The sequence below is a fragment of the Dermacentor variabilis genome, chromosome 4 (genome assembly GCF_050947875.1).
Source record: "Dermacentor variabilis isolate Ectoservices chromosome 4, ASM5094787v1, whole genome shotgun sequence".
NCBI classification, from domain to species: domain Eukaryota; kingdom Metazoa; phylum Arthropoda; class Arachnida; order Ixodida; family Ixodidae; genus Dermacentor; species Dermacentor variabilis.
Window position 1 is genome coordinate 206,356,581 of NC_134571.1, and position 144,179 is coordinate 206,500,759.

Sequence of the window (144,179 nt, forward strand, 5' to 3'; positions counted from 1 at the left end):
CGTCCGCGCTCTTTCCATTTGTGCCTCGACGCCACGGTGCTCGCTGTGCATATTCGCGGCGTCTCTTCTTTGCATCTGTAGAAATTAATAGGAGCTTGGAAATGGAGAAGAGAATCACCGCGTTCGCGCGCTTCCATTTCTGCTTCGACGCCATGGTGCTCCCTATGCATATTCGGGGAATCTGTTCATTGCATGTGTAGAAATTATTAGAGCCTGGAGGTGGAGACGAGAATCGCCGCACCCGCGCCCTTTCCAATTGTGCTTCGACGCCGCAGTGCTCGCTGTGCGTATTCGCGGCGTCTCTTTTTTGCATGTGTAGAAATTAATAGGCGCTTGGAGATGGAGAAGAAAATCGCCGCGTCCGCGCTCTCTCCATTTGCGTTTTGACGCCACGGTGCTCGTTGTGGATATTCGCGGCGTCTCTTCTTTGCATGTGTAGAAATTAATATGCGCTTAGATGTGGAGAAGAGAATCGCCGCGTCCGCACGCTCTCCATTTGTGCTTCGACGCCACGGTGCTCGCTGTGAATATTCGCGGCGTCTCTTATTTGCATGTGTAGAAATTAATAGGCGCTTGGAGGTGGAGAAGAAAATCGCCGCGTCCGCGCGCTTTCCATTTGTGCTTCGACGCCACGGTGCTCGCTTTGCACGTTCACGGGGTCTCTGCATGTGTAGCAATTAATAAGCGTCTGGAGGTGGAGAAGAAAATAGTCGTGTCCGCGCACCATTCGCTTTTGCTATTGACGCCGTGGTGCTCGCACTGCATTTTTGCGGCGTCTCTTCTTTGCATGTATAGCAATTACTAGGCGCTTGGAGGTGGTGAAGGAAATCGCCGCGTCCGCGCTCTTTCCATTTTTGTTCTGACGCCACGGTGCTCGCTGTGCGCATTCGCGGCTTCTCTTCTTTGAATGTGTAGAAATTAATGGGCACTTGGAGGTGGAGTAGAGAATGGCTGCGTCGGCGCTCTTTCCATTAGTGCCTCGACGCCGTGGTGCTCGCTGTGCATATTCGCGGCGTCTCTTTGCATGTGTAGAAATTAATAGGCGCTTGGAGGTGGAGAAGAGAATCGACGTGTCGGCGCCCGATCCATTGGTACTTCGACGCCACGGTGCTCGCTGTGCATATTCGCGGCGTCTCTTCTTTTCATGTGTAGAAATTATTAGGAGCTTGGAAATGGAGAAGAGAATCACCGCGTCCGCGTGCTTCCATTTGTGCTTCGACGCCACGGTGCCCGCTATGCATATTCGCGGAGTCTGTTCATTGCATGTGTAGAAATTATTAGAGCCTGGAGGTGGAGACGAGAATCGCCGCACCCGCGCCCTTTCCAATTGTGCTTCGATACCGCAGTGCTCGCTGAGCATATTCGCGGCGTCTCTTCTTTGCATGTGTAAAAATTAATAGCCGCTTGGAGGTGGAGAAGAAAATCGCCGCGTCAGCGCTCTTTCCATTTGTGTTTTGACGCCACGGTGCTCATTGTGCATATTCGCGGCGTCTCTTGTTTGCACTTGCAGAAATTATCAGGCGCCTGGAGGTGGAGAAAAGTGTCGCCGCGTCCGCACCCCATCCGTTTTTGCTTCGACACCACGGTGCTTTCTGTGCAAGTTGAGTCCATTCTTTGCATGTGTAGCAATTAATAGGCGCCTGGAGGTGGAGGAGAGAATCGACGTGTCGGCGCCCGATCCATTGGTGCTATCGACGCCATGGTGCTCGCTCTGCATGTTCGGGGCGTCACTTCTTTGCATGTGCAGCTATGAATAGGCACCTGGAGGGAGAGAAGAGAATCGACGCGTCTGCGTCCATCCCTTTGTGCTTTGACTCCACCAACCTCGCTGTGCACGTTCGCGGCGTCTCTTCTTTGCATGCGTAGCAATTAATAGGCGCCTGGAGCTGGAGAAGAGAACCGCAGCGTCCGCCTCCATCCGTTTGTGCTTCGACACCGCGGTGCTCGTTGTGCATGTTCGCGGCAACTCTTGTTTCCATTTGTAGGAATTAATAGGCGCTTGGGGTAGGCGAAGAGAATCGCCGCGTCCACACCCTTTCCATTTGTGCTTCGACGCCATGGTGCTCGCAATGCATACTTGTGGAGTCTGTTCATTGCACGTGTAGAAATTATTAGAGCCTGGAGGTGGAGATGAGAATCGCCGCACCCGCGCCCTTTCCAATTGTGCTTGGACGCCAGGATGCTCGCTGTGCATGTTCGCGGCGTCTCTTCTTTGCATGTGTCGAAATTAATACGCGCTTCGAGGTGGAGACGAGAATCGCCGCGTCAGCGCGCTTTCCATTTGTGCTTCGACGCCACGGTGCTCGCTGTGCATATTCGCCGCGTCTCTTTGCATGTGTTGAAATTATTAGGCGCTCGGAGGTGGCGAAGAGAATCGCCGCGTCCGATCCCTTTCCATTTGTGCTTCGACGCCATGGTGCTCGCAATGCATACTTGTGGAGTCTGTTCATTGCACGTGTAGAAATTATTAGAGCCTGGAGGTGGAGATGAGAATCGCCGCACCCGCGCCCTTTCGAATTGTGCTTGGACGCCAGGATGCTCGCTGTGCATATTCGCGGCGTCTCTTCTTTGCATGTGTAGAAATTAATAGGCGCTTGGAGGTGGAGAAGAAAATCGCCGCGTCCGCGCTCTTTCCATTTTTGTTCTGACGCCACGGTGCTCGCTGTGCGCATTCGCGGCTTCTCTTCTTTGAATGTGTAGAAATTAATGGGCACTTGGAGGTGGAGTAGAGAATGGCTGCGTCGGCGCTCTTTCCATTAGTGCCTCGACGCCGTGGTGCTCGCTGTGCATATTCGCGGCGTCTCTTCTTTGCATCTGTAGAAATTAATAGGAGCTTGGAAATGGAGAAGAGAATCACCGTGTTCGCGCGCTTCCATTTGTGCTTCGACGCCACAGTGCTCGCTGTGCGTATTCGCGGCGTCTCTTTTTTGCATGTGTAGAAATTAATAGGCGCTTGGAGGTGGAGTAGAGAATGGCTGCGTCCGCGCTCTTTCCATTTGTGCTTCGACGCCACGGTGCTCGTTGTGCATATTCGCGGCGTCTCTTCTTTGCATGTGTAGAAATTAATAGGCGCTTGGAGGTGGAGACGAGAATCGCCGCACCCGCGCCCTTTCCAATTGTGCTTCGATACCGCAGTGCTCGCTGAGCATATTCGCGGCGTCTCTTCTTTGCATGTGTAAAAATTAATAGCCGCTTGGAGGTGGAAAAGAAAATCGCCGCGTCCGCGCTTTTTCCATTTGTGCTTCGACGCCGCGGTGCTCGTTGTGCATATTCGCGGCGTCTCTTCTTTGCATGTGTAGAAATCAATAGGCGCTGGGAGGTGGAGAAGAGAATGGCCGCGTCCGCGCTCTTTCCATTTGTGCTTCGACGCCGCGGTGCTCGTTGTGCATATTCGCGGCGTCTGTTCCTTGCATGTGTAGAAATTATTAGAGCCTGGAGGTGGAGACGACAATCGCCGCACCCGCGCCCTTTCCAATTGTGCTTCGACGCCGCGGTGCTCACTGTGCATATTCGCGCCGTCTCTTCTTTGCATGTGTAGAAATAAGAGGCGCTTGGGTGTAGAGAAAAGATTCACCGCGTCCGCACCCTTTCCATTTGTGCTTCGACGCCGCGGTGCTCGTAGTGCGCATTCGCGGCGTCTCATCTTTGCATATGTAGAAATTAATAGGCGCTTGGAAGTGGTGAAGAGAATGGCCGCGTTTGATGCATTTCAATTTCTGCTCCGACGCCACGGTGCTCGCTGTGCATATGCGCGGCGTCTCTTCTTTGCATGTGTAGAAATTATTAGGCGCTTGGAGGTGGAGAAGAGAATGGCCACGTCCGCGCTCTTTCCATTTGTGCTTCGGCGCCGCGGCGCTCGCTGTGCGCATTCGCGGCGTCTCTTCTTTGCATATGTAGAAATTAATAGGCGCTCGGAGGTGGAGAAGAGAATGGCTGCGTCCGCGCTCTTTTCATTTGTGCTTCGACGCCACGATGCTCGTTGTGCATATTCGCGGCGTCGCTTCTTTGCATGTGTAGAAAGTAATACGCGCTTGGAAGTGGAGAAGAGAACCGCCGCGTCCGCGCCCTTTCCATTTGTGCTTCGACGTTACGGTGCTCGCTGTGCATATTCGCGGCCTCTCTTCTTTGCATGTGTAGAAATTAATAGGCGCTTGGAGGTGGAGAAGAAAATCTCCGCGTCCGATTTCTTTCCATTTGTGCTTCGACGCCGTGGTGCTCGCTGTGCATATTCGCGGCCTCTCTGCATGTGTAGAAATTAATAGGCGCTTGGAGGTGGAGAAGAGAATCGCCGCGTCCGCGCTCTTTCCATTTGTGTTTCGACGCCACGGTGCTCGTTGTGCATATTCGCGGCGTCTCTTCTTTACATGTGTAGAAATTAATAGGCGCTTGGTGGTTGAGAAGAGAATGGCCGCGTGCGCGCCCATCCGTTTGTGAATCGACGTCAAGGTGCTTGCTGTGCATATGCGCGGCGTCTCTTCTTTGCATGTGTAGAAATTATTAGGCGCTTGGTGTTGGAGAAGAGAATGTCTGCGTCCGCGCTCTTTCCATTTGCGCTTCGACGCCGCGGTGCTCGCTGTGCATGTTCGCAGCGTCTTTTCTTTGCATGTTTAGAAATTAATAGGCGCATGGAGGTGGAGAAGAGAATCGCCGCGTCCGCGCCCATCCGTTTGTGAATCGACGTCAAGGTGCTTGCTGTGCATATTCGCGGCCTCTCTTTTTTGCATGTGTAGAAATTTATAGGCGGTTGGAGGTGGAGAAGAGAATCGCCGCGTCCGCGCTCTTTCCATTTGTGTTTCGACGCCACGGTGCTCGTTGTGCATATTCGCGGCGTCTCTTCTTTTGCATATGTAGAAATTAATAGGCGCTTGGAGCTGGAGAAGAGAATTGCCGCGTTTGATGCATTTCAATTTCTGCTCCGACGCCACAGTGCTTGCTGTGCATATGCGCGGCGTCTCTTCTTTGCATGTGTAGAAATTATTAGGCGCTTGGTGTTGGAGAAGAGAATGGCCGCGTCCCTGCTCTTTCAATTTGTGCTTCGACGCCGCGGTGCTCGCAGTGAATATTCGCGGCGTCTCTTCTTTGCATGTGTAGAAATTATTAGGCGCTTGGAGGTGGAGAAGAGAATGGCCGCGTCCGCGCTCTTTTCATTTATGCTTCGACGCCACGATGCTCGTTGTGCATATTCGCGGCGTCGCTTCTTTGCATGTGTAGAAAGAAATAGGCGCTTGGAAGTGGAGAAGAGAATGGCCGCGTCCGCGCCCTTTCCATTTGTGCTTCGACGCTACGGTGCTCGCTGTGCATATTCGCGGCGTCTCTTCTTTGCATGTGTAGAAATTAATAGGAGCTTGGAAATGGAGAATCACCGCGTCCGCGCACTTCCATTTGTGCTTCGACGCCATGATGCTCGCTGTGCATATTCGCGGAGTCTGTTCCTTGCGTGTTTAGAAATTATTAGAGCCTGGAGGCAGAGACGAGAATCGCCGCGTCCGGGCTCTTTCCATTTGTTCTTCGACGCCACGGTGGTCGCTGTGCATATTCGCGGCGTCTCTTCTTTGCATATGCAGAATTTAATACGCGCTTGGAGGTGAAGAGAATCGCCGCGTCCGCGCGCTTTCCATTTGTGCTTCGAAGCCACGGTGCTCGCTGTGCATATTCGCGGCCTCTCTTCTTTGCATGTGTAGAAATTAATAGGCGCTTGGAGGTGGAGAAGAAAATCTCCGCGTCCGATTTCTTTCCATTTGTGCTTCGACGCCGTGGTGCTCGCTGTGCATATTCGCGGCCTCTCTGCATGTGTAGAATATAATAGGCGCTTGGAGGTGGAAAAGAAAATCGCCGCGTCCGCGCTCTTTCCATTTGTGTTTTGACGCCATGGTGCTCGTTGTGCATATTGGCGGCGTCTCTTCTTTATATGTGTAGAAATTAATGGGCGCTTGGAGGTGGAGTAGAGAATGGCTGCGTCCGCGCTCTTTCTATTTGTGCTTCGACGCCAAGGTGCTCGCTGTGCATATTCGCGGCGTCTCTTCTTTGCATCTGTAGAAATTAATAGGAGCTTGGAAATGGAGAAGAGAATCACCGCGTTCGCGCGCTTCCATTTGTGCTTCGACGCCACAGTGCTCGCTGTGCGTATTCGCGGCGTCTCTTTTTTGCATGTGTAGAAATTAATAGGCGCTAGGAGGTGGAGTAGAGAATGGCTGCGTCCGCGCTCTTTCCATTTGTGCTTCGACGCCACGGTGCTCGTTGTGCATATTCGCGGCGTCTCTTCTTTGCATGTGTAGAAATTAATAGGCGCTTGGAGGTGGAGATGAGAATCGCCGCATCCACGCGCTTTGCTTTTGCGCTTCGACGCCACGGTGCTCGCTGTGCATTTTTTGTGGCGTCTCTTCTTTACATGTGTAGAAATTAATGGGCGCTTGGAGGTTGAGAAGAGAACGGCCGCGTGCGCGCTCTTTCCATTTGTGCTTCGACGTCACGGTGCTCGCTGAGCATATTCGCGGCGTCTCTTCTTTGCATGTGTAGAAATTAATAGGCGCTTGGAGGTGGAAAAGAAAATCGCCGCGTCCGCGCTCTTTCCATTTGTGCTTCGACGCCGCGGTGCTCGTTGTGCATATTCGCGGCTTTTTTTGTTTGCATGTTTAGAAATCAATAGGCGCTGGGAGGTGGAGAAGAGAATGGCCGCGTCCGCGCCCTTTCCATTTGTGCTTCGACGTCACGGTGCTCGCTGAGCATATTCGCGGCGTCTCTTCTTTGCATGTGTAGAAATTAATAGGCGCTTGGAGGTGGAAAAGAAAATCGCCGCGTCCGCGCTCTTTCCATTTGTGCTTCGACGCCACGGTGCTCACTGTGCATATTCGCGGCGTCTTTTCTTTGCATGTTTAGAAATCAATAGGCGCTGGGAGGTGGAGAAGAGAATGGCCGCGTCCGCGCCCTTTCCATTTGTGCTTCGACGTCACGGTGTTCGCTGAGCATATTCGCGGCGTCTCTTCTTTGCATGTGTAGAAATTAATAGGCGCTTGGAGCTGGAGAAGAGAATTGCCGCGTTTGATGCATTTCAATTTCTGCTCCGACGCCACAGTGCTTGCTGTGCATATGCGCGGCGTCTCTTCTTTGCATGTGTAGAAATTATTAGGCGCTTGGTGTTGGAGAAGAGAATGGCCGCGTCCGTGCTCTTTCAATTTGTGCTTCGACGCCGCGGTGCTCGCAGTGAATATTCGCGGCGTCTCTTCTTTGCATGTGTAGAAATTAATAGGCGCTTGGAGGTGGAGAAGAGAATGGCCGCGTCCGCGCTCTTTTCATTTATGCTTCGACGCCACGATGCTCGTTGTGCATATTCGCGGCGTCGCTTCTTTGCATGTGTAGAAAGAAATAGGCGCTTGGAAGTGGAGAAGAGAATGGCCGCGTCCGCGCCCTTTCCATTTGTGCTTCGACGCTACGGTGCTCGCTGTGCATATTCGCGGCGTCTCTTCTTTGCATGTGTAGAAATTAATAGGGGCTTGGAAATGGAGAATCACCGCGTCCGCGCACTTCCATTTGTGCTTCGACGCCATGATGCTCGCTGTGCATATTCGCGGAGTCTGTTCCTTGCGTGTTTAGAAATTATTAGAGCCTGGAGGCAGAGACGAGAATCGCCGCGTCCGGGCTCTTTCCATTTGTTCTTCGACGCCACGGTGGTCGCTGTGCATATTCGCCGCGTCTCTTCTTTGCATATGCAGAATTTAATACGCGCTTGGAGGTGAAGAGAATCGCCGCGTCCGCGCGCTTTCCATTTGTGCTTCGACGCCACGGTGCTCGCTGTGCATATTCGCGGCCTCTCTTCTTTGCATGTGTCGAAATTAATAGGCGCTTGGAGGTGGAGAAGGAAATCTCCGCGTCCAATTTCTTTCCATTTGTGCTTCGACGCAGTGGTGCTCGCTGTGCATATTCGTGGCCTCTCTGCATGTGTAGAAATTAATAGGCGCTTGGAGGTGGAGAAGAGAATCGCCGCGTCCGCGCCCTTTCCATTTGTGCTTCGACGCCACGGTGGTCGCTGTGCATATTCGCGGCGTCTCTTCTTTGCATATGCAGAATTTAATACGCGCTTGGAGGTGAAGAGAATCGCCGCGTTTGATGCATTTCAATTTCTGCTCCGACGCCACGGTGCTTGCTGTGCATATGCGCGGCGTCTCTTCTTTGCATGTGTAGAAAGTAATAGGCGCTTGGAGGTGGAGAAGAGAATGGCCGCGTCCGCGCCCTTTCCATTTGTTCTTCGACGCCGTCGTGCTCGCTGTGCATATTCGCGGCCTCTCTGCATGTGTAGAATATAATAGGCGCTTGGTGTTGGAGAAGAGAATGGCCGCGTCCGTGCTCTTTCAATTTGTGCTTCGACGCCGCGGTGCTCGTTGTGCATATTCGCGGCGTCGCTTCTTTGCATGTGTAGAAAGTAATAGGCGCTTGGAAGTGGAGAAGAGAATGGCCGCGTCCGCGCCCTTTCCATTTGTGCTTCGACGCCACGGTGGTCGCTGTGCATAATCGCGGCCTCTCTGCATGTGTGGAAATTAATAGGCGCTTGGAAATGGAGAATCACCGCGTCCGCGCGCTTCCATTTGTGCTTCGACGCCATGGTGCTCGATATGCATATTCGCGGAGTCTGTTCCTTGCGTGTGTAGAAATTATTAGAGCCTGGAGGTGGAGACGAGATTCGCCGCGTCCGCACCCTTTCCATTTGTGCTTCGACGCCACAGTGCTCGTTGTGCATATTCGCGGCGTCTCTTCTTTGCATGTGTAGAAAGTAATAGGCGCTTGGAGGTGGAGAAGAGAATGGCCGCGTCCGCGTCCTTTCCATTTGTGCTTCGACGCCACGGCGCTCGCTGTGTATATTCGCGGCGTCTCTTCTTTGCATGTGTAGAAATTAATAGGACCTTGGAAATGGAGAATCACCGCGTCCGCGCGCTTCCATTTGTGCTTCGACGCCATGGTGCTCGATATGCATATTCGCGGAGTCTGTTCCTTGCGTGTGTAGAAATTATTAGAGCCTGGAGGTGGAGACGAGATTCGCCGCGTCCGTGCTCTTTCCATTTGTTCTTCGACGCTACGGTGCTCGCTGTGCATATTCGCGGCGTCTCTTCTTTGCATGTGTAGAAATTAATAGGCGCTTGGAGGTGGAGAAGAGAATTGCTGCGTCCGATCCCTTGTCATTTGTGCTCCGACGCCACGGTGCTCGCTGTGCGCATTCGCGGCGTCTCTTCTTTGCATATGTAGAAATTAATAATAATAATATAATATTTGGGGTTTTACGTGCCAAAACCACTTTCTGATTATGAGGCACGCCGTAGTGGAGGACTCCGGAAATTTTGACCACCTGGGGTTCTTTAACGTGCACCTAAATCTAAGCCCGCGGGTGTTTTCGCATTTCGCCCCATCGAAATGCGGCCGCCGTGGCCGGGATTCGATCCCGCGACCTCGTGCTCAGCAGCCCAACACCATAGCCACTGAGCAACCACGGCGGGTTGTGTAGAAATTAATAGGCACTTGGAGGTGGAGAATAGAATCGCCGCGCCCGCGCCCATACGTTTGTGATTCGACGTCAAGGTGCTCGCTGTGCATATTCCCGGCGTTTCTTCTTTGCATCTGTTGAAATTATTAGAGCCTGGAGGTGGAGAAGAGAATCTCCGCGTCAGCGCTCTTTCCATTTGTGCTTCGACGCCGCGGTGCTCGCAGTGCATGTTCGCGGCGTCTCTTCTTTGCACGTGTAAGAATGAATAGGCGCCTGGAGGTGGAGAAGGGAACCGCCCCATCCACGCCCATCCCTTTGTGATTCGACGTCACGGTGCTCGCTGTGCGCATTCGCGGCGTCTCTTCTTTGCATGTGTAGCAATTAATAGGCGCTTGGAGGTGGAGAAGAGAATCTCCGCGTCCGCACCATTTCCATTTGTGCTTCGACGGCACGGTGCTCGTAGTCAATGTTCGTGGCGTCTCTTCCTTGCATGCGTAGAAATTATTATGCGCTTGGATGTGGAGAAGAGAATCGCCGCGTCCGCGCGCTCTCCATTTGTGCTTCGACGCCACGGTGCTGGCTGTGCATATTCGCGAAGTCTCTTCTTTGCATGTGTAGAAATTAATAGGCGCTTGGAAGTGGAGAAGAAAATCGCCGTGTCCGCGCCCATCCGCCGGCGCTTCGACGGCACGGTGCCTGCTGTGCATATTCGCGGCGACTCTTCTTTGCATCAGCGACCGGAGGGACAGGGAGCGCAAACTGCGCACCCGAAACAGCAGCAGCAACAGCGAGGTAGAAGCAGATTAAGAAACCGAGCCCAGGGTAACGACCGAGGAAAACGAGACCGATCGGAGTCCTACCCGGCGCTACCGAACGCCTGGCGGGAAGGAGCACCACATCAGGTGAGCGGGACACCGCAATCCTCCCACGAGAGTAATGAAATTAAGGAACTTAAAGCAATCATACAAAAACAGGAAAGAATAATTCAGGAACTAATGAAGGCAATAACGCAACAGCAGCAAGAAAGTAAAACACATATTGGTCAACAACCCGCGATCTTAACACAGGAATCGCGGAGGGCATCCCTCCCTCCGTCAAACGCATCCTCTAGGGCACCCTCACCTGCAAGAGGGCCACCGGCAAAAAAGAGGTTGATGGAAGACTCAGAGAATCATGGAAAACGGAATCACGAGGAAGTAATGAGCCTATTAAGAACAGTAGCAACGAGATTAGATAAAATTGAGGGAAGGCAAAACAATATTGAAGCAAACATAGAAGCACGCTTCACAGCTATCAGAAACGAGACCAGGGATCAATATAAAACCTTAGCAGAACAAGTAAGAGTTTTTACAAACGCAGCAAAGGCTACAAACGAGCTGGTACAGAAACATGACAATCAGCTGGTTAAGGTGATGGGCAAGCTCTTTCCGGCCCCAGGACCCATGGCCTCCACCACAGCGCAATCCATCTCCCTCCCTAAAGCCAATCATGGGGAAGGGCCAGACGGAGATAAGAATATGGCAATGGAACTGTAGGAGCTTCCGCGGAAAGCGGGAGAACCTAGAGCTCCACATTCAAAACCTTTAAAAAGAAAAAATTCCCGATGTCATAGCCCTACAAGAAACCAAAAAAAAGTAAAGGTTCGGGATTATAAAACATATGAAAATGGCAAGGAAGAAAAACCACTCACGGCCTTCTTGGTCCATAGAAATCTAACTGCAATAGAGCACGAAATTCAATCGAACGGTGCAGACTGCCTCCTGATAGAGGTCATACCCCTAAAAAGAAGCGAGGCCCCGCTCTTCATTCTAAACATATATAGCACCCCCAAGGCGGAATCCTCCCCCATAATAACAGCCAAGAACGAAGTCAGAAAAATCAGTAAAACGAATCCCCTAATAGTAGTCGGAGATATGAACGCACAACACATGGCATGGGGTTACAGAACAAATTTAAAGAAGGGTACTAGCCTCTGGCAATATGTTCAGGACGAAGGATACACGCTCCTGACAGATCCGCTGGTGCCAACTAGGATAGGGAACAGTGTGCAAGCTAACACATGCCCTGACCTGACCCTATGCAAAAACATAGTAGATGCACAATGGCACAACACGAACGAAAACCTAGGGAGCGACCATTACATTATAGAGACCACTATACCCAGCAGTACGCTCAAGAAGGAAAGAAGAAGGGTGACACGAGTGGTAGACTGGGATAAATTCAGAGAAAGGAGACAGGGTAACGCAGATGGCAAGAAGATTGAAAACCTAAGTGAATGGATTCACAAACTATTGAACGACGCAGAGCACACCACTAAGACGATAGAGATAGCAGCCGAAAACAAAGCCGCTGATAGCAGATTATTACACATGTGGCAGGCACATAATAGCTTACAAAAAAGATGGATGAAACAAAAACACAACAGAAAACTTAGACTAGCCAAACTAGAAAGAGAAATCGAAAATCATTCTCAAGACTTAGTTAAACAACAATGGGGACAAACATGTGATCAAATGAGCGGAAAATTGGGGCTCAAAGACACATGGCACCTTCTGAGACATCTTTTAGACCCAGAAAACAGCAGAGCCGCTCACCAGAAGGATGTAGCACGCATAATTCATGCAAGCCCACTTAATGACGAAGAAATGATAACGGAATAACAAAACCGATACCTATGCACAACGAAAAACCTGACGCTTCCCAACTACAACGGCAACCCCAACCCTGAACTTGACGAAAACATAACGGTAGCAGAGGTAAAGGCGGCCATGCAGAAACTTAGAACATCCTCCGCTCCAGGAGCGGATGGGGTGACGAACAAAATACTAAGAAATCTAGACGAGAACTCTATTCAAGGGATCACGGAGTACTTTAACAAGTGCTGGAAGTATGGGTGGCTGCCAGAGACGTGGAAACACGCCAAGGTAACTCTCACACCCAAGCCAGGCAAGAAACTCGAACTAAGCAACCTCAGGCCCATATCCCTAACATCATGCTTAGGGAAGCTATTGGAGCACGTGGCGTTATCTAGATTACAAGACCACATGGACAAGCACAATCTCTTTCCGCACACGATGATAGGCTTCCGGCCCAACCTGTCTACGCAAGATATAATGCTCAGGCTTTCGGAAGAGGTAATAAACACACCGAATAACACCAACACTAAAGCAATAATGGCACTGGACCTCACCAAAGCCTTTGATAATGTCACCCACAATGCCATCCTGAATGCCCTCTCCGACTTAAACGTGGGGGAGAGAATATACTCATACATCAAGGCTTTTCTAACCGACAGAACGGCTCAAATAACATTCGGAAGCATCAAGTCGGATACACTACAATTAGGAAGCAAAGGCACACCGCAGGGGTCAGTGCTGTCACCCTTTCTGTTCAACATAACCCTCATACCCATGGCCAAGCTTCTTGCCGCCATACCAAACTTATCGTCGGCACTCTACGCAGACGACATCACCCTCTGGACAGTCAGGGGAAGCGAAGGTGATATGGAGAACACGCTACAGACGGGAGCGAATATAGTGACCGGATGCGCCAGGAGAGTCGGGCTAACGTGCTCGCCACAAAAATCCGAACTCCTAGTTATCAGACACAGACCTAAGAAAAACGATCCCCCGGCACAATTGGATGTTAGGGTTGATGGTACAAAAGTTCCAGAAGTACAAACCTTGAGAATTCTGGGAATGCACATTCAAAGCAACGGGAAAAACACAACTACACTAAACCAACTAGTCGCATGCGTTGGACAAACCAACAGGCTCGTAAGACGAATAGCTAATAAACACCAGGGAATGAAAGAAACAGATTTGAGGAGGCTAGTGCAGGCTTTCGTGCTCAGCCGTATAGTATATTCTCTCCCCTATCTCAAACTTCAGGCAGCGGAAAAGAACAAGGTTGAATGCCTCATAAGACAATCGTACAAGGCAGCCCTTCATCTCCCTAAGTATACATCAACAGAAAGGCTGCTAATGTTAGGCATACACAACACGCTTCCCGAGCTAGTCGAGGCGCACAGAATCGCACAGTACGGCAGGCTAACAAAAACACCCACGGGAAGACACATTCTAAGGACCTTGGATATCAGGCAAGAATGCATAGGGACGGATGCCGTGCAAATGCCTAGAGACATACACAAGTATCTGAGAATAGATCCAATACCGAAAAACATGCATCCCGAACATCACGAAGAAAGGAGGAAAGCGAGAGCCAAAGCCCTTCACAGGCAATATTCAAACCATAAGGAGGCAGTCTGTACGGACGTTGCAGAGCTCTGTAATCACGATGCCTTTTCGATAGGCGTCCTGGGCATGGACCTAAAACCAATCTCAGCCGCCTCTGTGCAGAGCAAAACGGCACACGAGGCGGAGGAAGCGGCCATCGCCCTAGCCATTATAAGCACTAAAGCAAACACGATCTTTAGCGACTCGAAGACAGCCGTTCGAAACTTTGCAAAAGGGAGGGTCCACAAACCCGCCAAACAAATCCTAAAACCGCAAAATTTCAACGCCAGACCCATTAGAATCATATGGGTTCCGGCCCACGCGTCGCATCCTGGGAACGAGGCGGCCCACAACTTAGCCCGAGGTTTCGTCAACCGGGCAGTGGGCGAGCCGGTCCTGAGGTCGGCCAGAGAGACCTTGACCACCTACCACGAGATCACATTATACTACAGAAACAACAGAAGGACGCTGCCGCCGCCGGACAAAAGCCTTAGTAAACATCAACAAGTGGCCTGGGGGAAGCTACAAACTAACACCTTCCCCAACCCCTATATATACTCCAAGGCCTACCCAGGAGTCTACACCCCCGAATGTAAGCTCTGCGGGGTCACAAAGGCAGATTTAAAACACATTTTATTCAATTGCGACAATCTAAAACCGAAAAGAGAATGGCATCTCTCTAACGAGCAAGAGTGGGAGGATGCGGTGTCCAGCTCGGACTCAGCGGTTCAACTGCAGGCCGTCAGCTGGGCTTTGGAAGTCGCCGACAGACAGGGCCTCACTACCATAACAGGTGGCACTAGAGGAACTGATCGGACGGCCACCTCACGCACCCTGGAAGCCCACTAAAGTTAACCAAATCTTTTCTGTTGACGAAATAAAGTTGTTACCACCACCACCACGGCACGGTGCTCGTAGTCAATATTCGCAGCGTCTCTTCCTTGCATGCGTAGAAATTATTATGCGCTTGGATGTGGGGAAGAGAATCGCCGCGTCCGCGCGCTCTCCATTTGTGCTTCGACGCCACGGTGCTGGCTGTGCATATTCGCGAAGTCTCTTCTTTGCATGTGTAGAAATTAATAGGCGCTTGGAGGTGGAGAACAAAATCGCCGTGTCCGCGCCCATACGCCGGCGCTTCGACGGCACGGTGCCTGCTGTGCATATTCGCGGCGACTCTGCACGTGTAGAAATTAATAGGCGCTTGGAGGTGGAGAATAGAATGGCTGCGTCCGCGCTCTTTCCATTTGTGCTTCGACGCCGCGGTGCTCGCTGTGCGTATTCGCGGCGTCTCTTCTTTGCATGTGTAGGAATGAATAGGCGCCTAGAGGTGGAGAAGGGAACCGCCCCATCCACGCGCATCGCTTTGTGCTTCGACGTCACGGTGCTCGCTGTGCATGTTTGCGGCGTCTCTTCGTCGCATGTGTAGCAATTAATAAGCGCTTGGAGGTGGAGAAGAGAATCGCCGCGATCGCGCTCTTTCCATTTGTGCTTCGACGCCACGGTGCTCGTTGTGCATATTCGCGGCGACTCTTCTTTGCACGTGTAGAAATTATTAGGCGCTTGGAGGTGGAGAAGAGAATGGCCGCGTCCACGCTCTTTCCATTTGTGCTTCGACGCCGCGGTGCTCGCTGTGTGTATTCGCGGCGTCTCTTCTTTGCATGTGTAGAAATAATAGGCGCTTGCAGATGGAGAAGAGAATCACCGCGTCCACACCCTTTCCATTTGTGCTTCGACGCCACGGTGCTCGCTGTACATATTCGCGGCGTCTCTTCTTTGCATGTGCAGAAATTATTAGGCGCTTGGAGGTGTAGAAGAGAATCTCCGCGTCCACGCCCATCCGTTTGCGCTTCGACGGCACGGTGCTCGCTGTGCATGTTCGCGGCGTCTCTTCTTTGCATGTGTAGCAATTAATAGGCGCCTGGAGGTTGAGAAGAGAACCACCGCGTCCGCTTCTATCCGTTTGTGCCTCGACGCCACGGTGCTCGCTGTGCATGTTCGCGGCGTCTCTTCTTTGCATGTGTAGCAATTAATAGGCGCCTGGAGGTTGAGAAGAGAACCACCGCGTCCGCTTCTATCCGTTTGTGCCTCGACGCCACGGTGCTCGCTGTGCATGTTCGCGGCGTCTCTTCTTTGCATGTGTAGCAATTAATAGGCGCCTGGAGGAGGAGAGGAGAATCCCACATGCAACCGTTTTCTTTCATTCCCTTTCATTTCCATTCCATTTACTTATAATTTCTTTCATTCAAATAAAATCTGCAGAGAATGGCCCCTATGCTGCCAATGTGTCGGTTATATATATATATATGCGTTCAAGATGGCTGCATGAGATTGATTAACGTGAATGCACCGGCTACTCGGTTATTCCTTTTCAGGAAGAACGGCGCTGAAGAGATGAACACAGAAGAAGGCACATGGGAAACGACACGCTACGCCGTCTACATTCGCTGATTTATGATTGCAGCACACGTACAAACATTTAAATATGCTTAGAGCAAGTCACCAAAGCCATAAAAGCGTAAAAAACAAACGGAGGCAGTGATTGGTAATTCCTTCCACAATGGTGCACATGCGTGGTAAATGGCATGGTGATAGGTTAGGACATAAATTTGACATTTCCTTGTCGATAGCAAAGCATGACGCGCATTGAGATTTCTCTTTCGATATTGGCAGGCTTTAAGATTTCTCGAGTTATCTGGTTGCTACTTATTGCTAACACGCATTTCACTTTTTTCGAATTCAAGCCGGCAACTGCACTTCTCACTATGACGCGCAGATGGCCGCCGACTGTTTTTGTCAGGCAATAATTTCATTGGGTATGTGTATGGGTGTTATGCCGCTGGATATGTTGTAATGCCACACTGGGTACGTGCTTTGGCATCACTGCGTGTGTGCCACTGGATTTTACTTTGCTTTCACTCTGATATCCTGGCATTAGAAAAAATACTAGGTTACTTATTATGCATATAAACACTACAGCATATACTTTATACACAACGGTTTCCTCCGCAACAGTTACATTATTCCATGCTTCAAATTACGTACACGTCATCTATAATTCAATCTGTCAATTTTTTTGTCTTTAATTAAAGATCGTTCCCGCCCATTCGCGCCTAGTGCGCGCTGATGGACGCGTCACAGGTGTAAGCCTGGCGCAGAACAATCGGGAAAGGAACCAGCCGAGCGCCGCAGTTTGCCGCTTTGTCGATCGTGTTGCTCTGTCTTATTCGCGTTTTCAGTGCAAAATAATTGCAACACTCTTCGCATTTGTGGTGTGGCCAAAGTTTCAAGGAAAGTCGAAGAAGAATTGTTGCACGGTGGGGGCTGAAATACCGGCAAAAACGTGCCGGCGATGCGGTTATAATCATTCCCAGCAAAGCATCATCAGCGGGAGCAACGGTAAGCAATGGGTCGCCGCCGTTCGGCAGGAAATTTCTTGTTTTCATCCTTTCCTTTGTCCTGTCACTGTTCTTTCCACTTGATCATATTTAGAAGGGGAAGCGGCGAAGTTCGTCTGCAGTGCAGCATGCGGTTTAAAGGCATTTCACTAAGGTTCTGAATGTCAATTGCCGCTTCTAGTTTGCCGCTTCTTTACCGCGTTGCGCTAGCTAGGCAGCACGTCTGCACGTGCGCATTTTGTTGTATTGAACTGAAATTGTTGGTTTTATGCGGCCCGGTAAATCCTCGCACCAGCTGTCACGCACTTCATGTTTTGTGTCTATTTTATGCGTGGCTTCCTGCATGTTGCTGGTCGCTTCATGCATAACTGTTGTTGATTTTTTCAGGTGTGAGGTTTTCACCATGCCTCGTTTGTGAAGGATCTAAATCATGCTGCCTCTTATCGGAATGACACTAAGAAAGTGCTTAACAGCTTTATTCTATCTTTGATTTGGGGGGGAATGCGTTTAGAAAACATGTAGTCCAGGGCGAGAATTGCTAATATAGTTGCTGCATATGTATTTTTGTTTCATTTTCGCCGAAAAGTTCGCGTCACGTTTGGGAAATCAACCCACCTCGATGCTGTCTGAGCAGACTTACCACGTCGAGTGATTTGTTTGTTTCGCAACGTAGTCGCTTTTTGCATGTGAATTATGTACTCAACTGAATTCTTTCTTCTTATGCTTACGGCGCAGACGACTAAACCCAGCCTTGCCGCACAGCGCTCATTTACTTTGACTGGCGCTGCTCTGCCTTTAAATATATCATGTGGCATCTCTCTCTAGTAATACAAAAAAAAAGTACTGAAAGGTTGGTCAGATTAGCTTTGTACGTTTCCAAGCAGCTCCCTTAGGGAATTTAAAACTGCAAAAACTGCCGCGGGAATGGCAGTTCATCGGCGTATGCAGCAGAATTGCATCGGCGGTACAGCGCTAACAGGCGCTCTTATTATGTTACGTGGGACAAACGGGAAGGTGCTTAAACGTGAGACTACAGGAGCACAATCATAAAGTTCAAAGAGGGAGAGAAAGTTTCCTTGGGATCCATAGCTCCCAATGTATATATGTCAGCCACTCTATGAAAAAATAGAAATAGCAAGGCAGGGGCAGGAAAACACTAGACTCATCATTGAGTCAGCGGCTATTGCAGAAGGCAACTGCGTCAGCAAACCACCCATAACATTGACCACTAAAGAATTTGCTTTCCTGGGGACTGTCCGTGGGAGACCACCTTAAGCCCTCCCTCCGCCATCGAGCACTCTTGTCTGCTTGTGATAACCATGTTGTCTTGCACGTGTGCAACTGATTGCGATCAAGTGCACGAGAGTATACATTCAAAATCTTTTTTGTAATAAACATCAGTTGGAAGTTTGAGCTTGTCCATGTCGCCCTTCTGTGCCCCGTGTCTACTTTTGCGTTAGCCACAACTGCTAATTAACCCGCGAATTTGGCGACTTCGTTGCCTAGCGTACGCGTTTCCATCAATAAATTCGCAATGACTATTCTTGAGGCGACTTCGACTGCACTTATTCGGGGATGTCACATGCATTCATCGGCAAAAAGAGTGAGGGGAGCGTTAGGGGTGCGTGTATAAGCCACTGGCCGCGGGGAAGTCCGAATAATCGAGCAGGTCTGGAAAATCAGTCGGCCACTCCATTGGTACCGAGGAGTTACGGAGTCGCCATCTGTCAGAAGCGCCTCCCTTGCGTAGTATGAAGGATCACGCGGCGCGCTCCTCCTAGGTTTCGCTTACGGCGCTCAATAAAAACAACACGCGGCAGCCCTCCTGGACATTTATGTAAGTACTCTCAAAACGAGGGAAGTTTTTGACTGTCGATATAATAATCTTGGGCAAACTGAAAGCACAGAATCGTTTACAGACGTTATCTCTTTACTGAATACACAGTGAACGCCACTGCGCGCGGTCGCCGCGATGGAGTCTCCCGAACCGGCTTCTTGCGTGAAAGGTAGCCAAACGCTGAGAGTAAACTATGTGAAATATGTTCTTATAGTGGGCCGTCTGTATAACCAAATGGGGCATAACAGAATGGAGCCTCAATCCAGCGATCGCACGGGTTCGCAGCGACCGACTGCGCGTCTGCATGCATGTCGGCGCACAATGTTTTGCTTTCGATGTGAGCGCGTTTTCGCACCGTACAGTGAGCTTTAGGCCGCAGCATATGAGCATCTGACAGCATATGAGCATCTGACAGTACACTAACAGCCATTGTTGCGTGGACGCTATCAGAACTGTTCAAAAATATTCCGTTATAGTGACTAGTTTCGACGCCTAGCTACGGCGACTGTGATGTGCCGTCGCGACGATTCAATCTTTTGTCTTCTAAATTCTTGGACATTTCAATATTACTTCTCAAGTTGCGTCGCACTGTATGTTTACCGGTCTTCTCAGTGTGCGATTTCCCTCTGCTTGTTTTTCGTAATCCAGTGCACTAATTCACAACACAAACATGACCATATATGCCGTGCCTTCTTTTTTTTTTTTTTTTTTTTAATGTGCGTCTTGCCGCTCCCTTTCCGTTCCAGTGAACTTGCCAGTATCTAGCATCAAGTTCATAGACCAAATCATCATGACATTAGCAGGGCAGCGGGCGCGGGCGAGCGTCTCAGTGCGCGTTTTCTGCTACTCACCGAACAATATTGCGCAGTTCCAGCGCCGTAGCAGAAATGTTCCTCGCGTCTGTGCTTGCTGCATACCCGAGTTGTAGCCGATGGCAGTCTGCCGGTTCTAAGTTTCGCCAGCCAAGCTTCACGCAGCTCCTTGCCCTGCGGCTACGTGTGAATAAGGCCGACACCGGGCTCCGTTGCGTACGCCCGGCACTGCGGCACCGAGCAGTAGCCTACCATGCTGCACGCCTCCAGAGACAGCCACTACCTATTATAGTACACTCAAGGCGGTAAAGCCTCACCACTTAATCAAAACCGCGGCGCAGGTGGGACTTTAAACTTTCGTTTTCAGCTCGCTTCGGTGCTTCCGAAGCAGCCGACGCGGCCGCTGTGTCCACGTGATCCCCAATGCCACGTCACGCCGACGGTGGCGCTAGCTTTTCCAGTGGTGGAGCTCGCCCCTAATAGCGTTTTCTTTTCGTGTGTGACTATGCCTGATGCGAAGACCACGGGTCCTGGGAGTGAACCTTTCAAAATTTGTAAATTTAAGCAGATGCAAACATACTAGTGAAAGCACTTCGTCCATAGGACATCAGAACCATATCCGATTGTCCGTGCAACATTTCAGATACAAATGGGACATCCACTGGACATCCAATTCTGGATATCCTACTGTGTACTTCCCAAGGATATCGCACATGAGCCTTTTTTGGCATACACGTGTATATTTTATTTATTTATTTATTTATTAAGGCACCCACAATGGGGCCAAGGCGCTGTGGGTTGTCCTTCAAGAATTTCTTTCCTCGTAACGGAATTTTCTCATATCTTCGATTTACAATCCGAAACCATTGTGTGCATCTCATGTGAACGTCATACTTTACTAATTTTCTGATGCAATTTACTTTGAAAACTTCAACTACTTTAATAAGCCACTTGCACTTGGCGGAAGGCCTTGAAGACTGAAGAGTATGCTGCACATCCACACAAGTGCGTGAACGCTTAACATGTGTATGCAATTTATCTGTTCGATACGTGGGTGCATCTGTCACACAGCATGTGCTGCGACCATAATAGACATTATGGCAAACATTGTGCAAAAGGCTCTGGCATATACACCTGTAAAATGTATGCAGCACGTCTCCATGATGTCCCTCGGGGACATGCAAGGGGTGTCCGCGAGACAAGTGCGACCAAACGGTCATGCAAGAGACATCTGCAGGACGTATTCGACATGTCCCTAGGATATTCATGTCCTGATAGTGAATGCTTATAAGATATCCATAGTACATCATTGTTGCCACTGGGATCCCATTCGTAAAAACGCCAACCAAAATTTATTGTAATTGGCGGTACGGAGCCCGACTAGCACCTTCTTGCTCTTTAATTCAGTTGTCCCCAACCAGGCAGATATCTGCCGAATGTATTACCTTTGATCCCGGTCGTATCATTCGATGATCGGATACGCGCTGTTGCTTTGCATGTGTGCAGCCTTTGAAAAATGTTGTTTTGGTTACAGCGCAGTGCCGCTTATAGTGCGCATACTCACGACTCCGACGATCTACACCGTATTAGGTAATCAGTTCTTCACATCCTTGTTAAGAGTTTAAATGTTCTTTCTGACAATCAATCGAGAGCTTTACAAGAGAAAGCATCACCAGAGAAGCCATATCCTCGCATGTCAAGACAGATTAGTCGGTAGTAGTTATATTGTGATTTCACAGTGCAGAAGGCCCAGAGATTAGGGTGTCTGCCTCTTGCTTATTCACATGTTGTACTCACTGTGAAAGTACATTCTTTTTCGTATGTTGCCCAGCAAATCCTGCTGACCATCACACTGCCCAAATGAACCAGGCGCCACCAAATATATTTGTTAAAGAAATCGCCGATACAAATACTTGACGACTTTCAGTAAGTCATAGAAGCAACACAAGAAAGAAACCAGAGACAGGCCTCCACAGACAATATTTATTTAGCCCTTGCCATTTCCTTGAATACAGCCTGACATTCTATATATATATATATATATATATATATATATATATATATATATATATATAGTCAACACATGCACAGTTAGTGACAATTTAATTTTCTATCCCACTTCAACAACTAAATAGATATGCATTTATGTTATATATATAATATATATATATATTACATTCATATAAAGGAGAGAGACAGCAATTTGTACTTGACAACTTTGCACGGGGTATTCGCCATTGGGATATGCCTGTAATTGCTCACAAGATGTGAAAGCACATACGTACGCACATGAGGCATGGTATTCCTGCACCCCTGCCATAATAATAGAAAACAATCTTATATGCTAATGTGCAATCCAGTACCACACTCTTCCAGTGCCATCTATTTCCAACACATTGTACTTTTGATTTACACCAAAACCTAATAAAAAATATAAAGATACGTCTCAGGAACACATGCCATCCGTCTTCTGTCTTTCTGCATAGCCTGATAATTGTTGGAAGTGACACATGCAAAAAAATACAGAGAAAAAGCGACCTAGACTCATACTCGCATATGCATGCTTTTAACAATATTCCGACACCTTTTGAGGGCGGTATCAAAAATACGACGTTTCTCCTCCTCGTAAATGGTCTTTCAAAGATTCACAAAGCTCTGTCACCTATTTTCCCACAGCAAGATGCTCCAAAAGCATAAAAAGGCAGAACATATCAAAACCCATGCACGCACAAAAATAAACTTAAACTCTGTTGCAGTTAGTTTTGGAATGTTCTATTCAATTCAGAACAACATCAGGAAGTATGAAAAAGGAGGTCTTCAATGAGTTAACAGAAAAGGGAGACAGGGTATTGTGTGATTCCTCTGCCAATGGCCACCAAGGATTTATACGCAGTGGCAAAAAGTAACTGCAAAGATCCTAAACTTGTAACACATCAATCACATTTCACTATTATTTTCTCAGTGCACTCCTTACTGCATGTGAATGAGTTTTCTCACATAGGCTTTAACAGAGGAGAAAGTGCACTCAAAGTGCAATTTGAGCTCAACGTGGGTACTAGGCTTGTACTCAATGCATAGTAAAACACACAAAGTACTCTAGCGACATTCACCGCTAAGACAAGGTCAACATGTGAATGACACACTTTGTGCAGAGCATATTATAAAAGTGCAAGTGGTCCAGAAAGGTGTATACACTTTGAATTGTTTTCTATCAGTCAAAGAAACTCCACAACTTGAACAAGGAGATGTACAAGACGTCGTTGTGTGTACTACTGCTACGATTACTATTACTACCACCTATCTAGCTCGAGTTCTGTACACAGCAGATGAGACTTACATGGCCAGATGAAAGCGCAGTTGACAAACCATTAAGGTTAATAGTGAACACAATGTCACAAAGAAGAAAACACCGGCTCGGCCACATACTATGTACAGTGTGGTCCACTCTTAAAGGAAACACCTGTATTAGCATTGTGGCATCGATTACCAATGACACAGGGCACAAAAGTCTGCAGACTAAATTTTTTGTACATGAAAGCCTGCTTTACACATCACAATCTTTTTCCATACAGTACAGAAGAACTGCTGCAATTATACTGCCTTTATTCTCAGTTCGGAGTTTCCTTTAAAAGTTTAGCATACTGTGCACTCAACACTAATTAGCAGTGACTGTCTGCAGCACTGTCCCACACGCGGCAGCAAATGTCAAGTGAGAACACAGAGCACACTTCCATTTTCATCTTGCAAAGCAGCAGTGACAGCATTCGGTAAGCAAATGCAGCCAGCCCCTTTGGTTTCAAGTGCCGGGTAGCTCACTGTAGCTGCAGGCATGTGTACGAGTAGTTGGCACTCCTTGCGGTACTGAGCATCTAGAAAATTAAGAATGCACATGCAGAGATGAAGCATAGTCTGCTATGCCAGATGAAACACCTGTGCTATGGCAAGGCGAGCTTCTAGACTTGCCTTCCTGATACCACGCACTACATGTCTAAAGGAAAATCTGCACAGACAGCCATAAATGCCTTCCTAGAGAATGCAGCAGGTTGGAAAGCAACTGAAAAATTGGGAATGACACATGAAGTGGCACACATTGAGCGGTAAAGCTGCAGAAATTTAGCCATGCTGCGATGCAAGTATGTGCTGGCAGGGTAGCAGACAACTTGTCAGAATTCATCTCTGCATCTGTGCATTACGATTCTCAGTGCCCTAGTGCCAGGCCCTCTAAATGTTACCAGTTATAGACTAACATGTTCCCACTGAAAGCACATGCTCCGACACGCATGGCAGCATATTGATGAACGACCAATTTAAGACACCATGGGTAACACACATGTGCAAACGTGCCACAGAAGCGTGCTGTTGGCAGTTTGGCCGCACAGGTGTAATGAGCATAGTAAGCATATTGAAACTTTTGAAGCCAGTGAACCTGAATTTCATATTGTTTCCTCAAAACAAGGCAACAAGTGAAAGAAGAAATCTGACAATGTACTGCCTCTGGCATAAATTCTACCACGCAGTCACAAGTGACTCAGGCACTGACAGGTGAGCAATTTTCTCACACTGACAAAAATTCATCTGGCATATAATTAAATTATAATTGCAGAGTGGTGAGGTGCAAAATGAAGTTCAAGCTATCAACACTTTCAAACACTGTCACATAGACGAACAGTCCTGCACTTCTCACCACACTCGCAAACAGGCAGTGAGCAAAGCAAGGTAATTTAGGCATTGGCATGCACTTTAATCGAATCATCAATCTAGCATAATCCACGAAGTATTGACAAGAAAGGGAGTTCCTATTTAATAAAAAGCACTTGTTTGCTTCTTTTTCCACAGCAGAACACTAAGACAATGCAAATAACTTCATATTATTCCTTAGGTTAGAAGAAAATTGCTGGCGCAGTGAATGCACTTGAGCGCAGGAAGATTTGAAGGAAAGTCTTGAGCTTTATGGGGGTGTCCACCCTTGTTTGAAGCCAATAGTATATGCTCACCTTCACTCAAGTTATACTGAGCTTCCCAGAATAAGAGTGCCAGGTACACATGACTGTTTCAGTTAAATCGCAGGCTTATTTGGACCCAAATATCACACAGAGATTGCATTTTACACACCAATTCCAAGTTGCACTGCATAGTTTGTGTTCTGTTCTTGCACATTTGATATGACTATGTGATGTGACTTGGCAACCATGTTCAATAACCAACTAGCCTACACACAACCGTTTATTGCATTTTAGGGTGCATGACATTTAACATCACGTTTGGGTGAAATAATCTGTTTCATCCATAGCAAAGCAGAAATGCACATGTTATCTGCAGTGACGCAGAACAAGTGTCAATTTCACTCCAACAAACTGGAAACGTCTGTCACTGCTAAAACAAAACATAGTACATGTAGTGTTCTGCCAATACAGTGAGGAACGACACCACTGTTTTGTTCACCTAAATTCAAGATTGTTGTTGGTTTGTCATCAATGCGGATGACTGCTACCTGGTTCTTACGAATAAAACAAGGTCACTTTTGCACCCGAACATTGTGCTGAATTGTGTGCACTGTGAAATGCCAAGTCTGGGCAAAATTTGAGTGTGATTGAGCTGTTGACCTAGCCAGAAGGTTCATGTATACGATTTGCTCTAATTTAGGCAACATTTGGTACAGAAGCAGGAAAATTGCAGCTCCAGCAGTGCTGGGAGTGTGTTCACTACGGAAGTGGCTTCTCCTCACAGTAGGAGCATGGTGACACCTTGGCCGTCACATCAGTAGCAAGTAGTCGAGAAAGTAGACGAGGAATCACAGGGATCAGGGAAAAAAAAGCAAATGTAGCAAAGGCAACTCTTGGCAGTGACAAAACGGCCAGACACAAACCATTGTTCTGGCATCACCGGAACTGAGCTTAGGTTTACCTGTACGACTGCGCATGTCGCGGCGGAAGTTGAAGACAGCAGAAAAAAGGCAGCTGCAGAGACAAAGTGGGATGATGCGCATTCAAGATGCCTGTTCCCAGACTTGAAATCCTGGGGGAGTCCTATATGACTGACAAACATGACCGGATGCACCAGTCGAGAGGCCGCAGTGGTGTGCGGGTATGACATGCGCCAAAACACCAATTTCTTTGGTGCTGCATCTTCTCGCTCGGGGCACAACATGTCAGTTGTATAACAAGCGAAAAAGAATGATGCACAGTAAGCTTTCTGTGCTGACATGACTTGCAACATACACTAGCTGCACTACACGTGTGACAAAAATAAAAGGCAGAAACATATAAGAAAGTCCAATGACTGCAGCAAAATCAGCCATGTGCGTTTGACAGCTGTGTTGTGCAGAAAAGAAAACGTGCGCACATACACACAATATAAATATGCAGAATTTTCAGCCACAACAAGAGAGAAAGGTGTTGCAATAGTTCTACGTGCAAATGGCCCACTCTGCAGCACATTACCACACTGGGCACAAGAGGGGATGCAGACCTAGAGACGGCAATCAGAAAAAGAAAGCAGTGAATCATCGGTACCTCAACACGGCCTTGTAGTTTAGGCAGACACCAGTGAACAGCTGACATTCAAAAGTACACGCACGTTACATCAAATACAATCGTAATGTCATGGACCTCAAACACTAAAGAGACCTCACAAGAAAAATTTGAAAAACTAATGGCAAAGAAAGAGCCCGTCTTCCCAAGACCCACAGTGAAGTAGTCTGATCTGGCATCACTGCACTATTGAAACCTAGCACGCGGAAGGCATCAAAGTAAGGACAGAATTTCCGAGGCACATTCATACATAAAGACACCTCAATGAAAAAGGTGTGGCAAGCTGACCTCGTTATGGAGGGATTCCTGTCCAAACTTAGCATAAATCATACAACACTGTACCACACTACCCCCTCCCCCCCCCCTAGAAAAAGAAATAAAGAAAAAGAGCTCGACCAGAAAACAGAGCTGTGCACATGTCACAAGAAAAAAAAGACTGTAACAAGGCAAGATATGCACACCACAAACCCCCAGCATCACATCACTTCAAAGTGCCAGAAAGCTTACAAGCATTTCCTTCGTTTGAGCCACTTTCATTGGACAGACAAAATACAACACAGCAGTAGGCCTGGATTCCACTGCAGGAACCATACGTCTCACTATGGTTTGCATGCAATAAAAAAGAATAAATATAGATATGCATCCATGTACGGCAGTACGTGTCCCCATAAATAAAAGGACAAGACATCAGTGTGCTCATTCAACAGTAAATATAGTGTTGCTATATGTCTTTCACATTGAGGCACTGGTCACAGTGACTGAATGGGATAGTGTCCACAAATAACATAGATACTTTTAGCTAGTCACAAGACACTGTGCATTGTAATCAGTTTTGTCGGTTATTACAATGCCAGCATAGTAAAATACATCAAGATGCGAGGTACGAGTGGTTCCTACTATGCCCAACTTTAGCACTGCTGAAAAAAGTAATGGCAGATGCCACTTTTTCACAATGCTAGTAAAGCATTACATGAAGCGTATTCTCACAGAACTATCAGCAGCAAGGCCAAAACTATGCCTTTCTTGATAGCAGCTTCCCCTAGAAGAAAGAAGGCCTAGTCTTGCAAGTTAGTTCCAAAAGAAGTGCCCGTTTACGTCATTTGCATTCTTTTACATACTGTTCATTCGTGCTGCACAAACTTAGTTGCAAGCCAGCCCTGACACCAACACACTTGTTGCCTAATGTGTTGCCAAAAACAATTCCCTTCACCGCTCACTTAATTCCAAGTCCATACGCAACAGGATAACTGTGGGAATGAAACCTGTTGCAAATTGTGCACGAGATTGTGGCACAGGAAGTGAATACAAAATGTTCGATCTTACCACACGGATGCAGGTATTCATTTCACTTTGTGGAACTCGCTGACAACGGCACTCTCTCGCTGTGCATTTTGCTGCAAGTTATACAGACACTTAAAATGTGCAGCTGTAGTGCAGCATATTAGACTGCAATGGCCGAGCACAACTTATACATTTGTGCTCAGCCAACAGACCTACAAATGAGACAGAAAGATGGGTGACCATAGCTGTCTTCACTGCAACCACTGTCTAAGCAGTGGCTACCCCTACGGCCTCTCAGACAAAAGAAAAAGAAAACCTTGCGAGGCTCTAGGCATCTACGTTCTTGGCTACTCACCACTTAACAGGAAGCTGAAGGGCCCCGTCAAATCTTTAGTTATTTGTACAAGCAGTGATCACTCTACATTGGGAGAAGTATACCAATCTTGAAAAGGCTGAAATTTTAAGCTGGTTCGAATCAGATGCTTTTTCTAGTGTTTTAGAAGCAGGAATGCCAATATCAGTGTCCACACAATGGCAGTGTGGTGTGCGAGCTAATCGGAGCCAAGTTTTCGAAAGCACTGCCCCTACTGGAGTAACTATGCGGTGCTACTTGCCCGTCCATGTAGGCTTGTCTGTGGCAGTGTAAGTGCAGACAAAGAAAGCGCGCAACAGTGCAAGTATGTAGCTGAAATGAGAAGACACATTTCACTATCTGCAAACAAAGCGATTCAAGGTATTGAGCCGCTTTAATGATTTATTAGACTCCCTTCAGCTTACTGGTTAAGGGCCACAGCATTGACCAACGACAGCCGGGTGTTCAAGACAGGAAGTGAGGCACAAGAGCAGTTCCAGTGACAGGAACCACGTTAGCATTGGATACGTGTGTTACTGGTATTTTTCTTGTAACTATTTTCTTGTCTTTTGTGCACAAATGGAATGTTTCTCACCCCTTGTTTGCAAAAGACTAGCGTGGACATTTTTGTGACAGGAATTCTCCTGCTCACCTGATAAAAAACATTAAAAAACAAAGAGCTAAGCGCGAGAAAATGTCTCGCGGCACAGCAAAACGTTGTGCAAGAATCTGAAGCAAAACATGGCGAGGCTGCAAATGAAAAACATGGAATGTATAAAAGCTGCAAACGCATGCGCCTAGTTGAAAAATGCGGCACTTGATAATGTTGTTCCCTTTGTACAAAGTGTAGGTGCAAAAAGGGAGCGAAAAAAATAAGGTTCCACATAAAACAGCACAGTGTTACTCGGTCACTCTAAAAAAATAATAAAGAAAGAAGGATCATAGACTTGTATCTCCTGTGTAGATTGCAAGCAGGTTGCACTGCTTTCATGTAGCTGTGAAGCAATACCAAAGGTCGCTAAAGACATTAATAACACAGAAGAGGCTCCCAGTCAAATGGTTCACACTTGCTAAACTTATTTGCATCATTTTCAAGCACAACACAGTGTTACTGTTACCCTGGTCAATAAAAAAAAGAAAAATATATTGTAAAAGATACCTCAACCACGAGACAAGAACACTTTTCACTTTCCACAGGCACTGATGATAGTACCACATGAGACGACCTTGCAGCAACACACAGAATGAAACAATGGCATGGTAGACCATATCCAAATGGCAAAGTCTAGACTATGCTGTGCAAGATTTTCCCATGAATTTAAAAGCAACCCATAATACTGACCACAATTACCTTCAACTTATGCTCTCTCGTGATCCTCCAACTACCGTATACACTCGTGTAATTACAACTTTTACACAGGGGTGGGCCATTTCAGTTCAATTTTTATGGCTGCATATAATCCACATGATCTCTGCGTAGCGAAAGAGCAAACACTGTTGTTGTCATAATGCATTACTTGTTCAGGCATGCACATCATGCCATGGGTGCTTATCTAGTACTCACTCACTGTCACTGTCACCGTTGCTGAGGCACGGTTTGGCAGCAGGTATCGAGAATATGGCGGTCCTCCATGCCACTTACGGCATTAGATATGTCTGCGAGTTTTAAAGATTTTTACAACATTGTCTGAAGGCACTCCAGTCGACACACTCAAAATTAAAGGTGACAAGCAACAACTAAGCCTTTTTGTTTACCCTTTTTATTTTTCCCCAGATGTTACGCTGCCAAGTTGAGGATGCGGTTCTTACACGAGAGTGGCCCTTACTTTTAGTGTATACAGTATTGTTACATTACTTGCTAAGCGAGTTTTGTGTCAATAAATGTTATAAAAATGAAGCATTTCGTCTCAACTTCAACATTAGAGCTTGCCTTGTCCATTACTTCCTCCAAAGCCTGTAGTGAATTTACCACACAGAAGCTACTGCTTTATGTGGAACATGCTCTTTCACAGGAAATGCCAACAGTCCCCTTAATCATTGATCCGCGAGTTGCAAAACCTTGCAGTCATCCTACAAATCAAATCTCGATATAACGAACGCGAATATAAATAATTATTAGATATAACAAAGAAAACCCCCCAAAAGTACATTGCTCACGCTACTCACAGCCTTGCTGTACTGTTCCAGGAATTACTCAACTAGTACGCTACCTGTTGTAACACATCAGTGAGCGCGACAGCTGATGAATACGTCGGAGTTGATGACGTCATGGTGTTACCATAACTGACAATTGACGAAGTCTTCAAAGCCCTGAAGGGCTTTGAAGACTTCGTTTGAAGTTAAGGAAGTGAATGTCAACAAAGGCAACAGTGAGGAACAGACTGTAAACAAAGAATTTCAAAGGCAATGAAGACAATAGCTTCATTCAACAACCTACAGTTTTACTTGGCGTCGTTCCTGCATTTTGCCGCGAAGAATGCTGTGTGCCTCAGTGCAGCGATGCTGGCTGCAGTCGCACATTCTGCCAGACAAATTGTCCAAAAAAGTAGCAACATATTTCACTAAGTCCCTCTTGAATTAATGTTGAATGAAGGTTTTCTCATTTTAAATGTACCTAGACTGCTGTGTTGTGAGCAGTACAGTGCGTAATCATTACAACGAAGTGACCTGTAAACGAAGAATTTTGGTAGTCCCAAGCACTTCATTATAAAGGCATTTGGCTATATATGTTTATAATGAATATGAACTATAATAAAGGTATTTTTGAGTCAGATGCGGCTTGAACACATCTCCGCAGTGAACATTCGTTAATACGAGGTTTGACTGCATAGCCCCAAAAATATCAAACAAAGAACTCACACAGAAAGAGAGGGGTGGTAATTCTCTCAATGCATTCACAAACCAAAACAAGACAACCCCATCCAACAAATGCCCACATGAAAAAAGAAAAAAAAAAGGAAAGGTGGTTTCTGGCCAAGTCCTTAGCATAAAAATGGTGCATTATGCACAGTCAGAATGGTACAATACAAGCAGAGTGACACAGGCACTATTCACACTTTGAGGGTATAACACAACAGCACTAGATACGCCTACGTGCCTTGTTTTCCTGCAGTACCCACCAACCACCAATACAATACATTCTGAGTGCTTGTTTACAAAATACACTAAGCTGGCCAACTTGCACAGCTGACATTAACTTGTGCCCAGCAAAGCTTCACACTGACAGCATTTGTCTAGACAAAGCAGTCCAAACTGCCTCACTGTCAGGCATACACTATGGAAAAAAAACCGATATAACTAGAAGAATGATAGAAGTAAAACCTTCTGACACGGTCAAGGAGCTACCTCCGAGCTGACGCAAACATAGTTATCTTGCCAAGTATAAATGTGGTACCAAGTCCCTTAACAACTCCTACCCTAAAAGCAAAAGTCGCAGGCAGCCCTGTGATGTATGCACATGAAACGTCTTCAATTAATATGCGCACAGAGGCGTCACAGTCGACAATGAGTGCACATCATCGACAGAAGGCCGGCACCACACCCGAGCGACATCTGTACCGCCCGGGGAAATGGACCAGTGAAACCTGAATGGATAAAAGCTTTTCTACAAAGTCACAGTGCTGCAGCATGATGGGCACACAGCCATCAGATCACCTTCCTCCGTGACAGTAGTCGGCACTGGTCACTGCTGTCTGCTCACGACTACGAGACTTCTTTGCTTGAACAGACGATGCCGACTGCTGACCAACGATGGGATCACCGTACCTGCATTCTTATTTTCACTCAACACAAACATAATGGCTTGAAACACCTGCAAGAGGAGGTAGAAACCATGTTTGAGCACATGAACAGACCAACAGTTCAAAACAAAACATGCAGTGGAAGATTCATGCGAGTACCAGTGAAAAGCTGTGTCATGGTAAGGCTAAGTCTGCTTTGTTCAGAAAAGATCCAGACTCAGCAGCCTTGGATCACTGACAACTTTAAGCAGATGCACCAAAATGCACTCTTTCATATACCCGGTCACCATACAACCGAACGAATATTTACACATGCAATGCTTAGGACTTCAATTCTGTATGTTGTTTGTTTTACAGTATAGTCCCTTTTTAAAGGGAACAAGTACATAATACTCTGCCATCTATTATCGCTGAAACCTGACCTAAGGGACCCGTAGACAAATTTATGTATATATGTACAGTGTTCAGGGATTGAAAGGCGATAATTGGCCCGCATGATGACCGGCAGTTCGTGCGCTATCGGTGAGTGCTGGGTGACAGCTGTGGGGCCAAATGTAGTCACAATGCATCACAAATCCCGGCCCCGCTTTCATTGTATATCATAATGCTTGCCATCCCTAGCACCCACCGGATGCACAAGAAGTGCTGACTGCCATGCAGGGCAATTATCTTGTTCGAAACGCTCAGCACTGCACACCTCGCTAATCTTATTAGCTACTTCCTCCTGATAAATGTAAGAAAATATTCCAGTTTCTGTTATTACTGGTTAAGTGTTTTTTTAACTGTACAGCACACTATACGTCATTTGGTAATACATAAATTTTTATATTTTTGATAGCATTTGCAACATAGAATTCAAATAGTGTCAGCAAGAAGTGAAACGAGGTTATCTTGCATAACACATTGTAACAAAGAACATGTACACGGTCGTCCACTCTTAGTCAGAATGCCGCTCCGTGCTGCCGGCGCTCCGCGGGGCGCCTCTGTCGGGCGCCGGAGAAACTGCGCAGGTGCAGTGAGAGCCACAGGCGGGGCTTCGCGCGTCGTCTGCTACAGTGTGCACTGTACTGCGTTGAAGTGGACTTCAAATTTGCACTGCCTCCGCAGAACGCCGATCGGAGAAACGTTTCTGAATAAACAAAAGACTGCTGAGAAGCCTATCAACTGCTTTTATCCCGTTGCAGCAACCGTAGCAAAGTTTCCTGCGTGCCTGGTGAAGTTGAAACACACAATTAAGCATACCGGGGAGAAAATGCGCGCCGCGTAATATTCGAAGCTTTATACTACTGCTGCAGCACTACGATCCGCCAATATTTTTAATTTTTGGCGTCTTGCTGAGTAGCTGGTAATAAGTGTTAGCAGACGACTGCTGTTGTCTGCTGAAATCTCGGCGCAACGAAAATTAATCGGAGCGGAATAGTAATAGTGGAGGTGGAGCTACATTTTCAGTCTCCTATTTTACCTTCCCACAGATAGAGGTAGACGGCCAGGTACGACGGACAAGGTGCAACCATAAATCTTGCAACCACAACGTAGAAAGCAGTTTTAATAACCAGGTTTCAAGGCTACGCCTAGCCAGTTTCCCTTCACTCTTCAAGCGCCTTGTCCGTCGTACATGTTCCTCTTTTAGTCCGCATCTTCGTAGCACTCTTTTCTTCAAGTATGCAAAACCAACTTGCCCACATCAAGCTTCTGCTGTAAAAAAGAGAATACCCAATTTTTTCCTTTAGTCTTTTTTTCCCCAGTTCATCAAAGTTATTATGCACAACATTTGAAGAGGATATTTAGGGCCGCTGTTACGCTGCTAGATATGTAAATATAGTAACTGACACAAAATTTCTCTTGCTGTGCATCTCAAACATGCATTTGCATGATGCAGAAAAATGGGGAGAAATTGTGCTTACCATTTTCCTATGGTGTGGCCTCATCTAGCAATTTTGCAGAGCATGCGTGTGGCTGGTTCAGACCATTGCTGCATATTGGATGTATCTGCGAGTCAACAAATATTTGGTTGTTGAAAACACCCAGGCATTTAGACCGTTTGTCTCCTGTACGCTGACTGACTTCAGGAGGGTCAAATGCTGCTCCAGAAGTTTTTACAGTGACTATTTGCTTTGTTCCGAAAAAAGAAGTAGTAGAAAAAGATGAAGAAAGTCGACTTGAGGGGCACACTATCAGTGGTGACTCAACAAGACACAGGTTTCACAGGGAGGTGGAAGCTCAAAGTGATCAACAGGTGAACGAACCAGGGGAAAGCTCAGACCAAAGCCCAGATTTTGATAAAGGAATGACTTGGCTTCGTGGGTAACAACTGCTTTCCCAGGGAGCGTGTATATCATCACATTATATTGATGGTAAGGAACCAGTCAGTGCCAAAACTCCGACTCACGAATCTAACTCTTATTGGGCAAGCTTGCACCAAGAAAAACAAGCAACACTAAAAGCACGCTAGTGCCAAGCACTGTTGTCAGTCGCTGAAATTTGATCTGCAGGTCAAGTACATTGGCTATTTATGCATTTCTCATTGTACATTCGGGTAATTGTTGGTGCTCGTGTACATTCCTGAATGTACACCACTATTGGCACTGCACATGCAATCTTATTAGACAAGATTTTCTTGCTATGTAATTGGCGACGACATTCTGGAAAGTTCCAATACAAGCAGGCACTTCTTACACCAAGCAATAAGTTTGGAACAGTGGTTAGCCAGTGAAAAATGGTTGCTGTAAAAAGATAATGATGTTTATACCATATTTACTTGATTCTAACGCGCCCTCGATTGTAATGCACACCCGTTTTTCATGACCAAAAAAAAAGAGTATAATACCGTGCACCTCGTGCTTTGATATAGAAGTACTATTTTCTCCTATTCGGAAAAAACAGCTTTATTCCCAATACACTAAAGTTGAGATGAATATAAACACAAATGGAAGCGGCATACCTTGCCGCCAAGATTTTCACTGCGCCGGTACGAGTCGCGTGGGGCAACAGATATCCCTCATCATCACTATCAGACAACTCATTATCACTATCAATGGACCAAAGCATTTCAGCCTCGGTGCCGTCCGTGGCATTCGAAATCCAGCACTTTTTAAAGGCCTTGTTGACAATGGCAGACGGGATCGTGCACCATGCATCTTTCACCCATCCAGCAAAGTCCTACAGCAAGGCACGCTTCATTTTATTGGCAGGCATGAATTCGTGGCAGCCACTGACAAGCCATTCGGTGTAGAGCACCCGAATTCTATCTTTCACTGGCTTGTTCAAACAAACATAGAGCGGCTGGAGCTGCAATGTCATGTCAACGGGTATCACAACAAGTTCGGTGTTGCATGCAGCCAGCTTGTCCTTGATGCGCTGGTCAAGCTGGCTGAACACGTCGAGCACAAGCATCCCACACAGACAGAAACTGCCGCAGGGTCTCTTTCGCAAAACATTATCAATCCAGTCAGCGACCAAGTCCGTGGTCATCCAAACTTTTTCATCTGCACGCACAATCATGCCACTCAGAAACACGATGCCTTTTGGGAGCGTCTTCTGTCTGAAGATAAGATACGGGGGCAGCTTGTGCCCATCCACACTGCAACAAAGCATTGCGGTGACTCTAGTTTTTTCGGGGCTGAAAGACAAAATGTGCACTTGCTTCACCCCCTTCTTTTCAACGGTTGTAGTAGCACGCATGTCAAAGTACAGTGGCGTCTGATTGGCATTTCCAATCTGTCCGAAGTGGTAGCCATTTCTATGGCACAACTTCAAAATGTACCGCTGAAAACTGTGCAATTTCTCTTTATATTCTTCGGGCAATTTTTGGCATATCCATGTCCGCCTTCAAAGAGAAAACCCTTTTCTTTTCATAAACTTTGATAGCCAGCATCTGCTCGCTTTGAAGTCACTCCGCATTAGCCGTTTCTGTAGGGCTAACTGCTTCGCGCGTACTTTGAGCAGATCGGTCGTCAAAGGCCGCTGTACCTCTCGCTGCTCTTGCACGTATTGCGCGAGCAGCTCTTCTATTTCGGCGAAGTGGCCCTGATTCGGTCCACTGGAACCCTTCCTTGCTGCTTTGCTAGTGAAAATATTCTCCTTCTGTTTGCGCCAGTCCCGCATGCAAGTTTCGGGAACTCCGAACGCCCGTGATGCGGCCTGGAGCGCTATAACATAAAACTGTTCCAAACTTTTCCATTCCAATTCTCCAATCAGCCCTTCGCGATTGGTCAAAAACTTTTTTCGATCACCTACACTTCACCCGTCTGTCACACGGCGTCACGAAAACCGCGATAGCTTCCCATCTGATATAATGTGTACACACTGATAACGCATGATGTGACCGAACAAATGAAAAATAGTTATTTCTGAGTCGACACTTAATTGCCATTAGCCCTCGACTATTGGTCAAAAGTTCTCGCGCCACACCCACTTCGCCTGCCTGTCACGCCACGTCACAAAACCGCAAAAGCTCCCCACGCCAAAGTGACATGTACGCATTAAAGATGCATTAATATGCCGAACAAATCTGAATTTTCTTCTGAATAGCCGCAGGCTGCCCCGTTCCGAAAGGAATAAAAGATGGCTGCCGCCGATCTCTCAGGCACTGGCTACTCGCATCTGCCGGAGAGCATGGGTTCATTTGTGTATAATAAAGCTTTTTGTGTGGCCGTGTAACGTTATCGAGCACTTTCGGCATGTTTACGACCTCGCTCACCCAACTTTTCTTTGTTGAGGATCCTTTTTAGTGGCATTCTTGACCTTCCGTTGCATGCCGCCGGGATTTTTGACCAGCCACCACAAGCTAACTAAGGAAAAGTGTACCAATCGCAGATGCGGGCACCACCCTGTTCATCCGGTTATCGATTTTCAGAGCAGTGGCTCAGCTCCATCGAATCCCTCTCCACTTGAGCGTGCTCCTCGCCTCTTCTCAGCCAATTAGATAAGACAAGCCGCTCGGTGTAGGCAATGTTATTCGTTCTTTAAGCAAACAAAAGTGACCTCCTATGAACGAGCAGAGCGCTTCATTGGTCTGTTCACACAAACCCGCGGGTGACCGCGCGATGCTTGAGTCGACGGTTACGCAAACATGACGTCAGGAGAATGAAATAAAAACATATTGGAATAGTTTTACGTTATAGGGCCCCTGATATCCATCCGTCTCCGCGCACAAGATAACTTTCCTTTTAAATGTGGCATCATGGTGCACTCGGCGTGTCTTCGCAGTCGGCACTTCCATGTTGATTGAATAAATGCAGAAAACTGGAAGAAAGGCGGTAGACTAGGTTACACCAGTGCCTGGTTACCCGTACAACATGGAGGTATACACATGGAGGAAGATACGGCAGCTAGGCTAGAAGTGCGTATGAGGTGGCGATTTTTCGAATGCCGATGGCAATATGGTAATGTGGATTTAGGGTCGTACTCGATTCTAACGCGCATGCAATTTTTGGACCCGTTTTATCGGAAAAAAGGTGCGCGTTAGATTCGAGTAAATACGGTATGTCACTACAGACGTTTTCATCGGGTGAGGAGGAAAGGACGGGCAGTGAGCTTTTCTTCCTCTCAGGCTTGTGTGAGCCGGCGCAACACGGTTTCAATGTGTTGCCAGACGCCTGCTGCAGAACAATTTGGAGATGTTTTAGCTAGTTCTACATGAAATTTTTCCACCCGCCGTGGTTGCTCAGTGGCTATAGTGTTGGGCTGCTGAGCACGAGGTCGCGGGATCGAATCCCGGCCACGGCGGCCGCATTTCGATGGGGGCGAAATGCGAAAACACTTGTGTACTTAGATTTAGGTGCACGTTAAAGAACCCCAGGTGGTCAAAATTTCCGTAGTCCTGCACTACGGCTTGCCTCATAATCAGAAATTGATTTTGGCACGTAAAACCCCATAATTAAAAAAATTACATGAAATTTATGTGATTTCAATTCATATGAGGTCATCGAAGGACCACTGTATAGACCTTTGGTGCAGCGGTAACTATACAGTACGTGGAAATTTCTCTTGGCTGTGCAAACATGCGACGGGTATCATCAGCTGCAGCATGTGTTGTGAACTATTTTGAGTGTATCGGGTTCACTTGATGAAGAGAACAAGTGTCTTTAAATTGCCAGCATGAATTGGAAAATATTCTCACTATGTGATCACTTGGCATAGGAACTAATGCATAAGAGTGCTCATGTACGGCCAACCCAATGCAATGCGGGAACACCTAAGCACCACTCGTTATAAAACATTTGCATCAGACACCAGCATTGTTCTCACGCGTGCCTAAGTTAGCCTCCCATATGAGACTGATGGCTTGCTCAACACAGCAATCACTACGGTTGGTAAACCAGCATGATGCATATAAGTGATGTGCTCTGCCTTTTTGCCCTGTAATGCGTAACATCCAAGGGGAATTGCATAAAAAGAAATCCACAGATATTTGTGAGGATACAATTTCCATAAAACGAGTGTGTTTTGTATAGCTGGACAAACAAGTGTGAAAATTAGTTTTTATCCTCTTGTTTCACGAAAGAAAATGAAAAACTACTACTTGTTGCTGAACCACAGCTTAGAATTGCAGTGAGACTGCTGCAGTGAGGTCAAATTTTTCAACAAATCTTCAGAAATACACAATTGACATCTGAGGCTGGCTATAGACTAAAATTATCACGCTGGGTGCCCTGTCTATCTGAACGCCAGCAGAAATTCCGGCCATTCTGACTTAAACCACTTCAGTACATCTCACAGAACCGTTTCCCATATGGAAGATGCCGCATCATACTAAATAATAGACCATGCGAGCGTGAAAACAACCCCCAGAAATTGCCACCTAACATATGCCTGGCATACAACAAGGAATTGTATCACTGCTATCACCAGTTGATCTGCATTCACAGAAAAAGTGTCAGCAATTCTCTTACCTTAACTAATATTGTTTTAACTACTGTTGTAATCCCATCCCTTATGTAATACCTCAGTGTGGGGTCTTTAAACAAATAAAGAAAGAAAGAAGAAAGTTCTCGCCCAAACCAGCATGATGACTGCCCATAGATGGCGCCACTGCCTACGAAGTATGGCAAGGTCTATAAGCAGCCTTAAGCGTTTAAATAGAGAAACTTCTAAGAATTCTGCAGCTCACTTTCAGCCTCTCTCACTATCACAACTAACATTTCCTTTCAGAACAATTTCTGTTGTTTAATCTTCAGCTTACCATTTCATACCCGCTTGTGCTACTTGACCCAGGAGGAGGAGGAGTTATGTAAATAAACACTGCAAAGGAAAGCAGTTATCGATGCCTGACGAAGATTAGTCACTCCCTTGTCAAACTGTGGGCTCTAGCTTCAGCCTTTCTCTGTTGTGACAGCATTTCTTTGCATACTCACAGCCACTTTCTTCAATCTGGCTGTGTGGCCTTAAGGCTGTTCTACTAATTAGGAACTCCAATGCAAACAATGCAATATACAGGGTGTTTCTTTTTTCAGCCACACGGATTTTTTGAAAAAAGAAAGCATCAACTGTGTTGCCGCTAAGGAAAACAAAGGAAATGTATGTGGTGGTTATAATAATTCAATGATTAAATGTTGATTATATTTTTCTATTGAGTCAATCAGTCTGTTTTTCAGCTTTGTTCTTCACTCATTTTGTGTCGTATTTGTATATCGTATTTCACGCACAAATACGTTGACCTTGTCTTTCTTTTTAAGTGTTGATACTTTATTGACCTTTTTTTTAACCAAGAGGCCAGGTGGGCCAATCCTGAAGACGGTGTAATCTATGATGCAATGTGGTTAACTATAAATTATACCGGCACTAATTATGCCTGTACCAATAATTTTGTCAACTCTGCAACTAATTCTTGCTTCGCAAGCACTGTCGAAGCCCATGACAACACTACTGCCTTCTGCAAACCCTGCTTAGTCCAAGAGAACTTGCTCCATTTCCCAAAAGTGTGCCATCATGCAGCTTTGATTCAACACATATATATCTACAACGGTGCACCATTTAGAAGGGTATAATGCAATGTGGGTCTTTTTTGTCTTTATTTGCGCTAATCACACTTGTATCACTAATTTTACCTGCTCTGCAACTAATTCTCACTTCTTGTCTCATTGAGACTTACATTTTAGTACCCCTTGCGACCCGTTACGATGCCCAGAAGGAGCGAGAGGACCGTTTTTTTTTTTTTCTGGAAGTGGTTAGAGGATACCCAGATATGCCAAACTCGTGTGAAGTCAGCTAAGAAGAATTTGTCTTCAAAAAAAGGCTATGATGAGCTTAGTGAACATGACATTTTCGCAGATATATTCTTCAGTGATGTAGACATATTTCACCACTATTACCGTACCTACTCACATAATGATCACACTTTTTTGTCAAAAAGATTGCCGCAAATTTAGGGGTGCGATCATTAGGCGGGTTAAATTTCCCGTGAGAAGAAAAAATTATTTTCGTCTGGCATTTGCTGCCAGATGACAACAGGTCAACAAACAGGCGGCTGCCGCTGTAACAGTGCGGGACACCAAAACAAAAATGGCGTCCTGTGAAGCAAGCTGAACGTGTGGAATGCAATTTCTTTTTTCGTTTTGTGAGTAACATTAAGCGCATTGAAACAGTTTCTTCAGTATCAGTAATAAATAATATCGTTAATATCGGCAAGTCTGTGGCAATAACGTAGCCATGTCTACTTTGAGGGAACAGAAACAGAGATGGGCATGCTTAGCTGCCAGTGACATAGAAACACATGGCGGGTATGATGCGGAAACTGCGTCATTTGTCTTCACTACTATCTTAATATGCTAAGGGTGGGTGAATATCTTAGCTGTGTTACAAGTGTCGGCGTATGAATAGGGTAGACTTCTAACGTATCAGTGTAAATGTGGCTACTATCGTTGCCGCTCATGATTTGTTGCGCGCCCACGAGTGCAGACGAGAAGTATCGAGAGGCGCCTTTTTTGTTGTTGTTGTTGTTGTTGACCACAACCGTTATAAAGCCTACAAATAATGAAGCCAAGGCAAGTTTGGTTATAGCTTCTTTTTTTTCATAGAAGTGTGGAAAGTGATGAAAGGAATAAAATGGGGCATCTACTTAATGAAGAGTCGTTCGCATAGCATTTGACAGCATTCGACAGATGGTAAGCGCGATCATCATTAGCTAGACTTGGCACACGACATATCACTGCGGCAAGTTCGGGGTGCTATCATTACACAGGAAAGAGAAATAATCGAATTTTTGCAACAAAATTCAGGGGTGCGATCATTACGCGAGTGCAATCATTATGCAAGTAAATACGGTAACTCATCAGAAGACTAATTAACAAGAAATTATACATTAACTTTTTCGTGCGCACCTAGGGGAAGCTTAAATGACAAATCTGCAGGCAGTAACATTTTAATGCATCCCCATTTCTTTTATTCTTGAAATTGCCCCTAATTGAAGAAATTCGTCATCTAATCAATGCTCAATTCATACATTGTCAAAAGTGAGTAACACACTTTTCACAAGCATGTGAGTGCAGGTGTCGATGACAGCCCCAATGTTAACTGTACCTCACAAGTTTGTTCTTAAAATGATATCCCATTCAAGTTCATTGTGAGCTGCCCACATTTGGTCTCGTGGACAAGTTGCACAAAATCACAGTACACGACTCGTCCTTACGTTCATAAAGCTTAGTGACCAAAACTAAAGCTACAATTGTAAGTAAGGGGTACTAAGGAATATTGTTTGCAATATGTAATCTCAGAAAATGTTAGACTTGCAATGCATTTACATTTAATTTTGTAGTCATTTCTAGCTATACCGAATTTTGCGCAAATAAGAAAGACAGGAGTAGACAGCTTTTCTCACTAAACAAATGGCTTGTTTATGTGCACACTTTGCAAAGCAGTGGTATTTCGTAGTGCATATTTTGCAGCAGTGCTATGTTTAAGTACTGTAGCTACCTGTTCATTTCAGGTTAAATCTGAAGTGTGCGTCATCTGTGGCTATGGCACACAGACAAAAAGTGTATGAATCATAGCTTTTCTCAGCAATAAATATCATGGCAATGTCTGTTACTGCCATGACAAGACACGATACATACAGGCAAGCACTTGCAATAAAATGCATTATTTTGAAGGGCACGCATATAAATACTACTTTAGGAAAAATTTTGAACACTGACATGCCAGCGGTATAGCTGGAAGAGCCCTTTAGTATGCACAGTTGAACGTCGATATAGCTAAGGTAAAACCGGCAATTTGCTTCGATATAGTGAAATTTCGCTGATTGAAATTCGACCATTTATGCACGTAAGTAAAGTCACCAACCGATTCTTCTTACACGGAAAGGGGTAGCCGAATTTTCCGAATTTTCAGGCAATTGGAAAAAGCAAATTTGAGTGAGAAAACAATTCATTTCGATGAATTTGGGAGTCGGCGACAAAATGATGCGGTTTCATGCCACGTCGACGTTATCTTCACATGGGCGGTGCGAATTAAGCGAAGCCAGCCATGCTTCCGCGTGCACTCCCCCACCCCCGCGGCTGATAACGTCGCCCGCACTCGGACGACGCTATCACGAAAAGCGCTGGCAGCGGGGAGCGAGTGCTTCGTCTGCGTCTCGCTCCAGTGGGTCACCGAAACTCGAGATTACACAACCTTCGACAATAAACACGCGGGAAGACAGCTTGCATGATGCCACGCCGTCTCGGCACGCCCACTCTTTGCACACACGACAGGTTACCTCTAAAGCAGGGTGCGCGGCTTCGTGTGTGCTCAGTTGTGCTTACAGCCATGCGCAGCCACGGCTGAGACGCACGCCGGATATAGAGAAACGTGCTAACTTATCCCCCCACGCCCCCTTGCGCGCGCCTGATCGCGTTACCGCGAGCTCTCTCCCCTCTCCCTCTTTCCTTTTGCTCGCACGGGTAGGTGGCACTCGTGCGTGAAGCCACCATCTTTGTTTCTCACCCTCGCACATTTTCACTCGCACCTAAAGCACAAAGTGCGCGGGGAGCGATAGGATCTTATCGCACTTGGACTTTACATGGAACATGATGTGGCTCTACTTCGGCGGTCGCTCTTGTCGCGCCACACGCGATTTGATCGCGTGCGTTTGCAAGCAACCTCTTGTAATTCAATCATTCGACCCATCTGCGTCCATGGAAGTTCTCATTTATTGTCTCGGCATTCCTTTGCTGTGGAAGCGAAATTTCGTTATAATGAAATCGCATACAAACACGCTTCGTTATATTGAGGTTCTAATTACGTGGTATTCTTGGACAATAGGTTATGAAAAGTTAAATACTCCGTTATATCGAGAATTTTGTTATATTGAAGTTCGTTATATCGAGGTTTAACTGTAACGGCCTTCCTTATTTGTGCAACATTTTGCAATTTGCACTTCCATGTAGATTACTGTTATATTGGTGCCCCTAAAAGGTTTTGATGAACTTGACTTATGACTGCTGGTGACTGACTTGCAGGTTAATTGTGACCCCCCTGGAGTTTCCTAAGGTGCGACCAATGGTCAAGCACACGAGCATTCTTGCATTTGCCCCACTTAAACGTAGCTGCCACGGTCACGTATCGAAACCAGGACTTCAAATTTGGCAGTAGAATGTTGCCAGTGTTGGTGCATTGTGCAGCAGGTGAGGGAGAGAAGCGTGAAGGAGACATGCTGACCTCGAGTTGTATTTTTTCTTTTTCTTCTTCTCGGCACTTGTACAGAGCAGTAGCATAGCTGAGATGAGGCCAAACAGCTGGACAAAGGCAAAGCTCATGCACACAATGCCCACAATGTAGAGCCGCTTCATGATCCACAGGTGCAACTTGCGGTAGCAGCCCTGCATCACAGAGGCAGGAAGCAAAAAAAAAGCACCAGGTGAGGGGGAGGCCTTATGTCTGACCTCCACATTTGACTAATAGTGACATCTATATAATACTCGAGAGCTCTGCGAAATACCTTCTGGTCAGGTAAAATCATTGTTATGAAAGAAGTGGGCCACAAACCGTAGTCAAAACAAAATGACCATTTGTAGATTCATAAAGATCTTGAAATGGCATTTTGTTTTTATAATGGTTGACAACCTGCTTTTTTTTCTAACAATGACTACATTGCAGTGTCTACTAACATGAGTGCAACAATTTTATATAAGATATAAAACTGTTGATCCCCACTACCATCATCATCTAGCTATTTTATCTCCATTGCTGGACAAAGCCCTCTCCCAGCAATTTCCAATTATTCCTGCCTTGTGTCAGTCAAATCCACTCCATGCTTGTGAATCTCCTGACGTCATCAGGATACTTAACCCTCCACTTTCCTCAACTATGTCTCCCTTCCCTCACCACCTGTTCTGTAATACTAAAACACTATCACATGACTCAGCCAACTCCACTCTTTGCTCCATTTAATTTTAATATCAACACCCCACGTTTACTCTCTAATGCTGAGTTTAAATGGCATATTCATAGCGGTTCGAAAGCTATGCCACAGAGCACTGTCTTCCAGCAGAGAGCATGCACTCCTAATATGAATTTGGAACAATTTCACTCCAGCCAGAGCAAGCAGAGGCACTCTTACACAAAAGCGTACGGCACAACAGCGCTGTCGCAGTCCAGGGATTCAACTCGGCAGCACTTGCTCCACCTTACAGATTTACTGAGACTTTATTGTCTTATTCAATGTTCAAGTGCTTCGACTTTTCTACTGCACTTGCTGTTCCATCTAGGCTGCCTTTAAAATGCAACTGTTGGGTTCGATCCCTAGACCAAGACAAATTTTATTTAAACCATAAATGCTCGTAACAAACCTGTGTGGGTCTATTTAGTAATTTCATGCTACTTTTGGGAAGTTTCCAACTTAGTCCTTTCTTAGCACTACTCTGCGAATGATCGGCTCTTGTTAGGGTCCCCCATTTTGAAGTATAGAGCGCACAAGCAAAGCAATGTCAAAGGAAAGGCTCTATTTCGGACAATATCCAAGCTACCTGCAGCATTTGATTTCAAAACAAGCACAGAGCCACGAATAGGCTTGAGACATCTTCCTCAACAATACTGGCTTTCAGAACTGTAACACCAGGCTAAACAACTTTGGATGAGCTTCACAGTAGCTGTAAGTATATGCGAAGTTAAGCTAATCTGCAAAGCGTTCACACTGAAAACTCCTTAGCCAGTGAGACAGAAGGGAGTGCTGCACTGACCCCCTCGTGGATGAGACGCGGGTTCTTGGAAGTGGCGCACGCTGTGCCGTTAACAAACTCCTCCAGGCAACACGACTGGGGCACCCACTCTTCGTTGGGCCACGCTGAAATGCGGTGCCAGTCGCGGTAGCTGTGGACGCCGCAACACTCAAACTGCACAGGCATCAAGCAAACAACCACGTATGTTCATCTCGCAGGTATGCACTTCTCATAAAGAAAAAAGAAGGAAAGAAACAAAAGTAGGCTACAGGCCATTGTTTCCCACAATTATGCGTAAGCACGCAATATCTGTTGTCATGAAAGTAAACACCTTTTCAGGCACGCATGTATATCCATCACTGATGCATTCATGTGGCGACGCGAGGTCAAGGAGATGAGGAGGTATGATACAGTTGAACTTCATTATAATCAAGTCGCATCTTATATGAAAATAAATTTGTTATACACGATATTTGTCATAAGCATATATTTGTTGCATGCTGGTGAATGCAAGAACAATTTTATATTTACTTTATTACATTCGATAATTTGTTATATGCATGCCATCAAGATTGAAGTGTACTGCGACATTTTTATATTTTCATTGTCAACGCAAGCAGCAAGGTAACACACCACCCACTCAGAAAATGCACCACTAAAGGACTTGCTGCTTTGGCAGTTGCCGTGAGCTGTCCCATCACAAGTTGCAGGAACAACTTGTGCATCTGAAACAAGTAGTCCCCTTAACCAGATAAAGGACCAGGCTATCAGGTGGCCAGACAAAGGCACGAAGTTATTGTACAATTAACTTTCTTTGAAACCAGGGAAACACCCCCAATTTGAATGCCCTTTTAAATATTACACATCTTGGCATTTGTCGCAGCTTTATAGCAAGGTAGCTGACACTTTTCACAAGGTTATACATGTATTACAGTCAAATCTTGTCATAATGAAGTTGCACACATCACGATAATACTTTTGTGTTATATATGATACTTGTTATGAGCATACACACTGATTTCAGGTAAAATAGTATTAGAGACTTCCTTCATTACATCCAATAGTTTATTATTATCATGTTTTTATATTGGTGTTCTACAATATTGTATTTCATTCTTCCCGTCTAGTATGTGCAGTTAACCTCTGGAGGATGGCTATGGAGTTTGCTAGGCAAGTGCTATGCAGCAGAACAGCAGGTGGCTCGCCTTTGTGTGGATCTGGTCCCAGAGCTCGGCAAGCCCATTGTCACCATCCGGGTCGTACTTGTGCTCAATGCCCACCTTCAGTTCCTCCATTAGTGACTGGCCAATCTACAAGTGTGCACAAAGAGAACAGGTGTGGCAAAACGTACGAAGCAGCTTTGCAATCAGCAGTGATGGCGATGCATATCTCCTAACGTTATTTGCAAGCCGATCATCTCACACTAGTCACTAGCTGAAAGTGTCCTACATGCAACGGTAAGTCAGGTGAACTGATGAGGAATGTCAGGGCTATTAGGATCATTGAGCACAACTATTTTCGTAAAATCCTTTGCCAGACACAAGACGGTGGATATTATAGCTTGAAGCACAGGTTGAGAACAGCACCACCCGTTAACATTGTCACAACAGCCTGCCGAAAATTATTTACTGATGTGGCATCAAGCAAAGCCTGATTAAGAAAAATGGGGGCCCTGAGCTAATGGTCATGTGTACATGACCACTAGCTCAGGGCCCCCATTTTCAATCTCCCTTTCCCCTCTTTCAGGGTTTGCTACTCCACTGCTACGCTACTGGAATATACCCCAGGCTTCAATTCAACTGCTCCAAATTAAGAAAGAACAAAATGCGATCAATGGGATTCATGCGACAGTAATGTGTTAGCATTAGATTTACAAAAAAAATTAAATTATGGGGTTTTACATGCAAAAACCACGATCTGATTATGAGGCACGCCTTAACGAGGGACTCCGGAAATCTGGACCACCTGGGCTTCTTTAACGTGCACATAAATCTAAGTACATGTGTGTTTTCGCATTTCGCCCCCATCGAAATGCCGCCGCTGTGTCCAGTATATGAACCCGCAACCTCGAGCTTAGCAGCCCAACAGCATTAGTTTTACAGCACATAGAAGAAAAACGCAGCCAGCAACACGACTACTGGAATGTGCAACACATGTCAGTTTCATGGCTGAAGCACCGAGTGTCAGGGAACGGCCATGTGGGCTGAGCGCACATGGCCGAGCAGCAATTGTGCGGAGCAGCTGTGCGGAGAATTCTAGCACCCTCGGCTCGCTGCCTCTTCTTTCCTTGGCAGCGTACACAAACTGACAGCTACGTTTTCATTCATGTCACCATTCTAATGCTAGAAAAGCAGGCTGAACTAGCTTCCTGATTCCTGAAAGCCTCACAGTTGCATTCATTGCTCCGACAGCGACTATTAAAAATTTCATCATCTAATAAGGTAAATATTAACAATTTATGCAGCACTTTTGGGGCATGTTGGAATAGCAGGATTTAACAACTGGCTCTACATAATCGATCCCAAGAAAGAAACGAGTAAAACAAATTGCAGGGGCGCTGCAGACTGGAGAAACCTGTGCTTTCTTTATATTTGCCACACATTACACTCTTCAGTCTGAAATTGTGTGAAAAATGTGGGTTTTGTCAGCCTCCTGTGGCCCGTGCTATTTTTCTCGTACATCCTGTTTTTTTTTTTCTTTTTGGGTGCAAGTGATTATGTAATGGGAGGTCTTCGATTCTCATATCCCATTATATGACAAAAGCTCAAGATTTGAAATTTATTAAGATCAGCCCAGTTGCCTGATTAATTAGTTAGCGAGTGTTTGCAATTCCTAGCGGCCACTGGAGCACCCAATGAGCCAGCTTTTTAGAAACTTGGTACAGTAAACACACACGAAAGAAAAAGAAATGGTAATATTATTCTAAGCGAAATTATAAAATTCTATCGAAACGTTTGCTGCTGTAAACACCAACATGTATGTTTACTTTGCAGGTACACTTTATCACCATTCTGTTTTCTGAGAACGCCTCGATTTGTTTGGATCACTACTGTTTGGACCAATGTTAGGACCCTCTGTGGCACCAATGGCATTATGGGAACTATATGAGGATCAGTTCAGGTCAATTTTGGTTTTGGATACATGTGCTGCTGTGACATCCGAAAATTGTGCACTCCAGTGCTGTCCAGCCAGATATAGCGGCAGCCACGTGTTCCCACGATGACTTCACTTAGCAATCCTGCCATCTAGCTACTCGGAAAATGGCCTCTGGTTGATGTGGCTAAATGAAGTTACACTAGGCGGGGGTACCGTCTCCTCCTTCTGTTTTTCGGGCTTTATATTTGTCGCTTGGACTTCCGTTATCTGTGGTTCCAGTATTAAGCAAGTTAGAATAAATGGGCCCTTTTCCCCAGCTCTCGGAGATGAGGTCCTGGGCTGCAGCTTCCTTTGCCCCCCACCCCTTTAATCCAGCACTGGCACCACAATATAGTTAGCCATGAACGCCTCCCCCCCCCCCCCTCACCCCCTTGTTTGACATCCTGGTGGTTCAGCAACACGGACATGCTTAGACAGGTCACATAATGCAATGGAATATATTACGATAGTCTTGAGCTAATGTAGAAAAGGAGCAAAAACAATCTCTATGAGCAGAGCACATTCATAACGTAGCATAACGAGCTCTGGCTGTGGGATTTGTAGCCAGGCTTCTATGCTCAGTACACTGAAGCTTGACATTCACATACAAGTGACTACTGCTATCATATCTTCAACACTGTTTTTCAAAGGGCTGCATGCATGACTTTATGATACATGTCCTCAACATTCATACAGGTCTTGTAGACAAAGCTAGCATGTCAGTCAACATGACTTCAGGGTGTTTGAGCATGTGTCCTAAGGGAAAACAAAGTTCAGTCATCATTATAGCATTGTTAGCCTTGTGTCATTGCACTCTCGCCAATTAAATTGTTGGACTCAAGGTCAGAAGACGTTGCCTTTATATAGCGTGCTTCTGTGAAAACTACGAAAAATTCGTAAGGGAAAGCATGGGGAAGGCGGGAGATAGAAATTCAAAACAATGAGCAAACCGAGAACAAGGTAAAAGCGGGAGCCAACGTTCCGACAAGTGGACTTATCTTTTTCAAGGCCTTGAAAAATACATGTGCACTTGTCGGAATGTTGGCTCCCACTTTTACCTTGTTCTCGTTTTGTTCATCGTCAAAAATTCTTAAGGAATATGCCGTATAAATGAAGAATGCAAAGTGATATTCAAGCTGTGGGCATAAGAAACTTCTTGATTAATCAACTATAGGCTCATTAGACATATATTGCTAACTCATATACTTTAAATTATTTTTATTTTTTTTTATTTAGAAAATACTGCAGGCCTTGTAGTGGCCCTTGCAGGAGGGGCAGAAATACAGAAAAAGACAACAACATAACAAATTATTAACTTAATAAAGGGCATATGCTGTCAAATTGAAGAGAGCCATTACTAAAATCATGTCCTCAAACTAGGAGCCCCCAGATTAAACCCGATTGTGAGATATCTGTCTCCAATTACACAAGCTAATGCGTTGGTGTTGCAATTTGTAACTCCTTGAGAAAACCTCACTACACAGTTTGGGGCAATGCTACATGAGACATTAATGTATTTTGGTGCACATTTCGGGGACAGATACCTCAAAACTAATGCTTACGACCCAGGTTTCTTGAAAATGAGCATTACCCTGAGCAATGGCTATCATATCAGTTCAGTAACAACAATGTGCTGCCTAATGTTAATAAATAAAGAGAAAACTAGTGAGCACCAAGGAATTGGTGAGTATGTGCTCTAATTTATGAACCTATCACTAATTATAAGGATTTCCAGATGCCCACTGGCATAAACAAAATGTTGCAAAAAGAACAGCTTCTTTATCTCCACTCGACTATTGCACTGCCTTTAGGGAATCTTGGTGACCTTCATGGAAACACATGCCATATAGGAGAGGCTCAGGAATGATCAGCCTAGACAAGGGCTTGTGCTCATGTATGAGTGGGTTCAGCTTCCAGTGAGGGTGCTGTAAAAAACAAAAAAAGTTGCAGTTTCGCCTGAAGAGCGAAGCAGTGATAGTGACAGCAAAATTTTAGATTATCACACGATGTGTTGTAGTTTTATAGGCCGTGTAAATTGCAGTGAGCATTCGCTTACTGCCTTTAAAAACATAGTGTCACACGCTCAAGGTGAAACATGAACAGGCCTCACTCAATGACCGTGAACACTCTCTGCCATAAAGCTGGCGTGATGAGAAGTGGGGAGCGAATGTTTCGTGCTGTCTCTCACCTTACCATGTTGCTGAAACTTAGATTACGCAACCTCCAACACAAGGTGTGCAGGAAGACAGCAAGCATGAAGCCACCAGTCATCTCAGCTCACCCTTAATCCTAGCACCCGCCGCAGATTACCTCCAACATACAGCGCGCAGGATGCATATGCGCTCATCCGCGTAGACAGCTATGCGCTGCCACGGTATGCCAAGGCCGGGCTGGAGAAGCAGACACGTGCTATCTTCCCTTAGTGCACACTTGGTCACGTGGCCTCCAACGTTGGGCGCACAGGAAGATGGAGCATTTCAAGCCACCATCCCTCGCGGTTCGCCCTCGCATGCTTTCCCTTGCATCCGCGACGTACGGCGCACGCTGGCCGCTGATTGTTATCGTACTCTGACATTATACGGAACATGACAGTGATGGAAAAAATTCGCCTGGAGTGCTACTATAATTGCAATCGCTATAAAAAAAGGAACAATACTCACATGGCGACGATAGATGAAGCCCAGAGTTCCAGCGGCAAATTCGAGTAAGAAGATGAGGATCACCAGCACAAAGTACTGTGAAGCGAAAAACAAAAGGTATGCATTAAAAATGAACTTGCTGCATTCAATGTCATCTCCAATGAATGTTATCTCCAATGCCCATAGTTAGGAATCCGTGTTGTATTTGATTGTCTAATGACAAAGCTATGGCACTGCAAAAACATATGCCAATAAAACACACGAAAAACATGCATGGTCCAACAACGCTCTGCAGTACATACTAATTCACGGCTGCGTGCTTGTGCCACAAAACTGCCAGTGCGGCCAGCTAGCTAGTAGGCTAGCAATGCCAAGCAGGACAATCAGCCAGCCAAAAAAAAAGCACAGTAGAACAGCAACTGGTAAGGGCTAGCAAATACAGGTATATACAGGCTGGCAGAAGAATATCCATCCTGCTGCACATTATGATGCAGATAAGACAGAAAAATATTGCTGGTATAACTGACTATGCGCCAATTAGGGCCCCATGTACACTGTGCATCGAATGCACAGGTGATGCTCAGAAAGTTGTGAAAAAGAAAAGGCATAAGGTCACTGCCTGCAACGACTGGCTGCCATTTACTTTTTGTGATAAGGTGCATCTGCTATAGAATATAGTGACATACTTTTACACGCCCAATAATTACTAGCAGATATTCACCATTCGCATGTTCCACGTTTTGACAAGTTGAATATGTTCAAGAACTCTGTCATGTGTGCTACATTCATGGCAGCGATATCTGAGTAGCCTAGAACACCAGATGTTGCAGCTGAGAAGACTACTGCTCGTGACATAAAATAATAAACAAACATAGACAGGAGCTTTAGGCAGCGTTTATCCGTATGGTAGCCACAGCATTACCCATTGTGCAATATATCCGAGAGTAAGGTACACATTGCTTCTATGTGCTATTTATGAAGTTATTAACGCGACATTAAGGGACCCATGTCACAGAAACTCCGGTGTCGGCACCAGTGGATATGTCTGTGAGCGAGGTATATGTATGTGTCGCTCAGAAAGTTGTGAAAAAGAAAAGGCATAAGGTCACTGCCTGCAACGACTGGCTGCCATTTACTTTTTGTGATAAGGTGCATCTGCTATAGAATATAGTGACATACTTTTACACACCCAATAATTACTAGCAGATATTCACCATTCGCATGTTCCACGTTTTGACAAGTTGAATATGTTCAAGAACTCTGTCATGTGTGCTACATTCATGGCAGCGATATCTGAGTAGCCTAGAACACCAGATGCTGCAGCTGAGAAGACTACTGCTCGTGACATAAAATAATAAACAAACACAGACAGGAGCTTTAGGCAGCATTTATCCGTATGGTAGCCACAGCATTACCCGTTGTGCAATATATCCGAGAGTAAGGTACACATTGCTTCTATGTGCTATTTATGAAGTTATTAACGTGACATTAAGGGACCCATGTCACAGAAACTCCGGTGTCGGCACCGGAGGATATGTCTGTGAGCGAGGTATATGTATGTGCCACGCCTTGCTATAGGACAGGCGGTATATCCAGGTTATATTGCCATACCATTCCATCACTAAAGTTGCTCATACCTTGTCTTACGTTCTTGATAAAGTTATTTCTCAGAATTTTGAGATTGACAGCCCATGAACAAATGCCACAAAACAAAACACCGACAGTGCATGCCTTTTATGTTAAATATTCTCATACTGAAATATTAAAGTGGGAAACAATAACAGAAACCTGAAAATTTTTTAATTTTTTGCTGTGGCTGTGCATGAGGCCCACACAAGAGGCCGCATTTCTACCAGAAAGCTCGCCTTCATGCATAGCTTTCGCCGCCAGCGTTTCTCGGCAAACATTAAGGCTACATAAGCTACAGTTGTTAAGTGTAAGCGTCCTCAAATTTTTTAATTTATTATTTATTTATTTGGATGTTTTGTTTGTTTGAGTGATTTTTTCTTTTTGGTGACCGCAGAAGGCTCCGGCACCGGTACACATGTGCTGGTTAGTTGCGCAGTTTTCTACGGAATCACGCAGTGAAACCACAAACTTCTGCGGCCGCCACAGGAGGAGAGCAAGGAGGGAGCGTTCCACCGAGCGTCCCACCGCAACATCTAAACCTTCAGATGCCCAAAAGCTCCCACGCAATACCGTGCATGCGAGCAGGCCCGGCTATTCGCCTCCAAGCACAACTATGTATACAGACGATGTTACGAAGGCACACGTCTATGACGGAGCCAAGTACTACCTTACTTCAGACTGTCACCCACTGCCTACTTTTCACAACCTCGTGCAACAGCTCTAGATGTTTCATGAAATCTGACAAAAGATTTGTTTTACCATTGCAAATGCCACAACTGAAACTCGTAAGTCTGTAAAAACTCTGTTTGCATCAAATGTCTTTTTAATATCATATACGCCGCACCAATTGGTTGCGCGCGAGACCCTTTGCATGAAAAATTAAACTAAAGGCTGGAGCTTTACCTACCAAAAACCAGGACATGATTATAAGAAACGCTGTAGTGGCGGAATGCGGATTAACTCTGACCACCCGAGGTTCTTTAACACGCACCCAATGCACAATACAGGGGCGCGTTTTCGAATCTAATTAGGCGGAATGAAAAAAAAAAGATTTGAGTACCTCCCAGCGACAGCAAACAACATTACCTTGGCTACGTGGTGTTTGCATATTTTTAAATATTGGTGCACGACAGCTGGAACACCGTGGGCAAGGACAACGAAAGGCAGTGTTGCCTAGCTATTTTAGTCCCGAAAGAGGTCACTGAGTCTGTCTGGTTCGCTGCTGGCACGAACCACGAATTCGAAGCACGGACAGCAACAGACGATTCGTCTGCCGCATCCAGCGATACTCCTGCGGCTTGGTCAGCAGATTGGGTCGCGTATAGGTGGACGCTGCGTGCCGCTCGCTGGGCGATACTTAGGTGTCATCTCGGCTCCCGGGAGTCTTGGTTATTCTATCTTTTCACAGAGATAAAGCGCTACAACCCCGCCTCCGGCTTTTGAAAACACTGAGCCTATACTAGGAATGCAGCCAATGAATGGCCACATGCAGCATATACACTCACCGTGGCGAGCATGCACCGGCTCTGGAACCAGGCACCGCAGCAGCCGAGGAAGGCCACGAGGAAGGTGATGGCGCCCGCGGTGAGGCAGAGCCCGTCGGCGCTGAGCACCCGGTGCGTGGGGAGCAGCGTCGAGTAGCCGCCGTACGCCACGTGCAGCCACACGCCCACGCCGGTCACGCCGCAGCCCAGTATCTGCGTATGTGTACCGGATGAAGCACATGGCGCCTCGAATCTCGCCCGTCTGGGCCTCGCGTCTATCGGCTCACAGTGTGTTTCAAGCTTCCGTCCCCAATTGGGCTTTGATACACGTGCAGTGGGATACGAACAAGACGGCACTCGTCAAAAGATCGAACCCTGAGGACCCCTAACGTATATAACGCTCTTTGCACGCCCTATATACACAAAGAGGATAGAGAGTGAGACACCGCCTCATCGGGTCTGCGCAACCGCAGGCGTAGTACTAATACCGCACACAAAACACGGATTGATGACTACATCTGTCATTCGCAGCATGCGGCTTCGGAACTTTTTGACAGAGCGCACACAAAAGGGCTCGAGTAACGCTCAGCGCACACTATATACCGTATTCCTTGCAGCAGCCTCCTGTCTTTTTTTTTTTGTTATTGTTGTTTCTGATACTCACGTGTCTCTGTTTAATCTTGCGTCAATCGTCGTTAACTTATAATGTTTTTCTTTATTTCCAGTCCATTGCATAAGTGTCTTCGCAAATTGGATAATAAAACCTCAGTTGGAACTAGCGCTTGTCCTCGCCCATGTCTACGTCCTCGCTGTACACTTTCGAAATGGCAACTTCTCCGCCAGATGTTCAGCTCACGAAGGCAGCTTCGCACAGAAAAAAAGCAGAAAAAAATGTGGCAGAATCCATCTCACGATGACTATCGATGGTAATGTGTTAGCATTGAATCTACATAGCGACAAAACTTATTACCACCGTCGAACGAGGTATGTACGAGGCATGTACTTCAAAAAGGAGAAGGGCTCCTATTTCGCGCTTCCCTAAGAACACTCGGCGCCATCTAGCACCGCTGCCGCAATGCCTGGGCACGGCCTCCGAAACGCGTAGCGCGCCGGTGCGTGCGAACGCCAGTGAACGCGCCGTGCAAATGGGTTCCTCTCTCGCGCTTCTTTCAGGACACGTTGCGCCATCTAGTTGCACTGGTGCGAAGTCCGCGCGTGGCCTCTGAGACGAGAAGCATGGTGCCTGCGAATGCCGAGAATTGTTCCTTCGCTTGCCGCACGCTCGGTGGCATGGTGGAACGAGTCTGGCAAGATAGCCAGACTCGTTCCTTTGAGCAGAAAACTTCAACCACCACTTGTATAGTGGCGTACTCGTCTAATTATATTCAATGATGTATCAAGAAGAATAATACTGGCAACGGTGGCATTCACCTAAATTAAGCACAATGCTGGCTTCGAAAGGCGATCCAGATGCCTCCTCAATCCACGTAGACATTTGGTGCGGCACTCAAAAGATATGACTAGCCTTTTGTTTTACGACTGCGAGAATGCATATAAGCTTAGAGATGGGCAAATCCCCGAAGTGTTACTCAATAGCTATACTATACTTTCAGGTCTCGGCGTCGACGCAAGCACGCTATGAATAGTTTCGTTTTTCAAGAAAAGTCGCAGTTTCGCCTGAAAGTCCAAGTATCGATTGCGATAGCAAATCTGTGGACTGTCATAATAAGTAAGGATATAGATTTATCGGTCGTGTAAACTTGTAAACACTCGCTTACTAATAAAGTAGCAAGCATGGTGTCAGCGTGCACAGACAAGCATACATACAACTAGGAAAGCATATTTAGCGCCAGCAAACAAGGGCGGAAGGGAGACGACACCGCAATGCGTGTCGTCTCCCTTCCGTCCTTGTTTGCTGGCGCTAAATATGCTTTCCAAGTCAGTTTACCAACACGCCCAACAAATGGCAATACATACAACGGACTCGATGCCCGCCGACACTCGCTGTCAAAAAGCTGGCGTGAAGTAGAGCGGCAGCAGCTGCGAGCTGTCTATCGCTTCAACGGACACTGAGAGACGAGAACACAGAACACGCTAAGCTAGGAGCCGTCGGCCCTCCTAGACTCTGCCACAAAAGCAGATCGCTTTCAAGATAATGCCCCCGCCACAGCAGTTGCTGCCGAAGTACAACGTCCCCCTGCCTTCCCTGCCCCCGGTTCCTTGCGCGCAATGGAAGACGGCGCGCTTCCTCCCCGCTTTCCTCCCATGCGCGTGCGGGTTGAGCCGCGATCGTCAGCTCACCCTCGAGCGCTTTCACTCGCACATACAGCATAAAGCGCGCGGCGACGGCGTTACCGCCCTTGGAATTTATACGGAACATAACGGCGACGGCAAAAATGCCCCTGGACTGCCCATATGAATGCTATCGCAATAAAATCTCGCCAGAAGCTATTCCCTGCAATCGACAAAGGCGATACGCGCAGATTGTTTTTTCAGTGAAGGACCTCATTGAACTTGGCGTGATTTTCGGTTTCATTCTCTCGGAAAAAGACTCTGTAGTAGTCCCTTGCTTCCCTAAGCTCTCACTTTATTTGGAAGCCTCTAATGATGGGCTGTCAGGATTGTACAGCATAGACGTTTGAACTTCTAGAGCAGCGTCTTGAAGTTGAAGCTTCGATCCATTAATCGTTCCCTCAGACGTTCGGCTTCCATCTCACTGTGGTCAATCCGCAACGTGAGAACGACCACGCTGTGATCAAAGTAGCACCGAAGAGAAACAATAAATCAGCTTATGTTGATAATGTATACTTCGAAAACTCTATTTTGCTTAATTTCACCAGAATCGGTTGATTATTACAAGAAAATTTGATGTCGAAAGCCACATTTCTTAAATTTCGCGCCCAGACCTCAACGCCGGGACGTCGTGTGACGTCACAAATTTCAAATGCTCTCTCTCTCTCTCTCTCTCTCTCTCTCTCTCTCTCTCTCTCTCTCTCTCTCTCTCTCTCTCCACGTTGGCTCCATGAAAGTTCCAGAAACTTGCTAGGATGAGTATTTGGCTTCTTTAGAACACAATATTTTGCTCAGCGTCGCCAGGTACATATCTATCGATAAACAATAAGTGACTACTGGCGCTAGCAGACGCCGTCAAAATTTATGACGTTATGGCGCGCTGGTGCGGAAACTCGGGTACCTCGATTAGGAACTTAAACATGGCGTTGCCACCGCTTTCCGCATGGAGGAAGGAAACTCAGGAGGGACCCTGACGTCACTCTTTGTGAAGCTAAAGTGAAGCCGGAAGTTGGCGTTGCCCATGACATTGCTCCGCCTATCGGGCCAGCTCTCCTCTCTTGTTTACATTTCTCGCGGAACCACGCCGGGCTGCTCGGACGCGCGTGCTCCACAGCAGTACTAAACAAAAATATGAAATCGCGATGCCTCATTGCATTACCGTTGCCGAAGCCATGTTGAAAGAAGTCCATAACGAACTTCGCAAATTGGGCCATGAAGTCAAATCGGCTGCTTTTACCGGCTTTTATGAAAGTAAACATGCCTCATAAGGCCTGCCAACTGAAGTGTTCCCATCAACCGTAAGCACCGGCCGCTGCCCAGTTCTTGCGTGTTTTTAAAGAAAGGTCACCTTTATCGCTTACTTGCTTTTCTCTGCTTGGGCTTCCTGGGCCTCTCAGACGGTCTTGCGAGCTAGACGTCTGGCGATATGAAAAAAAATGTACACATTCCCATTGTACTGCAAGAACGCACTGGAGACACGTACGACACACGGACCTATTTGCGATCCATTTGGAGTTTATGAGCACAAACACATATTCTCGCTGTGGCTTGAGGAATCGTCGTGCTTTATTGAACAAACTTCGGGTGGCCGCGCACACTACGACAGTGCGCCGGCGAGGAGGCAGAATGCCATTTCTGACTCCGCGTTTAGATTCATTGACTGCGACGTGAGGAGCCTTCTTCCCACGGTAAGTGAAGCTTCACGGAACCAATGTTTTGCGATATCCGGCGCACGATGCAGAACAGTTCGCGCGTAGAACCAGCCTACGTACGACCATGAAACAGCCGTTTCATGTGTTCTCGGACGTAGTACGTTCTCTGGAGCCTTGCTCACATCTTGCAGCGCATCCACTAACCTTCACTTCCCTGCGCGCTTCTAGCGCGCACAGATAAGATACGCCTTGTCAGGATTGGGGGCTCAATCCCATAGCTCGTGATCCGTTCTCAAAAGTGGAGTCCGGCATGAATTAGAAGGTAGCTGGCCCATGCCGTCGTCCAACTTATCTACGCTGAGGACGTTGATGAAGGGAAGGACTGCTTCTCATCGAGAACGAGGAATACGGGTTTATTTACAGTATTTACATGCAGTTCATCAGTCTAGCATGACTGCGAGAGAAAGTACGCCAGTCTAACAAGACTGCTTGAGAGAGTGTCTCAGTCCAACATGACTGCTTAAGAAGAGTGTGTCGAGCATCCGCACAAGAGCCGTTTATAAACACTCGGTCCTCCCTCCCCCGATTCCATGGTGGCGGAAACGTTCGTCCGTCCAGTCATCTTAAACACGCCGCCTCTCCGCGGGACGGTTTACACACACGCACGCACACACACACACACAGGTGCACGGTCCGGAGCCGACGTCGGAGGAGCTTCGTAGAACTCGGAGCCGACCCGAGCAGTGCGCCCGGATAGCCTTTGTCTTGCGTCTTGGTCGGCGCGTGGGATGGGGTCTCCGACGAAGTTCCCGCGGCAACTACCCCACCCATAGCAGATCAGGTCCACGTTGGGGAGTTCGGTAACAATAGTTGGCCCGCCGAACTCATTCAGTCACAATGGCGACGAGGCTAGAGCGTAACGGTGGCGTTTCTTGAAAGTTGACGCCGCCGTCGTCGCAACTGGCTGGCAACACTTGCACCACAGCTGGGCCGTTCTTAACAGCCTGCGGTAGGGAGGATTCGTTTCTTAAGTCAAAGCAGCCGCTTCTTTTCCATCTTCCAGGATAAAACATCGGCTGGCCGACGCACGGTGCCGAGGGCCGCAATATGCACATATTCAGCGTAACGCTCTATCAACACGTGTATTGAGATACACCTGTGCAGGTGCGCATGAACCTCGAATGCGCTCTGCTTAAAAGACTTCGTGCTGTCGCGAGTACTGCGAGGAACAAGCAACAGTTAAGCAACATGTGTTTTAATATGCACAAAAGCCAGTTGTTACTGAACACGCACTATGCATTGTTCTACGTGCCGCAAATGCACCATGTGCTGTCAAAAGCAGGAATAACTGACCTGCAAGGCGTTCATTGTACAGATTCTGAAACGCATCGGTTTCGGCCTGCGATGGCACGTTAGCAGGATTCCGCCAAAGAGGGCAAAATTTTCCGCAGATATTTTTCGTCCGTTGCCAATGCCGTGGCGCGGTGCATTGCGTACAGTGTTGGATGCGCGTTCATTTCCCGTACTTTAGTTCCTCCTGTCCCACCCGGCCACAGCAACATCCGGTAAAGCACGGTCCAGATAACATAGCGCAACAACACACGGAGACCAACGCAAACCTACCCGCACGGCGCCTTTGCCACGGTACGAAACCTACGGAGCAACACGTGTGAGCGTACAGAATAACAAAGCCGCCATTGTGGCCCGAAAGGCGGGGTCCCCCGCTACAGCAAAGAAATAAAAAACAGCAAAACAAAGGAGAACCTACTACGTCATTTCCTCCACACTTTTGTCCTAGCGCGCGGAGGGGGTAGGGCCTCTCCTCAGTTTCCTTCCTCCATGTTATTGACCCAAATAAATCACTTTTTTCTTTTATGTTGCTTTAAACGTCCGCACAAACTACTGCCCAAACCTGACGACCAGCAAGCACGCCGACAGAGCGCCAGCCGCCCCCTTCCCCCCAACCACAAACGGCAGTACAAAGCGGCAACTTTTTTCATGCTCGGCACGTGAAAATTTCGATAGCCGCAAGAATGTTTCAGCGAATAAAAAAAGTAATTACCTATCGTAGAATGTCATCGTCTCGCCGTAAACGGTGGAAACATTTCTCATGGTCCCTCGTCTGCAGTTCTTATTTAGCTATAACACATGTTTTATTAAAACTGTTTTATTGCGGTGCTTTCTTCTACTGTGAATAGCATTCTTCACCTACTGCAGCCGTTTTGAGTCTGTCTGTCTGTCTGCCTGCCTGTCTGCCTGTCTGCCTGTCTGTCTGTCCCTCCGTCCATCAGTGACGAACTCGTCCCTCTGCCACCATGGTGGACCTTGCAGTGTACATAAAGGAAGTTTCATTCGGCATTAAAACGTCCGTCTGTCCGTGTCCATCGTCTCTTACACCTACCCAGTGTCGCAAGTTATCTACCTGCCTGAATATGTGCCCCCGATCGCGGTGTCGTCGTGGTCGTTCCATTGGCGTCATTCCAGCTTCGTGATCTGACTCTCGTCATGCGGTACTTCTACAGCCTTCTACTACGACCCAATGGTCCAAGTTGTATAATAGCTTGGGCCACTAAGTTCGGGGTCGTGATGCCGTCGTAGTCGTTGCATCGTCGTCACTCCAGTTTTGTCATCGAACTCTCATCCTGCCGTCGTCATCACGACATCATCGCCACAAAGTCGTTGTCATGCCGTCGACGCTACACTGTCCTTTTATAATTGTCCTCACTTCAGTAACCATTTAATTATTGTCATACCAACTTCGTCTTCCCATCGACATCAATTTTTCTTCGTCATCATCATCATCATCATCAGCCTGGTTACGCCCATTGCAGGGCAAAGGCCTCTCCCATACTTCTCCAACTACCCCGGTCATGTGCTAATTGTGGCCATGTTGTCCCTGCAAACTTCTTAATCTCATCCGCCCCCTTAACTTTCTGCCGCCCCTGCTACGCTTCCCTTCTCTTGGAATCCAGTCCGTAACCCTTAATGACCATCGGTTATCTTCCCTCCTCATTACATGTCCTGCCCATGCCCATTTCCTTTGCTTGATTTCAACTGAGATGTCATTAACTCGCGTTTGTTCCCTTACCGAATCTGTTCTTTTCTTATCCCTTAACGTTACACCCATCATTCTTCTTTCCATAGCTCGTTGCGTCGTCCTCAATTTAAGTAGAACCCTTTTCGTAAGCCTCCAGGTTTCTGCCCCGTAGGTGAGTACTGGTAAAACACAGCTGTTATACAATTATCTTTTTAGGGATAATGGCAACCTGCTGTTCATGATCTGAGAATGCCTCCCAAACACACCTCAGCCCATTCTTATTCTTCTGATTATTTCAGTTGCATGATCCGGATCCGCGGTCACTACATGCCCTAAGTAGATGTATTCCCTTAACACTTCCAATGCCTCGCTACCTATCGTCAACTGCTGTTCTCTTCCGAGACTGTTAAAGATTACTTTAGTTTTCTGTACATTAATTTTTAGACCCACCCTTCTGCTTTGCCTCGCCAGGTCAGTGAGCATGCATTGCAATTGGTCCCCTGAGTTATTAAGCCAGGCAATATCATCAGCGAATCGCAAGTTACTAAGGTATTCTCCATCAACTCTTATCCCCAATTCTACCCCCAATCCAGGTCTCTGAATACCTCCTGTAAACACGCTGTGAATAGCATCGGAGAGATGGTATCTCCCTGCCTGACGCCCTTCTTTATTGGGATGTTCTTGCTTTCTTTATGGAGGACTACGGTGGCTGTGGAGCCGCTATAGATATCTTTCAGTATTTTTACATACGGCTTGTCTACATCCTGATTCCGTAATGCCTCCATGACTGCTGAGGTTTCGACTGAATGAAACGCTTTCTCGTAATCAAAGAAAGCTATATATGTAAGGGTTGGTTATATTGCGCACATTTCTCTATCACCTGATTGATGGTGTGAATATGGTCTACTGTTGAGTAGCTTTTACGAAATCCTGCCTGGTCCTTTGGTTCACAGAAGTCTACGGTGTTCCAGATTCTATTTGCGATTACCTTAGTAAATACTTTGTAGGCAACGGAAAGAAAGCTGATCGGTCTAATTTTTCAAGTCTTTGGCGTCCCCTTTCTTATGGATTAGGATTATGTTGGCGTTCTTCCAAGATTCCGGTACGCTCGAGGTCATGAAGCATTGCGTATACAGGGTGGCCAGTTATTCCAGAAGAATCTGCCCACCATCCTTGAATAAATCTGCTGTTACCTGATCCTCCCCAGCTGCCTTCCCCCTTTGCACAGCTCCCAAGGCTTTCTTTACTTCTCCCGGCGTTTACTTCCGGCGTTACACAAATTCCTGTAGACTATTCTCTCTTCCATTATCGTCGTCAGTGCCACAGGTACTGCATAAATCTCTATAGAACTCCTCAGCCACTTGAACTATCTCCTTAATATTAGTAATGATATTGCCGGCTTTGTCTCTTAACGCATACATCTGATTCTTGCCAATTCCTAGTTTCGTCTTCACTGCTTTTAGGCTTCCTCCGTTCCTGAGAGCATGTTCAATTCTATGAATATTATACTTCCTTATGTCAGGTGTCTTACGCTTGTTGATTAACTTCGAAAGTTCTGCCAGTTCTATTCTAGCTGTAGGGTTAGAGGCTTTCATACATTGGCGTTTCTTAATCAGATCTTCGTCTCCTGCGATAGATTACTGGTATCCTGTCTAACGAAGTTACCACTGACTTCTATTGCACACTCCTTAATAATGCACATAAAATTGTCGTTCAATGCCTGCCCAACACTAAGGTTCACTCCTGAGTTAAAGCCGAATATCTGTTCTGTAGCTTGATCCGGAATTCCTCTATCTTCGCTCTTACCGCCAACTCATTGATCGGCTTCTGATGTACCAGTTTCTTCCGCTCCCTCCTCAAGTCTAGGCCAATTCGAGTTCTCACCTTCCTATGGTCACTGCAGCGGGCCTTGCCGAGCATGTGGCACGTGAGCGCCATAGCAAAGTGGTATGACATCGCAGTAGGAGGCACATAGCTGATGCGACGAGTCTCAGAATTAGCACAATTTGTGTGTTAAACGTTACTTCAGGAATATGGTCTGTCGCTACATTTCTGGATTTCTATTCGCATTACCGCCGGCAGCCACCGTGAAATAAATTCTGCCGTAATTTTTCTGTCTCACTTTCAGTATTATTAACGCTCTTACCGGAGAGGAGCGTGCAGAGAGGACTGTGCAGGAGCGGAGGGCAGACATAACTATTGAAGAAAATACTATCGCGGAGAACTTTCTGTGGCAATGAAACTACGGACGCAGGAAAGGGCGCACACGTAAAAGCGAAAAAACAGTCCCACATTCTCATCCGCGTTAGTTTAGGCCACGAAAGAGAAGGCTTAAGCACATTATATTTACAACGCAAAGTAACGTTAAATAAAACACGGAGTCTTAAATTTGACTTGCTGTTCTGCTCTTCCCATCCGCGTTTGGGAAAGTGCGAAACCACCGCACGTGGAATCTATATACGCCGATTCGGCTTGTGTTCCAAGAAACCAAAAGCGCAGTCAAGCTATGCCGGATTATTTGGCGCATTGACAAACATGTACACAAGCCGCATATCTTTCCCTTCGTTGCCACAGAAAGTTGTCCGCGAGCAGAGGCCGCGGGCTGGGAGACAGAAACGCTGCTCGACGAGCAATCTCGATCCAAGACGGCCAGAGGCGCAGCGCAGCACATGGGCGGAGTGCACAGCTCACCCAGAAGAGCAGGTTGTAGCAGCAGAGCGTGCGGCGGACGCACGTGTAGCCCGTCCGGCCCATGGCGCCGACTTCGGGGACCTGAAACACACCACACGGGGCGATAAGCTCGCAGCACGAACGTTTCATGCAGAATTTTATGCGGTAACTGCAAAAAGCAATGGTTATTCGAGAAAATAAAAGCAAGAGTATTTCGGGCCTAAGCACTCATCCTGCTAATAATGACGGCATTTTGCATATTATCCAGGCTCGTGTGCGAGGTGTTTGTGTCGGGCGGAGTATTTTAGTTTTACAGTTCCCGCTTCCGTGAAACTTTCATCCCGACATAAAAATGTGCATACTCATAGATGCATTCACACGCATTACAAGTTGAAGTGCAAACGCGCTACCGAGCAACAAGAACGCACGATGGAAATGACGATGGATAACGGGTAAATTTGTTAATTTTCACTTTTCCATCCTGTTTGGCTGTTGCCTTGGCTCTCTCCCTTATTAGATCGTTTAATTTCTCAACTCCTTGCGACTCTTGTTTCCAGTTGCCAATTTTGCACGAAAAATACTGTACAATAAGGGAAAAACCAGATGATGTAATGGATGACAGTCATATTGTTTGTGTGTTTAAGGTTTATTGCAGGGTTTGATTATGGATGCTGTCTCGCATTATTCTATTTTTCACCTTGTGTAACTCATACCACGGGTATACGGTTCCGAGGATCTGCCAGCGTCGCGGCGAGCGGTCACTCGAGGAAATAATGCAGCAAAAGGAAAAGTTAAACGCAACGGGCGTTTTCTCCGGCCGCAACTAGTTTCTCGAGCATACAGACCAGCTGATCACGAATCGAATCCCTTTCCTAGTCCCTGGATCAGTCTAGACAAAGAAGGTTGAACTAAAGAAGCAACAGCGATGCACGTGACCGTTGAATAGATGGTGACAACTGAACGCATTCCCCCCTCATCATCTTTTAAGAGATTCAATACATACAAGCATTTGTCTCGCAAACCAGATTTATTTCAAGGGAATTTTCCACGTCTCAATAATTTCTCTCGTCGTATTCGAGTGCTGATTGCCGTGTTATAGTTTGTTAACGAAGCTTCCCCTCAAGTCTAAATGTTGTAAGGCGGTTTGTCGTGTGCGTATCATGGCCACGCATGCTTATATCGCCTTTCCGTTTCTCTACCACGGTTGCGCTTTAAAACCACGGCGCTGCAAGTTTGCTTTCCTTTCCTTCCCTCTTCTCCGCCCTTAAACTGGCTCTCTTAACTACTACACGCAGAGGCAAGAAACAGCGCGCGCTTTAGATCCTATAGATGAGATGAATATTTACAATTATTATTAGGGTTATAATTATATTCAAGTGCTGATTGCCGTGTTATAGTTTGTTAACGAAGCTTCCCCTCAAGTCTAAATGTTGTAAGGCGGTTTGTCGTGTGCGTATCATGGCCATGCATGTTTATATCGCCTTTCCGTTTCTCTACCACGGTTGCGCTTTAAAACCACGGCGCTGCAAGTTTGCATTCCTTTCCTTCCCTCTTCTCCGCCCTTAAACTGGCTCTCTTAACTACTACACGCAGAGGCAAGAAACAGCACGCGCTTTAGATCCTATAGATGAGATGAATATTTACAATTATTATTAGGGTTATAATTATATTCAAGTGCTGATTGCCGTGTTATAGTTTGTTAACGAAGCTTCCCCTCAAGTCTAAATGTTGTAAGGCGGTTTGTCGTGTGCGTATTATGGCCACACATGCTTATATCGCCTTTCCGTTTCTCTACCACGGTTGCGCTTTAAAACCACGGCGCTGCAAGTTTGCTTTCCTTTCCTTCCCTCTTCTCCGCCCTTAAACTGGCTCTCTTAACTACTACACGCAGAGGCAAGAAACAACGCGCGCTTTAGATCCTATAGATGAGATGAATATTTACAATTATTGTTAGGGTTATAATTATATTCGAGGGCTGATTGCCGTGTTATAGTTTGTTAACGAAACTACCCCTCAAGTCTAAATATTGTAAGGCAGTTTGTCGTGTGCGTATCATGGCCACGCATGCTTATATCGCCTTTCCGTTTCTCTACCACGGTTGCGCTTTAAAACCACGGCGCTACAAGTTTGCTTTCCTTTCCTTCCCTCTTCTCCGCCCTTAAACTGGCTCTCTTAACTACTACACGCAGAGACAAAGAAACAGCGCGTGCATGCGATCGCATAGATGAGATGAATACATATATATAGAAAAGCATCAGTCATAGCTCTCGAAGTATAATATAATATAATATAGAATAGCTCTCGAAGATAGCTATTCCGGCGGCTAGCTTCCCACGCTATGCGTGCCGCCCTCGCACCTGTGAAAGCTTTTCCTAGACGCTAGAGCTATACTATTCCTGCGCAACCTTGAGCGATCGGAAAGCGCGTTTTCCACGCCTGGCCGGCGGAGAGGGGAGGCTTCGTTCCGGCCGCGAAGCCCTCCACACCCCCGTAAGCTGCCTGGTGGTGGTCTCGTGCTGACGATGCCCTCTCGGTGAGCGCATATTTCCCCCCTCATCTTTTAAGAGATTCAATACATACAAGCATTTGTCTCGCAAACCAGATTTATTTCAAGGGAATTTTCCACGTCTCAATAATTTCTCTCGTCGTATTCGAGTGCTGATTGCCGTGTTATGTTTGTTAACGAAACTACCCCTCAAGTCTAAATATTGTAAGGCAGTTTTCCTAGTCTCTAAAGCCGCTCGAGTTCACGCTGCTCCTCTGGCGGCCATTTTTCCAAGAAATTATGCCTTCCAACCACTCAAAATCGACTGTCGCGGACAACACCAGCCCCCTTCCACATAAGTATGAGGCTCGGAGCAGGAGCTATGGCGCTTGAAAGTAACCGCTGGCTTGACGAACCAACCGACTGAGCTACCTTTCCGGGCAACATTGAAGGATCACGAGTTCAAATCACAAGTTATGTTCCTTTTTCCCCCCCTTTTTTTTCTTTCTTTTTAATGTCTTTTCCTTCATTTTATCACTGTACGGAAACCCTCCTAAAAATAAAATTATATATCCTCAATTATGTGTGGCCACACATGTGCAGGTCATAAATACCAGGTTCTCTAGCCGAGTGCCATCCATGCGGTATAACCGAGCTCAGATTGGCCCACCTTGACTGATCAAATTGGGCACCACTGTAGGTTAAATGAGGCGTACAACTCCTGCGGGACCCGCCGTGGTTGCTCAGTGGTCATGGTGTTAGACTGCTGAGCACGAGGTCGCGGGATCGGACCCCGGCCACGGCGGCCGCATTTCGATGGGGGCGAAATGCGAAAACACCCGTGTACTTAGAATTTGGTGCACGTTAAAGAACCCCAGGTGGTCGAAATTTTCCGAGTCCTCCACTAAGGCGTGCATAATCAGAAAGTGGTTTTGTCACGCAAAACCCCATTCTCCAATTTTTAATTTAACTCCTGCGGGGACGGTAGAGTATCCGTCTCCAGTGCAAAAGGACCGTGATTCAAATCCCGGTGCAGCGCAATTCTCCACCGGAAAATACAAAAAAAAAACGTGTGTTGAGAAAATTGCACAAACAGGCCTGGAGTGCGGCCTGATCCCGGTGACCAGAACCGGTAACGCACTCTCTCACCAGAGCAGGATTGGCCACCCTGGTGCAGTACTGAGCCACAACCTCCTATATGAATACAACAATCAAACCCCGGCCCTCAGTCCCCAGCAGCCGCGAAGCAACTGACCACGGCGGCGGTCAGATCTGTGACGCTGCAGAGGGTGCTAAGAATACCTGGCTCCGGACAGGCCGCCATTGGAATCTGAACCTGGCAACGTTTAACGTTAGAACGCTATCTAGCGAGGCGAGTCTAGCAGTGTTATTGGAGGAATTAGAGGGTAGTAAATGGGATATAATAGGGCTCAGTGAGGTTAGGAGGACAAAAGAAGCATATACAGTGCTAAAAAGCGGGCATGTACTGTGTTACCGGGGCTTAGCAGAGAGACGAGAACTAGGAGTCGGATTCCTGATTAATAAGGAAATAGCTGGTAACATACAGGAATTCTATAGCATTAACGAGAGGGTGGCAGGTCTTGTTGTGAAGCTTAATAAGAGGTACAAATTGAAGGTGGTACAAGTCTACGCCCCTACATGCAGTCATGATGACCAGGAAGTCGAAAGCTTTTATGAAGACGTGGAATCGGCGATGGGTAAAGTCAAAACAAAATACACTATACTGATGGGCGACTTCAATGCCAGGGTAGGCAAGAAGCAGGCTGGAGACAAGTCAGTGGGAGAATATGGCATAGGCTCTAGGAATAGCAGAGGAGAATTATTAGTAGAGTTTGCAGAACAGAATAATATGCGGATAATGAACACATTTTTCCGCAAGCGGGTTAGTCGAAAGTGGACGTGGAGGAGCCCGAATGGTGAGACTAGAAATGAAATCGACTTCATACTCTGCGCGAACCCTGGCATCATACAAGATGTAGACGTGCTCGGCAAGGTACGCTGCAGTGACCATAGAATGGTAAGAACTCGAATTAGCCTAGACTTGAGGAGGGAACGGAAGAAATTGGTACACAAGAAGCCAATCAATGAGTTAGCGGTAAGAGGGAAACTAGAGGAATTCCGGATCAAGCTACAGAACAGGTACTCGGCTTTAACTCAGGAAGATAGGACCTTAGTGTTGCAGCAATGAACGACAATCTCATGGGCATCATTAAGGAGTGCGCAATAGAAGTCGGTGGTAACGCCATTATACAGGAAACCAGTAAGCTATCGCAGGAGACGAAAGATCTGATCAAGAAACGCCAATGTATGAAAGCCTCTAACCCTACAGCTAGAATAGAACTGGCAGAACTTTCTAAGTTAATCAACAAGCGTAAGACAGCGGACATCAGAAACTATAATATGGATAGAATTGAACAGGCTCTCAGGAACGGAGGAAGCCTAAAAACAGTGAAGAAGAAACTAGGAATAGGCAAGAATCAGACGTGTGCGTTAAGAGACAAAGCCGGCAATATCGTTACTAAAATGGATGAGATAGTTCAAGTGGCTGAGGAGTTCTATAGAGATTTATACAGTACCAGCGGCACCCACGACGATAGTGGAAGAGAGAATAGCCTAGAGGAATGCGAAATCCCACAGGTAACGCCAGAAGAAGTAAAGAAAGCCTTAGGAGCTATGCAAAGGGGGAAGGCAGCTGGGGAGGATCAGGTAACAGCAGATTTGTTGAAGGATGGTGGTCAGATTGTTCTAGAGAAACTGGCCACCCTGTATACGCAATGCCTCATAACCTCGAGCGTACCGGAATCTTGGAAGAACGCTAACATAATCCTAATCCATAAGAAAGGGGACGCCAAAGACTTGAAAAATTAGACCGATCAGCTTACTGTCCGTTGCCTACAAAGTATTTACTAAGGTAATCGCAAATAGAATCAGGAACACCTTAGACTTCTGTCAACCAAAGGACCAGGCAGGATTCCGTAAAGGCTACTCAACAATAGACCATATTCACACTGTCAATCAAGTGATAGAGAAATGTGCAGAATATAACCAACCCTTATATATAGCTTTCATTGATTACGAGAAAGCGTTTGATTCAGTCGAAACCTCAGCAGTCATGGAGGCATTACGGAATCAGGGTGCAGATGAGCCATATGTAAAAATACTGGAAGATATCTATAGCGGCTCCACAGCCACCGTAGTCCTCCACAAAGAAAGTAACAAAATCCCTATAAAGAAAGGCGTCAGACAGGGAGATACGATATCTCCAATGCTATTCACAGCATGTTTACAGGAGGTATTCAGAGGCCTGGAGTGGGAAGAATTGGGGATAAAAGTTGATGGAGAATACCTTAGCAACTTGCGATTCGCTGATGATATTGCCTTGCTTAGTAACTCAGGAGACCAATTGCAATGCATGCTCACTGACCTGGAGAGGCAAAGCAGAAGGGTGGGTCTGAAAATTAATTTGCAGAAAACTAAAGTGTTGTTTAACAGTCTCGGAAGAGAACAGCAGTTTACGATAGGTAGCGAAGCACTGGAAGTGGTAAGGGAATACATCTACTTAGGGCAGGTAGTGACCACGGATCCGGATTATGAGACTGAAATAACCAGAAGAATAAGAATGGGCTGGGGTGCGTTTGGCAGGCATTCTCAAATCATGAACAGCAGGTTGCCACTATCCCTCAAAAGGAAAGTGTATAACAGCTGTGTGTTACCAGTACTCACATATGGGGCAGAAACCTGGAGGCTTACGAAAAGGGTTTTGCTGAAATTGAGGACGACGCAACGAGCTATGGAAAGAAGAATGATGGGTGTAACGTTAAGGGATAAGAAAAGAGCAGATTGGGTGAGGCAACAAACGCGGGTAAACGACATCTTAGTTGAAATCAAGAAAATGAAATGGGCATGGGCAGGACATGTAATGAGGAGGGAAGATAACCGATGGTCATTAAGGGTTACGGACTGGATTCCAAGGGAAGGGAAGCGTAGCAGGGGGCGGCAGAAAGTTAGGTGGGCGGATGAAATTAAGACGTTTGCAGGGACAACATGGCCACAATTAGTACATGACCGGGGTAGTTGGAGAAGTATGGGAGAGGCCTTTGCCCTGCAGTGGGCGTAACTAGGCTGATGATGATGATGATGAACGCATCTCGAGTTAATAGTGCGGGCACCGAATCTGTGAGGAAACTGGCCTTCACAGTCCAGGAGATGCCGATAACTACCGCCATCCAAAAGGAGTGAATAGGCAGCAAATTGTTCACCGTAGAAAAACTGTCAAGTTTCAACATTGATTTGGCGGCGCTTAAGGAATGTGTGTGAGGAGCGGTGGCGTGGGCGGAGAAGGGAGGGAAGCGTGAGGGGCTATGCCGCTTAATTTCGGGGGGGGGGGGGGGGTGCTCTTGGTTACGTGCCTGCCGATAGACCAATGTGACGCAGCCTTGAACTGGGTCCTGCCGACTCTGAGCACGACGCCGTTGTGTAGATTGACGTTGCTGTTCCTTTAGTAGCTCATCGTATTCGCACCGCTCTTCAGGCGTCCTAACAGTGCGTGGCCTTTCCACAGCGCTATCACAACACAAATAACTTGCTAGGCGGGTTCTTCTTCGACATATGAAAGTGTAGTGACGTCACTCCCTGCTTTGTATGCTACAGCTGCCGTTTCCTGGCCCCTGCAGCTTATGCAACTGTAATCTTTACCGGCAAACACTTGCGGCGAACGCTATGCGCGAAGGCGAGCCTTCTGGTTCTTCTTTTTTTATTTCTCCTCCGGTGCCGCTGCGCGGAGGCGTGCGCCATCTGGTGGCGCTGCAACGAAACTAGCGGCGCACGCGGCGCGCGCGTCCCGCTGTGATTGGTTGAATTTTTGCCCGCGGACACGACAAATGCGCTGAGGCGGGTGGGGGGTGTTAGAGGTACGCAGCTTCACTGTAAAAAAAAATTGTAGCTTTACGCTTATATCATGTCCTACAACAATTATCGTTAGAAATATATTGTGAATACCGCGCGCTCGCTACTTTCCTGTTGGAAAAATACTAAGATACTACGCACGAGGGGCACAACGCTACGTATATATATATATATATATATATATATATATATATATATATATATATATATATATGGTTGATGATTGGTATATATCCGAACGCCAGAACGAAAATATACGCAAGGTTGACGACGATTGCTGTTGTGCGACAATCTAAAACGCTAAAAGGGGGTGCATATTCTTTGCAGGCTAAGCAACAGCTCGCAACTGTTCTTTTTTGGAGTAACCGCGCCTCTTATTCGCCTCCACTTTGGGAAATTCTCATACACCTCTGGATGGCAGTGGTGTAGTCAGGAATATTTTTCAGGATGCCGGGGAGAGGGACGCTTCATTCGCAGTACTCACAATGTCGTGGGAAGGCAAATCCCACATTATATTTTGACCAATCACGACATATAGAGCATCAGTCGCCGCGTCCTGTTTATGAAGTACACAAAGTCGCTGCATCGAGGGGACATGCCATCGGTGCCGTTCAACAAGTTCTTTTTTTTTTTCGTGGCGCACTTTGTGAAGACCACACTTCGCGGTGATCCGACCGGAGAGCACGTCTCTGTAATGTCCAACAATCGATCGCACGCTATATGGCGCGCAGAGCGGCTCAACACGCTCATTTAAGCGCATGAAATTTAACGCAAGGTGCATACAGTTGCGCTTTCGGTAAGCCGGAGTGAAGTTTCAGTTGTGGAAACTTCTGCAAACCAATTACTAAGTAATTACCAAACTAACCCAGTTATAACTCAACATATTTGTTTCATTTGTGCACAAGGGTAAAGCCAGGAATGAGGGCTAACCATAGATAGACAGTTCCAGTTTTTCTCGAGGCGGAACTGCGTTCGGACATCCGTGTGGAGCAAGAGCGCCTCGCAAGGTGCACGGGGCGGGGGCTCAAATCTGGGCGCGCCGCACGCAGCGTGATCGATCGCGCTCGACGAGGTCCCGGGAGGTCAGCGGGGGCCGCGGACACCGGCGCAGACAGCGCCGACGCGCAAAAGAAGATGCAAGCGAGCGAACGGGGGGAAAAAAACAACACACGGCAGAGGGAGCGCGCGAGGCGTCACCGCAATGATCGAATGCACAAAGCGGCCGCGCACGCTTTCTCGCACGACGGCGAAGAGAGGCGACGACAAAGAAAAAAAATGTCACATTTCCACGCCTCACAGTTCACGTGACCCGTGTACACGTCACGCCGCGTAAGTGAACAGCAAGAGTCGGCACTGTATCGAATAATGCATCTCCCACGTCGTTATCATTTTTCACACAGGACTCGCGTTGTTTCTGCCAGACATGAAAAAAAAAAAGAGAGAGAGAGACACAGACAGTTGCGGAACTGCTCCGAGAGACGTCACACGTTGGAGTTGCGTCGACGCGCATTCTGTGCACACCAGCGCCGTCTACGCATACAATATGATTGACCTTGCTGCGGTCATAAGGGCCGCGAGGAACTTTAGATAAACCAACCCACACCACTCGAATGCCCTTCGAGCAAAGAGCGTACTTCCTCTGCCCAGCAAGCGACACGCTCGCACGGCGAGCGTCTGTCCGCGAAGTCCTCGCACGTCGTGTGCTCGATGACCCACTGACTCGCAAAGCCGGCATCTGCCGCACCCTTTTTCACCCTTTTTGAATAGTATTCTTCCAGGTCAGAGCGAAACACTCGGCTGTCTTTCTTTCGAAACCACTGACCGATGTTCGAGACGTCAGAGGCTTCAACTTCAGATGTGTATCCTTAAAGGTATGTAATAGGCATCAACAATGCGGCAATTCACTTCCCCTGCCGTCTCTTTGTCATCGACCTCAACGAACAGCTGGTCCCTGCTTAACGGTGGGTACCATCGCAAAACTTCTATCCACGAGGAATTTTGTGTTTTTGTGCCGAATTAACTATACATGGGGTGCTTTTTTTTTTTCGTGCAGAATTTTCAGAATAGGTCATGACACATAGGATAAGTCAAGTCAACGAGCTCGAATTAATGAAAGAGCTGGACATTACCCGCACGAAAAATCGAAACAATTCCGGCGAGTCAATTCGCCAGGCAAATACGCTTGGAATGAATTTTCAGGCACCAGTTTCGAAAAATTCATTCCCAAATTGTGCGGTGTGTCACGATATACGTGTACGTTCCACTGACTTTTGTGCTGCAATGCGAAAAACGTAGGTTTGATAAAAAAAAAAGTCAATTGGGACAGTAGTGCATATTTATTTGCCGCAAGTTACACGGCGCATATCTCGAGACACGTGCGATCCTTAGAATTCGTTCCAAGTAAATATCCTTTGCAAACTCGCTGGCTATATACACGTAAATTGCAATGTGTGGCATAAAGCAATTAATTTACAAATTTATTTATTTATTTATTTACAGTACCCTCAGAGTAAATATACATTATAGAGGGGAGAGGCTTCATAAAGGAAGTAAAAAATGACATACAGGAAAGGCACAGCATAAGTAAAAATAGAAAATTATACTAGCTCACTAATTTACACAAAAAATAGTCGTAGTTCACCATAGAAATCTCATCATACACTTCAATATACAGGCTGGGAATGATAGGTAAATACATACATAGTTAACTTGAAAAAATAGCACTTATACAATAACAAGTCACATGATATATTGAACGAAAGTTTCATGATTTACATGTAGTTAACTAAAGCATTTCTAAATTGAACATGATTACTTATATTGACAATAGATGCTGGCAGACCGTTCCATTCGTTGCATGTTTTAGGTAAAAATGATTGCGAATGTGTTAGTGTGTTAGAGCGAGGAACATGTACCTTATGCCTATGATCTCTACGTGAGAAGATGAATGGTGCTGGGTTAATCCACGCCGACCGAAGCGCAGCGTTCTGGTAGTAAATCTTATGAAATAAGCATAGACGTGATTGTTTCCTGCGGGTTAATAGCGAAGGTAGGTTCAGAGTAGTCTTCATTTGTGTTACGCTTGCCGTACGATGGTAATTAGCTAGTATAAACCGAGCGGAGCGATTCTGGACACTTTCAAGGCAGTTAATTGAGGTGGCATGATGTGGGTCCCATACTGATGATGCATATTCCAACTGCGGACGGACATATGTCGTGTATAATAAATGTTTGAGTGATAATGGTGCGAGCGAGAAGTTTCTACGAAGATATCCAAGTGTGCGATTAGCTTTGCTCGTTATAAAGTCGATATGGTACTTCCAGGATAAGTTATAGGTTATATGGACGCCCAGATATTTGTAATTTCTTACGCTCTCTAAAGGAATGTTATTAAGTAAATAGGCAGGACAAGCTTCATTAGTACGGGATATTCGCATTGATTTACATTTCTTGACGTTAAGCTGCATGTGCCATTTTATAGTCCAGTTATGCAATGTGTTTAAATCGTCCTGAAGAGATGAAATATTAGTGTCATTAGTAATTTTACGATATATTACGCAGTCATCTGCAAAAAGACAAATTTTAGACGAAATGTTATCAGGTAGATCGTTAATGTAGATTAAAAACAACAGCGGTCCAAGCACAGACCCTTGTGGAACACCTGATTTAACTGGGGTTAGAGTTGAATTAACTTCATTAACGCTTACAAATTGCATGCGGTGTGTTAGAAATGCTTTTATCCAATTAAGTACATTAGTATCAATGTTTAGTGCGCTGAGTTTAGATAGCAGTAATGTGTGGTGTACTTTGTCAAAAGCTTTAGCGAAATCAAGGAAAATACCGTCCGTAAGAAATCCTGCGTCCAAGTTAGTATGCAAGTCGTTAGTGAAGCAAAGAAGCTGAGTATCACAGGAGAATGTTTTACGAAAACCATGTTGGCTAGATGTAAAGAAGTTGTTAGATTCAAGGTGATTGATTACCTGAGAATAAATTACGTGCTCCATTATTTTACAGGGCACAGAAGTTAAACTAATGGGCCTATAATTAGAAGGGTTATGCGTATCACCAGATTTATGAATTGGAACGATCTTAGCCGTTTTCCAATCTAAAGGCAATGTGCCGCTGTGAAGCGACTGAGAAAAAACTAATTCTAAAATTATCGAGCAATACTCACTAGTACTGTGTAAAAATTTATTGTTAATTCCATCAACACCACATGACGATTTCAATTCTAATTTATTTATAATCGATTTAATACCGTTACTATTAAATGCTATGGGATCCATGTGGGGATATCTTTTAGGCCGTATTTCGGGAGGTGGAGTAACATGCGAAGACGGCGAAAAGGCCTGTACGAACGTGTCATTTAGCACGTCAGCGCATGCGTGGTCGGCGATTGCTTTCCCAGTTAGTGAAGTTAGAGTAACCTTTCTAGTGTTATCTCCTTTCATAGAGCTCCAGAATGCCTTACTGTTAGTTTTCAGTAGCTTGGGTAGGGTAACGTTGTAGTAGGAAAATTTTGCAGACCGTAAATTTGAAAAGTACGTGGCGGCAGCAGATTTGTATGAGAACCAGCGTTCAGGATTTAGTGACCGTTTAGCGATACGAAATAGGCGTTTCTTTTTGTTACTTAGTCTGCTAAGGTGTCTGTTATACCACGGTGCGTTACTATTTGAATATATACGTCGGACTGGAATATAACGATTTATTAGATCAGATACTTTTTCTTTAAAGAGGCGCCAATTTGTCTCGACAGAACGATCAAGATGGCAAAGTAAAAACGTGTCAAGAAAGGAAGCAAGTTCGTTGTTTATTGCGGAGAAGTTAGCCTTTTTATAATCTTTTATTTCCTTAAATCGTTTACGTTTCAGTGGTAGTGATATCGTGATTGTAAAATGTAATGTATCGTGATCACTAAGGCCAGGTGTGTGCGTTATCGGGGATATAATATCAGCTGATGATGTCAGTACGAGATCAAGTAATGATGACGTAGTGCCTGTTACACGTGTTGGAATGACGACCGTTTGTACTAAGGTAAAGTCAGAACAAATAGCGATAAACTGATTAGCCTCACTGGATGATGGGTTAGAGAAGGGACATGTGCTTGACCAATTTATGTTAGGAAAGTTAAAGTCACCCATAAGAATTATCTTTGCTCCCGGGAATCTTACTGTTAATTGATTTAGACAGTCATGCATGTGATCACAAAACGAACTATTCGAGGGGGGCCGGTAGCAGACGCCTAAGATAATTTTTAGTTAGATAATTAGTTAGTGATTCTTGGTAAATTGGTCGATTATGCACTCCTCGTGCAAGTAATGTCGGCCGCTTCGAGTTCTCCAGCTCGATGACAGTTACGCTATATGCCACAGGCGATTTCTTTAAATACTGTATGCGTGCTCTTAAAATATGAAAACAAAAAAAATAATAATAACACCCGGTATGTGAAATGGTATGCTATAATGTAGCGCCATGCCTTTAACATCCTGATAATGTACACAAGAAATATATAAAAATGGCGAACAGCTCTCTAACACTGAGAACTATTACTGATGACGGGGCCACTGCTATAAAAACAGCCGCTGCTCCCCACGCCGCTCGCTATTCTATTCCTCAAAGCGAAAACAAAATAAATAAAAGTTACGACACTTCCAATGCACTAGCTGGAACCTACATTGGGAAGCTTTCTTAAGTCGTTCCAATGAAACTCGATGCAAAGAAGCAAGTGATGAGCGTAACCGTGCTTTACCCGGGCTGGAGCTGTTTTGGAAGACCCCCATCGGGCACCGTCCAGTCATCGAGACACGCAAGTCAGACCAGGATGAACGGGCAAATAAGTCCACACGCCGTACATGTGGGCGACTGTAACGGGGCAGCAGTATCGGGTGTAATCCACACTAAAAGTTATGCGAGGACACATGTATCGTGCGCTGTCGTAAGGATCAGCCGTCAAAGTCAAATACGTTGATGAGAAATCGTCTCCCTACATATAGGGTTAGTTTTGATTTGAATATCTCTGGGACAGGGTCACTTATGTCCCGGAGCGAAATCAAATACCGTCGAACCTCTGGAATCTCCTGGCCCGTTCCTTGTATAACGTATCTTGTTTGTATATAGTGTGTCCGAGCTAACGTTGGTTCATCTGTTCAGCGAAAAAAAATGTTCAAAGTACAACGTGCAAGATACACTCACAAGACCTAAGGTATTCGGTCGTCAGTGGTGCAGACAACCGAATACTGTAGGCGTTATATTTGCATCGCGAACCGAGCTTTTGTCTAAAATATTTTCTTTCGGCGAACGCGCTGGCTAATGCTAGCTGGGACACGCGGTACAGTGGGCGCTTTGTGTAGCAACGAGCTTCTAGCGAGGAGTCGCGAATAACTGCGTGCCTGCTTCTCCGCAGCTGTCGGGAAGAGTTACTCGACTTGGAAGTCCGCGGTCGTCGTCTGTCCGCGACCGGTCTCTGCGAGCCGGAAGACGTGCGGGAGAAATATAGATTTTGCTTTGGCTGCGGACACAAGATTGTCTCACGTGCAAACAATACAAATGCGAACCAACCGAGGCGCCGGTTACTCACACGCGGGGAAAAAAGAAAAAAAGGATATAAAAAGCGGGGAGGAACGGAAACAATACGTGGGAACTGAATGCACCCGTCCGCGCGTCCTAAACAGGCACACGTACACGAACGAGAGATACACAAGGCACGCGGTTCACATGCACGCCAATACGCTCGCGACGCGTCGAGGTGCGACCAAAAACGCGGGCAGACTGGCCGCGATTGATTACATATGCATACGGCGCCGCCACCGGGAAACGCGACGCCGCTGTACAGAGAGCGTGTGGCCGCACCTGTTGGTGTCCGACGGGCACGTAGGGCGTCCTGCCGGCGGCCCTGGCAGCAGCCATGCCGGCCGCGGCTGCCGCGAGCACGGCCTCCTCCTGCGAGCGACGGGACTCGACCGCGGCAGAGCCTCGCGCGGCGCGGCGGGAGCACGATGCGACGCTGGACGCGCGGCTGTTGCGCTGCGCGCACAGCGGCGACCAGGCGGGCAGGGACACCGACCGCAGCCGGAGAGCGTCCTCTGGAGACACAGTGGACGAGCGACGACGGCGCAGCGCGGTGGACGACGAGGGCGCGCCGCCATTCCCACGCGCAGCGGGGTACGCCTCGGCATCGTCGGCCCGAGCGCGGGCGTGATGCTTCGCGGACGAGCCAAGTCGGCCGCGCAGCAGACGAGGCGGGGGCGCAGCCATGCGCGGAGGCGCGCCTACTCGACCGGTCTGCTGCTGCTGCGGGCGCCGTCGTGGCCGAAGACGATGGAACTCGAACGCGAAGCAGACGGCGACATCCGCAGAGTACGCGTCGCACCGAAGGCGACCGCCGAAGAGTCCGCGTGCGGGAAGGACACTCGCGCGGCGGGCACTTCGGAGGAGCCGCGTCGGCCGCGCAAGGCGCCGCCTCGGACAATGAGCGGCTCGTAAATCCGAGTCCCCGCGCGAGACGCGAGCGGCAGCGAAACACCAGCTGCCGGAGCCCGGGTTTCTTTCGCGGAATCGGGCCACAGACGGCGGGGTGCGCGAGTGCACACGCACAAACGCGGCCCCGGTTCCCACCGAGCGGAATGCATTGGCGACGGCCCCGACGCCGCCGGTGTCGCGTGATGGCGCAGCGCCGCCTCTCGCGGCTCGTGACGATGTCGCCGAGGACACGTCCGCACGCGGGGTGCGGCGCACCCGCTGGCCCCGCATCTCGTGGCGCAATTCTGCGGCAGCGACAGCCCGACCCGCAGTGTCCCTACGCGACACGCGAATTCGCAATAGGCGTCGCGCTCCGTCATCGCGAATGCCAGCCGCCGAAGGTGCTTGCGAGGGCTGGAGCTTGCAGGCCGCTCTCGTGGCCACAGAGCGCCTGTCTACGGGGTCCCGCCTGGCCGCTCCATATGTAACCCGGCAACTCTGCAGACGGCGCCTTCCCGGCACAATACCCTCCCTCCACATCACGCATCACGACGGAGCCCCGAATGAAATCCCCAGTTCCACGAGCATCGAGTACTGACGGCACAAAAGCATGCGTGAGTTTGCGTTGCCACGCGAGTCGCCAAATGCAGACCTGCTGCGGGCATTGCGGCTTGCTGCCGAACGTGAGCGGTGCACTTTCAAGTGGGCATTAAGATAGCCCGATTTCGGTATCCGGCGCCATCCTCGCGGGTGCTCCGCCGGAAACACTCTTGGCTTCTTGTACGTGAAACCGACATCGTTCACCGATCCGATTTAATTGCGAACGCAGGGCGCATGCATTCACGTCGGACGTGAGGTCGCACAGAAGGTGGCACCCTTCGCCGGTTCACTCCGACCTCGGAATGACTCCCCGTGGTATGCCTGTCGCCAAGGGCACCACGGCCGAATACTTTAGTGGAAGGTGGCACTCCTCAGCCAGGCGATTCTCACTCCTCTGGGAACTAAACTACACAACAAAACTGCACCAAATGGTTTAATAACACCAAGATGCGAGAACGTCTCATATATCAAAAAACGATATTACGAAGCTATAGAAATGGTGCAACGAAAAGCGCTTCATCTTTTATACGCTTGCCATTTGGAGGAAGGGCTCACCGTCTGTAGTCGTGGTCCCTGTAACAGTACTCCTATACCTACAATAACGAAGAATAATTGTTACGCTAAAGTTTTTACACTCGCTTTATTGCCGTAAATTTATTACTATAATCCCGAAACTTGCTTAAGACCACGAATTTCAAGTTAAACACGACACTGCACACGATGAACTCCTTGAATCCTGCTTAGCATTCAATTATCTTTAACTGCACTAGTTTTTTATTCCTCGTGCCTTTAACCATTTGAGTGCGTTACTACATATGAGAATATTTTGTGACAAGGACAGCCGGGACTTTTCAAAACGTGAGCACTTCTGTTCGTGGGGCAGTATAAAAGGATTTGCGATGCCTGTCGCTATCACATTACAGCATCCGAATGCCCTTGACTTGTCGTGCTTTCGCGCGTACGACAGTCTTCGTACATATATATTTCACTGCGATATGCTCTAGCACTGAACCTTATCTAGACTACCACTTTCTTTTTTCGTGTTTCACTTTCGAATTGCTTTTATTTTTCTTCTCCTCGCCCGTCAGTTTCCGGTGGTGGCAGTTATTTCCCAACCGCAGCATAACAAACGAATGTATCTGGCCGAACAGCTGGTCGCTCTTCTCGTGCGCGGCTTTCTGAAGGGCCTTCCGCACGCACGCACACACGCGCGTACACACAAAGCAACAACAACGACGTTGGTGCGAACAGTTCCCGTGCTCCGCGTGCATACAGTCGACCCGCCCGCCCTGGCAGCGGCCCACAGTGGGCGCAAAGCGCGATGCCGCCCCCGCAGCAGCGCGGCCGACCGCGTGACCCCCCTTGTTCCGCCGCGTCAAATCCAGCCGTCGCAGGTACGACGGGGTCGAGAAGCGCGCGCAGTTCAGCAGGCGGCGACCGAGGAGCGCTGTCGCCCACAATATATAGCACAGTTTTGCAACGGAGATCGGGCCACGTGGTACGCCGAATTATTACGCCCCGCCGCTGCGCACTGCGCTTATTCGCAATCCTACAGCAGGACCTGCTCGAGCTTCGCTGGTGGTGCGGCAAGTGCAGCAAGCAGACCAGCCTCGAGCACGCTGCGTGCGAAGGGGGAAAGAAGCCGCGCAGATCCATGCACACACACGGAAGAACCGGCGTAAGCGAAGCGTGCGTTACCACACTTGTCCTTACCTGCCACTTTACTATAGCGCGACTGAGCGCTGTCTCGAAGCGCTTAGGTGCCACGAAAGAAAAGTAGAAGCCTTCGCCCGAGAGCCGTTGTGCCTTAGTTTTGGTGAGTGACAGCTTGTGTAAGACCCACGCCGAGGCTAGAACCCGAACCGCCCACGCCAAACCACGTCGGCGACGAAAGCTGCCCTTTTAAATAATGCCGCGGCCCGAGGTGGTGCACCCGACGTAGCCCTGCAGTGGCTATGAGCTCGCAGGTTCCATCCCGGCGGCTGTATTTCCGTAGGGGGAGAAATGCAAGAACACTCGTGTACAGTACTTTAAGTGCACCTTTAAGAACCACCGGTGTTCCAAATTAATCAGCAGTTAATCGAAATAAAGGGCTTACCAATACAACGGATGTCTGCTTCCCGTTCGCTATTCGGCGGTTTGAACTACACCATCCTGTCGAACTCCGACGTGAGCCGCGTCCCCAACTATTAAACTATGTCGTTTCGTCCCACTGCCACCGAAAATGACGGCGCCGCTACCGTCTTCGTGACGTCACGCTCTGCTTCCTTCCTCGACGATGCCCGCACGGCACTGTCAGAGTTGAGCTACTCCCTCGAGCGTCGCTTTGGCCGCCGGTGCACGTTCGATTACCGACGTCGTCAGCGCCGCGTGGAAGAAGCGGCAGGCGCTGACTCGCGCCGCAAGCGGTTATCGGCCGCGTATACCGATCACGTATGCACGCTCGCGGTCCTTCGGCGGCGGCGTGAAAACGGTCCGCTATCGCGACACGCGGGGAAAGCACTCCGCGTTGAAGAGGCTCTGATGGCGCTGCGCTCAGCGCTGGCTACTCGGGCGAACCCGCTGATTCTCGTCACACAGCGAGTTAAACGAAGAAAACGAATGGCCTCGGGGACCCAGCTCCGCACGTCTGTAGCCACCAGAATGGGCAGGATACGGGCTGATCCCGATGGCCAACGGCAGGACAAAAAATGTGACATCATAAACCCAGCAAAATCGGTCATTAAAAGGATTCGAAACGGCGCAAGAAAAGCAAAGAGAAAGGACAGAAATGTACAGGGAACTTATACGTTCAACAAAAAACGTTGCGGGGCTAGCTGGTAATTCGTTCTTTCTTTAAAGAAAGTAACCCAGCGCTACCCCGAGCACAACAAGGAGCGGAGGTTGGCGAGGGCCAGGGCTCTCGTGGACCTCCACGCCAGAGAAGACGGCGCCGTCTGCGTGGACGCGGCGGAGTATCGAGGGAGCAGCGACGCATATACGCGTCGGTGGTTGTCGGAGCGTCGACGGGTGCAACGAAGACCGCGGCGAGCGTCCGGACTCGAGAAGCAAACCGGGCGGAGGAGGTGGCCATCGCCTTGGCCGTCTCCGACCCCGGATGCACTACAGTGTTGTGTGACTCTAGAACGGCGGTGAAGAACTACGCCAAGGGTAGGGTATGTAGTGAGGCCGCGCGCATACTGCGCAAGGCCGAAGAAATCGGACGCAAAAGTGCTGTGGTGATCAAGTGGTTTCCGGCCCACATGGGCAGCGACGTGTCGGAACGCATGAACGTGAACCACAACGAGACGGTCAACTCGGCCGCGCAAGGACTAACCAATCGCGCAGCTGCAAGCACGGCCGACTCAGAGTGTTGGTCGCGGTGCAGGGCCAAGGACAAGATGACCACCTTCAACGAAATAGTGAAGTGGTACAGACTGAACAGACAGACTATGCCGCCACCTCACCCGGGGCTTACCCGGAAGGAGGCAGTGTTATACAGACAGTTACAGACGGGGTCCCTACTCACCCCGGTGCTAGCTAAGCACGTGTGTCCGAGCGTGTACGCGAGTGACGTGTGTAGACTGTGCGCGAAGGAGAGAGCCACCACGGCTCACAACCTTTGGGACTGTATCGTAAATCCGCGAGAAGCCAGCGAGAAGACGACGATCCCGCCGCAGCTAGAGGCTGCAACAAGGAGCTATGATCAAGAGACACAACTCAAGGCCGTCCAGCACGTCTCGGCAGCTCTAGAGAGGCAGCGACTGCGCGAAACCGAGGAGAAGGGGGGCAGCACCCCCAGGAAGGGGGCGGCGACCCTCTCGGACCCGCGGAAGTAGCGAGGGACCAAGACCTCGAGGAGCACAACGTACGAGACTGACGTAGTGGCCGCGTCGCGGTAAAAGCTTGTCCTCCCTGCGTGGAGGGAGCCTAACCGATTCTGCAGGCATTTTCAATACAGTTGCTCTCTCTCTCTCTCTCTCACTTTGTTATTTTATTTTTATTTTTTTGACGAGGACACAGAAACACATGTGCGGCCTCATACAGCGCACGTCCAGTCATGTCTCTGTGTGTCCTCGTCAAAACAAGGAACGTTGGATTACTTTCATAAGAAAAAAAAACGCCTCCATTCAAGCCTGTGAACGTGGATGTACGGCGAAGCTGTCGCCGACGTTACAAGCAACGTACTACGTCACGAAGTGCAGCATGCATCCTCATTATTCTAGGCCCTTCGCCAAGCGCAAGTGCATTGTTGTACTAAATGAATGTTTAAAAGTAAAATGCGCCAGAAAAGTGCGTAAAGTACGACGTACACACAAGCTGCAGACACGATAGCTTCGGATTGTTATTCGAATAGGCGGCGGAGCCGTTAGAGCAGCATAAATCCTCAGTCTCGTATAGGCCCTCCGCATAGCGCAAGTGCGTTACCGAACTAATTGAATTTCTAAAAGTAAGATGCGTCAGAAAATTCGTTAAATATGACTCACGCCCAACCTGCAGGCACGACAGCATCGGATCGTAGTTAGAATATACGATAAAACATAATTTTGTTACGCGGAAACTCAAACACAACGCTTCCCAGCTGCTTCCCGCTTCCCAGTGCGAGCAAAACCGCCCACGCGGACAAGAAAAACCCCGACAAACTAGAGACTAACAGGTCCGGAGCAAAAAAAACAAAAAAAAACTGCAGGCTTGTGCCACAGCTCGGCTTGTGCAAACATACACACCGGATAGCGTCCCTGCATGCACTGGAGCCATATATACACGAACGCTAGCTTTAAGCAGTGCGTTTGTCGCGTTGGCATCGATGCAGCCCAGCTATATTTTAAGGTCCAAGTGACGTCAAGCGGTGCATGAGGGTGAGCAACAGCGACTGGAGCAATATGCACGCGCCTCGCGAGCTAATGGTGCAACCACGTGTTCTCATTTGTGACGTGCCGGGAGCACGGAGCAAGAAACATTTAGGAGAGGAAACTCCGCTGTTTGCGGCGACCAGAAAAGGTCACAAGCCCGCGGAGCCGTTATCGTGCTGGCGACGCCTGGCGGCCTGGAAAGAAACTACCGCCGTTGCGAGCGCGCCGGTGCCCGGGCGCTGCATTTTTTTTTTCGCCGCGGCTTCTACGACGCGCCGCATGGCGCCACCACTGTATATGGCCCCGTCGGCGCATACAACAATTGTGACTTTATGTGGTCGCCCGCGCTCGCTCGCGCTGACGGGAGTTTCACCTCCTAAATGTCTTACTCCGTGGCCGGGAGTAAATTAGCGCATCGCTTCGTTTCCTTCTTGCGATGCCTGCATATATGCGACTCGCCACGCTCGAGCCGACCGGCATCCGGCATGGCTACACTGTGGTCGGTCCCTCATCATCAGCTCAAAGACCGCGGAGCCCCGTTCACGGGCGCCGAGAAGACGGACTCGATGCGGGAGATGTCGAGAGAGATGCATTGGCTCCATTACGCCTGGTCGGCGTCCCCGAAAGCTGCAGGCGCGTGCGAACGTGGGCGAGGGATAACCAGAGGGACAGAGAGAGAGAGAGATAGAAGCACGTCCAAACAGACAAAACAGGCGTTCTGTCGCAGGCTGGGGACGAGGCGCAGACTCTCCGACGCGTCGCTCCAATAGGCGCTGATACCAGTTGAGCCGGCGGAATCGGCGTCATCCCACGGCCGCGGGTGAGACAAACGACGGCCCTCAACTGGGCCGCGGTTCGTTGCACCCGGAACGCGGGTTCACCAGCACGCTACGCAACCGTAGTGTGTCGCGCAGGCAGCCTCGTTCGCGGTCGGCGCGTGCGATGCATGCACGCGCGCCCATAGCAAACCGCTGCCGCCGTTTCGCGCGCCCCGACGATGTGGCCGAGGCGAGGTCGGTACGCGCCGTGGACCGCGCACATTCTGCGTCAGCTGCGCCACAAAAGCGAAAACGAAGAAACAAAGAAGACCCCGCGCTTTGTGTTCGCACGTGTAGGCCGCGTCGCTGCAAGCAGCCGTGATCAAAAGTATGCGGGCCAGCGCGGCTTCGCAGAAAAAAGAGAAAAAAAAACTAATTTCTTGGCAACTGAGAGTGACAGACTCGAACTGACGTATTCACGGCGATCTCTGCAATGCCGAGTCTAAGTTGCAGTGTTCAGTTACAAATTACATGCCAAGGCATCGAGAAAATTGAGTTTATTCGCAGGACTCCGCCTATATCTAGAACATCCCGTCCAATCGGTTTCCATTAACGGTCGCTGCTCACGACATTTACCGGTTACTTCTGGGTTACCGCAAGGTAGTCTGCTGGGGCAGCTCCTGTTCCTGCTTTACATTAATGATATCTTTAATGTTATCAAAGGGCCGATACAAATTCGCTTGCAGGCGACTGCATTTTGTATAACGAGATTGTTTGCCCAGAGGATCAGAAACTTTTCAACGTTAACCCTAACGACATTTACTCACGGTGTAAAAATGCGACACGGGGTTCAGTCATGAAAAAACTGTTTATGTGCAGGTTACCAAGAGAGAAATAAATTTGTTTCCTCACATGTCTTCCTACTCATCCTCTTGTTGAAGTTAATGAATACAAATATTTGGGTGTTACAACAACTAACGACCTACGTTGGAATTCTCACGTCTCCGATACACGTGCTGCCTCATTCCGAAAGCTTTGCATTTTTCGACATAAACTAAAACAGGCGCGTACCGAAACTAAACTATGCATGCATACTCACACCTAACTACGCCTAAAATGGAATACGCTTGCCCCGCCTGGGATCCTCACACTAAACACAATATTAGCGCACTTGAACGTGTTCAAAGGAAATCAATTAGTTTTTTCTCTTTTAAGTACAGTAAAACCGGCTCACCCCCAACGCTCACGGGAATGCATGGCTTCCAGACATTACAACTTCGGGGAAAATTCTGAGAGCCAAGTTTCTTTTTTATTCCTGAAAAGTAACAAATTGACCATCACTCAGAATCATTAAATCGCTATCAGGCAAGGGCTAACGTTTTGAAATGTTCACTTTTCCCCGCGCTATTGGTTAATGGAACACTCTACTATCGTCACTGCTAAGCAGTACTGATCCTTTAGAAAAAAGTGCTTACTGATATCGCATTGTTACAGTATGATTGGGGTTTGTTTGTGCTCTGAATGTGTGTATTTTTTTACCTGTACTTCTACCCGTCCTGCTTAGGCCCAGATGGGCCTGCGGTATTATGTAAATGAATAAACGAACAATGAAACTAAAAAAACAAATACATAAATACGTGTATGTGCGTGTGTGCGTGCGTGTGCGTGCGTCAGGTACTGTCGCATTTCGCCCTCCTTCTAGGTGTGTAAAATGTCACAAATTAGGGTTTCTCGCCGAGTAAGTAAGCTGGGCCAATCCCGATGACAGCGTGCTATAGTAAAGTTTGCCTGTCTTAGGATGGCGTATCAAAAGGTGGTGTCGAAGACTAAGCAGCGAGGTGTCCAGAGACGCAGCTGTTTATTCTGGTGTGACTATAGTACGCTGAAGAAGACGAAGCTCCCTTCAGCAGTATACCCTTCCTATACCTCGCTCTCTTACACACGGTGGTAGGACGCCAGACACTTGTGGGTCGGCCCTGACACCGATGAAGGTCCGTAAGGCGGGCCGGTCCACGAGGCAGTGCAATGACAAGCCGTACACGTGGGCCGATGCGCGACAATACTATCGCTTTACAGTCGCTGAAGTGTAGCGTGCATGCGGACCTTGCCTGTTTCTTCGAAACTGACGTCGGAGTCTCGCCGAGTAGACATGTATACCGGAGGGCCACGAAGGAAATCGTGAAGAACAGCTCAGAGGCTACAGCACGAAGGACTTTGGAGAGCAAGCTCTCAAGTATAGCGACGCCAGCTTATATACGTCCCAAACGGTGTTCGTACACTGTCCATTGCATTCAATGCAGAAGGGCATTTACCGACGTCAAGATTGGGAGTCGCAATTCACCGCGTTATTGCGAGGTGCTGTAGATGCGTTAAACGTCAAGCGTCACGTTTCATAATTCACAAAAAAAAAGATTATGTGAACACGTATAATTGCAATTCTACGTGCACCGCTAGACCAACAGCATCTCGGTAAAGTGAAAGTGTGTAGCGAAAGCCGTCGAGGGGAACGATGTGTTCGAATGCGAAGCATACAGTGATGATATCATTCACCTCGTTGAATAAATAAAGAAAACAACTTCATTCGTTCTCACGAACGAATGAAGTTGCTCAACTTCATTGGTCTTGCTTCAACGAAACCAATGTCATCACATGCCCGGCATCAACGCAGCATTTACATAACGTAGTATAGTATACTATAGCCTCGCATAACGTCAGAACATTTAGCGATACGAAACAAGCACCTACGTACGTCAAAGAAGCATCACGTCAATCAATTCTCACAAGGCGCCTTGTCCACACATTTTTCTTTTCCTTCGTTTTAGTTTAACTTTTCAGTTGCATAAAATTGGGCAACATTTCTAACCTCTTGTGGCGGTGCACGCCGTGAATGGCTATCGCCCACTTTCATTACGAGCGGTCGACGTCCCAAATTGACTCGCACGGCTGTGGGAGACGGTGCGCGCGTCTAGTGGAGGGATCCGGGTTGATGCTGTCCACTTGGGATTCTTACGCGCCATAGTTGCGTAGTGGCTATGCTGTTGCGCAGCTATAGATAGGCACGAGTTCGCGGGACCAAATCCCGGCCACGGCAACCGCATTTCCATGGGGTCGAAATGCACAAACGCCTGCTTACCATGCACTGGGTGCACGTTAAGGAACTCCATGTGGTCAAATATAATCTGGAGTACCCCTTCCCCCCACCACAGTGTTCCTCACAATTCCATTGTGGTTTTGGATCGTAAAACGGCAGAATTTGCTTGTGTGTGTGTGTGTGTGTGTGTGTGCGTGTGCGTGTGCGTGTGCGTGTGCGTGTGCGTGTGTGTGTGTGTGCGCGCGCGCGTGTGTGTGCGTGTGACAGCAACTGATACATCAAGGACCGCGAAGCGACTTCTCAAACCCTTGGCAAGTACCACAGGCTTCTCTTTCTCGGCGGTTTTTATCACCAATGCCCTGGACCACATGTCTAGAGATAAATTTATTTCAGCGAAACATTATACTAACACTGAGTCACAATGACGGCTCAATTCCGTCAGGACGATATTTACAGAGTACGAAGCATTACATACACGGCACGTCTTCAAAGAAATGTCCAAGTCCACATGGCCTCACTTGCGTTATAACAGCGTATACACCCACGGAAACGCACAGTCACAAACTAATTGCCTGGTCACGCGGCCGCAGCCACCACCTGACCGCGCAATATGCAACGCATTCTTGGCTTAACCAAGCTAAGCCTGGCAATTTTGGCTGGAAAAACAAACAAAGAAACAAGACCCCGTATATATATATATATATATATATATATATATATATGTGTGTGTGTGTGTGTGTGTGTGTGTGTGTGTGTGTGTGTGTGTGTTGTCTATTTCAATTAGATGTACGATAAGTAACTTATATTACATAATCACCGATCACTACGTTTCAAACCGATTTCGGGGCTACGACACACGCCGCGTTGCACTTACGTCTCACATCAACCACGCCGGCACAGGAAAACGGCTGTGGAAGCCCCGCTACCATGCTTGGCAGATAAAAGAACACCTCGCCGGGGCGCACAACGGCGCCACGGGGGCCACACGTGAGGAGACCGCGACCGACAGCGGGATTCGACAAAGGCCTCCCCATGTCCCGCCAGCCGGTGAATTATGCCGGCAGCCCCGGTCGTATAATGAGTCACCCGGACGCGGTATATTATTGCTCACGACTAGGATTCACACTGAGACATTCGCCGTCTGGAGCGGCGCCCAGTTCGGCGGAACCCAGTTCGGCGGCGGCGAGATCCGCCGAAATAGCCCTTTCCGCGCCGATCGCTCCCGGACCAATTTTTGCGGCAGCTGCCGCCGGATTCCCTCACCGCGAACTAATCGGAGCGAGTCTCAGCAATTCGAAAGATGGCGGCCAAGCTCGATGCGCTCGTCATATCGCCGTCTTCGAACACATCACGACATCTGAAATGCTCATCGAATTGGTGCGTAACCGCGCCGTCCTTTTCAACGAGTACCACGCGAAGCACAAGGTCTAAGTGACCTGACAAAGTGGCGAGACCAAGCTACGTGCGCTCTTGCAAAGCAGGACGAACCCACCAACGCCGGGGGCGTCGTATCTTCGGCGAATGCTTCTGCGCGTCACGCATCGCCAGATAGGTGCTCGCCAACAGGGCTAGCAGTACTGCCTATTCTTGCTCAGGGTTCCTCATTGCATTTCCAAGCAATGGTGCAGACGCGCAAAATTAACACACGAACCCTACGCGGGCAGAGACAACTGCGCAATTTCGAGCCGCAAGAACATCCGGAGTATCCCGCGCTTGCTTGGAGGTTAGCACTTTATGGGGCAGATGGCGCTGTATCTCGTCCCGGCGGCGCGGTACGCAAGCAGTGTGAACGACGCGATTTTCGGCGGCAGAAGAATTCCATTCGCTGTAGACGCCGGATTCCTCAGTGTGAACGTGCAGCAGTCGTAGAAAACGACTGAAAAACACAACTGCGGCACCCTATCGAAGGATGGCCGGCAATAGTTGGGTGCTACAGCGCGTGGACACGGGCTAGAGGAGCTCGCACTTGGCGTAGTAGGCAAGCGCTTCGTAGCATAGTCACCGCTATTGGCCTCGAGCTCCACCACTGGAAAAGCTGGCGCCACCGTCGGCGTGACGTGCTAGGAGGGATCACGCGGACATAGCGGCCGCGTCGGCTGCTTCGGGCGCGCCGAAGCGAGCTGAAAACGAGAGTTTAAATTCCCTCGTGCGCTGCGGTCCTCATTTAGTGGCGAGATTTTCCCGCTTCGAGGGTCTCCTTTACAACGCTTGAAAGCACTACAATAGGTAGTGGCTGCCTTTGAAGGCGCACAACATGGTAGGCTACTGCTCGGTGCCGCAATGCCGGACGCACGCAACGGATCACGGTGTCAGCCATAGTCAGTATAGTAACTCTATGGTGTCAGCCTTATTCACACGTAGCCGCAGGACAAGAAGCTGTGTGAAGCTTGGCTCGCGAAACATAAAACCGGCAAACAGTCATCGGCTACAACTCGGGTATGCAGCAAGCACAGACGGCGCCCGGTCTGCGATGTTCTGAAAACGCGCACTGAGACGCTCGCCCGAGTCCCCTGCCCGACTAATGTCATGACGGTTTGGTCTATGAACTTGTCGATGCTACATATACTGGCAAGTTCAGTGGAGTGGAAAGGCAGCGGTAAGAAGCACATTTAAAAAAAGCATGGCATATGGTCATGTTTGTGTTATGAATTAATGCACTGGATTACAAAAAAGGAGCAGCGGGGAATTGCATGCTGAGAACACGGATAAACATACAGTGCGACGCAACTCGAGAAATAGTATTGAAAGGTCAAAGAATTTAGAAGAAAAAAAAGATTGAATCGTCACGACGGCACATCACAGTCCCCGTAGGCGTCGAAGTCTCTACGATGAAATTATTTTTGAACAGCTCTGATAGCGCCCACGCAACAATGGTTGCTTGTATACTGTCAAATGCTCATATTCTGCGGCCTAAAGCTCATGGCACGGTGCGAAAACGCGCGCGCGGAGAAGGCGAAACAGTGCGCGGACAAGCATGCAGACGCGCAGTCGGTCGCTGCGAATCTGCGCGATCGCTGCATTGAGGCTTCATTCTATTACGCTCCATTTAGTTATACAAACACTATAAGAACATGTTTCAGATAGTTTGCTCTGAGCGTTTACCTACCTTTCACGCAAGAAGCCGGTTCGAGAGACTCCATCGCGGCGACCGCGCGCAGTGGCGTTCACTGTACGTATTCGGTAAAGAGATAGCGTCTGTGAACGATTCTGCGCTTTCAGTTTGCCCAAGATTATTATTTAGACAGTAGGAAACTTCTCTCGTTTCGAAAGTACTTACAGAAATGTCCGGGAGAGCTCGCGCGTGGTGTTTTCAGTGAGCGCTGACAGCAAAACCACGTGATCCCTCATACTACGCCAGCGAGGCGCTTCCGATAGATGGCGACTCCGTAACTCCTCGCCGCCAATAAGGAAAGACGAGCCCGGAGGAGGAAACTAGAACCACGTTGAAAAGGAACTAACACGAACCGTCCCTGTCGCTGTTCGTGCTCCCTCTCGCTGTCCTCATGTTTATTGGTGCGAAAGCGTCAAATGGTTCATTCAGCGGAACAGCCTGCGTCTGCAGCAGCGAAACAGCGCCTGAAATCTCGTTGGCCACGTCACGAGCGCGCTTCGCGACGGTGCAGAGCGGACGAAAAAAATGGAGGACGCTTAAGCTTCGCTTTCAAGAGTGGAACGTGATAGCGTTATCAAACCCCGTTCGCACCGCCCACTCATTCGCTCGGCATGCTCTTGACGAGACGAAGGGGAGATGGATGGATGGATGGATGGATGGATGGAAGGTAGGAGCGTCCCCTTTGAAACGGGGCGATGGCAGTTGCCACCATGCTCAGATTTTTATTTTGCCTTTTATTTTTATCTGTGTTGTGTGTTATTGAATTTCTCGATTTTCTTTAAATACGTCTTCCTACCCTTTTAACCTTATGTCACCTCTCTGCTTTTGAGCCACCAATCCTCCAATCGCCTTTTGCTAATTTCCACCGCATATTTATTTACATGACTATCATCTCTGAACCCTAGGGCCTCAGGAAGGGTGACTGTGGCCGCATCGACATTGGGATTGATACCATCACATTCTAGTATGAGGTGTTCCATCGTTTCTACATATTTACCACACACAGTACATGTGTCTTCTTCTTCGTTAAATTTCTTTTTATAGCTCCGCGTTCTAAGACATCCTGATCCAGCTTCAAAGAGTAGGGCACTGCCTCTTGAGTTATCATAAAACGCTTCCTTCCTGATCCGCTGTTTCCAGTATCGATATAGTTCTACACTATGCTTCTTTTCCATTGAACTTATCCAATTTTTACCTTCCGCATTTTTAACCTGTCGTTTAATGTTCTGTCCTTTTTCGTCCTCGTGTCTGGCATACTTACTGGTTAGCTTCCTAGTTCTTTTCCGCCATTGTGAGTCAACGCTCTTTCTGTATAGGTATTTAAACACCTTAGCTGCCCACCTGTTATCATCCAATTTCCTCAGACGTTTTTCGTATAGGATTTTACTCTGAGCTTCCCGTGCTTCGAATGATGCCCAGCCCATATCTCCCTGTACTGCTTCGTTTGTGGTTTTCCCGTGGGCACCTAGTGCTAACCTTCCCACAGCTCTCTGATTTACTTCTAGTCTCGACTGAACCTCTGCCCTTAAACACAGGACCGCATTCCCGAAAGTAAGCCCCGGCACCATTACTCCCTTCCAAATGCCTCTCAGTACCTCATACCTGTTGTAACCTCACAATGCCTTATGTTTCATTATCCCGGCATCTCTTCGCCCTTTTGCTATTAGAGACTGTTCGTGCTTTTCCGTGTACATCTGCCCTTTGTTTATCCATACCCCGAGATACTTGTATTCGGCCACTCAAGGTATTTCGTGGCCTTGTATTGTAAGCTCCTGATCAGTTGTATCGTTGAAAAACATCCCACCGGACTTAGCTGCACTAAAACTGAAACCTAAACTGTCTCCTTCGTCCCCACAGTAATTAACCAGAGTTTGCAAATCTTCCTGGCTCTCTGCTAACAGTACAATATCGTCCGCATACAGTAAACCCGGTAGTCGTTGCTCAGCAACCTTTTCGCCTAATCTGTACGACAGATTATACCCTAGATTGCTTCGTTGTAACCTTCTTTCCATGCTTATCATATAAAGCATGAACAGCAGCGGTGATAGAGGACAACCTTGCCTTAATCCTTTGTGAACCTCGACAGTTGTCGTACTCTTGATTCCTTCCCATGTTATTTCAACATTATTTTCTCGATATAGTTCCTGTAGAAAATCAATTACCTCATTACCGATACCTTCAGCTTTTAATATGTTCCACAGGAGTTCCCTGTTCACATTGTCGTATGCACCACTTATGTCCAGGAAGGCTAAATACAGAGGTCTATTTTCCGCCTTAGCTATTTCTATGCACTGGGTGTTGGGGTATTTCTATGCACTAAGCGGGCGAGTGGCGCGCCACCTGTCGGGGCAGCGCCGTACATTGCGAGGAGGGGGTCTTATGTGTTTGCCGCGAGATGGCTCTGCGTGTGCGCCAAGAGCAGAAGAAATGTAGCGGAAACGTAGTTCGCTATCGTTTAACTGCGACTTCTGTAATTTACATGCTCATAATTACCGGTATACACCACAGCATAACTTTCTGTGGCACGTTTCTAAGGCAACACCGCATTTACTAGAAACGCTTTTGTCCCGCTCCCCGACGTTTTGGCGTTGGGGGCGTATCAGATGAACCACGTGTGGGCTGTAACAATGACGAGTGCTGATGCCGCTCAGAAATTGCTCAACGCCGTCAACGTGAAGGTAAAGGATCGCTTATGTTGGCTCATCGATCCAAATAACCGTGAGGTTCGCTTAAAGCTACACTGGTTGCTGCACGGCGTGACCGACGAAGACATTCGTATGGCCCTGACACCCTACGGGAAAGTGTTGGAGGTGACGCGGGAGAAGTGGCGGGTGCAAGGCGTCACTGAAAAGGGCTCGACGACTCGCTCAGTTGGACTGCAATTGCATGGCGACGTCAAAGTCGACGACATTCCGCACCAGCTCAAGATAGCCGGAGAGCTCACTCTCGTCGTTGTTCCAGGCCGCGCTCCGCTCTGTCTGCGCTGCAAGAGCACCGGGCACATACGTCGGGACTGCAAAGTGCCGCGCTGCAGTCGTCGCCGCTTCGGCCATGAGGACGCGGACTGCCCAAAGACGTACGCCAGCGTGACCGGACCAGTCCAGGCAAACGACGCATTGGACCACCTCATGGATGAGGCAGACTCCGAGGAAACAGCTGGAGTGGGCCAAATCCCTACTACCCAAGATGGTACGCTGAACACTCCACAGGACGCCCTCCTTGAAGCACCAGGTAAGCCCGAAGCCGGGCTTCTGCATGAAGTCGTGGAAGACCGGAGCAAGAAGGCTGCTTCAACTAGTACCGGCCACACTTTTTCCGGCGGAGCTGTAGAGGCTACTCCCGAGGAAGTACCGATGACAGGCATCGATAGCAACAGTACCAGTGCGACCGCAAAGCGGCCCCACGAAGCAGGCGAAAAGGAGAAGGGGCCCAGCGCCCTCGCAACGGACGAGCCGCCTGCGAAAACGACTCCCGTGCGGCGCCTTCCCCTTCGGCTACGGCCGAACACTTCGACGGGACGCAAGACGGCGGAAACGCCGCCTTTGCCGCCCTGAGGTCTGCACCGTGACAAGGCACCCAGGAAGAAAGCGCAGTAGTGAGGTGAGCGTCATGCCCCCGGGTTTTCACCACCTCGCAATGATGTCTATGGATAGGTCTTTTCGTGTGGCCACCTTAAACGTACGTGGGCTTGCCTCAAGGAGGAAGCAAAGTCAACTGTACCGACTAGTTAGCGAACATGACCTGGACATTCTAGCAGTGCAGGAGACGAAAGTCGAGGGCGACGACGAAACCGGGGGCATGGTGCGTCAATTCTTAGCGCGATACTGTGCTATAGTGAGCCATGCTGTGGGAACTTCTTCCGGGTGCGCTTTGTTCATCTGACATAGCCTTGGAGCAAAAATAGAAGCAGTGACGTCATGCCCGTCAGGTCGGCTTATTGTCTGCGATTTTTTATTATCGTCATTGGAATGGCGTGTTATTTGTTTGTACGCGCCGAATGTCGCTGAGGAAAGACGCAGATTTTTCGATCAGCTAAAACAGTATACCCAGTGTAATAGGCTCCTCATAATTGCCGGTGATTTTAACTGTGTTCTTTCAGCCCGTGATAAAACTAGCGCTCGACCGTACAAGGATGCAAGCACCATGGCCCTTAGCGATATGATAAGGGACGATGGTATGGAAGACGTGGCTGAATGTCTCGGTGGTGGGAGGACTACGCAGTACACCCACTTTCAGGCAGCCAGCCACGCCCGTCTTGACAGAGTGTATGTGAGCCTTGATTTGATACCCCTTTGTAAGGAGTACCATGTGAGCGCACTTTCATTCAGTGATCACTGTTTGGTCAGCTTTTTAGTAGCAAGCACGAAAGAAAAGAAAAAGGGCTTCCAGTGGCAACTATGGAAATTGAATTCGAAATTACTAAGCGACGAAACGTTTACAGCAGACGTAATGAAGCAAGTTGAAGAAATGAACGCTGTTGGTAACACGACATCTGGGTAAAAATGGGAGAACTTCAAGCAGGCGGTTAAAATCAAGGCTTTAGAGCGTGCGAGCGCTATATGCAGAGAAAAAGGAGCAGAAGAAAAAAACAGATGCGCCGGAATCTAGAAAAATTAATCAGTGAGGAATGTAAGATGCCTGGCATGTTCATGGACGATATCCGCGCACTGAAACATAAAATAGAACAGTTCGATATCGAAAGATACCGCGGTGCTTTGGTGCGGGCAAGGGCTGAAAGGCTGATAATGGGAGAAACACCGTCGAAAAGAACGTTAGGCTCAGAAAAGTGGCATGCGCGCCGCAATCAGATAGCGGAAATCGAGCATCGCGGAAAAGTCAGCGACGCAGCAGAAGATATCGAGCGTGCTTTTTTCGAGCACTACAGTGGTTTATTCACTTACTGCGCAGTCGACATTGATCGTTTTAAAAAGGACTTTTTGTCGTTGATGCCAAGGCTAGATGAAAGTACGAGAGAAACATTGGAGGAACCAATTTCGGAAGAGGAAGTGAAAAGTGCTATTGAAAGTATGCATCCGGGGAAGTCCCCTGGCCCTGATGGTCTAACCTCAGCCTTTTATAAATATTTCAAAGGTGCGATCTCACCAGCCTTAGCGGATGTATATAACGAAGCATTCCAGCTCAAAGTACTACCCCCGTCCTTCTCATCTTCCCACACTATTCTTATACCCAAGTCAGAAGATCCCGTTGCATTGCGAAGAGTAACATCTTACCGCCCAATTTGTCTCACTAACGGAGACTATAAGATAATGATGAAAATCTTAGCAAAGAGGTTGCAGACTGTCATTGCGAAGCTTGTGGGGCCGCATCAAACGTGTGGCATTAAAGGCCGAACTATCTTCTCAAATATACACGTAGCACGCAGTGTCCTCGAATGTTGCGATGCCATGGGTGCACGAGTGGCAATGCTCCAAATTGATCTCGAGAAAGCGTTCGACCGGGTGCCTCATGACATTCTTTTGTGCATTCTAGATTATGTGAATTTGGGTAGAATAATTAGAGAGGGGGTTGCCATGGCGTACCGGGACTGCTCGACGCGGCTCATTGTCAACAAGATGTTGGGAGCGCGAATCCAAGTTAAGCGTTCGGTGCGTCAGGTCTGCCCTCTCTCGCCGCTGTTGTTTTGCTTGTATATAGAGTCGTTTTGTTTGCGCGTCATGGAGAATGACTGTGTCCGCGGGTTTAAACTGCACGAGGTTGAAGTCTGCCTGTTGGCTTATGCAGACGATATTGCTGTGTTATGCACTGATTTGGACAGTATAACACAGGCTATCAAATGTGTTAAAAGTTTTTGTGCTGTGAGCGGCAGCGCGGTAAACTGGGGTAAGTGCCTAGGATTCTGGCACGGGGATTGGCGGGCGGCCCCGGACACTTTTGCCAACATGAGTTTCGTTACGACTCCGGTGAAATACTTGGGTGCTCCCCTTCAGTGCTACAAAGACAGTGAGTCGTACTGGAGGAGTGAAGTGGATAAGCTGCGGGACACAGTAAACAAATGGAATGGCTGGAATTGGTCTATGTTTTCTAGAGCCACAACTTGCAACATATTTTTAGTGAGCAAACTTTGGTACATCCTCCAAGTCTTGCATTGCTCAAGGGTAAACATCCAAAAAAATCACCGGGTATTCGCAGTGCTCGTGTGGGCATCGTCTTGGGAGAGATCAAGTCGCACTAATTTGTTTCTTCGAGTTCGAAATGGAGGACTTGGATTGTCACATTTGTTTTTGAGACAGGTAGTCAATCGCTTTTTTTTCTTCAGGGACGCAAAAAACCCGTTCTTATACACTGTTTGCCAACTTCGCCTGGGCAAACACTTGCCCGATATGGTTGTCTCAGTGGGCAGTTTGCCAGGGGGTGTTTATGGTTTTCTACGTGAAGTTGTGGTTTCATGCAGGTTTCTGTCAGCGCGTTTTTCTCTTCAATATTTGAGTGAAGTCAACCGGAAAAAACTGTACAAGGACCTGTGTGATGTTGTTCTTCCTGTGCCTTTATATCGGTCTCTCTACAGAGCAGGCCATGGGCACAATGTTCACGGTCAACGCCGACGACACCGGCTTTTCTGCGGCACGAGCTCCTTAAAGCTATCGCGTTAAAAGCTGCTGCCAAGTAGCGCGCCGGCTGTTGCGTGTGAGGGGAGAAGGCATCACCGCAACGCCACGTCACCTCTCGCAAGCGTGTATTGTCCCTGCGTTCCGTGGTCCGCGCAGACTCTCGCCCGCGTTGTAACTGAACCTCGGTCACATCAAACGCGCCAGGCGTCGCAACGCGCTCGCTTGCCCGCGAGGAGTACGCCGGACACTACCGCATTCACAACTCGTAAGAAGTGCTTAGGTGTGCTCGGATTTTTTTAGCGGTGAACGTGTTATGCAATTGCATACTGGCAGCGCCGACTCAAGCGACAAAGAGAAAAACGAAATGAACAAGGGGTAAACACCGCGTGAGCTCGATACTGTACGACTCCTTCCCCGGGCATTCATAAGAAGAGAGGTCTCGTACATACAAACTCAAAGCGCTGCGACGTAGGCGGCCCAGCGCACCACACTATTGCCCTTTCCCGTAATCTTTTCCCGAAACAGACTAATGAGCCAGCCCCAGTCAGAATATAAACATCGTCTGACGCTGTCATCAGACGTGCGCGCAGGCACACAAGCGTTGTGCACGTGAGAGGGTGAATATACGCGCATCGTTTAACAATGTCAAGAGCACAGCGCGTCGATGCAGTGAACAGAAACACGTACGTCCATACGAGAGAGACACGACTAAAATTTCACCAGAGCCGCACGAGCGCGAGGCGTCTCGATCGTTCAACGCTCAATTCGTCTGTGCCAATGGCGGTGTGCCCTCCGCCCACGTTTGTCGTCGTCGTTCTGAAGAAACTCGCAATAATCAGCTTGTACTCAGTACCGCTTGCTTTGCAGCACACCGCGTGGCTGCACGCGGCCTGACGATATGCCATCGCCGCGTCACCACACATGGTGACCCAGCGAGCGACCGCTGTTCGAAGCCATCTGTCCGCCGAGGGGGGGTGCGGCTGGAATCGGATGCGAACTCCGTTTCTCCGTCCCTATATTCGCGGTGCCCCAACAACATCCTGCGCTGATTGAGTCCGATCCCCTCGTTCCTTTTTGCCCCGACGGCGGGTTCTGTGCAGGGGCTTAATTTTGGAAGGACCCCTCCACCCGGCAGGGGTTGGCTGGACCGGCGCGCTGCGCGGAGGTGTGAGCGAGCGCTATGTGCGCGACCACGCAGGCCCCTATTCCCGGCCAAGGGCTCCTCAGCGGTCCCAGCCTCACAAGCCATTGAACTCGCTTCCCGGTCCCTTTATCCAGCGTTCAAACACACTGGCATCAATGCACCTATACTGATGGTGTACGTATACGCGTACGAACTTCATTTGTATTAAAACGAAGTTTGTTTTGAGAAGCCTTCCGGGCATTGGCCAACAACATTCACCACAGTGTGGAAAACGTCGGTTATGGATTTCTGGAACATTAAAAACCTGCAAGCTTTCCAAGTGAAGCACTGTAGGCGAACTATGCCGGACTTTGCCGACAGCTTCTCTCGCTTTCCTGCCGAACAGCTCGCACTCAGGATAACAACGACATCACAAATCGGCCAAGGTATAAGCCCAGTGTGCACTGCCCCTACAGATGTGCCGGTGGGCGGCTCTGTTCTCAGATGAAATTACGCCGTGAAACAAGTGGTCCGTAAACATCGACCCGTTTAGCAAACGTGCGCCATCATTTATTAAAGCAAAGCGCATATCTCTTCTTTTCCAGGCGCGTCAGCTCGGTCGCTTTCTCGTAAAATGCACCGATCACGGAGGCCACGTAATTCGCGGCCACAAGGCGGGGGTCTCCGCGTCTTGCCACGCTGCAAAATGTTGTGCAGAAAATAAGCAGTTGTATAGCATTTCACAAAGTGTTTAACAACTTTGCTGATGAATATATATCATCCCGAATTACGTGCAATATTCAAATGTGACTGCCTCAAGTTTGCCATACAAAGAACTAACTGCCTTCAAACTTTAAAAAAATTATTTTCTTTTGTTTAGTCTTCTCAAGGTAACCTTATTAGAGGAAAAGTATGTCCGCCTCGCCTTGAAGGACGTCTGCAAAACGGCACGTTTGATACGCTCACTGTTTAATAAAAAAAAAAATCCGGTTAGTCTATAAACAGAAACTTTTGAATTCGGGCGTTTTTACGTGCCAAAACCACGATTTGATTGTCAGGCACGCCGTACAGCGGGAGATTCCGGATTAATCTCGACCACCAGGGGATATCCTTAGCCTGCGCCCAATGCACGGGACACGAAATGCGGCCGCCGCGGCTGGGATTCAATCCCGCGACCTCTTGCCTACAGCAGCGCCAGGCCGCTAAGTCACCGCGGTGGGTTTTTCAAAAAGAAGGAAAGGGTAACTCGCCGCACATATGCACCGCTTTTCTGGTAATAAACCACTTAGCGGCTTGCGAGAGCATCTTTTCGAAACCCTGTTTTCATTCACTTGGCGGACAAGGCTTGATTTCTTTTTATTTCGCACCGGTTTTTTTACTGCGACATCACGGATTTCAAGGCAAGACGAAAAGTTACATAAAACTATGTAATAAACGAGAAAGGGGGTTAACCGAAGGCCCCGATTTTTTATTAGTCATATCATAAAAAGCCAACAAACACTGACACTAGGACAACATAGGGGAAATTACTTGTGCTTAATAAATGAAATAAAGAAACGATAAACTAATGGAAATTAAAGTGGATGAAAAAACAACTTGCCGCAGGTGGGAGCCGAACCCACAATCTTCGCATTACGCGTGCGAGGCTCTACCAATTGAGCTACCGCGGCGCTGTTTTCTCATCCACTTTCTTGGGTATTTATGTGTCTTAGTAGAACCCTGGGAGTGTTAGCCAGCGCCACCACTAACAAACCTCGGCGGCGGACGTGGAACGCCCTTTTTGCCGCAGGCGTCACGAGAACGTGATCTTTTTGGGTGAAGGCAACTGGTCAATAAACCCACACATGCTACCTGAAGGCATCAATGTTGCCGGATTCGAGGCCCTCGTTATGTAATAAACATCCAGTTTAATTTCCATTAATTTGTCGTTTCTTTATGTCATTTATTAAGCACAAGTAATTTCCCCTATGTTGTCCTTGGTGTCAGTGTTTGTTGGCTTCTTATGATATGACTAATAAAACTACGCAGGTATACAGTCTTTAGTTTCTACGGAATGCAGCGCGTAGTCCTTCTTTAACCGTTGACAGATCAAGTGCGCAGACAGACACGAGTGTACGCCTCGCAGAAATCCACGGCACCCGTCGCTCTGCACAGCCCCGTGGCCGTGCCGCTGCGCTGCCGAGCTCGAGGTAGCGGGTTGGAACACCGGCCACGGCGGCCGCGATGGGAGCGGAATGCCGAAACGCTCGTGCGCTTAGTGCTGAGGTGACCCCCAGGTGGCCAAAATTAATTCGGAGCGCTCCACTTCCGCGTCCCTCGTATAATAGGTGGTGTCCAAAAGCCGACGTCTACGACGCTAGTTTCCGACTCCTGAAATCGCTTCCGCCGCATTCAACCCGCAACAACATAGCCTTTGAGATGCGCCCTTTAAATCCAAAGAGCGCCAACCACGTGAACGCGTATTTGGACACCGCCTATTCAGCGTGCACTTTCGGGACGTTGAACTTACTATTTAATTTGAAGTGTCCGGCGAGCTTGTGCGGGAACTACATGACCACGTTGTCACGAAGGTCCCAAGAACATGAAGAAGAAAAAAACGCACGCGAGTTACGTGGCGATTACTGTCGGGAGACAAAAGTAATCGAACAAGGACACACACACGCACACTATATATATATATATATATATATATATATATATATATATATATATATATATATATATATATATATATATATATATATATATATATATATTGACGCGTGCGTCTATTCTTCTTCTATGCAGACGACAACGAAGATAGGGACATTAACGGATTTCGTCTAATGGGTCAATGTGATTCGGCGTGGACGAAGAAGACGCGTCTCTGGCCTGTTTTGTATTTGAACAAGTTGTCCTGCAGCTCTTGAACGTCTCCCTATCTACTGTCCGCGTTGTACTGCGACACTGGGGGAGGTGCTGGGTACTGACCGCGCCTGATGCTCCGGAGTCCTTCTAGGAGTCGTTCCTCTAGCCCGGACGCGTTATCACCAGTTTCAACACCCGTGCATCGCTTTAGTCGTCGGCTGCTAGGCCTTGCCCCGGAGTTCTCCCCTCTTCAACTACCTCTCTCTAGGAGCTCCACACATCTCGCAATGGCCGAAACCAGCCCAACGCAATCACCCCAAAGCAGCCGGTTTTCCGGTCCACAGCAAGTAACCGTTCTGCATGCTCTGGTTCCCGATCGCTATCGCGGAGCAGTCTTCGAAGACATTGAAGACTGGCTTGACAAATATGAACGCGTCGCACAGATTAATCAGTGGACTGAGCAGCAAAAGGCCTCCCACGTCTATTTCGCCCTTGACGACAGCGGCCGTACTTGGTACGAAAACCGCGAAGCTAGCCTAACGACATGGAATGACTTTCGTCAGAAAATCCCAGGTACTTTTGCGAGTGCCGACCGACGCGACCGTGCCCAGCAGATGATGGAGCTACGCGTACAACAACCTAGTGAGTCGGTAACAATGTTCGCCGAGGACATGGCCCGCCTCTTTCGTAGAGCCGACCCGAACATGACTGACGAAAGAAAGTTGCGCTACCTCATGCGAGGTGTAAAAGAGCAGTTGTTCGCGGGACTTGTGCGGAATCCACCAGTCACCGTCGCTGGCTTTATCAAAGAGGCTACGGCTATTGAGCGGGCCCTTCATCAGAGATGCAGACAGTATGATCGACTGTCCACCAGCACCACAATCAATGCCGCCGCAGTGACTGGCGAGTATCAGAACCCCTTGCGGGAATTGATCAGAGAACTCGTCAGAGAAGAAATTCAAAAGATTCTGACACCGACAGTGGACAGACCCGTAGCGTCAGTCGCCGGAGTGGTGCGTGACGAAATCAGGCAGCTGTTACCGGCAGCCGATCTGCAAGATCACCAGCGTCCCATGACCTACGCAGCCGCTGTCCGATGTCCACCACCCGTTACAACCACACCGCCGTACCACCAGCCTCCGACAGTCGCTCCTTGGTCGCCGCCGCAAGAGGAGGCTTCGAGACGCGTACCCGTCACGCAGCTACAGTCATACCACCAGCCGCCGTTCACAGCGCCTTGGTCAACGCCGCAAAACGACGCTACGGGACGGCCGCAATTTCGGAGAACCGACGCATGGCGCACCGTCGATAGGCGCCCACTCTGTTTTCACTGCGGAGGCGTCGGCCACATTTCGCGTCATTGCTGGCATCGCTACACATCATTTCGACCTTTTCGTCCGTGGTCCTATGGTCGACGTGCAACTGACAACTCCATGATACGCCGCGACGAAACTGCTTTTCAGGGACCTCCAATAGCGCACCCGAATGACGAATCTGTGCCGCATGTTCAGTCCAATTTCGGCCGTCGGTCACGCTCTCCAACCACTCCACGTCAGATGCCTTCCCCTACTGGACGTACTTTTGCTGACCTCCGAGGACGAAGGTCGCCCAGCCCACGCCGGGGAAACTGAAGGCGGCCACCTCTGGGGGTAAGGTTGCAGGCCCAGCGCAAGACAATAAAAAGCCCCCGACACTCTCGCCGCAGAACGACGTGAAGCCGATAAACCCCGACATCGAAGAAATTGTGAGCGCTGACATTGATGTTTTGGTGGATGGAGAGCCGGTGACAGCGTTAGTCGACACTGGTGCCGACTTCTCTATAATGAGTCAGGAACTCGTCCTCCGTCTGAAGAAAGTAAACACGCCATGGACGGGACCCCACATAAGGACGACAGGCGGGCAATTACTGATGCCTATTGGAAGATGTACTGCTAGAATTAGCATCCAGGATTCTTCTTTCGTGGCCACTTTCATCGTTCTTCCTGTGTGCTGCAAGGATTTGATTATTGGAATTGATTTCCTCAAATAATACGGCGCCGTAATTAACATTCCGGACCGCATGGTGACGTTTTATAAGAGCCCTGGTTTAGTCCATTGCTTATCGCCGCAACGCAACTCCTTTCGTCTAGCAGAAGACGACGTCGTCATTCCACCTCGATCATGCACCCTTGTTGCGGTAGCATGTGACACACCGTTTCATTTCGAGGGAGTTGCCGACCAAATAACCACATTGTTGCTTACATACGCACGAGGAATCGTAAATATCACCGACGGACGCACTAACTTGTTATTAACCAATTTTAGCACAGAGCGACGGTACCTTCCAAAGGGCACGGCTGTGGCTTATTTTGATGGTGCTGCGGATGTTCGAGGCTGCTGTTCGCTACTCGAAGAAGCACCTACGCAAGGCCCAGCTTCTGCACTCGACGTCAGCACTGCTTTGTCGCAGCACGAACGAGAGCGGCTTCTCACGCTATTGTCGAAGTTCAGTGACTGCTTTGCGTCGACGTCCAGCGTCGGACGGACGCCTCTAACGAAGCATCGGATAATTACAGAGGATACGGCAAGACCAATTCACCAAAATCCTTATCGTGTGGCTCCCAGAGAACGTGAAGCCATACAACAACAAGTGACAAAAATGTTGGAAGACGACGTAATTCAACCATCAACGAGTCCCTGGGCATCTCCTGTAGTTCTAGTTAAGAAAAAAGACGGCAGCTTGCGTTTCTGCGTGGACTACCGAAAACTAAATCAAGTGACAAAGAAAGACGTGTACCCGCTTCCCCGTATAGATGATTCACTCAGCAGGCTTCGTCACGCGCGTTAATTCTCTTCAATGGACTTAAAAAGCGGATATTGGCAAATCGAGGTAGATCCGAAAGACCGTGAAAAAACTGCTTTTGTGACGCCAGACGGCCTATACGAATTTAAAGCCTTGCCTTTAGGCTTGTGCTCTGCCCCTGCTACATTCCAACGCCTCATGGATAATGTGCTTTCGGGTCTGAAGTGGAAAACCTGCTTAGTGTACCTGGACGACGTCATCGTGTTCTCCGCAACTTTTGAAGAACACCTCCAACGGCTTGAAGCGGTTCTGCAGTCCATCCGGTCCGCCGGCCTCACCCTGAAGCCGGAGAAGTGCCACTTTGGCTTCGTGGAACTGCAGTTTTTCGGTCACGTCGTCAGCCACGCAGGTGTTCGCCCAGATCCTGAGAAAACTGCGGCGGTAGCACAGTTTCCAGTACCAACCGATAAAAAGGCTGTCAGGCACTTTCTGGGCCTCTGTGCCTATTACCGGCGGTTTATTGCGGACTTTGCTCGCATTGCGTCGCCGTTAACTCGCCTGACGAGAGACGACGTTGCTTTTGTATGGGGCGACGAAGAGCAAGGTGCATTCACTGACTTGCGGGAACGTCTCCAGACACCTCCAGTGCTTGCTCACTTTGATGAGACCGCTCCTACATTGCTCCACACTGATGCCAGCAATGTTGGCTTGGGAGCTGTTCTTGTGCAGTGGCAGGCGGGCACAGAAAGAGTACTTGCCTATGCAAGCAGAACACTCTCACGCACAGAGGCCAATTACTCCACAACTGAGAAGGAATGCCTCGCCGTAGTATGGGCTGTTATGAAATTTCGCTCATATTTTTATGGCCGCCACTTCACAGTTATCAGCGACCACCATTCACTGTGTTGGTTGACAAACCTTAAAGACCCTTCGGGACGACTGGCCCGTTGGAGCCCACGGTTGCAAGAGTTTGACATGACTGTCAAGTACAAGTCGGGGAAACGACATACGGATGCTGACTGCCTGTCTCGATCGCCGATACAGTCTTCTGCTCCACCCGAAGAAGACTCGGCATTTCTTTGTGTTCTGGACACATCAACCATCGCCCAACAACAACGGGACGACCCTGAGTTGCTTGAGCTCATCAATTACTTAGAGGGCAGATCTGCGAAACCGCCTAGAGTTTTCGCACGAGGCCTGTTGTCGTTTTGTTTGCGGGCCAAAGTCCTCTACAAAAGAAACTTTTCTTCCACCGGGTCCCCCTATCTGCTCGTCATTCCTGCAGCTCTTCGTACGGAAGTAATTCAAGCCTGTCACAATGAGGTGACTTCTGGTCACTTAGGCTACACGAGAACGTTGGCCAGAGTGAAGCAGCGGTACTACTGGCCGAGACTTAACACCACCGTGAAACATCACGTCCGCACTTGCCTCGACTGCCAGAGGCGCAAGTCGCCTCCGTCGAAACCAGCCGGCCTCCTGCAACCCGTCCAGGTTCCTCGAAGGCCATTTGACCAAATCGGAATGGATATATTGGGTCCGCTTCCTACTTCTACTGCCGGGAGTCGCTTTGTTATCGTAGCAACCGACTATCTCACACGTTACGCAGAAACAAAGGCAATCCAGAGAAGCACAGCGGAAGAGGTGGCGCGCTTTTTCATTGAGCACATCGTGTTGCGACACGGCGCACCAACCGTCATAATAACAGACCGACGGACCGCATTCACGGCTGCGCTTTTAGATCACGTATTGCTGCTAAGTGGAACGGCGCATCGGAAATCAACCGCCTACCATCCACAAACCAACGGATTAACAGAACGCCTAAACAAAACAATTGAAGACATGCTCTCCATGTACGTGGATGTTGAACATAAAAATTGGGACGACATCCTACCGTATACTATCACCTTTGCATATAACACGGCGAAACAAGAGACGACGCGCATGACTCCGTTCACCCTTGTTCATGGGCGGGATGTACAAACGATGCTGGATGCGATGCTTCCACATGACTTTGACGACACTGATACGGACGCCGCTGTGTTTACGCAACGCGCAGAAGAGGCTCGGCAAGTCGCGCGCTTGCGGATCTGCCAGCAGCAAGACTACGACACCGGGCGCTATGACCTTCACCGTCGAATAGCAATCTACGACGTCGGCGACAGAGTGTGGGTCTGGACACCCATACGAATACGAGGCCTCTCCGAGAAGCTGCTCAGGCGATACTTCGGTCCATATCGAGTATTGCGCCGACTCAGTGACGTCACGTACGAGGTCGCCCCCGATAGTCCCAAGTGTACGCGGCGCCGCACGCACCGTCCTGAACTTGTGCACGTTGTCCGCATGAAGCCGTATGTGAGCGAATAACTATGCGAGAGACCCGTAATTCCGCAAGTGACACTTCTGGTCTAGCATCGGGACGATGCTCTCTTAGGGAGGGTCAAATGACGCGTGCGTCTATTCTTCTATGCAGACGACAACGAAGATAGGGACATTAACGGATTTCGTCTAGTGGGTCAGTGGGATTCGGCGTGGATGAAGAAGGCGTGTCTCTGGCCTGTTTTGTATTTGAACAAGTTGTACTGCGGCTCTTGAACGTCTCCCTATCTACTGTCCGCGTTGTACTGCGACAATATATATATATATATATATATATATATATATATATATATATATATATATATATAAGATAGAGAGGGAGTAAGAGACGCGCGACGCATATAAGGCGTGCTTCCGCATTATTAGACAATTTTAGTTGGGCGTCCGCAGCAGCTCTGCGTACGCAGCAAATCCGAGGAGGCGTCAGTGCGCATGCGCAGTACGCAGGAGCACGCGCGGTATCTTGTGTGCGCCTGCAGCTTTTGAAAAGCTGCGTAGCGTCCGCTGCGGGCTCAGCGGCCTTTGCGGGACGTTCTCACGTGTTCTCGCGTGTCCATGATAGCGCATTTTTCGATATCGCTCTTGCCGAAGATATGACTCCGGCTTGTGATTTGGCTTCGTGGCGGCTGATACTGGCTCCACAGTTTCAGAAGGCTTGCATATGGCGGCGCTGAGTAGCACACTACTGGTTCCTACGCGTGCAAGTCAGCAATGCCCTTGTCAGCTTTTGCGTCCGGCCAACTATTGCCGTATCGTGCGCGCGCCCTGCGCTACGCACACGCAACCTCGCGCCCTGCGCACGTGGGTGGTTGCGGACGCGCAACTAAAACTGCCTGTTATCAGCCTCGCCATGCGCGTCCCGTGCGTATCGTGTTTCGTCCAGCCGTGCCGATCGGGCTTCACGATAGCGCGCGCGCGCCTTACGGGATAAACAACGGTGGAGGAAAGAAACGACATTCGGAGATGCCGACGTTGCACTCGTCCGAGAAAAAAAAGGCCTCGAGGAATCTTGTTGGGTCTTGCCGGCGACAACTGGTCACACGAGAGCCGCGCGAAGGTTGTTTCTTCTTTTCTTTTTTTTTTTCGACGTCACGCGCGCGGTGAAAATAACGAGAAAGAAAGGAAGAACGAAGGAAAGCAATCTGATAATGCGCGAGAGAAGCGCCGGAATCGCGCAAGTTCCTCGCACCTCAGAGAAAAAAAAAGAAAGCCAGCGGACACCGACAGGGTGCCCAAGGGCCGGGAGGTTGAACGGGAGAGAAGCGACGGACGGCCACTGTCCACGTCGGGCACCTCACGGAGTCGGTCACCCGCACAGGTCAGACGAGCGAGCAAAGAAAGCTCCGCGCGCAGCAGCAAGCGGCACGCACCTCAAGAGAGGGAGAGAGCACCACCCAACGGTCAAGAAGTGCAACGGCCGGAATAACGGCCACTGGCTTCGCCTCGATTCCAGTTTCCGAGAGTTGAAGGTGAAACAATATGTGGGAAAGAGAAAGGAAAAAAACAAGACGAACAAAAGGACCGTTACGCGCGTCCGCAGGCATCGAAGCCGCCGCTGTCAGCGTGCGTCCGGCCTCTCTCTCCTGCGAACGCCAGAAGAGGGTCGGAGAAGGCGACGCCCGTCCGGGGCCCCTTGTTTTAACAATGCCTCCTCCCGCGGCCTCCCTCACCTGTCGGCGCACGTCAAGGACGGCGAGAACGCGGCTTTCTTTCTTTTCTTTTGTTTTATGCCTTTGTATATATACGGGTGCTGGCTGATCCGGGTCCGCATGTTTAAAAAAAATGTGCGGAATCCATTCCTCGGTATATACTTGTACGACACCTACGGGTACGGGCTAGTCCGGGTCCGCATGTTAAAAAAAAATGTGCGGAAACAGTCGACGATGATTGTCAATGTAAGCGAATGGCCGAACGCTCCCAGAAAACTTCGCTTTCTTAAAGGGCCCCTCACTGGGTCCCATGGCAAATTTTGGTTATACGCTGGAAGTTGTTACGTGTCCTCTAGGGAGCGTTCAGCCGCAAAATTTTTTCAAATCGGCTCGTTAATCGCCGAGATAGAAATATTTCAGTGCCGCCAACCCACGATTTCAGCAGGCGGGCTCCACTGCCAAGCAAGACACTCTCACCACTCGCCCCGTCTAGCCTACGCAAGCGAAATTCCTTCCCTGCGTTCTCCCATACCGGACCTCGAGGATCGCGTGACGCATACGTCACAGGCCCCATCATCCTTTTTTTTTTTTTGCTCCTCACTTTCTTTTTTCGGCGTTACGCACTTCCGCCGACGGTGTCGCGCGCGAGCTGTTGTCTCGTTCGCGCAGCGCACGATTTTGCGCGCTGTGCATAAGGAAACATGACTAGCGGTATAATTCAGTGCTACACAAATACTCAGGCAGAACAAGCGGATCGCAGAGCATGATCACGCGCTGGAACACGGTAGAAAATGGCGTAGTTTCGGTACCTGCGCACGTGACCGCACGACCGTGGGAACAAGCAGACGAAGCGGAAGTACATCTCTGTTGCTTCGGTGCCAAGTACAGCAAAAAACAGGCGTGTTTTATTATTTCTTTAAACTTCCATTCGTCAATTAAAGCAACAGATCACACAAATAACAGATGGTGCCTTGAATAATTGTCGAAGTCACTGTCACCACGAGTACGTCACGGTCCGGCTTGGAGCGCGGTCGCCGCGAAGGAAAGGGAATGCGGCGTTCGGATTGTAATTTAAGACCTTTCCGCGGCGCGTAGTGACGTAATTCTTTGCAAACACGATAGTCAGCGCGCATTGTATGCTCTGCACTTGTCAGCTCAATATGACCAGACCTTGTGAGGGGCCCTTTAAAGGAATGATCCGCTAGCTGCAGTGAGAATATTTCGGTAGCGTTTGTTATATGTCACGGGGTTTGACGGCACCAAGCCTGAAATATCCTGAAATGAATAGCGCACCTAACAGGTGTTTACTCTACTCAAGCCCGTCCTGTCTTTTCTCGTGCTGAAATGTTTAAAAGAGAGTATGAAAGAACCGTACTGTATTGCCGCAATTTGAAAAATTACAGCGTTACAGGCGATAGTCAAGTGTGCTCTGGCCCCTGCAATATATCTGCAGGCGGTCAGACAATCTACATCCCATAAGGATTCCGAGACTACCGACGTCCTGTGCGAAGGCAGTCTGTTCTGGGCAAGGTAAAGTCGCGGTGTAGAACAACATGCTCTACTAGAACATTTCTCAATACTCAATCAATACTGTTCAACACTCAGTCACACAGGTAGGCGAGGATATCAAAAAGATAGGCGTACTATCAAGCGCCACAGATTTGACGACTAACAAGTTCGCACTGGCCCGTTTATGAATAGAAGAGAAAAAACGGATACCCGCACATCATATATATATCGCAATGGGATTAACAAGCAGACAATTCTAAGAACCCTGAGAACTCACAGTTGATTCATTCATTCATTAGACTTATGGCCACCACAGTAATATTATCGTTTTGTCAAACGAAGGGAACCCTCAAAAGTGGGCTTCGCCTCTTAAAAGAGGGCGTCGCAGAGAAGCCACCTTTAACAGGCGGTTTTCAAGGCGCCAACGTAGCTTTCGACACACTTCGCAAGCACCTTAATACACAGGCCATCTCCTCAAAAACGGTCACACAAACACGGAAGCGTGAAAGTTAGCGCGTCAAAATGGATTAATTCAGCAATTATCAGTGCCCCGAACAAATTTTTAATTAAGTTTAGTACTCGCGAAAAAGGAACTAAAGAGGAACGTTAATTACTTAAGCTCGATCGATAAATTAATAAACGTCAGCGTCACCGTGAGCGGAGTCTTGGTAAGAGTGAAAAAGGCGCAAATGTGTAGTTCACGACTACCTCAATGTGACGTCACAAGATTCGGATAGTGTCAGCTCGGAACTTTTATGCAGTTAATAGTTTATCCATGAACAAGAATTACAGTGCTTTCTAAATAAACCAAACAAGGACTCAACCAGCGAGATTTAAGAACTTCAACTGAAGAAGATCGGCCCTGACGTGCGAGAAGATTTTGAAGTTAGTGACGTCATAATTCGGGGGCGAAATTCAAAAAGAGAAGCTTTGCCTGCCCCCCCCCTTTTCTTTTTTTGCTGGTATAGCAGCAAACTTTTTTTTTTGGGGGGGGGGGCGAATAAATCAACACTTCCAAGAATACTATACCTGACAGACTAAAATTACTTTGGTTTGCTCTTCGGTGTCTCTTTGGCTACGGTCGACCAAGTATGTGGATCAAGAAATTTTCAATATTGCAGTCACTATACTATACAGGGCACACGGCTAGGAACAATCAGAACGCTTTCCCTTCCTCGGCTCTCTATTCACGCGGGGCAGCCGAACAAAGTCGCTCGAGACAGTCGGGCGACAGCTGTTCAGGAGGGAGCGCGACGGAGTACGTGCGGCCTTCCTAAAAAATATGCGGGCCACTCCAGTTTTTTACGAGTATGTTGTTGAGCTGTGCGGTGCAGTTCCAGGCCATCTGGATAGCCAGCACGAGAGTTGCCTTCATTGCCGAGGGCGTTGCAACTTGCGGCCATACCAATGAAGCTCCAATAATCCCCCTCCCCCCCTCTTGCAGTCAGCCTGACTATCCCAGGCAACGTGGCTTGTAGACTTTTGGCAAGGACTGTACATACGGCGTCAGAAACAGCGTGATTAAAGTTGCGAACTGGTCCACTTTAACGCAGGCCGGATACTCCGGAAGAGATGTAAAGCCGGAATACCGGTGGCGGCCCCATTTTGAACTGTCCGTAGGAGCTCGCCGTCACGTCAAGAACTGCGGCATCGTCTGGCTGCAAAGATCTGACAGCGTTACAGCCCGCGGCAACAGCTGAGTTCGTGGCCTCCAGGGTTCGGCTACATCCCGACCGCCACATGTCAAGGGGGGTGAAACGAAAAAAAAAAAACGCTCATGTACTTTAATTTACGTGCACGTTAAATAACCTCAGGTGGTCAAAATTTATTTTTTTATTTTTATTTATTTATTTCGAATACTGTTAGCCCCTTTTCGGGCTGGTACAGGGTTTAATCCGGCGAGACCCACACTACAGCGTGCCTCTTAATCACATCGAACTGCTGACACAAAATTAAAAAAAACAACTCAGAAGTTAATTTGTTTCTGAATAATGCATGTGTAAACATGGGCGAGCCTGCAGCAGTATTGCTACAGCTACTGAAGTAGCTGTAGCAACGCAGCAATTAGCAGACTTGCAGGTATGCTTACTTTTTCAGATCTTTAGTGATTCAGCGATAAAACTTCTATATATCTACTGACTTTTGGCATCTAATTCCAGAACAGCAATACGAAATGTACTTCTCAAGAGATTCTACTTTCTTCAACGACTGTGTACGTCATCTACTACTTTTGCAACAGATAACCGTTAAAATGGCGTCAACTCTTTCTGCGCACGAGCAAGGAGCAATATGTGCTCTCTCGCTCTCTCTCTCTCTCTCTCTTCCCTCTTTTTTCTTTTTCGCTCTGTTTTGACTTCAGCATAGTCCAAAACACACAGAGCACTTCAGACTTGAGTTACGAGATGTCATCTACAAGGCCATCCAAAACTGGCTTGAAAGCTGGAACCAGGAGTCTGCTGAATACTTCTACTCTGTTCGAGATACCCAGTGCACCGTGTGGTTATTCAAACCACCCACTGCGCCAAGAATATTGGAAGTCATTGTATAGTTTTACTGCTTCTCAGATGGGACATTGTCAATCTAACGGGAAGCACCGACTCCTTACCGGCAAGAACTTTACCGGCAGAGCGTACAAAATTAAAACCCAACGAGTGGTCACGTAGCGTCAGGTCGGGGCCTTACCACTTCAGACGCTCGCAGCATGCAGCAGCAGTGATCTCCCGAGACAGACGGCCGCGTTCGCCCGCCTTATCTCCAGAGTGGACGCAATGCGCCGTCGCTACTGGGCGCTCCGCGCAGATCGAAGGCCTTCGGTTATACGCGCGACAAGAGACAAAACGAGTCTCCAAAGCGCGCAGCCACATCGACCTGAGGACCGCTTTTCGGTGGGGAAAAAAAAAAGAGAAGGCACGACCATCCGCACTCGCACACATGTACGAGAGTCATGCAGGCAGAGTCAGACCACGTGACCGTCTGCACTCGATCATTTCCAGCCCGCCGTGTGGTGCAACGTTAATGAGCTCGGGTGCGCCGCGGCCACAACAGAGTCACCGCGAATGCCAGCAGCAGCACCGGCAATCGAACTGTTGCTGGGCGCATCGATAAACGGGGCCGAATGCGCGGCGTACCCGCCGGCCCACGCGATTCGCCATCGAAGGAAAAGCCTCGGCAGTCTGCGAGATAGAGAGATAGATAGACACGCGCAGAGCTTGCACAATCACCCGGACGCTCGAAAGGCGGGCGGGAGGACTACTCGAACGATGGAATTGGGAGGCACCGATATAAAAAAATAAAGCAGCAGCTGCAAGCCACCGTAGCACACACACGAAGCACAGGACGAGGCAACAATTAAGTCACCGCCCATAAACGTCAGCCACGTGTGTTAAGTGCATACACACGTGCTTCCCGCTTGAACGAGGCGACAGCTTATTCGACAAATTTCGGAGAACGGGGCTTCCGCACGCGCCCGCGTGTGGATCAAAAGCGTGGATAGGGTGGACCGGGCTTTGACGTCCCGAAACCGCAGGGTGGGATACATGAGGGAGGCGGCACATATCGCTGGACTCGCGCGGCCGGGATTCGAACCCGCGACCGCGTGCTCGGCAGCGCAACCCCACCGTCGCGCAGGCCGGTGCGCGCACACCACCCACCGTTCCCGGAAGGACGGCGAATAACCGAAGAACTCCACGCGCCTTCGCGTGCTTTTTATTTATTTATTTCTTTTTCCACCGACTCCTGCATGAGCTCACAGCCGAGTGGTAGCTCATATATCCAGCGTTCCGCAAGGCGGCTAGCAGGCAGGTTGTTGCCGCGCGCGCCTGCTAGCCTTTCTTTGTCGGTTCGCCAAATAAAGCGCAGCGTGAGGGTCATTCGCACTGTATAGAAAGCGAAGGAGAAAAAGCAGAAAGAAAAGGAAAGATATTCTCTTTTTTTTTTTTTTTGTAAGTCGAGATGATGCGAGATGTCATTTCTTTACACCTATGTACATAACATTTGACTCAATCGCCCGCTTCCGGACCCGTTCCCTTGGCTGGGGACCATGGTGGCGACGGTTTCACTCCTTCCGTGCACTCTCTTCCCTTTGCCTTTCTGGCACGAGTTCACTTTCCCTTACACTCCGTTAACTGTCCTATTCTTACCATTCCACTTACTCTATGTTTTTTCCTTCCCTACGATACTCCCACCTGCGATAAACTTATGTGGAGCAGGGAGGCAGTCCTCTGCCTCACTTACTCAATGCAGATATAGAAAGCGGCGGTCGACGTTGGCCACGCTTGCGCGTGACAAACTATCGCGTTTTTCTCGGGTCACTTCGATACTGCCGGGTGACTCGGCGGTAACCGGCACAGTGTATAAAGCGAAACGCGCGTTGCTTTAGAAACATTGCGGCGCCAATTAGCGGCAGCCGGCGATTTCTAGTTATCCGCGCGTCGTGTGACGTCGACGTCTCATTTAGCGTGTACGTGCAAGGCACCGTTCTGCCCGCTGTCTATAAGTACGCGGTAATGTGCTACGACTCGCTAGAGCGATGAACGCGCAGTTGGCGATAACACGCGGATGCGTGGACTCGGAAGATCCGCGACGTCTCGTCGATAGTCTCGGAGGCCGCGGCACGAGCCGAACGCGACGGGGCACGCCCAGGAGGCGAACCCGCGACACGCGCACAGGCGCGCCCACACGTCGCACCCGCGCGCCGTGGAGCACATCGGCAGCGCGCGGCGCTTTGACAGGTCCTGCAACAGCGGCAGGCGGCCGCCGAAACTCGCTGCTGCTATTCCGGGCAGCGCCCACGCGACGCGCGGCGGCACGCCTGTGCACGAACCCGTGCGCGTTCGCCACCCACGGCACCCAAGGCGAGGAAGGGGGCCGCGTCCATCACGTGTGGCGCGCCCACGAGACGTCGCGGCGCCTTCCGCGTACGACGCGCCACTGGTGTCCGACAAACACGCGCACTGGCCGGCCTTTCCCGCGGCCACAGGGGCACGTCACAATCCGCAGTGCCATTACACAAAGGTGAACTGTTACGTATGCATAGTTTTCAAGGTGTAGTGTTTTCCCCGCCTTCTAATCTACTATGTATCCTCTCTCCCTGTACTTTTATACTGTCGGACCACAATGGTCCACAATGGCCGGCTGCCGTTCGGGTGTCAGCAAAGCCAGCTAAACAGTTCCAGCGCGGCTGGTGGTAATTTCCTACCATTTCGTTTTTTTTTTTTTTTTTTTTTTTTACGGATAAACAACCAGCGGCACACGTACGCGTCGTAACACCAGGACGCCCCTCGCAATGTTGAGCGGAGACTGAGGATCGAAAGGAGCCTGCGGCGCCGAGACGTGCGACAGACAGCCACGGCGGCTTGAGTTTTACACGCACCGTTAATGGCGGACTGAGAGAGGAGGGGCGCGTCGACTGTCACCGCGCGACGTGAAGGGTTGCAGCCGGACGCGCTCCCTCGCGCGACCCGCCGAAGTGCGATACCCACCTCCGAAAACGCGTCCGGGTCGCCCGACGCCATCCAGCACGCAGCCGAAGCCAAGGCGCGCGGGCACATCGCGCCGAGAAGCGCCGGCTGCCTCGGAACGGGGTGGCTCGCTGCTTACAGCTCGACGCCCACGCCCGCGGGAAACACCTCCGCCGAGAGAGTGGCCCGTTTCTCGCGCGCGACGCTCGAGCGGGTAGACAAACAAGCGCGGCGCCAGCTGCTGCCCGCCGGAGACGCTCCATTTGCTTCGTCTTCTTCTGGCGGAGCAGCGTGGGGGCCACGTGCCTCGGCGAGTCGGCAATTAACGAGGCCCGCCTGCGCTTCGACGACGGACGCGCGAAGGGGACGCCGGATCGACGGGGGAGAGAATCGCGCACCGGATGCGTCGGAGTGCTCGAGTGCACGGTCCTGCCATCCGAGGTGCAGACGCGAAGTGCGAAACGCCGACGACATGGCGTTCAACTGAGCCTCACAGTGGGCGGAAAAGAAAACAACAATATCGGCAGTGTACGCTAAAAACAGCGTACAGTTTCGCGCATTTTTTTTTTTTTTACTGCATATCGCAAGAACGTCGACCAGACGATGTATATCAGCGCCTTAGCTTACGATGACAATAATCTGCGATGCTGGCAGTAGTACACCAATGCCGTACCAACAGTTTCTCTACTTGTTGGGAAGGGGGGGGGGGGAAGCAAACCACAAACCATGCGAATCTCTCTCTGTGTGTGCTTAGCCTCAGCGGCACGGCTCATCTACAGGCCACATCCTATCACCCGCAAACAAACGGCCGGCCTAACACAACGATTGAACAAGACTATCGTGGGCATGATGAGTATGTACGTACGCAGACGTGGAACACAAAAATTGGGACGACATTCTACCGTACATCACATTCGCTTACAACACTGCTCAACAGGAAACAAAGCGAAAGGCACCATTTAGCCTTATTCCTGGCCGTGACGTGACGAAGATGCTCGATGCAATGTTACCACATGATTGCGGTCCTGCAGGCACGGACGCTGAAGCTTTCGCTCAACGGGCTGAAGAAGCAAGACAACTCGCGCGCGTCAGGTTTACCCGACAACAGGACTGCGACGCTCGACGTTACAATATACTGCACCGATACGTCGTCTTTCAGTCAAGCGAGAAAGTGTGGGTTTGGAGTCCCATCCGTCGGCGAGGGCTTTCAGAAAGGCCATTCAGGAGGTACTTTGGTCCGTACAAGGTTGTACGACGCCTCAGCGACCTGAACTGTGAGGTTATCCCCGACAGTCCTGCATCCTCCCGGGCGAGGCAGCCTCCACCAGGAGTCGTGCACATTGTGCGCCTGAAGCCCTCTTGTTCGGAATGAAGTGCCCACACTTCGTCTGACACACTTTCCTGCCACTAGATGAGCATCGGGACGGCGCTCTCTCTGAAGGGAGGCAAATGCCACATCCACAAAGAAGAGGATATCGCGCATCGCAGAAGACGAGGTCCCCGACTAAGCGCTTTCAGTATGCCTATAATTAAAGTGTCCTGTCATGTTTTATCGGTTGCTGCTGCTTGTGAATCGTAACACACACACACACACACACACACACACACACACACACACACACACACACACACACACACACACACACACTATATATATATATATATATATATATATATATATATATATATATATATATAGCAGCAGGAAGGAGGTGCTGTCGCGTAAACTATCGATTTCAAGAAGCCGTTCCGTCTGCGAAGCAGCTCCTTCCTGCTGCTGCCGGCGAGCGCCGACACAAGTCTCTGCCAGGGCCGGCTTCTCAGACGCCATTTTTCCCATAGGCGAAAACAGTTCCTCATGTTTGTCTTAACAAACAGGCGACTAATGGGGCCAAATGTTAAACTAAACGAAGAAAACAACACAATGCGATCGTTCTGCAAAATTCTAACAGGAACAGTGCAATGGTGAGTGCAAAATGTTTCTTTGAATACACGCAGCCAAACATTCAGGACCCTGTATACTCACTGCCCGTCTCGCAGGTTATCGCCGCTGCTAGGCGCTGACTGAGTGTGCGGTCGATGCTCGCGAAATGTGTACAATTAAAGATAGAAAAACATGCCGGGGGCTGCACCTCCGCCTCGTCGTCGTGGCACTTTTCAATTTTGATATCGAAGTCTTGGATATATCAATTTTAGCGCGCACGAATAACTAACAGTTTGCCGCGTGCGCGAACCGGTGACGCAGCATGCGTTCCTCCAGCGATAAGAGGCAGCACGGGACTCGGCCACGCGCAGCTCAACGACGAGTCTTGAGCTGCTGCGACAGAATGCAAGTAGCGCGAGCTTACAGTGTATAATGTCCTCACGCAGCCATAGCACTGCTACAGCTTCGCTCAGCGCATTCCCGCGAAACTGACGGCGATGTCGACAAATCTAACTGCGACGTGCGGGCAGGCAGGCTCCCGATGTACAGACAGTCACGAAATGCGGGACGACAACGTGCGCATGCGCCAGATCTCTACGATGCGTACTCTGGGGCGACGGGGCCATTCTTTCATTATGGCACTGCAACCTGACTCTGGCGTCGTCAGCGTATGTCTTCGACTCTTGCGCCTATATATATATATATATATATATATATATATATATATATATATATATATATATATATATATATATATATATGTGTGTGTGTGTGTGTGTGTGTGTGTGTGTGTGTGTGTGTGTGTGTGTGTGTGTGCGCAGTCACACGCACCTGAATCATACGCATGACCTCACTGATGCGCAGTGACGTCACAGGTGGACGACCGCGCAGAACACGGGACATGGCTTTGCCGATGCTTTATATGACGTCATAGGCGGCATATAATGAGCACGCGACAAGCGGAATGCCGGTAAAAGATACAATTGCGCTACGGGTGCACGTACGGGCTCATAATGCGCCGAATGAATGCCAAAAAAAAAAAGGTTCAATAAAATACAACAGCCCATACTCGTATGCGACGCTTCCGGCAAGCATGACCATCTCTATTGACCACGCGATCGAGAAAGAAAAAGATTGACCGGGATGCTATGGCAGAAACAACCAAGTTGCGCTACGTGGTCCAATTATCGAAAGCACGGCGGCGTTTTGAGGCAATCGGAGAGGCCGCAGCAGGCTTGTGCGCCAATCAGAGACGACGAGATGGCGAACTCGGCAATACACGGCTGAATTGGAAAATGTCCAAAATACCATCCCGGCACCAGCCTGTCGCATAAGATATTTTCCCATTTGTTCGTTTGGTGTTTATCTATTTCCGCCTTCCTTTTTTCATTCGTTTATTATTATTACTTTTCTTGCGCTTTGAAATCGTCGGTGCCGTGCACTAAATGCATGCATAGGAATCAGAGAGACAGCCGGAAGCCAACCACGAGGAGTTTTTTTTTTTAATGTCTTCCTTTCTCTCCCTCTCTCCATCACTCACGCTGGCCGAAATTCCCTCGCCGAGTCATGCATCCGAGATTCCGACGCGAAAGAAGGCCACAGCAGCAGCAGCAGCAGCGTCCGCGTCTGCCCGACAATCGGCGAAACAGAGCGAGGACGAAGACAATTCGAGAGCATCCGGCACACACACGTCGCGCTATACTAGCACAGGCGCCATGGGAGACAGCGCAAAGGAAAAGCTCCTGGCGTACGCTGTTCCTTCTTTTTTTTAAGGCTTTAGCTGTACTGACGCGTACTTTCGAAGTTGTGCAGTCTGTATACCACGCGCTTCTTAAACGTAAAGGGACGGTATTTGGCAAATGTGGCCGTTAGGATAACCATTTGCCAGATATATTAATGTGATTCTAAAGTAGTTCTCCAATTGCCCGGCCTGGCAATATCCCCGTTATCGTGACGTCATAACGCAGAAGAAATTTTGCCGACGTCTTGCTGGCAATCACGCGAGACGGTGCGGCTGTTAAAAATATAAATGCAATAAATGTGTGCCTTATACTTCCAATAACACCAGGTTTGCCTAGAATAACAACTTTCTGCTACCAAAGGTACGTAATAACTATGGAAAACACATGGCCCAATTTGCAGCTGTAGCATATTTAGAATGACTGCGCTAACGATTTAAAACAACGTGTATCCTTCGTTACATTTAAGAAAAAGAAAACTAATCATGTGTACCATACAAAATTGAGTAGCTATTCCTCATGTTTAGTACTACTGTTTTGTTGTGTGTAAACAATGTATAACAGTTGTGCTTACTAGTTGCTCATGTATAATCACTGCTGCCGACTCACTTCATGTCCCTCAATAGAGCAGATCCCCTTGAAGCCTTGAGCTATGGGACCTCCTGCTGTATACTCAACCTCATGTGTGCCACGTTTGTAAATATTACATATTATTTGTGATTTATTTATTTATTTATTTATTTGGGTCGCAGAAGCAGAGACGCAACGTGCATCATGACGCCATAACACATATACACTTCCCGAGCCTTGCAAGAAAAAAAAATGTATGCGAAATCATTTAGCGGGCCTGGCACTTGCCGTATTCTTTCGAGGCTTAGAAGGCTCAGACCACCATGTAACGTAAAAAAAAAAAAAGAAAACAAAAGAAAATCTTCGTGTCCGCATACTATTGTCACTTATTAACGTATGTATGTATGCGCCATCAATCGCGCTGTCGGTTCGCCGAAAGTCATCAGGCCGATTCGCGTTATGCACGTAAACAGTGCACTATACAAGACAAGGATTATTTGTTGCAGGGCTTCATACATACCGCACGTAACTGTATAAATGTTCCGGAAGGGGGTCTAGACGATACCGGGAGAGATAAATCCAGGTATCGTGAGAAAAACGTCAGAAATATTGGTGAGGTGGCAGGTCGACCGATATGTACGCGCAGAAGGGTGTGACGGGACGGAGTGCGTATTCAAAAAGGAGGCGCGCAATGGGACGAATACGTAAAACGAGGGTTCAGCATTTTTTAATTGGTTTATTTTCATCTACATATAAATAAAAGCTGCGTTGCAGCAGTTTGAGAAGCCCCGCCACCCCGTAAAACAAAGGCAGCAGAAGGCAGCGATTAGAGCAGTGTTCACGTAGCACGAATCATGTCTCACGACGCACACCTCTCATACACAATTCCTACAAGATAAGATTTCCAAGTATATAACAAAAACACAATCGAGAATAACATTCAATGTAGTATTTGCAATATAGCCCTGTTTGAAAAACCATGTCGTAGATTTAGGCCGCGTTTGCTCGACCCTGCTTAACTTTCCTATACGCAAAACTGGACTACATTGTATTCTAAAGCAGGTAACCATTGAACGTATACTGAGCTTCAAGGTGGTGTAATGAGCCCTAACGACTCAAACAGGAAAATATACTTCGAAATCCGTGACGTCACGCTGACGTGCAGGCCCTGGGTTCCGGGGCGAAATTCTAAAATCGGAACTTTGACCTTGATACGCTTCTTAACGTAATAATCAATTCATTGCTGCTATAGTGGCGAAAGTACAATCCTCAACGATGGTGTGCTTGTATCCGCGCGTGTATCGTGCTCTTTGATAGTGCCTTCTTTCCCTCTTTTATTGGTGCTTGAGTAACGATCGAACTTGAGATTACGGGACAGCCGGCTGCAGACGAAGCCTATACTTTCCCATGCTATACGTATAATTAATTTAAAATATCACCGCCGAAGCACTCCGTACAGATGGCTAACCACCGAAGCCGAAACGTGCGGCCCCGGTGTTTACCACTGGGCCAATCCCGACGGTTCATTAAACGACGGCGTGCTGTGGCTGCCGGACCCTCGGTGCGCAGTTGCTGCTTGCGGTCGGCTGCACGAGCCTGTTCTTGTGCCCGGGCTGCAGCATCGGCACGGCGTTGGCGAGCTCGTTCCCGGTTCTGCTCGCGTATAGTTACTGATCGAAAGCTGCGTGGGGCGCTATAACGTAAAACTATTCCAAACTTCCCTCTTCCAATACTGCCGTCAGCCATCCGCAATTGGTAAAAAACTTTTTTGGACCACCCCCACTTCACCTGTCTGTCACGCGCCGTCACGAAAACTGCGATAGCTCTCCATCTGATATCACGTGTACACACTGATTATGCATGATTTGACCGAACAAAACAAAAATAGTTATTTCTGATTTGACGCCTTTTCGCCATAAGCTCTCGGCTATTGGTTAAAAGTTTTCGAGCTGCACCCACTTCACCTGCCTGTCACGCGACGTCACAGAACCGCAAAAACTCACCGCGTCAAATTAACGTGTACGCGTTAAAGATGCATTAATATGCCGAACAAAACTGCATTTTCTTCTGAATAGCCGCAGGCGGCCCCGTTCCAAAAGGAATACAAGATGGATGCCGCCGATTGCTCAGGCACTGGCTACTCGCACCTGCCGGAGGGCATGGATTTATTTGCGTGCAATAAAACTTTTTGCGCGGCCATGTAACGTTTTCGAGCCCTTTCGGCACGTTTAAGACCTCGTTCTGCCAACTCTTATTTGCTGAGGATCCGTTTTAGTATCATTCTTAAGCACCGAGTTGCATGCCGAGCCACGGTAAGCATGCCGAACCACGGTAAAGCGGACCAATCTCAGACGCCGGCACCACCCTCTTCACCCGGTTTTCGATTTTCAGTGTAATGGATCGGCCCCATCAAATCCCTCTCCATTTGAGCGTGCAACTCACCTCTTGCGAGCCAATCAGATAAGAAAAGCCGCTCAGTGTAGGCAATGTTATTCGCTTTTCAAGCAAACAAAAGTGACCTCCTATGAAAGAGGAGAGCGTTTGATTGGTCTGTGGAGACAACCCGGCGGGTGACCGCCAGATGCTTGCGTCGGCGGTTACCCTAATCTGACGTCAGGAGATTGGAATAAAAACATATTGGAATAGTTTTACGTTGTATAGGGACCCCGCTCCACATGCAGGAGTCGGAGAGAAACTCCTACGCGCGGAATGCAACGACGTCGCTACTGGCGCAGCCAATCGCGCGTCTATATTTTTTTTTTCGCGCATGCGCATGGCGTTGCATCGGAAGAGTTTTCGGCGTACAGGCGACAGACGGACGGACGGACGAATCGGCTAGCCATATACAGCTTCGCCGTAGAACAGTTTAACAGTTTACGCACTCCTATAAATGCCTGCCAGTTGTCTCGGTCGCCCACGTACTGCACCCCGTACATGCTCCGTGGGTCTACCATCGTGCTCAGGCTGCCAAGTACCGCTTCTTTATCTCGCGCGGCTGCAAACCGAGCGCACAAAGTTCAGATATGGAGCAGGAACATCACTTGCACGGAACGAAATTGTTGGGAGCAGGCCAAGCCTCCACTGACGACACAGTGGGTCTCTTATATAATGAGTCATCAAAAAGCACGGTGATTGATTGATTCATCGATTGGGCGGATCGAGAGGAAGTTCTACCTCGGGGCGAACTTCGATTTTGCTTTCCAAGTAGATGTAAACCGCGGAAACGCCATGATGAGACAACCACTGGACAGATTTGAACGAAATTCGTTGGATCTGAGAGATAAAGCTAAATTCATGGTGACTCTATAGGGAGCACAATTTTGATTTGGGGCCTGTACTTTATACAAATGTTTCCACAACACAAGGAAGGCAACAAAAATATTGCAGCACGAAGTTTACAAATCCGCAGCTCTACACCAAAAAACAGACATCGAGATTCTGTAAAGTGCGTCTGTTAAATCATCTATAGCGGGCAAGATAAATATCTGAATTTACAGTTCGCGTGAAATTCTAACAATATTTGTGAAGGTTTTTCAGAAGTCTTAGTGACAAATTAATGGTATATTTGAGAGCGGTGTATAATACATCAATTTTGTCCGCGCTTTAAATATACATTGTTAGGTGCAGTTTACAGAAGTAAGCGTCATTGTTTCGTCCTTTGAAATTCTGCAATTAATAGAAAACTGAAAAAAAAATTATCTCCGTGGTGGTATAATTAGCATTTTGGGGCTGCACTGCTGAGCACGAGGTCGGGGGATCGAATCCCAGCTGCGGCGGCCGCCTTCCGATGGTGGCGAAATGCAAAAAAAAAAAAAACGCCCGTGTCCAGTGCATTGGGAGCATGTTAAAGATCCCCATGAGGTAAAAATTAACCGGGAGTCCCCCACTACACGGCGTGCCTCATAATCAAATCGTGGTTTTGGCACGTAAAACCCTAGGTTTCATTGTTTAATAAAAATTGGTTATTAAACAATCGACCAAATAAATACAGATCCCTTTCCTACGGTCACAAGATTAAAGCTTTTTTTTTTTTAACTGCTACAAACGTTATAAAATTTGCTGCAGCGGTTGCCGAGAAAAACGAGTTCTCCGTTCCCGCTTATATACAGATAAGAGCCCCCGAGCTAAGCTTCCTCTTAACGATCCAGCGCAACACGCTTGACTGTGAGAAGTCACAGTGTTTGAGATTAATAGAAAGTTTTATAGAAAGGTGAGCCGAAGACAGGGGACGTAATCCACCGGGCATACAAAAGAACACAGAGAGCAAAACAAAGCGAAGGACATACAGCGGAGTTTGAGTTTCTGCATATCGAAAGCTTGGGCACGCTATTTCTAAAATTACCCGATTTCTACCGCCTTGTACTTGTATCGTATTGCACTATCGCGCTAAGCCTGAGCTGCAACGCGCGAACGCGTGGCCAATAAACGCTCTCGGGGATTGGACAGCGGCGTGACGATTGGCGCCGCGTTCTCGACTTACAGAGTAGCGCTGTCACTTTTTAGGACATCGTCCCTTTATGTCTGCCTTCGCCTCCACACTCCAAAGTTTAGGTGCAAGATCTTCGTTTCTCGAAAATATTCTGAACAGGAGCGGTGGTCACTTTTGCACGATTTTGGTATCATTAGTGCTTCTGAAAATGAAATCTCCCGTCACCTCAGAATTTTATGCATCCGTTCATCGGCCCTCGGTGCGTCGTCCCGGACGTTTCTGCATTATCAATGAATGCCCACATTTACCCTTTATCTCTTTCTGCGTGCAATCGCCACGTACGCAATACATAAACGGCGCTGCGAACTCGCAGCCTCTTATCTGCAATATTGCCGAAGCGCGTACAGAACAATGATTGACGCATACCTCCCACTGCAGTATGGTCCCTTGTATACAAGGACGAAAACTATAGTTTTCGTCCACGGCGGAGGGCACGGAGGCCACAGTACCGACTCGATACGCGCTGCAAGACTCGCGAGTGCCAAGTTCCTTCCACGGCGACCTTTTCGAAGGCGTGGAAGACTGGCTGGACGGCTTTTGACAAGTACCAGCGTTCAACGAGTGGGACGACAAAGCGAAACTAAGGAACGTGTATTTCAGCCTCAACGACGGCGCTCGCCCCAGCGGGTGGGTATTCTGTAAGAGTCCACCATTTCGTCTGCATGTCCATTTCGTCTGCGGCATGAGGTGTTGATTGGCTGGGCTCGAGCACGCGTCAGAAGCAGGCACGCACTCCAGCCAATCGGCACTGCAGCAGCAGACGAAATGGACATGTCCACTATATAGGCGGACTCTTACAGAATACCCCCCTCTCCCCCGCCCTGGTTCCAGAACCTCCAAGAGGCCCTGACGTCATGGCGTGAGTTACGTCGGCGACTCTTAAAATTGCTGACCTACTCGAGCCCCGACCACCGAGACCGAGCAGAGAAGCCCCCTCCCGAACGTGTCAACAAATGACGCAGTTTTGAGGAGCACATTTAGTGCACAACGGCAACCCGAACACGCGCGAAAATGCATTGAAATTGTCACACCGGCGAGATGACGCGCGCGGTTAAATTTAGACGCGGAATTCACGAAGAACTCAAAGAACTGATATTTTACGCCCAAACTATGGCGTGAAATGAACTCAATAATTCGTTTAACCCTTCGGTGGATTTAAGAGACCTCGGCAATGGGTTTAAGAACCGCTGCGAGGCATACCTAAGAATACGGTCCGTCCATCGCAATATGATTCGGCGCGCGCTTTGCAGAGTGTCCTCCCAAGGCTCCGGCATTCGGGTGCATGTGCGATAGTGCCTCTGTGATAAAAAACATCCATTGAGCGATAACACGGGGCTGTCGTGAACGCGGTGTAGGTCACAAACGGAACAGCTCGATGAAGGAGAGTGCTGAGATAAGCAAGTGGGGAACCGTACTTCCCTGTGTCTGGGCGTGTGATTGTATGCAGTTGAACCCGGTTATAACGAACAAAAAGAAATCCGCGTTTTGATAAGATTGCATAAACAGGTCTGGAGTGTGTCCTGATCCCGGTGACCAGAACCGGTAACGCACTCCCTCACCAGAGCAGGATTGGCCACCCTGGTGCAGTACTTGGCCACAACCTCCTATATGAACACAACAATCAAACCCCGGCCCTCAGTCCCCCAGCAGCTGCGAAGCAACTGACCACGGCGGCAGTCAGACCTGCGACGCAGCAGAGGGTGCTAAGAATCCCTGGCTCCGGACAGGCTGCCATTGGAACATGAACCTGGCACCGTTTAACGCTAGAACGTTATCTAGTGAGGAATTAGAGGGCAGTAAATGGGATATAAGAGGGCTCAGTGAAGTTAGGAGGCCAAAAGAAGCATATACAGTGCTAAAAAGCGGGCACGTCCTGTGCTACCGGGGCTTAGCGGAGAGGCGAGAACTAGGAGTCGGATTCCTGATTAATAAGAATATAGCTGGTAACATACAGGAATTCTATAGCATTAACGAGAGGGTGGCAGGTGTTGTTCCGAAACTTAATACGAGGTACAAAATGAAGGTTGTACAGGTCCACGCCCCTACATCCAGTCATGATGATCAGGAAGTCGAAAGCTTCTATGAAGACGTGGAATCGGCGATGGGTAAAGTCAAAACAAAATACACTATACTGATGAGCGACTTCAATGCTAAGGTAGGCAAGAAGCAGGCTGGAGACAAGTCAGTGGAAGAATGTGGCATAGGTTATAGGAATAGCAGGGGAGAATTATTAGTAGAGTTTGAAGAACCGAATAATTTGCCGATAATGAATACCTTCTTCTGCAAACGGGATAGGCGAAAGTGGACGAGGAGGAAGCCGAATGGCGAGACTAGAAATGAAATAAACTTCATACTCTGCACTAACCCTGGCATCATAAGAGATGTAGACATGCTTGGCAAGGTGTGCTGCAGTGACCATAGGATTGTAAGATGTTGAATTAGCCTAGACTTGAGGAGGGAACGAAAGAAACTGGTACATAAAAAGCTGATCAATGAGATAGCAGTAAGAGGGAAAATAGAGGAATTCCGGATCAAGCTACAGAACAGGTATTCGGCTTTAACTCAGGAAGAGGACCTTAGTGTTGAAGCAGTGAACGACAATCTTATGGGCATCATTAAGGAGTGTGCAATAGAAGTCGGTGGTAACTTTGTTAGACAGGATACCGGTAAGCTATCGCAGGAGACGAAAGATCTGATCAAGAAACGCTAATGTATGAAAGCCTCTAACCCTACAGCTAGAATAGAACTGGCAGAACTTTCCAAGTTAATCGACAAGCGTAAGATAGCTGACATAAGGAAGTATAATATGGATAGAATTGAGCATGCTCTCAGGGATGGAGGAAGCCTAAAAGCAGTGAAGAAGAAACTAGGAGTCGGCAAGACTCAGATGTATGCGTTAAGAGACAAAGCCGGCAATATCATTACTAATATGGATGAGATAGTTCAAGTGGCTGAGGAGTTCTATAGAGATTTATACAGTACCAATGGCACGCACGACGATAATGGAAGAGAGAATAGTCTAGAGGAATTCGAAATCCCTCAGGTAACACCGGAAGAAGTAAAGAAAGCCTTGGGAGCTATGCCAAGGGGGAAGGCAGCTGGGGAGTATCAGGTAACAGCAGATTTGTTGAAGGATGGTGGGCAGATTGTTCTAGAGAAACTGGCCACCCTGTATACGCAATGCCTCATGACTTCGAGCGTACCGGAATCTTGAAAAAACACTAACATAATTCTAATCCATAAGAAAGGGGACGCCAAAGACTTGAAAAATTATAGACCGATCAGCTTACATGTCCGTTGCCTACAAAGTATTTACTAAGGTAATTGCAAATAGAATCAGGAACACCTCAGACTTCCGTCAACCAAAGGACCAGGCAGGATTCCGTAAAGGCTACTCAACAATAGACCATATTCACACTATCAATCAGGTGATAGAAAAATGTGCGGAATATAACCAACCTTTATATATAGCTTTCATTGATTACGAGAAAGCGTTTGATTCAGTCGAAACCTCAGCATTCATGGAGACATTGCGGAATCAGGGTGTAGACGAGCCGTATGCAAAAATACTGAAAGATATCTATAGCGGCTCCACAGCCACCGTAGTCCTCCATAAAGAAAACAACAAAATCCCAATAAAGAAAGGCGTCAGGCAGGGAGATACGATATCTCCAATGCTATTCACAGCGTGTTTACAGGAGGTATTCACATACCTGGATTGGGAAGAATTGGGGATAACAGTTAATGGAGAATACTTTAGTAAGTTGCGATTCGCTGATGATATTGCCTTGCTTAGTAACTCAGGGGACCAGCTCCAATGCATGCTCATTGACCTGGAGAGGCAAAGCCGAAGGGTGGGTCTAAAAATTAATTTGCAGAAAACTAAAGTAATGTTTAACAGTCTCGGGAGAGAACAGCAATTTACAATAGGCAGCGAGGCACTGGAAGTCGTAAGGGAATACATCTACTTAGGGCAGGTAGTGACGGCGGATCCGGATCATGAGACGGAAATAATCAGAATAATAAGAATGGGCTGGAGTGCGTTTGGCAGGCATTCCCAAATCATGAACAGCAGGTTGCCGTTATCCCTCAAGAGAAAAGTATATAATAGCTGTGTCTTACCAGTACTCACGTACGGGGCAGAAACCTGGAGGCTTACGAAAAGGGTTCTACTTAAATTGAGGACGACGCAACGAGCTCTGGAAAGATGAATGATAGTTGTAACGTTAAGGGATAAGAAAAGAGCTGATTGGGTGAGGGAACAAACGAGAGTTAATATCTTAGTCGAAATCAAGAAAAAGAAATGGGCATGGGCAGGACACGTAATGAGGAGGGGAGGAGGCATGTCCTCCTTCTAAGAAAATTCTTCTTGCCAACAGGTTGGTTTATTACTTCTGTACATTATCTAAAGATTAATTCTGCCGCAACTGCTGCCCAAACTTCTTGTTTCACTGTTTGTAGTGTATATACTTCACTATGCCTACCACAGCGGAACTGGCGAAAAAAATTGCATCTCTTGAAGCATTGCTGAACGAGAAGTTGGACACGCTGATCGATGATTTAGTGTCACGAATTAACATCAAGCTACAGAATGTAGGACTAGGTGAGCACGCTTCCCTCTGTGAAAGTGTTCAGTTCATGAACAAGGAACTAGACACGATAAAACTAAAACAAGAAGAACTCGTAACCTCAAACAAGGCGCTCTTGTCGCGTAACGAAGCACTCGAAAGAAAAGTGGCTGATTTAGAGCAATATTCGAGAATGAATAATGTGGAAATTAAGGGAATCCCTACATCGCAGGGTGAAGACTGCGGAGTCATCCTGAAGCGAATTGGCGATGCTATCGAGTACCCTCTCTTACCCGCTGATATCGACACGGCTCACCGTGTGGCCTCTAAATCAAATGAGAAGAGCATCATTGCTCGCTTCTGCTCACGCGATAAGAAAAACGAGTTCATCAGGAAGGCAAGAAGAGCTAGGCTTCGCACTGACCACATTGGTTTCACAGGTGGCACTAGCACGCCTGTCTATGTAAATGACCACTTGACCATTGATAACAAAAAGATGTTCTCGAAGGCGCTGGCACTCAAAAAAGAAAATAAGTGGAAATACTTATGGACAGAAAACTGCCAGATAAAAGCCCGCAAAACTGATGATAGCAGGGTCTATCGCATTTTCACTGAGGCCGACCTTCGAATCTTCACGTAATTCACTGTAAATATTTTTTCCCTTTTTTCCATGGCCTTGCTCTACCCTGTTGACGTAAAATCTTGTCTTACCGCAAATAAACGATCACTCATTCACTTCAATGCTCGTAGCCTTCGAAAGAACATAGATGGAATTAATAACTTCATTGCCTCACTTCACCATGTCTTCACTTTTATCTGCATATCGGAGACCTGGCTTTCTGATTCCGACAACAACATGAGCGGTTTTCCATCTTATCAACCGGAGTATTGACATCGTCAATCTAACAGTCATGGTGGCGCCGCCATTTTTGTTTCACAAGCTGTCGCCTACGCTCGCAGATTTGATCTGGCAGTTAACGTGAATCATTGTGAGTCTGTGTGGATTGAAGTCGATCGGTCATTCCTTAATAACAATAAGAACTTGATCCTTGGTTGCGTTTATCGCTCACCGTCATCTTCGCTTAACGATTTCTTGCTTTCTCTTGATGCAGTATTGTCCAAGTTAGCGTTTGAAAATAAGGATGTGGTGATTGTAGGTGATATTAATATTAACTTACTTGACACTGAAGCTACCTCGTACACAACTTACACAGATTGTTTTGCTGGATTCGGTTTTGAATCACTCATTGACTGCCCAACTAGGGTAGCCTCTCGTGGGAGCAGTACGCTTATTGATCACGTGTTATCTAACATATCACCACCGCCTTGCTCCGGGGTTATTAATACTGACATAACCGATCATTTTCCTGTTTTTCTCACATTTAACAATGAAATACATGAGAACGATAATAGCTACTTTACTTCCGTATTTAGTGCAGATACCTTTATTGAAGCCATCAGTAAAACTGATTGGTCACCAATTAATTCTATGTCTGATCCCGAAGAAGCACTAAACAAATTCTGCACTTCATTTTTATTGGCCGTTTCAACTAACACACGCACTGTTAAATGTGGGAAAAAGTATAAATATCCGTGCAACCCATGGATGACGGACGGTCTTCTGGAAAGTTTAAGAAAGAAGGAAAACATGTACAAGAAAACTATAAACGTCAGCCCTTTAATACTAGACTAGCTAGACGCTATAGTAGGTACTGTAAATTGCTGAATGTTTTACTTAAACAGGCAAAAAAAAAGTACTATGAAAATAAATTTGATCAGAATAAGGACAACCCCAAAAAACAATGGCAGTTATTGAACTCTTTTCTAAACAAATCGTCTGTTGATGCCTCTATAACCAAAATAAATTACAATGGTCTCACTCTTTCTGAGCCCAACGAAATTGCTAACGCGTTTTCGGACTACTTTTCTTCTGTTTACACTAATAACAACGTACATGCGCAGTTTCATAATACTTTGAGCCGTACGACACAGTCATTCTTCTTGTTACCAGCTACACCAAATGAAGTGTGCTCCACGATTGCTAACCTTAAAAATACAGGGCCTGGCTTAGACAATATTTGTGTCAGGCATTTAAAACTGGTTGCGCATTTAGTTTGCGACACGCTCTGTAATATTATCAACCTTATGTTCAAAGAAGGTGCATTCCCTTCATTTTTAAAAAAATGCCAAGATTATTCCTGTTTTTAAAAAAGGCGACAAACATACAGTTAATAATTACCGACCAATTGCAATTCTTTCCTGCCTTAGTAAACTCATTGAGAAATTATTTGTTAAACGTCTTAATAACTACTTAACAAAGTTTAAATTGCTAAAGAACAATCAATTTGGTTTCCGCCCAGGAAGTTCCACGAATCTAGCTGTTCTATCTCTAACTGACTACATAAAAAAATGTATTGACTCGGGAAACTTAGTCGGATCTGTATTTTTAGACTTCAGTAAAGCTTATGACACGGTTAACCATCAAGCCCTGTTTAATAAACTTGACTCTTATGGTATAACCGGTCCTGCGCTAACATTCTTAAAAAATTATTTACGTGACTGACCATACACAGTACATGCAGCAAATACTTTCTCAGTAACAAAATGTATTAACCAAGGTGTACCACAGGGATCAGTTCTGGGCCCTTTGCTTTTTCTTTTATATATTAATGATCTTCCGGATTCTCTTAACTCAACCAACTGCGTTCATTGCATTTTATACGCAGATGGCACAACCATAGCTTCATCTGACAAATCTGTTACTACTCTTACTTCTAAGTTAAATATTGCATTAAGTAACATTATAAAATGGTGTAGCAACAATTACTTAGTTCTTAATCCTTTAAAAACTAAATTTATGTTATTCAAAAGTGCTCAAAGGGCCTTAACTTCTATTCCTGAAGTAAAGCTTGGAAGTCATTCAATTCCCGTTAGCACCGATGTCACTTTTCTTGGCATACATCTGGACCCTAACCTTACATTTCGCTCTCACTTCCAACATCTCAAGCACAAGACTGCGTTTGGTATACGTGCATTAATTAAAGCTCGCCCTTTTTTTTCTCGTGAGGCTCTGCTAGCGTTGTATTATGCGTTCATTCATAGTCACATTAATTACGGCATTGTTTCATGGGGCAACACGTACGCTTGTCACTTATCATCAATTCAACATATCCAAAATCAGTCAATACGCATTATCACTTCTAGCTCCATGCAATCCAATGCCTCTTTGTTACTTCGCGCGTATAATATCTTGTCTATTAATAATTTGTTCCAGTTTAACATACTCGTCTTACTCCACAAGTTGCTTCATAATAACCTTATGTATCAGTTCATTGCAACTGACCTTTTGCAGAATAAGAATATGACCAGATTTGCGGCTAACAACAATTTCTTGTTACCCATGGTTCATACCAATTACGGCAAAAAAACATCTTCCTTCGCTGCAATTTCTCTTTGGAATGAATTACCATCAACCATAAAATCCTGTACTTCTCTTGCAATTTTTAAAAATCACCTTAAGCATCATTTACTGCGATAACTTAACTACGATCTAGCGGTGTACCTCTGACATTTATCTCACATGTCATTTGTTGTATTTCATCCATGCTTTTTTCCGACTTTCTGTTATAACGTGCTTTTTCGTGTTTGATTGTAAATGACATGCATAATGATGTATTTGATCTGTAGATGTTGTTTATAATACGCTAATTTGCTGACTATAGATATCACCATCAATGTTGTTATTATTAACCGAGGGTCCCACTACAGTTCTTTCACTTTGGGACCCTCGTCTGTATATTTCTCATGTAATTACTTCTTCTTTTTGGAACGAATAAATCTGAATCTGAATCTGAATCTGATAACCGATGGTCATTAAGAGTGACGGAATGGATTCCAGGGGAAGGGAAGCGTAGCAGAGGGCGGCAGATGTTAGGTGGGCGGATGAGATTAAGAAGTTTGGAGGGACAACATGGCCACAATTAGTACATGACCGGGGTAGTTGGAGAAGTATGGGAGAGGCCTTTGCCCTGCAGTTGGCGTAACCAGGCTGATGACGATGATGATGGTGATGATGATGATGATAACGAACACGCTTATGCGCTAAAATTATTTGAATATATAAGGTAACTTGTTACGCCGAAACTTCCTCATAACCAAGTTGAGACATTTTTGTGATGCGTTCGTTATCCGTTCGATCTCTCCAGTAGAGAAAAAGAGCCAAAGAACGATTTTATATACTGAAAGCAAAACTAAACGCAGTATACAGTTTCTTCCGCGGTGTCCGAGCATGCTAGAACAGCGCGATAAACATAACAACACCTCCCGAACGCTGTGTTTGTTGGCGGCACGCAGGCGGCCTTACGGCGATGGTAGCAGATGCCCCGAGTTCGACATATACGATGTCCAGCTCGTTATAAGGGGGTGTTGCTACGTGAGTGTCAATCAGCAGGTTTCGCTTGTTCGATATAGAGAATGATTCGCTTTATCCGGCTTCGTTACGTTCCCATTCGAATGCATGGCGCATGCGGTCGTGCGCGTCGGCATGCCGGGCACTCGAGGCGGTTCCACGCCTCCTCATCGCAAATCATCGCCGGAAAAATAGATTCGCTGCGAGGATAGCGAAAGAAGGTATTCCTGCGAGTTCACCACAAGTCGCGCGATGTCGTTACTCGCTAGGGTCGGTTAGTTATGCGTAAATTACGAGCACGTAAGCTACGGTTGCTGTATTTATGTACGGATGGCCGTAATAAGCGCGATTATTGCGAGACAGGTGTACGCTTCTCTTCTCAATACCGTTCCATGATTCCGCAGACGTTGATCGATCTTGGCTAACTGACCTGCCCTTGTTGCACGGAGCCGAAGTAAATGGCGCATGTCTTGTGCAGCCCGTCACCAGAGAGTGAACAATATAGTCGAACGCTTGCTACCTGGGCACATATTTGGGGAAGGGAGTAAGCGTGGCTCGCTATGAAATGCTCACGCGCGAAGCTCCGTTGACGCTAGCCAGTGGCCAGTCCTCGAAATGACGTCACTTCCTGGACACTTCCCGGAAGTCCTTCGCATTCCCACATGAGGTGACGAACGCTTGGAGTCGCCTCCCTTGCGCGTATACGCAGCATTTCAATTGCGGATGTGATTAGGCATGGCATATCAGGAGGCATGGAGACGAGCCGGTCGGGCTGTATACGCTGTCGGCGGCGAATAAACCTATACTTACTTCATTTCGGTGCATCGCATTCACTGGGAATAAGTGTACACTCAGGTGCGACGAGCGTCGAAAAATCCGCGCTTTTCCGATGTTTTAATAAATTTACCTTCACCCTCAGTCAGCGAACGTTCCCGCCAGTGTCGCGGCAAAAAAAGTGAAAAATCTAGAAGCGCTTATGTCACTGACGTAATTGTAACATTCAAAAACGGGTCCGATCGTAACGTCGGCCACTCGCACATTCTTCGCCAGTGACTCTAATGTTCTCTCTCTCAGCAAGGTCTTCTCAATTACCTGTGCCCATAAGAACCACTGGCTCCTGTTATACTTCCGGCGGTCTCCCTTTCCATCACCCTCAGCACGTGGTACAGGCATGCGCACGGCCCTCACGCGATTACCTCAAGGTGCCTCGAATGAAAACTGCGAGGCACGCGGTATAGGGATGGCTGCGAATTAAATGAAACTTCGGCAGAGTATACACTCCCAGTCGCACGAATGTAGACCAGGCGACGTACAATCCATGCGCGCCTTCGCCACAAATGATTCACCGTCCTCGCCAGGAGTCAAAGTGTTTGACCCGACGGCAAAATACGCGACGCGGGAGCGTGTCACACTTCCGGCTTCGCGTTCCCCTTCACAAACCACGCCGACATCGTTTGTGCCCGCCCCGTAATCATCAGAGACCGCGGCAAATGCGTGGTGCAGTCTGCAGGCCACGCGCAATCGCGCAGCTGAGCACTTGTCGTGTGGGGAGCGTCTGTGCTATGCGCTCCACGTGCGACGGCGTCGGGAGGGGGAGCGTGGGCAGCCCGATTCGATGCGACTCGGCACGAAGTGCCACCCACGCACGGTGGCACCGATTACGGCGCGGTCCTTCAGACGGGCTGTGTGGAGCTGGACCACCAGTGCTCGAAGCGCGGACGACGGGTGCGGACGCATGCACTGGTCATCGTGTATATGTCGTAAAACATACATTCATCGTGTACAGGTGGTGCCACAACGGCTGGATGTGTTCCCGCAATCGCCTCCGCCGCACGCAACCCGCAAAAGCGACACCTACCGAGGCATGCGGCTGTTTATGTCCAGAGGGTGCCACCAGTGGGGCGCGCATGTGGACGCCAGCTGTCGCTTTCTTGCAGGTTTAACAGCTAATGATGTTTCGATATGAACCATCGCTTAGTAGTAATGCTCGTAGCATTTCGGCCGCGCTTAATAGCTCAGAATTGCTTTTACTAGCGGCAACTTCGTTTCTTGGAGAACTTATTTGCCGTTATTATGGCGATTTGTTTTTTTTTTTTTTTTTTTTTTGCTCGTAAGCACGATCGCCTGCGTGTAGATGCATCCATTGACATCGCCGTGAGACTGCTCATCTCGATAAATTTTACCGTTGCATGGTAGTCTATAAGATCGTGCAACGTATTCGTAATGAATAGACTCTATTATTATTATTATTATTATTATTATTATTATTATTATTATTATTATTATTCCTGGAGCGACCCGCGCTCTGTCCGCGAACACTTCGATAGAAGCTCCATCGACGACGACGTCGAACGCGTTCGCAGCAAAGGTGGCGCCTTCCATCACACTCGGTATGTATAGAACAAGGAAGCAAAGAAAGCAATTCACTGAGCCGACAGAAGCACTCGAAATCTTCCCGTCTGACCAGTGGAATTCGATTTCGGCCACAACCTCCGGCCGGACCCCGCGCGAACTCCCACCACTTGCCCCCGAAACAATCAAAGGTCGTTCGGCGACACGCAACGTTTCAGAGTGTTCGTATTATATCCCGCTGCGGAAAACTGCAGTCGCAGGCCGGACACTGTTCAAGTGGCGTCCCTCGCGTCCACATATAAGGCCGCGCATAATCAGCTGCGAGCAACGCGCAACAATAGGTTGCCAATGAACACGCCTGCAAATAAATCCCCGAAAACGTATATACGTGCACGCGCTTTGCCGTCGCGATTTTTTATAAGGCTCATTTTTTTTTCCCCTGCGCACACGCTTCTCGATTGTATGCCTACGCAACTTCGTCTCGTTCGTTTCATTCCGCACGACGTGACGCCGTCGAGGCGCAAGAGACAAATCACGCTGCGCACCGAGGTCGCGCAGCTGGTGCTGCTCGGGGGGGGGAGCTGCGCGTCGATTGAACCCCCCCCCCCCATCCAAGCGCATATCGCTGCCAGCTCGCACACTGAGAAGCATGCAGCTTTTGAGCTGCATGCCTCCGTCGCTGCTGCGTTCGCTTTAGTGCGGCGCCTGCAAAGCGAGGGTGCCCGCATTCTTTTATTTATTTTATTTATTTATATTTATTTACAACACAGTTACTCTCATTCGAGAGTGTGGCCGTTCGGTAATACAGTATCGTATGTCAGTACGCGGGATTTAAGCATAACACGCAGTTAAAGAACACCTATATATATAGTAAGCTATCGCAGGAGACGAAAGATCTGATTAAGAAACGCCAATGTATGAAAGCCTCTAACCCTACAGCTAGAATAGAACTGGCAGAATTTTCCAAGTTAATCGACAAGTGTAAGACAGCTGCCATAAGGAAGTATAATATGGATAGAATTGAACATGCTCTCAGGAACGGAGGAAGCCTAAAAGCAGTGAAGAAGAAACTAGGAATAGGCAAGAATCACATGTATGCGTTAAGAGACAAAGCCGGCAATATCATTCATAATATGGATGAGATAGTTCACGTGGCTGAGGAGTTCTATAGAGATTTATACAGTACCTGTGGCACCCACGATGATAATGGAAGAGAGAATAGTCTACAGGAATTTGACATCCCACAAATAACGCCGGAAGAAGTAAAGAAAGCCTTGGGAGCTATGCAAAGGGGGAAGGCAGCTGGGGACGATCAGGTAACAGCACATTTGTTCAAGGATGGTGGGCAGATTGTTCTGGAATAACTGGCCACCCTGTATACGCAATGCTTCATGACCTCTACCGTACCGGAATCTTGGAAGAACGCCAACATAATCCGAATCCATAAGAAAGGAGACGCCAAAGACTTCAAAAATTAGACCGATCAGCTTTCTTTCCGTTGCCTACAAAGTATTTACTAAGGTAATTGCAAATAGAATCAGGAACACCTTAGACTTCCGTCAACCAAAGGACCAGGCAGGATTCCGTAAAGGCTGCTCAACAATAGACCATACTCACACTATCAATCAGGTGATAGAGAAATGTGCGGAATATAACCAACCCTTATATATAGCTTTCCTTGATTACGAGAAAGTGTTTGATTCAGTCGAAACTTCAGCAGTCATGGAGGCATTATGGAATCAGGGTGTAGACGAGCCGTATAGCTGTGTCTTACCAGTACTCACGTACGGGGTAGAAACCTGGAGGCTTACGAAAAGGGTTCTACTTAAATTGAGGACGACGCAGCGATCTATGGAAAGAAGAATGATGGGTGTAACGTTAAGGGATAAGAAAAGAGCAGATTGGGTGAGGGAACAAACGCGAGTTAATGACATCTTAGTTGAAATCAAGAAAAGAAAATGGGGCATGAACAGGACACGTAATGAGGAGGGAAGATAACCGATGGTCATTAAGAGTTACGGAATGGATTCCAAGGGAAGGGAAGCGTAGCAGAGGGCGGCAGAAAGTTAGGTGGACGGATGAGATTAAGAAGTTTGCAGGGACAACATTGCCACAATTAGTACATGACCGGGGTAGTTGGAGAAGTATGGGAGAGGCCTTTGCCCTGCAGAGGGCGTAGCCAGGCTGATGATGATGATGTAGGCAGAACAGTTAACTGAAAGAACAACAATCGTCCGAGGACGGTAATCTAAAAAGGATGCTGAGTTTGGGAATACAAATGCGTGTTAATACACGATCGTTAACTAACGTAATCGAAAAAAAACGAATATCTGATCGATATATGATCGAAACAAAACGAAGTACACGCGCAGGTAAACATTTATACACGTAACAGTATCGAACGGAAAGATAACACTTCACCCGTCAAAAGAAGTTATACATTTGTGTGAAAAGACACACTTATAACATATATCACTTTGAGAGAGGGAGAGACGATTTTAGAAAAAAATCTAGGCAAGGAATTAGCGGCAAAAATGGCACTTACAACATCATCTTACGGCTAGAAGTAATACAGTCATGAAATACTACTTTGGGAACAATGCTTGGCAGACGTCCACATAACGGCAACGGGGCAAAAAAGGGGGAACGTCGGCACCACGTGTGTGAACGGCCGCGCCTACTGTGCCATCCCGGTTCGTCGCGGGAACTTCGCCGTCTACACATGCCCGGCCAAGAGGTCAGGGCTCGCCGCCGACGCGTACAGTGCGAATCGAACTTGTCTAGGGCGGTGGAGCGGCCGATTTGGTCGCCACATGCCCCGAGCGCTCGTAACCAACCGCGGCCTCTGAGATCTCGCCGCGCGCTGCGATTTTCGCGGGCCCTCGATCCCTCTGCGATTCACATTTATGCGCAGTCGGCGAGCGGCGCCAAGCAGAACGTCTTCGCCGCTCTGACACCCTCACGCGTCAAACGGTATATCGAATTTCGGTAAACAGGCCCGTTCTCTCGACGCTGCTGTTATTTTCTTTTCCTGCCAATAAACAATCGCTCTTCCCGCTCCACAGTGCGTGCGGCTGCACTTGGGCCTTCAGCAACTCGCCCAGACACGCTCAACGGCGCCGGCAGGCGCGTACTGCGCATGCGCCAAGGAGTGCACCGAACACCGCCGAGACATCTGCCTTTCAGACATGCGGGAACTCAGCGAGACGCAGAGCCGCACTGAACGTACACGCGTGCGCAGAGACGTGTACACGTCGCATGCCGCTGACGTACACGTCGAGGAAGTGCGTGGATTCAACGAGCCCCGTTATTAATTAAAACTCTCGGCGGGGTCTCCGGCATAGGACTCGCTTTTTCTGTCTCCTTTTCCTCCTCCCACCAGGCACTGCAGCAGAACAAAGTATAGGCAGACTCCGCAATAATTATGCGGGACGCACACGCAGCGCGCACGCAATAAGGCTCGCGCATGAAACCCGTTCCGTGGCTGCTCACATACGTGTGCCTGTGCGTGTATATATATATATATATATATATATATATATATATATATATATATATATATATATATATATATATATATATATATATATATAAACCACGCTGATTAAAGAAACACCGTTTTGGTCTTAAAGAGAGCCGACGCCAGCCGGTGCTTTCACGTATCTCGGATTAAAACCTGCCAGGAAAACACACGCGTGGGTTCACACAAAGAACAGTATACGTGCAAGTCATGCGTGGGTGTGCGCTTAAGTGCAACTCGAACACCGAGGCGCAGTCACCGCGGCGTTGCGTTAACTTTTCCGCGGTACAGCCTTGAACGGACAAATGAAAGAGCAATACCGAGTTAGTTTAGTGTGCTCAAGTATCCCTTTTTTCTTCAGGAGTGTATACATTTTTCATTTCTTTGTAGACAAAAGGTTTATTTGTTTGCGAAGAATATGAAAGGCGGAGTTCCCTTTCTAGTAAATAACCTCGAATGTAATGTCCTAATCCTGTGCCACCGGCACGTTACTTAACGACATCGTGATTTCAAAGTTTACTGCCATGTATGCAGCTGTTTCTTTTTTTCTTTTTGTACAGAAAATGTTCAGAGAAGCTCACTATAGGTTAAACATTTGATTCATTTAGAACGCAATGTAACACTTGTTCGTCGTTGAAATGTATTAACTAGTACTCGTTAAACGGCTGTGCAAATCCAATGACGTCAGGACGAGCAATAGCACGAAAACGTCAAAGGCCGCATTTAATTCCTTTTCTTGTCTTTTCTTTCTTCTCTCCCGTCTTTTCAGGCTTACCAAGATTCCGCTCACTGCATAAGTATTTAGATATACCGTGATTTATACTTTCGTTCCTGCTCAGCAAGCAGGAATGACACTCCATTGGGCTTATTTTTTGTATTTGTGACCACTACACCCTCTCAAATACCCCTTTCAATCGAAGCTTGTATTGGCTCACAAGTTTCGGTCGCATTGTCGTGGTCACGCAAAAAAAGCCAGTTGCTCCCATAGCAAAGCAGCTGAGGGAAAGGGCGACTTGATGAGTTGACAGCTGCGCCGATGATGAAGCGTGAGTCATTATAAAGGATTCCAGCTGCATAGGCGCGCGCTCACGCCACGCGCGCGACCAATCAGAGCCGTTTCGCTTCCGCCGGGGACGGAAAGGCTGGGAAGGGTTTCGCCCGCGCTGCCCGCCGGCTTCGTTTCCGTTCAGTTCTGTCTCGGAAAACGGATGGGACGGCCACGCGTTGTGCGTTTCCCACGAGGAACGGGCAACGTTCGACGAGCCGCGGCGAGAACTCACCCGTGAAAGGGCTCGCCATCTGCGCGCCGATCCAGCCATTAGAGCCGCCGGAGCCCAGGCAACCCGACAGCAACGAGAAGATACCGAGCTGAGAAAGCGGGAGGCCGGAGCAACCCGGCACCGTTACCTGTGGGTTACTTAACCGTAACGGAGGTGAGGTGGACGCGGGACAAGCTTCGCTTATCTCCATTTCGCGGTAGGCGAAGGCTCGGTCAGTTTCTTTTCTTTTTTACCCTGAGAGTAAATAAAAGATAAATCGTAACCTCTAGGGCCGCACATGCACAATGCCGGTAAAAGCGCTGTTTGCCACCAACGTTCCCCATAATAATAATACGCCGAGCACTGTGCGCTTGCCCGGCGGCGTCTACTCTCGCGAACAGTTCCAACGCGAGGGCTTATTTGTGAACGCGTGCCTTCGTCGCCCACGGGCAACGTCGAGCGTCCTCCCAAACTTCTCGGATATGATATATACATATACTTCCGACAGGCCGTCCTCACGTATCGAGCTCGGGGCCACGTGCCCGACAGCTCGGAGGTCCGTGCCAGGGTCACGAGCCGCACGCGCGTCTCACTCGATGTGTCGCGCAGACGCGCGCGCACGGGTCGTCCCGCGCAGAAGGGCGAGTCCGCAGCGCACGGCTCGCAGCAGCAGCTGCGCGCGCCGCCGGCGGGGCTCCCTCGCCTCACTCGCGTCGAGGGCGGACGCACCCTGCGACAAAGTGCGCGTCGCCCCTGCACGCAGCGTGGCCGCAAGGGTGGAGCTGTACACTCGCACACAGAAGCCAGGACAAGCGGCCGGATGGCGAATCCCAAAGGGAGAGAAAAAAAAAGAAGTGGGGCGCGAACTCTGCAATTCACTGTACCGCAATGCCGTTCCCTACCAGTAACTTCGTTTGATTATTATCGCATTCCTTCATCGCGTGTTAAATCACCGGTAGCAAGCGATGAAGCGAGGTGCAGATAAGAGCAGCGAAGTCATCGCGCAAGTCGGAGACTCTGCGGCCTCCGTCCTCGCCGGCTGATCGGCACCGCATCCACCATTACTCTATACACCGGGTGCCCTTGCTAACTTTATCCAGAGTTTAAAAAATATGCAAATGCCGCGTTGCTGGGTAGAACCAAGATAATGTTGTTTGCCGTCGCTAGCAGATGCTCCGGTTACCTTTTCTTTCATTCCGCCTTATAAGATAATTAGTCTTAATAAACTTCTCAAAAATTACCATTAAGTGAAAAGTGTCAATGAGGAAACTGGAGAGCAACATGAAAAACTCCCGATACGGCTTTCTGTTGCTCAATACATGCTACATAAAAGATTTCTTTTCTTTTTTACCAAGCGTGAAAGAAGCCCGCAAATGCACGCAAAGTGTCTCGAGCGGCCGGTCACGCGGCAATTTATTCCATCCTTTTGTAAATGACGTATCCGACGTAGTAAAGAGCTCCTCTTTCTTGGTCTATGCGCATGATACAAAGATATTCAAAAGAATTCGCATTTGCCGATTGGCGCGGGCAAAACAAACTATAGCGCTAAACAGCCGACAGACAAAAGCAATATAATGCGTTTATATATATATATATATATAATGAAGTACGAACATTACGTTTCCAGCGTGCTCTTCCTTTTTGTTTTTGCATTAAATGAAGGTTCGACCCTTTCAAAACAAAGACAAAACATAACTGTGAAGAGTGCAAGCGCCCCTAAATAGCTTATGCCTGTTTCCACTAACCAGTCTCAGTTTCCATGAGCAGGTGGTGGTTGAGTTATGACGCCATGACACATCGAGTCACTCCGTTCCTGCCGCCTCTGCGGCGTTTACCTTGTCTAACAGCTACGACGCCAAGATAATGTCGATGAAGTCGATAGCCTCGAGACCAACTGTAACATTGCATTGATATGTCTTATGGGTGTTTCAGAACATTGCCCAATTTAATTCTTGTGCGTGCGAGAACCGTCTCACGGTCGGACAATGCCGTATACCCCGTATCCGTCTCGAACAGGTTTACGACAGCGCGTTAAATATACAGGACAAGAGAAGGCACACACGGGGCCGTGTGTGTGCCCGTGCGTCTTGTTTTGTGCCGCCTTTTAATCGCGCTGCCGTAAACGTATTCGAGACGCTATTCGGTTCGAATGCGTCCGGTATCGGAGATGCTGCCAGACGGCGGAGATCCAAGTTGGCGTCAAGAGGGCGGCACGTGACCCAAGTCGGTCCGCAAGGACGGTTCCGAACCGAGGTCCCTCGGCACACCAAGCCCGATGGTCACAATTAGAGCACAGACCACCCGGTGACTCAAGTTGGAAGGAAAACGGTTAGAGGCCCAGCTCGACAGAAATATAGTCACAAACGTAGTCCCCTATAAATAAACGTGCGCGAAGTCCCCAAAGAATGAAAAAGCTAAGAGAAAGGTGACGTCTGATTTCTGCGCGCAACGATGTCGAAGGGGCAGTGTGTAGATCGTATGCGCTGCACTGCTGCAACAGAGACAACGAAATAACGTAAGCCCCGGCCAACAGTGTCCGTCGCATCAAGGTTCACACACCGCTGAGAAAGCGGGTCGCAACAATTGCGCTCGACCGAGTATTCTCACAAACAAAAAGTACGGGCGACAAGAAAGGGCAGTCGGCCAAAGGCGCGTGCAAGCTGCAAACAAAGAGCCGGCCAAGTCCCGCGACAGACGCGAGGGCAGCTTCGGAAGGCGTCGCTTCCATCCCTTGCGGTCCGTCATGTACCGCGCAGGCAGCGTCGGCTGCGCGTCAAATGACCCGGCCTCCACTCTCGCTCCGAAAGAGAAAAGGAAGAGAGAACGGCGACTGCGACGCGACAGAGGGAGATATACGGGGCCCCGTGCAGTCGGCCCCTTTTGTTGTGCTCTCTCAACCCAGTGTCCCCGTGCACATAACCCGGCTGCCACAGTGACGCCCCGTTATCTCCAACCGAGAGTCGCGCGCCATCGCGTGCGAGCGAGGATTGCGCGGGCGACCCGCTGCACTCGCACTGGGGCGCCGAGGTGAACGCGTGCGCGATTCCACGCGGGCACTCGACAGCGCCAAAGTTCCGGCGCCGCGGACCTGGTGGGGATGTCACGTCGGCCATTAAAAAATGTGTTTACGTGCACCCGATGCGATTATTATGCACGCCGTAATGGGGGGACTCCGAATGAACTTTGAACACACCTACTGAGGTTCCTTAACGTGCAACCAATGCACGCTACAAGGGCGCTTTTTTTTTTTTTCATTTCATTTCTCATGGAAATGAGGCCGCCGCGGCCGGCATTCGATACCGCGCCCTCGGGCTTAGATAGCGCAACGCATCAGCCACCACGGCGGGTGTTCAAAAGAACTATGCCGCTGACGGTCCCTCATCTACACCACGGCAACGATGATTTGTAACACATTATTGGCCTGTATAGCGAGCAGTGACACACACACACACGCACAGACTAGAACAACATTGGACGAGCGTTTGTCCTGTCTGTGTGTGACACTTCGCGCTATACGGGTCAACAATGCGTTACCGTACCAACTCGCCCAACTTTCTACCCTTTTGATGATTTGTACACGGAGTTGCCTAGGCTTCGTGTACGTACATCTTCACACGTTCTCGTGGCTTTATTTACTACGCTTCCTTTATTCTTTTATTTTGAAGCAATCCTCTTTTCGAAAGGTACAATTTGATAGCAGGATTCTGTGCACATACATTCTTGTCGGGGATCGTTGTACTTATAACGCAATACCTTCTTGAAAATTTTTCAATTTGCAAAGGCCCAAAGCCGTTCGAAGCCACAGGGGCGAAGTTTAGGCAAATCGGCGAATACTAACCGCCCGCCCTGCTTGCTGTTCCCGTACACACTACGCAGTTCACTCGAGTATTTCTTATTCTTTTGAGAAACTCTATGACGTAAGCTGCCCGTGGCTTCTGTTGCACCGAATGTTGGAGATACACGCAAAATTGCGGCACGCGACTGCCCACTCGAGGCACTTTGCGTGCACAAGCGGGCTTCTTTCACGCTCGGAAAAACACTTCTATGCAGCGCGTACTGAGCAACGGAAAGCTGTGTCGGGAGTTTTTGATGTCGCTCTATACAGTTTTCTCGTTGACACTTCTTATCTAATTATAATATTTCAGAAGTTTATTAATTAATTAAGGCTAATTATTACAATGCAAAAAATAATCTATCTCCAAGCGACGGCAAACAATATTACCTTGGCTCTGTCAGCTGCGTAGCATTTATTAACTCGAGTTATGCGGAACGTAGTTGCGACAGCTTCTGCTCAGTGCGCGTTTACAGATATTTCCCACCGCGAAGCACAATACGGCCGCCATTCTGTATGGATGCCTCGTGGTATATACACATCCCTCCGGCGACAAGTCCAGCGCTGACGAAAGCGTATGCCGCGCCGTCCGCCGCAACTGTATATTGTGGAGCGCCTAT

General features: G+C 48.1%; 1 protein-coding gene and 1 non-coding gene across 2 annotated transcripts; both read right to left on the reverse strand.

Annotated features, from left to right (window-relative positions):
- Positions 1–21,717: 21,717 nt before the first annotated feature.
- Positions 21,718–78,002, reverse strand: LOC142580080 (tetraspanin-4-like). Its single transcript, XM_075690853.1, has 9 exons — positions 77,583–78,002; positions 63,344–63,424; positions 53,693–53,884; positions 50,580–50,654; positions 45,990–46,094; positions 44,806–44,958; positions 43,286–43,446; positions 33,556–33,640; positions 21,718–31,722 (listed from the first exon to the last, which is right to left on the reverse strand). The coding sequence occupies exons 1-8, from the start codon at positions 77,985–77,987 to the stop codon at positions 33,613–33,615; spliced, it is 1,200 nt and encodes a 399-aa protein (XP_075546968.1). The 5' UTR covers positions 77,988–78,002; the 3' UTR covers positions 21,718–31,722; positions 33,556–33,612.
- Positions 78,003–99,873: 21,871 nt separating this feature from the next.
- TRNAT-CGU (transfer RNA threonine (anticodon CGU)) lies at positions 99,874–99,946 on the reverse strand. Its single transcript has one exon. It is a non-coding gene; the product is annotated as a tRNA-Thr (tRNA).
- Between the last annotated feature and the right edge of the window lie 44,233 nt (positions 99,947–144,179).

Bases quoted from the DNA above. Each gene is read 5' to 3' on its own strand.
- LOC142580080 (XM_075690853.1), bottom strand. From the start codon at position 77,987: ATGGCTGCGCCCCCGCCTCGTCTGCTGCGCGGCCGACTTGGCTCGTCC. The intron at 43,447-44,805 runs GTCAGTGCAGCA...TCTGTGATGCAG, and splicing joins CGCGTCTCATCCACGAGGGG to GGCTGCTACCGCAAGTTGCA. The intron at 33,641-43,285 runs GTCAGCATGTCT...GTTGACTCGCAG, and splicing joins AAGAAAAAATACAACTCGAG to ATACATCCAATATGCAGCAA.